Source organism: Bufo bufo, chromosome 3 (assembly GCF_905171765.1).
Source record: "Bufo bufo chromosome 3, aBufBuf1.1, whole genome shotgun sequence".
NCBI lineage: Eukaryota > Metazoa > Chordata > Amphibia > Anura > Bufonidae > Bufo > Bufo bufo.
The window spans coordinates 175,520,271-175,664,449 of NC_053391.1; positions in this window are offsets into that span (position 1 = coordinate 175,520,271).

Here is a 144,179-nt window from a genome sequence, read left to right on the forward strand (position 1 = left end):
AAGCTCGCTTTGCTCATCACTAACTCATCACCAGTCTGGGGGCTGGGTCACACAGGCTTCCATACATTGCAGACCCTGAGGCCTTTGCACGGCCTGGAGTTGCCATAGCAGCCACCGGCCCCCTGTGACCACCGCAGTGGGGGGGGGGGGGAGTGGAGAGGCCTCTGCGATCTACTTATATGCCACTGTCAAAATTGATCACGGCATATAAGGTGTTAATCCACCGACATCGACGTTTACAGTGATGCCGGTGGATACAGCAGGGGCCTGGCTGGCAGTCACACGTACTAGTATGTCAATTTGCATGTTTACTTCCCACTGTAACATACTATTATGTCAAATGTCGCCAAGGAGTTAATCTTCTGGAATATTTTATTTGTGTACAATTTCCTTTATACAATTCTGGTATTTGTTTTGTCATTTTTCATAGGACCACATTTTTCTCAAAATTACTTTATTCCAAAGACATCACATGACTCAAGGCTTTTTCACGTTCAAGAGCCCATAAAATTTGCAGCAATTCTTGATGTGACCCAAGTCCACCACAGCCCGTCTATGATATGAGACGAAACAACTACTGGGCTCTCCTGCCATGAAATGTGTGTTGTGGCTTGAAAATTTTTTGGGCCGAATTTGATATTTGCGGCAGAGTTTCTTCTTGCTATGTACATCCCTGCACACTTGTATCCATTAGCATAACTATTTACATGATGTATGCGCTTACTCACATTGAGCAGACATCTAATTGCCATTGAATGTGCTCTAGTATACTGTGTGCATATTGCCTACAGCATTAATACCTCTTTGAAAGTGTGCCAGCTGGTGCAGCAGGTGAATACAGCATCCATGACACACTAGGCAGACAAACTAATTATGATAATGTTAATACATCATATTGAAGGCGACATGTTCAATATATGAAGGTCTAAAGAAGATGCAGCTGCATTAATTTCAGTACATTGAGTCATGATCTATTATGACTCGATTCTACGTGTGACTGCAACATGAAGGATGAACATAAATTTATCAGATTGGTGATAAGTTTTAAATGTGCAACACTTATGGAGGGCAGCCATCTTGTCAGAACTGCTGTTCTGAACGGTCAAAAAATGATTTGTTGATTTCTATGGGAGAATGTTGTGGGCAAGCTCTGTATGAAGCACAGGTGTTAGACTACTTTCACACTTGCGGCAGTGTGATCCGGCGGGCAGTTCCGTTGTCGGAACTGCCCGCCGGATCCGCCGATCTACCGCTGACTGAAAGCATTTGTGAGACGGATCCGGGTGCGGATCCGTCTCACAAATGCATTGCAAGGACGGATCCGTCTCTCCGCTTGTCATGCGGACTGACAGATCCGTCTTGTACATTTTTTCACATTTTTACCGATTTGCGCATGCGCATGCCAGAACGACGCATCCGGCACTCCGGTATTCTGAATGCCGGATCCGACGCTAATTCATTCCTATGGGAAAAAATGCCGGATCCGGCGTTCAGGCAAGTCTTCCGTTTTTTTCGCCGGAGAGAAAACCGTAGCATGCTGCGGTTTTCTCTTTTGCCTGATCAGTCAAAACGACTGAACTGAAGACATCCTGATGCAAACTGAATGGATTACTCTCCATTCAGAATGCATGGGGATAAAACTGATCAGTTCTTTTCCGGTATAGAGCCCCTGTGACGGAACTCTATGCCGGAAAAGAAAAACGCAAGTGTGAAAGTAGCCTTAAGTGCAGGGTGGGGAAGAACTGAACTGTCTCCACCACCTATTGTAAAAGATATGATACTTTGGTATTTGCCTTCAGGTTTATAATGGAGGTGTTACCTTTTGTACTAATGACAAAAGGTTATACTTTTACAATAAATCTGGGTATAAGTCAACCACAGCAAGTTATTTTGTATCTTTAGAAAGCACAGAAAAAATGCACCAAACGGATATGCCACTGACTATACTGGCTAGTCATAAATGCAGATATTAAAAGCTGAGACTTTCGCCAATATATTCCTGTCAGGAAAATATCGGAGCCCATCATTGCACCACGTCACGGTCACTCAGCATGGCAAAGGGTCCTACCACTACGCTACCTATGGTGTGAACACGGTCTGAAGGCGATGTAATCCAGCTCGCAGCCAGGCTTCCACACAAACGCCTAGCAGGACAACTAGTGCAATGTGAACAAAGCCAAGACTGCAAGCCACGCCCATATCAGAGCCTGTGATGGAGGTCACCAGGTGCAAAAGAGTGTTTACATCGCCTTCAGACCGTGTTCACACCATAGGTAGCGTAGTGGTAGGACCCTTTGCCATGCTGAGTGACCGTGACGTGGTGCAATGATGGGCTCCGATATTTTCCTGACAGGAATATATTGGCGAAAGTCTCAGCTTTTAATATCTGCATTTATGACTAGCCAGTATAGTCAGTGGCATATCCGTTTGGTGCATTTTTTCTGTGATTTATATGATTGTATTTACATCTGCACAATGCTCCGTTTTGTGTAGGATGCCCTTGTGGTGCATGTGGACCGCGCCGACATCCTCCACCGTATGCATTTTTTGCTGGGGATAGTCGTTTGCTGCGGTCCACATGCGGTGGGGCTGCTCCCCCAATGTAAAACACGCTACAGTGTTAGGGGTTGAGCCGCTCCTCCAGTATTGCCACTATATTTCTGTGTTTTTGTCTTTAGAAAGCAACCATAAGGAATGGAGTGTTAAAACATAGAGAACAGGTCTAATACAGAGTCATTCTAAATGGCCTAGAGCAAAGTAAACAGTCTATGAAACACAAAAATGGATCATTCTAGCAGCCTCTAATCTTGTAATAGTCACTTTGCTTATATAAAGTTAACCTATTAGTACTTATTCATCTTAACAATGTGTTCTTAGGCAGGCATCGCCAGGAATTATATACACTTCATTGGTAAGAACTGGTCTGACCAGCCTCTTTTGAATAGGAAAATCATGTCATATAGTTCTTAAAAACTTCAAGTCATTTATAGTTTTTACACCTAGGCTCTGGTGGTTTGTTTCCTAGCGCTAACTATGAGGTCTTTATATTTTTGTGGCATTCTTAAATAGGTTTACCAGGATTTAAATACTAATGACCAACCTTCAAGATAAGCCATCAATATTTGATCTGTGGGGGTCCATCTCCTGGCACCTTCACTGATCAGCTTTTTGAAGAGGTCGCAACGCAGCCTCTTCCTAGGCTTGTGACATCTCATTCTGCAGTCAAATAGACATTGTGCAGCTCAGTTTCATTTAAAGGGGTTGTCCGGGCTTTTAATATTGATGACCTATCCTAAGTGCGCGTGTGAGGTCTTCCGTTTCTCTTCCTACTCACTGCGGCTGTCTATGGCAAAGCAGCAGCAAACAAGAGAGACGGGAGACGGCACATGTGCACTGCACGTGCCGTCTCCTCATATAGCTGATTGGCAGGGGTGCCAGGTGTCGGACCAACGCTGATCTGATATTGATGACCTATCCTGAGGATACATACTTACCGATGAAATTCTTCTTTGACCCTTCTACTTTTGGTGCCCCATTCTACAATGTGATGACTAGGCCACAGAGACTTTGTAACCACTGTCACACAACTATGCTGTACATTGGCTTCCTCAAGACACTCCAGCGATACGCAATAAACGCCATGCCCTAAAGCTACAATTAAATTTAATTAATTTTAATAGTAAGTAAATTGAGAAAGGTATTTTAACTGTTTCTCTCAGGTTTATGAAAAATGGGTCAAAGGCATAAGCTAAGTTACCATAGGGCATGTAGCGCTGGGAGGTAGGGATGTCACTGCACCCTTTAAAGTGTAACTGTCCTTTTTTTGTGTATTATGTAGAGGCAACGATACTGACCATTTTTCCATTTTTGCAAACTACTTTACTGTAATCATACATTTCTATTAGAAAAATAGATCTAAAGTGGCCCATTTTGTGCATTAGCAATGCTCCCTGCCTTCTGATATGCTTCACACTGACGGCTACTGCCCTCACTGCCTTTCTCTCTCTCCCCATATACAAAATGGGCCACTTTAGCGCTATTTTTCTAATAGAGATGTATGATTTTAGTAATTAAAGTATATTACAAAAATGATCAGCATCACTGCCCCTACATATTACATTACCAATATGACAGTTAGACTTTAAGGATTTGGCTAATTTTTGCCTTGAGGTTGAAGTATATTTTTCCTGTTTCCACCTAGCTGTGTTCCCGGTGACATCACAGACTCTGATGGGAGGGCTTTAGCGCTGCCTTAGCCGTTTTACAGGCTAGGGAAGCGTTATAACCGGCCTAGCAGTCCCCATGGTGACCCAGGTACTCTCACGGCTGTGTCACGGTATTGTTGTTGTTCGCCGTGACACGTGTGTCATGCATGCTGGTTGCCAGGGGCAACGTGTTGTTGTTGCAGCATGTTTTTAGCTTCCTCCTTTCTCCGGGTTCTTTCCCTGTCTGGTACTGGTGGGGTTAACTACCTGGCTGGGTGTGGCCACTAGGGGTTTATATTGCCTGTGGCTTTCAGGATGGAGTCAGCTGTACTCCAGCCTTTGTAAGTGCTGGAGCTTTGCTCCTTTACTGGGTGTTCCATATGCCCAGTCTTTTAGGGCCACCTAGTGGGACATCGATGTTTCTCCGATGTCTTCCCGTTTTCTTCTTCCATTCACTATCCATTTTGTGGTATGGTGTTGTTTATGTATGGGTGGGTGTTGTGATGTCTTGTTTGGTGTTCCATGTCTGGTCTGTCTATGGTGTATGCTTAGTCCTGCATGGATGCTAAACATCTCCCTGTGTATCTGTGCCTTCGGTGAGAGGGCCCCAGGGTTCCCCAGAGGGGGAACCAAAAGTCAGTGAGCAGCTCTGCCGGGGGCCGCCATGCACTCTGTTTGCATGGGGGTCCAGGCAGTTTCTGGTTTGTTGGATTCCATGTTTGTTGTTGTGTGCTGTGTCCTTTTTTGTGTTCAGGTTCCAGTACTGATGCATGGGTTCCAGTCACTGCAGCAGGTAAGTGCTTGTTGTTCTGGGCTCTTACCTGCCGATCCAGTGGCGGTTCTCTGTCTTTCCCTTTCCTCACATCTAGGCCGGTGGAGACTCCTGTTCATTCGTGTCTTGGAAGAACCTGTTGTCTCATCCCTGTCTCTATTCCAGGGATCATTAGGGTTAGTAGGGCCCTAGGTTCCTGTGTATGAGCTCTCCTACCATCTGGGTCCACTCATACGGCTAGGAGTCAGAGTGAGGATTAGGGTGGCATTAGGAGGTGACCTGCTCCCTGTCCTTGATGTCTAGGCCTAGTTGCTATTCCCGCTTCCTTCGGTGTTCGGTGGGGGGTTTCCCCCACTCCCCACCGTGACAGGTACATCACCAGACCTCCAAAAAATGCCTTTGCCCTGCGTAATTCAGTGCAGGGCAAAGTAGAGCATCGGAGCATGAAACACACCAATGCTCATATCAGGGGGGCCAGAGGGGTTAAGATAGGGATATGTCCAGTTTCAGCTCTGAACCCAGACAACCCCTTTAATAAAGAGTGGGTGGATGAGGTAGAAGGAGGTTTTTATTGGCCTACAGACAACATGTTTTCATATGTGAGCCAAGTACATTGTCAGGTCTATCCTGTCCTGAGTTCAGCTGTTTTCCCCATTGTTAGTAATTTTATCTTTAGCAATTATTTTGACAACTGTTGACTGTATGGAGTTCATTTTTTAAAAGAGATGATTCATTTAAATTTTATGACTAGTTCACATCTCATGTCTATGGCCAGCTATGGATCATGTCCGCATAAATAATAAGTTGTTGATCATGGTTTGCAAAAATGGAATGAGGCTATTGGGCTAATCACCAATTAGTGGTATGTAGATCAGTACATGCTGCTATGTGTTCTACTTTTGCCAGCCTTTCGCATGAAACAAATGTTTGCAATATTTGATACATTTCATATATACTGTCAGCTTAAGGCTAATTTATATAGTTACTTTATTACACGCTGAGATGCTATGTTGTTACTTCTGAAGATGTGCATTTTTCTTTCTGTGTGTTGGTTAATATTAGATAGGTCATCTTTTACAGGCCACAAAAGCATAACATCTGTTAAGCATAACATTTGTTAAGTCTTACAGGCAAAATATGTTCTCCTCTGTCAAATCGTAAAAGATAACTATTCAGCCATTTCTTAGCTCTTTCTCTTGCAAAGAAGCAGTGGTGTAACTTTAATAAAGGCAGACCATGTGAACCATTACGGAGCCCAGGGGGATGGAGGCATAGAGTTGTACCCCTTATTCAATCCCCAATGAGAAAACACTGCATGAAATTCATGTAGCAGACACTAGAGGGAGCTCAGTGTAAACAGATTATTACAGCTTCCTATAAAGTCAATTGTAACTGCATTAATTTCTATGCACTGAGCTCCTCCTAATGGTGGCTGCAGACAGCCTGCTTTGTAATAGAAGGGAAGTGGGAGAGTTATCAGTGTATTTTCGCCAGTTTTCTGGTGTAAAATACATTGAGAAATATGGTGTTCATAATGATCGCTATATTTATGAAGCATCTGTTCCACTCTTTATGACTTAGAAGTCGGATAAAGTGTTTTAGGCCAGATGTGACTTTTTTATACAATTTTTTAATTACAATTTCGACCACATAATAAAAAAAAGACAAACATTCTGCATTGCCTAGGATTGATTGATACACGCATGCTAGGACAGTGGATGGGACAGGTGGGGCCATACTCATTTTTGATATGGGGGCCTATGACATCTGTGTATGCCCTGCTAGGAAGGCTACTTGACAACCACTATTGCACTATTACTTTTCCTGTAATTGTCACAGCTTCTAACACAAGATATGGCTGGTTGTTTTTAAAACATTTCTGCTTTATAGATGTAAAGTAATGTGATATTGTATTTACCATTAAATATATTACATTGCAAAATAACTGTTTAAAGGGGTTTTCCAGGTCTTCTATATTGATGACCTATTCTCAGAATAGGTCATCAATATCTGATCGGTGGAGGCCTGAGTCCCAGCATCCCTGCTGATCAGCTGTTTGAGGAGTCCACGGTGCTCCTGTAAATGCGGGGGCCTCCTCCCAACTTATCAAGTACAGAGAAGTCCATTTGATAGTGGCTGTGCTTGCTATGCTGCTCAGCCCCATTCACTTGAGTGGGACTGAACTGTGGCGGCGCCATGTGACTGATGAACATTAAATCACTGGCCTAGGAAGTGTTGTGGCCACTTCAGATAGCTGATTGTGGGGAGTCTTGACAATCTGATATCGATGATCTATCCTGAGGATAGTCCATCAATTTCAAAATCTCAAAAAACTCCTTAAACACATTCAGATGACAAGCTTTACCAAAAATGCTTAGAGCAGAAAAAAGGACTGCAGCAGGCATGTATTATTATTAAGTCTTATCCATTCGGATGGTAATACTTGCCTAATTAAACAACACATTGGACCTCCTACAAGCAAATTAATGGCAGGAAGTAGTCTCTTTCATTCTAACAATGTGTTTTTTATAAGTTGCTTCAAAATCTCTTCCAGGTGAGTTTATAATAAAGCACCTCATTGAAGTTTACAATATGTCCCAATAAACATTGCAGGTTTAAAAAAACAGGCAAATCAAGCTGCTTAATAAAACCAACAATGTGATAGATGAGGAAAGGAAATAGTTATTGAATTACACACGGGGCTGTCAGCAGTTGACTAACAATACAAGCAATTGAATCTAAGTGCATTTAAAAGCGATGTAACTCATCAGAGTGTTTATTATTGGCTGCAGGAAGATGTTTTGCAACTGCAATTTATAAATGAATCAACTGACCAAACAATAACCCCTGGGAGAATTTAGCTCTGAAGCCGTCAGAACTGTGAATGCTGCTCTGAACTACTGTATATTAAAATATAAGAGATGTTATATGAACTAAACTTTTGTAGAATTTCAGCACTCCAAGAATATAATGCAATTAATTTATTTTATCTTGTGGCAGTGTAAAATACAATGTGACATTTTAGATCAATGTAGACCTTTATCAATGTTGCCACTGTTACTTAACCACTTAAGGACCACAGGTTTATACCCCCCTAAAGACCAGGCCCTTTTTTACAAATCGGCACTCCACAAATTTAGCGGTTTATTGCTCGGTCATGCAACTTACCACCCAAATGAATTTTACCTCCTTTTCTTCTCACTAATAGAGCTTTCATTTGGTGGTATTTCATTGCTGCTGACATTTTTACTTTTTTTGTTATTAATTGAAATTTAACGATTTTTTGGCAAAAAAATGACATTTTTCACTTTCAGTTGTAAAATTTTGCAAAAAAAACGACATCCATATATACATTTTGCTCTAAATTTATTGTTCTACATGTCTTTGATAAAAAAAAAATGTTTGGGTAAAAGTTATAGCGTTTACAAACTATGGTACAAAAATGTGAATTTCCGCTTTTTGAAGCAGCTCTGACTTTCTGAGCACCTGTCATGTTTCCTGAGGTTCTACAATGCCCAGACAGTACAAACACCCCACAAATGACCCCATTTCGGAAAGTAGACACCCTAAGGTATTCGCTGATGGGCATAGTGAGTTCATAGAACTTTTTATTTTTTGTCACAAGTTAGTGGAAAATGATGATTTTTTTTTTGATTTTTTTTTTCTTACAAAGTCTCATATTCCACTAACTTGTGACAAAAAATAAAAACTTCTATGAACTCACTATGCCCATCAGCGAATACCTTGGGGTGTCTTCTTTCCAAAATGGGGTCACTTGTGGGGTAGTTATACTGCCCTGGCATTCTAGGGGCCCAAATGTGTGGTAAGTAGTTTGAAATCAAAATGTGTAAAAAATGACCGGTGAAATCCGAAAGGTGCTCTTTGGAATGTGGGCCCCTTTGCCCACCTAGGCTGCAAAAAAGTGCCACACATGTGGTATCACCGTACTCAGGAGAAGTTGGGGAATGTGTTTTGGGGTGTCATTTTACATATACCCATGCTGGGTGGGATAAATATCTTGGTCAAATGCCAACTTTGTATAAAAAAATGGGAAAAGTTGTCTTTTGCCAAGATATTTCTCTCACCCAGCATGGGTATATGTAAAATGACACCCCAAAACACATTCCCCAACTTCTTCTGAGTACGGAGATACCACATGTGTGACACTTTTTTGCAGCCTAGGTGGGCAAAGGGGCCCATATTCCAAAGAGCACCTTTCGGATTTCACCGGTCATTTTTTACACATTTTGATTTCAAACTTCTTACCACACATTTGGGCCCCTAGAATGCCAGGGCAGTATAACTACCCCACAAGTGACCCCATTTTGGAAAGAAGACACCCCCAGGTATTTCGTGATGGGCATAGTGAGTTCATGGAAGTTTTTATTTTTTGTCACAAGTTAGTGGAATATGAGACTTTGTAAGGGAAAAAAAAATCATCATTTTCCGCTAACTTGTGACAAAAAATATAAAATTCTAGGAACTCGCCATGCCCCTCACGGAATACCTTGGGGTGTCTTCTTTCCAAAATGGGGTCACTTGTGGGGTAGTTATACTGCCCTGGCATTTTCCAGGGGCCCTAATGTGTGGTAAGTAGGTAAATGACCTGTGAAATCCGAAAGGTGCTCTTTGGAATGTGGGCCCCTTTGACCACCTAGGCTGCAAAAAAGTGCCACACATGTGGTATCGCCGTACTCAGAGGAGAAGTTGGGGAATGTGTTTTGGGGTGTCATTTTACATATACCCATGCTGGGTGAGATAAATATCTTGGTCAAATGCCAACTTTGTATAAAAAAATGGGAAAAGTTGTCTTTTGCCAAGATATTTCTCTCACCCAGCATGGGTATATGTAAAATGACACCCCAAAACACATTCCCCAACTTCTCCTGAGTACGGAGATACCACATGTGTGACACTTTTTTGCAGCCTAGGTGCGCAAAGGGGCCCACATTCCAAAGAGCACCTTTCGGATTTCACCGGCCATTTTTTACAGATTTTGATTTCAAACCACTTCTCACGCATTCGGCCCCTAAAATGCCAGGGCAGTATAACTACCCCACAAGTGACCCCATTTTGGAAAGAAGACACCCCAAGGTATTTCGTGATGGGCATAGTGAGTTCATGGAAGTTTTTATTTTTTGTCACAAGTTAGTGGAATATGAGACTTTGTAAGGAAAAAAATAAATAAAAAATAAATCATCATTTTCCGCTAACTTGTGACAAAAAATATAAAATTCTAGGAACTCGCCATGCCCCTCACGGAATACCTTGGGGTGTCTTCTTTCCAAAATGGGGTCACTTGTGGGGTAGTTATACTGCCCTGGCATTTTCCAGGGGCCCTAATGTGTGGTAAGTAGGTAAATGACCTGTGAAATCCTAAAGGTGCTCTTTGGAATGTGGGCCCCTTTGCCCACCTAGGCTGCAAAAAAGTGTCACACATGTGGTATCGCCGTATTCAGGAGAAGTTGGGCAATGTGTTTTGGGGTGTCTTTTTACATATACTAATGCTGGGTGAGAGAAATTTCTCGGCAAAAGACAACTTTTCCCATTTTTTTATACAAAGTTGGCATTTGACCAAGATATTTATCCCACCCATCATGGGTATATGTAAAATGACACCCCAAAACACATTGCCCAACTTCTCCTGAGTACGGCAATACCAGATGTGTGACACTTTTTTGCAGCCTAGATGCGCAAAGGGGCCCACATTCCTTTTATGAGGGCATTTTTAGACATTTGGATCCCAGACTTCTTCTCACGCTTTAGGGCCCCTAAAATGCCAGGGCAGTATAAATACCCCACATGTGACCCCATTTTGGAAAGAAGACACCCCAAGGTATTCAATGAGGGGCATGGCGAGTTCATAGAAATTATTTTTTTTTGGCACAAGTTAGCGGAAATTGATTTTATTAATTTTTTTCTCACAAAGTCTCCCTTTCCGCTAACTTGGGACAAAAATTTCAATCTTTCATGGACTCAATATGCCCCTCACGGAATACCTGGGGGTGTCTTCTTTCCGAAATGGGGTCACATGTGGGGTATTTATACTGCCCTGGCATTCTAGGGGCCCTAAAGCGTGAGAAGAAGTCTGGAATATAAATGTCTAAAAAATTTTACGCATTTGGATTCCGTGAGGGGTATGGTGAGTTCATGTGAGATTTAATTTTTTGACACAAGTTAGTGGAATATGAGACTTTGTAAGAAAAAAATAATAATTTCCGTTAACTTGGGCCAAAAAAATGTCTGAATGGAGCCTTACAGAGGGGTGATCAATGACAGGGGGGTGATCAATGACAGGGGGGTGATCAATGACAGGGGGGTGATCAGGGAGTCTATATGGGGTGATCACCCCCCTGTCATTGATCACCCCCCTATAAGGCTCCATTCAGATGTCTGTATGTGTTTTGCGGATCCGATCCATGTATCCGTGGATCCGTAAAAATCATACGGACATCTGAATGCAGCCTGACAGGGGGGGTGATCAATGACAGGGGGGTGATCACCCCATATAGACTCCCTGATCACCCCCCTGTCATTGATCACCCCCCTGTCATTGATCACCCCTCTGTAAGGCTCCATTCAGACATTTTTTTGTGATCAATGACAGGGGGGTGATCAGGGAGTCTATATGGGGTGATCACCCCCCCTAGAAGGCTCCAGGGAGACGCCTGTATGTGTTTTGCGGATCCGATCCATCTATCAGTGGATCCGTAAAAATCATGCAGACATCTGAATGGAGCTTTACAGGGGGGTGATCAATGACAGGGGGGTAATCAATGACAGGGGGGTAATCAGGGAGTCTATATGGGGTGATCACCACAGTCATTGATCACGCCCCTGTAAGGCTCCATTCAGACGTCCGTATGCGTTTTGCAGATCCGATCCATCTATCAGTGGATCCGTAAAAATCATGCGGACATCTGAATGGAGCTTTACATGGGGGTGATCAATGACAGGGGGGTAATTAATGACAGGGGGGTGATCAGGGAGTCTATTTGGGGTGATCACCACAGTCATTGATCATGCCCCTGTAAGGCTCCATTCAGACGTCCGTATGCGTTTTGCGGATCCGATCCATCTATCAGTGGATCCGTAAAAATCATGCGGACATCTGAATGGAGCTTTACAGGGGGGTGATCAATGACAGGGGGGTAATCAATGACAGGGGGGTGATCAGGGAGTCTATATGGGGTGATCACCACAGTCATTGATCACGCCCCTGTAAGGCTCCATTCAGACGTCCGTATGCGTTTTGCGGATCCGATCCATCTATCAGTGGATCCGTAAAAATCATGCGGACATCTGAATGGAGCTTTACAGGGGGGTGATCAATGACAGGGGGGTAATCAATGACAGGGGGGTGATCAGGGAGTCTATATGGGGTGATCACCACAGTCATTGATCACGCGCCTGTAAGGCTCCATTCAGACGTCCGTATGCGTTTTGCGGATCCGATCCATCTATCAGTGGATCCGTAAAAATCATGCGGACATCTGAATGGAGCTTTACAGGGGGGTGATCAATGACAGGGGGGTAATCAATGACAGGGGGGTGATCAGGGAGTTTATATGGGGTGATCACCACAGTCATTGATCACGCCCCTGTAAGGCTCCATTCAGACGTCCGTATGCGTTTTGCGGATCCGATCCATCTATCAGTGGATCTGTAAAAATCATGCGGACATCTGAATGGAGCTTTACAGGGGGGTGATCAATGACAGGGGGGTAATCAATGACAGGGGGGTGATCAGGGAGTCTATATGGGGTGATCACCACAGTCATTGATCACGCGCCTGTAAGGCTCCATTCAGACGTCCGTATGCGTTTTGCGGATCCGATCCATCTATCAGTGGATCCATAAAAATCATGCGGACATCTGAATGGAGCTTTACAGGGGGGTGATCAATGACAGGGGGGTAATCAATGACAGGGGGGTGATCAGGGAGTCTATATGGGGTGATCAGGGGTGATCAAGGGTGAATAAGGGGTTAATAAGGGGGGGGGGTGTAGTGTAGTGGTGCTTGGTGCAACATATTACTGAGCTACCTGTGTCCTCTGGTGGTCGATCCAAACAAAGGGGACCACCAGAGGACCAGGTAGCAGGTATATTAGACGCTGTTATCAAAACAGCGTCTAATATACCTGTTAGGAGTTAAAAAAATCACATCTCCAGCCTGCCAGCGAACGATCGCCGCTGGCAGGCTGGAGATCCACTCTCTTACCTTCCGTTCTTGTGAGCGCGCGCGCCTGTGTGCGCGCGTTCACAGGAAATCTCGGCTCACGCGAGATGACGCCAATCGGCGTTAGCATAGCCTGGGAGCGCCGCAGAGATGACGCCTTTCGGCGTTAGCTTAGCGGTAAGTGGTTAAAAGGACACTACCATAAAAAAAAAAGTATTACGTATTAACAGCCTATATGTGCATATTCTGTGTATTTGTAACAAAAACCAGGTGGACATAATTTTCAGAATTCTACCTCCTGTTCTGGCTCTACAACTACCATTGTTTGGACATTTAGCGGGGCAAACCGTCTCATCGACTTCCTCACCCTGGGTAGAGAGGCAAGGGGGGTGAGTGACTCAGTTAGGGCATCACACATTACACTGTTGCTCTTCTGTAGGCATTTCTATCTAGACCAGTCAAGAGAACAATAGAGCTGTCATACTGTTATCCCAATTCTTGAATCTACTATTATACCAAAATATAGCATCTTTCCCTCATCGCAGCAGTAAATTGACAATGGGCTACCTATCTATAGAAGAATATCTTGTATTTTTCTTTTCAGTGCTACAGTACTGAAATGAAAAAGAAAAAGTCAAAATGCAAAAAAAAAATTTTTTCCTATGAATATTTTGTTAAAAGCACCCCTTTCTGGAGACTGTATTAATTGGTATACACAGTGTGAGTCATTCATAGACATTAAACTTTAACTAGACTTTGTCTTTAGATTATATCCCAGGCCCAATAACTACAGCTGGGTGCAGGATCTCCTCAGACTGTAAAATACTGTATTTTTCAACTAAAAGACATACTGATCTATTAAGACTATTAAACACAGTCCAGTTTAGAGAACAGAATACTTACATTTTCAGATTACTTTGAATTTCTTGGTTTGGGAGGAGAGTTAAAATCTTAGAGGCACATTTATTAAGACTGGCGTTTCCTTAATAAAGGCCATGTGCTGTCGGTGGATCCGTCAAAGTTATGATGAGGCACAGATTTCGAGCTGTCTTACATTTAGACCATTTTCTACACCTAAAACAGGAGTAGAAAATGGTGAATGAGATAGGCCTACCGGCCTGTCCCCTTTTCTGCCCAAGCCACGCCCACAATGTTAGACCTGCCTCGAGCGTGGAGAAGCCACAGATAGCGGTGCAACTAACTGTTTCGCCACCATCTGCACATTAAATATTTCAGTATAGTGAATGACCCCATTAGTAACTCACGTGGCCTAAGATACCAGAGGGATTAAAGCCTGCTTCCTTTATGATATTGATAATTAGTAAAGGAATTATAGGAGTTGTGCAAAGTTTTTAAGTTATACCCTATCCGCTGTACTTGGCTATCTCTCCCATTGAGAATGAATGGAGTGGCAGCGTGCATGCACAACCTGCCACTCCATCAGAGCAAGGGAATGGGGCCCCCTGTTCTTTTGATCAATAGGAGTCCCAGCAGTCAGATTCCCAGTGTTCAGCTGTGGATAGGGTATAACTTTAAAACTTGGCACAGCTACTTTAACGTCAGCTTCCCTGGTGCTCAAGTGCAGCAACAACTTTAATACTACCTTTCATGGTTGTTTAGGGCGATAGGGAGGTAAATGAGGGGTTAAAGGAGTATTTACAATTTAGTCTTCTATATATATTCACAGGATATGCTCTTTTTTTTTTTTTTTTACTCCCTGCCTTCCCAGAGTCTTAACTTTTTTATTTTTTCATTCACATAGCCATATGAGGGCTTGTTTTTTGATGGACATGTTATCTTCTAAGGTTACCATTTAATATTGAATACAGTGTAGTGGGAATTCTAAATGGAGTGGAATTGGGAAAAAAGCCATGCCATATTTTATGGGTTTCTTTTTTACAGTGTTCCCTATACAGTAAAGTTGACATGTCAGCTTCATTCTACGGGTCAGTATGATAACAGTGCTATCCAATGTTTATAGTTTTTCTTGTGTTTTAATACTTTAAAAAAAGTTAAAACTTGCTTTGCCATATTCTGACCCCATATTGCTTTTTTATATATGTCCATGAGATGTGTGAGGGCTAATTTTTTTAAGGAGCAATCTACCATATATTTTTTATTGATACCATTTTGAGGTGTGTAAGACTTTTTGCTTACTTTTTATTAAACTTTTTTGTGTTAAAGCTACCAAAAATTGTTGAATCAGCCATTTAGATTTTTTCCCCCTTTATGCCGTTCACCATACAGGATAAATACTTTTATATTTTAATAATATGGGCATTTTGGGACATGGTGATACTAATGATCTTCAGTTTGTCATTGTTTATTTTTGTATTATTTATTTTACAATTTATTATTATTATATTTTTAATATAGGGAAAGGTAGTGATTTTTATTTTTATATGTACGCTTTTTTTATATTTTTTAACCCCTTAAGGACCCTGGGATTTTCCATTTTTGCGTTTTTGTTTTTTCACTCCCCTTCTTCCCATAGTCCTAACTTTTTTATTTTTCCATTCACATAGCCTTATGAGGGCTTATTATTTGCGGAACAGGTTGTACTTTCTAATGGCACCATTTACGGTTGCATACCATGTAGTAGGGAGCGGGAAAAAAATTCCAAATGGGGTAGAATTGGGAAAAAACCCAATTCTGATAAAGGTTTTTATTTTAAATTTTTTTACACTGTACACTATGCGGTAAAATTGACCTGTTATCTTCATTCTCCAGGTCAGTACGGTTCCAACGATACCACACTTGAATAACTTTTCTTGCATTTTAATACTGGAAAAATGTTTTTCAACCTTTGAGGAAATTGTTTTTTCATAACCATTTTCTGACCCCTATAACTTTTTTGTAGCTATGTGTTCTTTTGAGTGATACCAATTTTAAGTGTGTGTGACTTTTTGATCACTTTTTATAAAAAAATTATTGGGTAGTTGAAGTAACAAAAAATGGCAAATTGGCTGTTTACATAGTAACATAGTACATAAGGCCAAAAAAAGACATTTGTCCATTCAGTTCGGCCTGTCATCCTGCAAGTTGATCCCGCTATGGCATTTGCCGTATGCCATTAATATTGTTATATTTTAATAGTATGGACATATTTGCACACGGTGATGCCCATTAAGATTTTTTTTATTGGTTAAGTATTTTTTTTTATTTTAAGGAAAGGGGGTGAACTTTTTTTTTATATATTTGTAAAAACTTATTTTTTACTTTTTTAAGTCACCTTGGGTGAAAATAACTGGCAATCATTTGATTGCCCATAGTATTCAGTGATGGCTAAATAGCCATCATTGAAGACTTTAATTGCACGATATCAATACAAGGCTGCCACCTAGTGGCCTGTATTGATATATACATCTAATTGACTCTGAAGCCGGCTTGGGGCTTCGGTCAATTAGATCGAGGTAACAGGTCCCCCAATCTCAGCCGGGGAACGCTGTTACCGGACCGGAAGCGCGCGACTTCCGGTTCCGGTCTGCGCAGATGCTGTGGTCACATTTGACCACAGCATCTGAAAGGTATGATGTATGCAATCAGCCTTATGGCTGATTGAATACATGTGCCGCGGGTCTCTGCTATTTAAAATAGCATAGACCCCGCGGCTAAGGCGCCCGCTGCACATGCGAGCGGGCGCCATGTTTAGGGATCGGACTAAGGTGCTGAGGCCTGCCTTAGCAGGGCTTGATAGGAATGTGGGGATTCTCCCATAGGCTGCAATGATAAATCATTGCAGTCTATGGGAAAAGTGATCAGATAATTTGCATGGTACAGTCCCCAAGGGGGATAAAAAATGAGCATAAGAACGTTGAAAGTTTTTAACCCCTTAAGGACCCATGACGTAGATGTATGTCATGGGTCCTTAAAGGGAACCTGTCACCGAGATTTTGTGTATAGAGCTGAGGACATGGGTTGCTAGATGGCTGCTAGCACATCCACAATACCCAGTCCCCATAGCTCTGTGTGCTTTTATTGTGTAAAAAAAAACAATTTGATACATATGCAAATTAACCTGAGATGAGTCCCGTATGTGAGATGAGTCAGGGACAGGACTCATCTCAGGTTAATTTGCATATAGATCAAATCGGGTTTTTTACACAATAAAAGCACACAGAGCTATAGGGACTGGGTATTGCGGATGTTCTAGCGGTCATCTAGTAACCCATGGCCTCAGCTCTATACACAAAATCCCGGTGACAGGTTCCCTTTAAGGGGTTAAAAACTTTCAACGTTCTTATGCAAATTTTTTGTCCCCCTTGGGGACTGTACCATGCAAATTATCTGATCACTTTTACCATAGACTGCAATGATTTATCATTGCAGCCTATGGGAGAATCCCCACATTCCTATCAAGCCCTGCTAAGGCAGGCCTCAGCACCTTAAGAAGACCTGAGGCTGCAATAACAACCAAACAGCATCCACAATTTGCTGTGTGGGAGCCGTTCGGTCATCGGGAGTTCAGTGCTCCCAGTAACTGACCACTCAGATGCCTTGGTCACAATTGACCACGGCATGTGAGAAGTTAAATTTCTATGATCAGCATTGTTGCTGATCACAGACTTTACCACCGAGTCTCTGCTGTGTAAAACAACAGGCACCTAGTGGCTATGGCACCATCTTTAAAAACTTACACTGTATATGTATGGCGGTTGTTGTGAAGGGGTTAAAGGTCAGATAGATACAACCACATCTATCTTGAGAAAGGGGCCACTGTTTGCCAGCTGCATGGAGAGGTGACTACACATGCATGACCCTCTCCATTTAATTCTATTATATTTCTGAGGACAGCTGAGCAACTGCATTTAATTGTCTGAACTTTTACTCTTAATGGTAATAGAATGGAATGGAGAGATGCATATATGCATTCACCTCTCAATACACTTCAACTGGCAAACTGGGCCCCATTCTTTAGATAGATGCAGGTCCCAGAAGTGGGTCCCATATCGCGATATGCCATAAAAGTCTGGGAATGCTTTATTCCCTGATTATGGCATTTAAGGAGTTAATACCTGGTGTCCAGTGGTTAACTTGTGAATTTCAGCTTTCCCTTGTAGCATATCAGTGTGAAACAGGAACAGAGAGAACTGTAAAACTGACAACAATATTAAAGTAACAATATTTAGCAGCTATCCATATAGAGATAAATATAATATTACAGGAGACTCCCCCATGATCACTAAAATCAGGTTCCTGAGTCCCTATAGCCCTCACCCCACAGCATCAGTAATGTGACATATGAATGGAGTGAAGGTCAAACATGCCTGCATGGCTGTCCCCTTTCCCCCTTTTTATTTAATATTTATATTGAACCTTTAGCGGCTTTGATAAGACAGGACTCGGAGGTGGTTGGTTTTGGCATAATGGGGCAGCATGACCGCGTATCTCTTTACGCAGATGATATCCTGGTTTTTATCCATCAAACAGATACGACTCTTCCTCGTATAATGGACTTGGTTGGCCACTTCTCCGAGTTATCTGGACTTGAGATCAACTGGGATAAGACCGTCCTTCTTCCTATAGATGAGTTGCGAGGCGAACTTAATAATCAGGTAATGATCTCTGATTCAATAAAGTACCTGGGGATAACAGTTTCTGCTAAACCTCAAGAATATTTACAACTTAACCTAATTCCTTTGTTAGTAAAGTTAAGAGCAAAAATTAAGATATGGCAAAAAATTCTTCTAGCAAGAGCGGATAGAATTTCAATAATAAAAATGGTAGTGCTTCCCCAGGTTCTTTATGTCTTGCGCAACTCGCCTATATGGATTACAGATAAACACTTTAGATTGATAGAGCGGGTGCTCAATGATTTATTATGGGGGAGGAAGCGCGTGAGATTGAAGGCACTCTATTTTTCTATGCCCTACAATCGGGGAGGTCTTAACCTCCCCTATTTTAGGGGCTACTTTGTGGCCTCCCAACTCTGCCTTTTTAATGATTGGGAAAATAGCCCCTTCTGCAGTAAAGTGGTGAAAGATGCAGGTTTTTCCGATTTTTTTACCGTACTGGAATCTGATTATTTGTCAAATTCTATAAGAGGGTTTACACTGTTCTGCAGAATGGCTATAAAGACTTGGTCGGCCATAAGGAGCTGGTGTGGAGTTAAGGCATCGCTTATTTGCACCCCATTATGGCATAACCAAAAACTTCTTAATTTAAAAGACTTAAGTTGCCGCCAGTACTGGAGGACCAAAAATGTGCAATACCTACATCAAGTAGTTAGTGGAGGACAAACTTTGCCCCTTATGGAACTAAGGGCAAATTTAGGCGAGGTGGCTTGGTATGCATATTTCCAACTGAGGTCAGCACTTTCTAATACTTTGAATAGTCACCTTTTTATTATAGATACTTCTGTATTTTTACAGGACTTAATTTGTAAGAAAACTGTCACGAGAATTAAACTATCTCACTGTTACAGACACTTAATGGATAATTTTTTTTTGGATGTTTTCTCTCCGGGACAGAGAGCCTGGTCTTCTCTCCTTTCAGAGGCAGGCCCTCCTAACTGGGAGAATATAGGGGAAAGTTTAAAATTGGTTTCACATAATTTTAACCACACTGTTGTACAATTTAATATTTTGCACAAAATTTATGTAACACCCATATGGTTATATAGAAGAGGACTCAGGGCTTCCTCTGACTGCCCCCGTTGTGGCGAGCCCGAGGCAGATCATCTACATCTGTTCTGGGACTGCCCAATGGTGAGTAGTTATTGGAGCATGGTCCAAAAGAACCTGGCGAGTAAACTTAGAATTGTGGTTCCCTTGTCTCCCAGGATATGGGTCCTGGGAGATTTATCTGAGGTTAATTATCAACCCATAAAAAGCCATTTGTTGACTAAGGTGATGTTCTTAGCTAGGCTCCTGATTTCTAGATCCTGGTTTTGTTCTTCCGCCCCAGACTGTAATAACTGGCTGGGCTTGGTAGAGAAAGTGAAAAGTTACGAGAAGATCCTGTACAAAAAAAGAGGATCCTATTTAAAGTGGAATAGCTTATGGAAAGATTGGGATACGACTAATTAATTATGATCCCTTTTTCTTTTTTTTTTTTTTTTTTTTTTTTTTTTTTTTTTTTTCTTTTTTTTCCCTGCAAGGTGGGGGGGGGGGTGGGTTTATGGGGTGAGTTGGGGAAAATTCTAGCTGTCCGGCTTTTCTGTATGTATTATATTGATTAAGAATGTGGAGGTATATTGGAAGCATGGGAGGGTCTCCAGGACTGAAAGAGGGGGGACTTCCCGGTATTAAATAATGGTAAAAAATTTTTTATCCAGGTATAATATCGAGCGGTACATGGGTAGGGGACCGTGGCTCGAGGTCTGGAGGTGCCCGGATATCGGGCGCGGCTCGGGATACGGCTCTTCCCGTCAGACATGGGGCTCGATTGCGGGCAGGGAGGTGACACACGCGGTGGGCGCGCTACTATGTGCTCATTTTAAGAGACAGAGCAGGTATCTGGCTTTGTTTTTTGCTTATATCCTTTTTAATTGCTGAGTTACACTCGGTTCGAGTTCTCTGTCGCATGAAATATCAATGCGAATAAACGCAAAGTATGGTGAACCATGCAACCGATAGCTGACTTAATCATATGGGGATGAGGCAGTAAAATATACGAGTGGGTTTCTACCACTGTGGTAAAAGACTGCTGGACTCCCCTCTCTGGTTTTTGCTTTATCAAATGCCTGCGATTAAAGATCGCTGCAAGCTCGCCTTTAGGCAGCATGTGAGCATAAAGCGATCGGCCACATGAGTGCCAGTCCTTCCGCTCGTACTTGCCCGTGTCTGGGGGAGGGCGTGCGCGGGCGGCGCTCGCTGCCGGGCGGCTGTCTGGATTTCGGGCCCCTATCCCTGTAGCGAATGGAGAACCTGGGCTAAGTGGGTTGCTTTTTCCACTTGCATTATCAAGCCTAGGATGTCGGGTGAGCCCTGTCACCCTCCCCAGTAGGAGACCTCCCTTTGATTTTCAAATACTGACATATTATGGATATTTGCATGAAATTATTGTCAATTATGTTTACAGATCAGAATTGGCGGATCTATGGAATTTATAATATCAAGTATGTAATATGGATTTAAATTTTTGTATTATAACAATAAAATATTTATAAAAAAAAAAAAAAAAAAACATGCCTGCATGGAGAGTTGCAGTTATTTCTGTCGTTCCTATTAACATTGAATGGAGCAAAAGTGTGTTATGCTTGAGCAAGGCTCTATCAAAATGCTTCCTCACCACAGCTAAGTTATGAAAAGAATGGGGAGCTCAAGACCCCACTTCTAGTTATCAGTTGAGAACCCGGCAAAGGGTGCGCAGCAACAATACACTTATATATACTCAGATAAGTAATGTTGGTAGTGGGAATATCTCTTTAAGGAAACAGGGTTCTAATGGTATTGATGCCCCTGACTTTTGGCTTTTCTTGCTTAACAAAATGCTTCTTACATTCCAAATAATATAGTAATAAATAAATCTATGTCCTCCTGAAAAGATATGTATACCTCCTGAGCTTTGTTGAAGGCATCTCATCCAGCCAACCAGTACCCTCAAAACATCTGTCTACAGATGGGTGTCTCTGGATTGGCTGCTATTCGCTAATTTGCATATCATTTTGCTGGTTTTGTGTTCCAGAATACTTGTACTTGATATACATGTGAAAAATAAACTAAAAAAACAAAAGCAAACTACATCTTACTAATGTTGTGTAAATGGACAAAGCTTCCTTTCAGTGGATGAATAATTAAACCGCTGAATTATCTTGAACACAAGACTTTGTGTAGAGAACATCCTCATTAGACATATTGTTCTGTCACTGTGAGATCAATATTTCATATAGTATTTCCAGCTGAGTACAAAAGCAGTCTTTTTGACCAGAACAATGTAACAGAGCGCCATGGAGTGTCTTGATAATTCTCTTTCTGCATGCTCTGGTAGTCATATTGCACCACTTAGCAGATTATCGACTGAAATATCAACACAGATTGTGCACTTCTAAATAACATACCCCATAAGCACAACAAGAAGGTCATTCCTACACCCAAGAGCACACTGGTCTCTAAATTCTGCATCAGTTGCTTGGAAATATCTAGCGAGCTCTATAATTGATGAAATAAAGTATAATAAAAGAAAGAATATATAAAGCAGAAGTTGCTAGAAATATCATAGTAGGAGACATTGTGTCATGGATGAATCCCTTAAAGCAACTAATGCCCAAAGCAAGAATTGTAACATTGCCCACCACTTACCAGGAACCATCAATACTGCTGGTATCTCTGATACCCATCTGGATGCAAGTGGCAGTTCTACCACTGCAGCTTCTCTTGCTACTCCCTTAGTTCTGGGGAAACATGAGATTAGCCACCACTTTCTGGTACAGAGTTGGTTGGAGGGTTACAGTACTTACTTGGTTCCATAAACATGAATTCCTTGAACAGTGTTCTTTATTGCACTCCCAGTTGAACTATTTGGCAACACAGTGGCTCAGTGGTTATCACTGGTACCTTGTAGCCCTGAGGTCCGAGGTTCACATCTGACCAAGGACGGCATCTGCATGGAGTTTGTATGTTCTACCTGTGTTTGTGTGGGTTTTCTCCAGGTACTCTAGTTTCTTCCCGCACTTCCAAAGACATACTGCTAGGGAAATTAGATTATGAGCCCCATTGTGGGCAATAAGCAGTGATAATATTGGTAAAGCGCTGCAGAATATGTCAGCGCTATATAAGTGAATGACATAAATACAAATTCACTCTATTCTCATTTACTTCATCAAAGTACTGCAGAGTTGAGCTTGTACGGATTGTGGTTGAAGACTAACTCAATTAGCCCCTTAGAGGGGTGGTCCACTTCTCTGCTGTTGATAACCTGTACTGCACCTCCATTGATCAGTAGAGATGGCCCGAACTATCCGACGGCGAACAGTTCCCGGCGAACATAGCTTGTTCGCGTTCGCCTCTGCCGGGCGAACACATGCGATGTTCGGTCCGCCCCCTATACATCATCATTGAGCAAACTTTGACCCTGTACCTCACAGTCAGCAGACACATTCCAGCCAATCAGCAGCATACCCTCCCTCCCAGACCCTCCCACCTCCTGCACAGCATCCATTTTAGATTCATTCTGAAGCTGCAGTCTTAGTGAGAGGAGGGAGACTGTAACTGCTGCTGATTTAATTGGGAAATCGATAGCTAGGCTAGTGAATTCAGTGTCCACTCCAGTCCTGAAAGACTCATCTGATCTCTGCTGTAAGGACAGCGTCCTGACAGCACCCCAAAAAGCCCTTTTTAGGGCTGCAACATTAGTCTGCTTTTTTTTTTTCCTTTATATACATATTGCAGTTGCCTGGCCTGCCTGTGTGTGAGGAGCTGCAGGCCCACAGACTGTAGTGTGCCCACTGCCAGTGCTCACCCCTGTCATTCCGTGTGGCACAGGACTTTGCTTAAAAAAAGGCACTTAATTTTTACACTTTAATCTAAGGTTAGTTGCCTGCCAGTGTGTGTCAGGCTGACTTCCACTGACTGTAGTGTGCCCACTGCCAGTGCCCACCACTCATACCGGCTGGCACAGGACTTTGCATAAAAAAGGCATTTAATTTTTACACTTTAGTGTAATTTCAGCTGCTTGCCTGCTGCTAGTGTGTGTCAGGCCGACTTCAACTGACTGTAGTGTGCCCACTGCCAGTGCCCACCCCTGTCATCCCGTGTGGCACAGGACTTTGCTTAAAAAAAAGGCACTTCATTTTTACACTTTAATCTAAGGTTAGTTGCCTGCCAGTGTGTGTCAGGCCGACTTCAACTGACTGTAGTGTGCCCACTGCCAGTGCCCACCCCTGTCATCCCGAGTGGCACAGGACTTTGCTTAAAAAATAGGCACTTAATTTTTACACTTTAATCTAAGGTTAGTTGCCTGCCAGTGTGTGTCAGGCTGACTTCCACTGACTGTAGTGTGCCCACTGCCAGTGCCCACCACTCATACCGGCTGGCACAGGACTTTGCTTAAAAAAGGCATTTAATTTTTACACTTTAATGTAATTTCAGCTGCTTGCCTGCTGCTAGTGTGTGTCAGGCCGACTTCAACTGACTGTAGTGTGCCCACTGCCAGTGCCCACCCCTGTCATACCGAGTGGCACAGGACTTTGCTTAAAAAATAGGCACTTAATTTTTACACTTTAATCTAAGGTTAGTTGCCTGCCAGTGTGTGTCAGGCTGACTTCCACTGACTGTAGTGTGCCCACTGCCAGTGCCCACCACTCATACCGGCTGGCACAGGACTTTGCTTAAAAAAGGCATTTAATTTTTACACTTTAATGTAATTTCAGCTGCTTGCCTGCTGCTAGTGTGTGTCAGGCCGACTTCAACTGACTGTAGTGTGCCCACTGCCAGTGCCCACCCCTGTCATACCGAGTGGCACAGGACTTTGCTTAAAAAATAGGCACTTAATTTTTACACTTTAATCTAAGGTTAGTTGCCTGCCAGTGTGTGTCAGGCTGACTTCCACTGACTGTAGTGTGCCCACTGCCAGTGCCCACCACTCATACCGGCTGGCACAGGACTTTGCATAAAAAAGGCATTTAATTTTTACACTTTAGTGTAATTTCAGCTGCTTGCCTGCTGCTAGTGTGTGTCAGGCCGACTTCAACTGACTGTAGTGTGCCCACTGCCAGTGCCCACCCCTGTCATACCGAGTGGCACAGGACTTTGCTTAAAAAATAGGCACTTCATTTTTACACTTTAATCTAAGGTTAGTTGCCTGCCAGTGTGTGTCAGGCTGACTTCCACTGACTGTAGTGTGCCCACTGCCAGTGCCCACCACTCATACCGGCTGGCACAGGACTTTGCTTAAAAAAGGCATTTAATTTTTACACTTTAATGTAATTTCAGCTGCTTGCCTGCTGCTAGTGTGTGTCAGGCCGACTTCAACTGACTGTAGTGTGCCCACTGCCAGTGCCCACCCCTGTCATACCGAGTGGCACAGGACTTTGCTTAAAAAATAGGCACTTAATTTTTACACTTTAATCTAAGGTTAGTTGCCTGCCAGTGTGTGTCAGGCTGACTTCCACTGACTGTAGTGTGCCCACTGCCAGTGCCCACCACTCATACCGGCTGGCACAGGACTTTGCTTAAAAAAGGCATTTAATTTTTACACTTTAATGTAATTTCAGCTGCTTGCCTGCTGCTAGTGTGTGTCAGGCCGACTTCAACTGACTGTAGTGTGCCCACTGCCAGTGCCCACCCCTGTCATACCGAGTGGCACAGGACTTTGCTTAAAAAATAGGCACTTAATTTTTACACTTTAATCTAAGGTTAGTTGCCTGCCAGTGTGTGTCAGGCTGACTTCCACTGACTGTAGTGTGCCCACTGCCAGTGCCCACCACTCATACCGGCTGGCACAGGACTTTGCATAAAAAAGGCATTTAATTTTTACACTTTAGTGTAATTTCAGCTGCTTGCCTGCTGCTAGTGTGTGTCAGGCCGACTTCAACTGACTGTAGTGTGCCCACTGCCAGTGCCAACCACTGATACCGGGTGGCACAGTAGCTTGCCGATAAATAAGGCATTTAATTTTTAGACAGTAGTCTAAATTCAGTTGCTTGCCTGCTGCCAGTGTGTGTCAGGCCCGCTTCCACTGACTGTAGTGTGCCCACTGCCAGTGCCCACCACTGATACCGGGTGGCACAGTAGCTTGCCGATAAATAAGGCATTTCATTTTTAGACAGTAGTCTAAATTCAGTTGCTTGCCTGCTGCCAGTGTGTGTCAGGCCCTCTTCCACTGACTGTAGTGTGCCCACTGCCAGTGCCAACCACTGATACCGGGTGGCACAGTAGCTTGCCGATAAATAAGGCATTTAATTTTTACACTTTAGTGTAATTTCAGTTGCTTGCCTGCTGCCAGTGTGTGTCAGGCCCGCTTCCACTGACTGTAGTGTGCCCACTGCCAGTGCCAACCACTGATACCGGGTGGCACAGTAGCTTGCCGATAAATAAGGCATTTAATTTTTAGACAGTAGTCTAAATTCAGTTGCTTGCCTGCTGCCAGTCAGTGTGTCAGGCCCTCTTCCACTGACTGTAGTGTGCCCACTGCCAGTGCCAACCACTCATACCGGGTGGCACAGTAGCTTGCCGATAAATAAGGCATTTAATTTTTACACTTTAGTGTAATTTCAGTTGCTTGCCTGCTGCCAGTGTGTGTCAGGCCCGCTTCTACTGACTGTAGTGTGCCCACTGCCAGTGCCAACCACTGATACCGGGTGGCACAGTAGCTTGCCGATAAATAAGGCATTTAATTTTTACACTTTAGTGTAATTTCAGTTGCTTGCCTGCTGCCAGTGTGTGTCAGGCCCGCTTCCACTGACTGTAGTGTGCCCACTGCCAGTGCCAACCACTGATACCGGGTGGCACAGTAGCTTGCCGATAAATAAGGCATTTAATTTTTAGACAGTAGTCTAAATTCAGTTGCTTGCCTGCTGCCAGTGTGTGTCAGGCCCTCTTCCACTGACTGTAGTGTGCCCACTGCCAGTGCCAACCATTCATACCGGGTGGCACAGTAGCTTGCCGATAAATAAGGCATTTAATTTTTACACTTTAGTGTAATTTCAGTTGCTTGCCTGCTGCCAGTGTGTGTCAGGCCCTCTTCCACTGACTGTAGTGTGCCCACTGCCAGTGCCAACCACTGATACCGGGTGGCACAGTAGCTTGCCGATAAATAAGGCATTTAATTTTTAGACAGTAGTCTAAATTCAGTTGCTTGCCTGCTGCCAGTGTGTGTCAGGCCCACTTCCACAGACTGTAGTGTGCCCACTGCCAGTGCCAACCACTCATACCGGGTGGCACAGTACCTAGCACGCGTAGTACCACTTATCTAAAAAAAAAATGACAGGCAGAGGCAGGCCACCCCGCAGGGGCCGTCGTGGTCGTGGTGCTGTGATTTCCACTGTCCCTGGAATAATGCCCAGTTTTCAGAGGCCACGTACCCTGAACCCGAAAAATTCAGAGGACGTAGTTGACTGGCTTAGACAGGACACCCAATCTTCAACAGCTTCCGCTAAGAACCTTGACGCACCATCCTCCTCCAACTCAGCTTCGGTCACCTGCTCTCAAGTTACCACGCACCCGCCCGTCGCCACTACCACCACAGCCACCACAGCCGCTTCACTTGATCCGTCAGAGGAGTTATTTACACATCAGTTGGATGCAATTAGTGATGCGCAACCATTATTGCCAGATGATGTAGATTACGGGGATATGTCTCAGTCAGGCAGGATTACACACATGGACGTACAGTGTGATGATGATGATGTTGTACCCGCTGCTGCTTCCTTTGCTGAGGTGTCAGATACAAGTGAAGCGGTTGATGATGACGATGTGTCCACGGATGCCACGTGGGTGCCTGCTCGAAGAGAAGAAGAGGGGGAAAGTTCTGAAGGGGAGACAGAGAGAATGAGGAGACGAGTTGGAAGCAGGGGGAGGTCGTCGCAAGGAGTTAGTGGCACAGTCAGACAGCATGTATCGGCACCTGGGGTCAGCCAGACAGCACGCCAGTCAACGCATGCTGTTGCCACCACTAGAATGCCGTCATTGCAAAGCTCAGCAGTGTGGCATTTTTTTTGTGTGTCTGCCTCTGATAAAAGCAATGCCATTTGCAACCTGTGCCAAAAGAAACTGAGTCGTGGGAAGTCCAACACCCACCTTGGTACAACTGCTTTGCGAAGGCACATGATCTCACATCACAAACGCCTATGGGATCAACACATGAGTACAAGCAGCACACAAACTCAAAGCCACCATGCTCCTCCTGGTCCTGCATCTTCAGCCACGTCAACCACTGCTGTCCTCCCTGCCCCCTCTCAACCACCCGCCACTCCATCTCTCACCTTCAGCAGTTCCTGCTCATCTGCCCACAGTCAGGTGTCTGTCAAGGACATGTTTGAGCATAAGAAGCCAATGTCACAAAGTCACCCCCTTGCCCGGCGACTGACAGCTGGCTTGACGGAACTCTTAGCCCGCCAGCTTTTACCATACCAGCTGGTAGAGTCTGAGGCCTTCAAAAAATTTGTCGCTATTGGGACACCACAGTGGAAGGTACCCGGCCTAAATTTTTTTTCATAAAAGGCAATTCCTGATATGGGACGTAACAGGGATTAAACTGATGAGAATAATACTACAGAAAATACCACTCATATCGGTGGAGGGAGCCAGCGTTTTTTTAACCATCTCCCCGTTCAAAAAATCTATTTAATAAATGGCCCCCAGATTGGGGATGTTAGAGGGATTAAACTGATGAGAATAGTACTACAGAAAATACCACTCATATCGGGTGTGACAGTAAATTGCACGGCGCAGATGCAGTCACCGTGGTTTAAAACAGAGTGGAGGGAGCCAGCGTTTTTTTAACCATCTCCCCGTTCGAAAAATCTATTCAATAAATGGCACCCAGATTGGGGACGTTAGAGGGATTAAACTGATGAGAATAGTACTACAGAAAATACCACTCATATCGGGTGTGACAGTAAATTGCACGGCGCAGACGCAGTCACCGTGGTTTAAAACAGAGTGGAGGGAGCCAGGTTTTTTTTAACCATCTCCCCGTTCGAAAAATCTATTCAATAAATGGCACCCAGATTGGGGACGTTAGAGGGATTAAACTGATGAGAATAGTACTACAGAAAATACCACTCATATCGGGTGTGACAGTAAATTGCACGGCGCAGACGCAGTCACCGTGGATTAAAACAGAGTGGAGGGAGCCAGCGTTTTTTTAACCATCTCCCCGTCCGAAAAATCTGTTTAATAAATGGCCCCCAGATTGGGGAGTCGGGGACGTTAGAGGGATTAAACTGATGAGAATAGTACTACAGAAAATACCACTCATATCGGGTGTGACAGTAAATTGCACGGCGCAGACGCAGTCACCGTGGATAAAAACAAAGGGGAGGGAGCCAGCGTTTTTTTAACCATCTCCCCGTTCGAAAAATCAATTCAATTGACCTTTCGGGGACCCTTGGTGTTGTACGTGGCTGGGTGGAGGAAGAAACCTTCAATGACATCACCGGGACGTGGCTAGCTTGGTATCCAACCTTGTGCAAATGGGGAGTTTGCGGTTGTGCAAATGAACTGTTTGCGGTGCATTAAAAGGGGAGTTTGGTCTGTCAATGTCTGTGATGCGGGCGTAACCCTTACACTACCTGATCGATACAACATCATACCTGATCGTATACACACACTGGATGTTTTAAAGCACGTTATTCCAAACAATTTAGGAATGTTAGTTGATTTATGCCCTTTATGGATTAAAACCCGACTCTGCGTCCACTACGTAATTTTCCATGGGAGTTTTGCCATAGATCCCCCTCCGGCATGCCACAGTCCAGGTGTTAGACCCCTTGAAACAACTTTCTCATCACTATTGTGGCCAGAAAGAGTCCCTGTGGGTTTTAAAATTCGCCTGTCTATTGAAGTCTATGGCGGTTCGCCCGGTTCGCCAGTTCGCGAACATTTGCGGAAGTTCGCGTTCGCTGTTCGCGAACTGAAAATTTTATGTTCGCGACATCACTATTGATCAGATGTTTTAGAAGAAACGGTGGTCACTAAGGGGCCAGAGCTACACAGCTCTATCCATTGTTCAGTGGACAGCGTTGGTAACTAGAGTGCTGCTCCCATTCACTTCAATGGGAACAGTGCTGTGGTAACCAGTCCCGTTCACTACACAATGGATGGAGCTGTTTAGTACAGGCACCAGAGCTACTCTAAAACATCCGCTCTGGAGATGTGTGAGGAGTCAGATATTGATACCCTATCTTGAAGATAGGCCATCAGTAGTAAAGGAGTGGACAACCCTTTTAATCTATTAATTTCTGTTACTTATATAGCAACAGCATATTCTGAAGTGCAGATATTGTCATCAGTCCTTCTCCCCAGTAGCTTAATCTAAAAAAATGAGCAGCTTCAGGGCAATCCAACTTATTAGTATGTGATAGAAAATTAGTAGAAAACCAACACAAGCATTAGAGATGAGCGAATTTCTCAAATATTCGATTCGGCCGGTTCACCAAATTCTCAGAAAAAATTTGGTTCGATCCGAATTTATTTGTGATGAATCTCGTTAAAAAACCAGCTATTTCTTGGTTGCAGAGAGCCGTTATAGTGGCGACCACAAAGTGGCACAATGACAGTGTGGAGCTGGCAGCAGCATCATGAGGCCACAGAGTGGCACAATGACAGAGTGTGGAGGCGGCAGCAGCAGCATCAGGAGGCCACAGAGTAGCACAATGACAAAGTGTGGAGGTGGCAGCAGAAGCAGCATCAGGAAGAGGGCCACAGGGTGGCACAATGACAGTGTGGAGGTGGCAGCAGCAGCAGGAGGACACACAGAGTGGCACAATGACAGAGTGGTGAGGTGGTGGCAGCAGCAGCATCAGGAGGAGGCCACAGGGTGGCACAATTACAGTGTGAAGGTGGAAGCAGCAGCATCACGAGACCTGAGTGGTGAGGTGGCAGCAACATCAGAAGACCACAGAGTGACCAGTTGACAGAGTGGGGAGGTGGGTGGCAATACCAGTACCAGCTGAAGATGGTGGATGAAAGAATGAGCACTTGGCATCAAATGTGTGGCATCAGGCAGGTGGAAGCATCAGAATAGTAGCTCAGGGAGGTAGCCAGAAGAAACCGGTATCTTTTATGAAAGTGTTGGTGTGGCACCATGGATGATCTAGTCTGATGCATTGGGCATTGGTGGGTGGAAATCCTGGCTGATCCATGCCTGATTCATCTTGACAAATGTCAGTCTTTCCACATTTTGGAGAGGCGAGTACTTCTTGGGGTAACTATGGCCCCTTCCGCACTAAACACCCGCTCTGATGCCACACTACAGGCCGGGCAGGACAGCTTTTCCAAGGCAAACTCTGCCAGTTGCAGCCACAAATCCAGTTTGGCTGCCCAGTAGTCCAGCAGATCTTCAATGTGGGATGGGAGGGTGCTGTCCAAGTATGCCACCACCTGCTGGTTCATGTTCTGCTCCAGGTCTAGCTTCTGCTTGTGAGTAGTTTCTTCACTAGGCTGGTTAAGAAAGCTGCTCCTAATCGACTCTAGACTCAAGATGCTGCTGATGGAGCTGATACTGCTCCAACCCCCCATCCCTCACTCCACCACAGCAGTCACAGAGCACAGAGGCCCGATCAGACCTGCAAGAGGATGGATGATGGCGCAGATAGGCAGCGGCCAACTGACTACTTAGGATGTCTCTATAGTAGTTCAGTTTGTCCTCCCTCTCAGCGGGTGTAAGAAAGGCCCCAATTTTGGACCAGTAACGATGGTCCAACAAGGTGTAGAGCCAGAAGTCATCCCTTTGCCGTGTGTTAACAATTTGGCTGTCACTACGCAAGCAAGTGAGCATGTATCGGGACATTTGTGCAAGTGACTCGGAGGGACTCCCTGCCTCCATCTCCACTGCATACTGCCACGGTGTGTCTAGGTCATCTGCCTCGTCTTCCTCATCACCCTGTAGATTCTCTGGCTGTTCCTGCTCCTCCTCTCCTGTCACCTGTGTATAAAAGCCACCCATTTCACTACACATTGCTTGTGGGCGTGAGATCTAGGCGCCACGTCTCTAGTCCCCTGACCAGCCAGATTTACCAGCATCTGTTCCAAGACATGAAGCAGTGGAATGACGTTGTTCATCCTGTAGTCCTGGCGACTGACAAATAACGTGGCCTCCTCAAAGGGCCTGAGCAAACAGCAGGTGTCTGACATGAGCTGCCACTAGTTGACGTCGAAGTTACACAGGGGAGTACTCCTGTCCGCTTGGATCATCAAGAAATCGTTTATAGCCTTTCTCTGTTAGTATAGTTGGTCCAACATATGGAGGGTGGAATTCAAACTGGTGGAAACATCGCATATCAGTCTACAGTATGTTGGGGGATGCCGTTTTACCGCTGCAGCTCGAGGAGGGTGTGCTTTGCAGTGTACGAGTGGCTGAAGTGCATGCAAAGTTTCCTGGCCATTTTTAATATCTCTTGCCAATGGGTGGAAGACTTCAGGAACTGCTTGACAACCAGATTGAACACGTGTGCCAGACAGTGCGCATGGCTCAGCCCTCCTTGACGCAGCGCCAACACCATGTTCTTCCCATTGTCGGTCACCATGGTTCCGATTTTGAGTTGTCCCAGAGAAAGCCAGGATTCGATTTCTTGATGAAGGATACAGAGCAGTTCCTCCCCTGTGCACTGCCATGCACTTTGGCAGACACTGACAGGCTCAAGGACTGACCCACCTTCTGTTCTATATACATGTGCAGGGCTGGTACTGCCTTTTTGGCAAAAAAATGATGGCTTGGGACTCTCCACCTCGGCTCGGCACAAGCCATCAGTTCTCTGAAAGGTGCAGAATCCACCACTGGAAAGGGAGGGACTGCAGCACCAGCAACTTGGCCAGGAGCACATTCAGCTTCTGTTCCGTTGGATGAGAGCACTCATACTGTTGTCTCTTGGCAATTTGCTTTGGTGATCGATTGCTGACGGAATGACTGACGAGGATTAGGAGGAGGAGCAGGAGCATTAGGACCAGCAGATGATGGGAAGGACAGACAGCTCCCTTCGGCTGAGGTGGTGGAGACTTGACTGCCTGAAATCGGGTGCGTGCCACTGGGTGATGCAGTGGTTGCTGGACCACCACATCGGAGCCACGGTTCTCCCAGGCCACTTTATGGCGACGCTGTATATGTTGATGCAGGGTCGTGGTGTCAACATTGGCACCCTGGCCACGCTTCACCTTCTGCCCGCAGATTCTACAAATGCCATGTTTACCTCCTCCAGTGGCCTAACAAAACGCTGCCACACCGCCGAGTAGGTGATTTTACCCCCAGTACTCTGCACTGACTGACTGCTACCGCCGCTGCTTTCATGAACCCCTGCACCGCTACTTTCCAGGCAGGTAGGCTCCTGCGAAGCGGGTGGTCTACCCCGTGAATGTTTGGCTCCCGACCTCCCACTGCTGCCAACCTGCTCACTCACGGGCATGCTAGTGACTTGCTGGCTCCGCCACTGCCTCACGGGCAAGCTGTCATCCTCTTCCCCCGATGATGATGAAGCCCCTAAGTCACCCGGCTCTTAAGTGCGATCAGCTACATCATCATCATTGAGTACTGTCTGCACGTCACTGATGTCCTCCTTAACAGTCTCTGGGTCAGGAGCCTGACTGCTCGCAACACCAGCTCCCACGCCACTCTCCTCATCACTACTTGTCTGCCTACCGGAGGAAGCGGCAGATGTCTCCTGCACATCTTGGCTGGCCAGCAGTTTCTGACTGTATTCTAGTAGCTCGTCCTCACTGTATAGACGAGCTGAGCCCACAGCATATAATACTTGTCTGGCTGAGGGAACAGAAACGGACAGAGGCAGGTTGAGGACAGATGAGGGCACAGGGCCTGCTCCCGGGCCATGGCAACTAAGGGCTGTGTCTGACTAACCCACCGACTCTTGGCTAGGGGTGTCTGATGTTACTTGGGATGAAGTGGATGACCGAATCAACCATTCAAGGACCGATTGGTTGCTGGTCAAGACACGACCACTATATGACACTGGGAGCTCAGGCCTCTCGCTGCGACTCCTGCTGCCACGCCCCCTTACTCTGCTCCGATCTGTGCCTGCGCCAGAAACATTTAGGCCTCTACCACTCCCCTGTGCAGTGCCTGGCACTTCTCTGTCTGACATAGTGTTAATTCAAATAAAAAAATAAAAAGGAAATTAAAACACCACAAAAAAGTCAGTAATTTTCTCACTTGAACACACAACGGCTAATTAGCCCACTTTTCCACTAATACACGCCAAAGAAGGCTTTAGAACATATAACTGCACCGCTGAACGCCAAATAGGCCCTTACTTTTTTAAACTTATACACGCCAAAAAGAGCTTTCGATCATATAACTGCACCGTTGAACAGCAAATATATATATTTTTTGCCACTAGCACACGGCAAAAATGGTTTTAGAACATATAACTGCACCGCTGAATGGCAAATATATATATTTTTGCAACTAATACACTCAAAAAAGGGCTGTAATTTTCTCACTTAACCACACAACGGCAAATACTTTTTTTGTGCCACTAATACACGCCTAAATGGGCATTACAACATATAACTGCACCGCTGAACGGCAAATAATATATATTGTTTTGCCACTAATACACGCCAAAAAGGGCTTTAGAACATATAACTGCACCACTGAACTACAAATAGGCCGTTACTTTTTTCCACTTATACACGCCACAAATAGTGTTGAGCTCGAATATTCGAATAGCGAATATTAATCGCGAATATCGCAACTTTACTAATTCGCGAATATTTCGAATATAGAGCTATATATTTTCTATTTCGAATATTCGTCATTTTTTAACATCTGAAAACATTATTCCTCCCTGCTTCTTTCTTGTGGGTCAATGAGTCATTGGCCCACAAGCAACTTAAGCAGGAAGGAATCATGTTTTCATATGGAAAAAAAATGACGAATATTCAAAAAAATAATAATATAGCAATATAGTGAATATATTCGTTATTTAGAATATTCACATTATTTTTTCCTATCTGTACAGTTGTTTGCATACTCCTCCCCGACAAGCGTCCCGGTCACCATGTGGGTTAGAAAATACCATCGGATCTGAGTTTTCCCTGAGATCGTGAAAACTCAGATCCGATGGTATATTCTAACCCACAGGCCTTCCCATGGTGACGGGGACGCTTGTCAGGAAGCAGTATGCCAAAGTAGAATAACAGTACACATTAAAAAAAAAGACGAATATTCAAAATAACGAATATATTCGCTATATTGCTATAACTTTGTTTTTTAGAATATATAGCGATTATTCGTAAAATACACATATAGACTGTAATTTAGCTAATATAGTGCTATAATCATTTTTTTTATAGTCTAATTTTTTCTGTCTCTTCTGAACTTTAGTTTTTGAAAAAATTGACACTATAAAATAAATACTAGTTCTAAAAGGCTTTAGAACATATAACTGCACCGCTGAACAGCAAATAGGTCCTTACTTTTTTCACTAATACATGCAATAAAGGGCTTTAGAACATATAACTGCAACGGCAAACCGCAAATAATATATACTTTTTTGCCACTAATACACGCCAAAAAGGTCTTTAGAACATATAACTGCACCGCTGAACGGTAAATAATATATTTTTTTGCGACTAATACACGCCAAAAAGGTCTTTAGAACATATAACTGCACCGCTGAACGGAAAATAGGTCCTTATTTTTTTCCACTAATACACGCCACAAAATACATTAGAACATATAACTACACTGCTGATCGGCAAATAATACATATTTTTGTGCCACTAATACATGCCAAAACGGGCTTTATAACATATAACTGGACCGCTGAAGGCAAATAATGTGAATTTGTTTCCCACTAATACACGCCAAAAAGGGCTGTAATTTTCTCACTTCACCACACAAAATCAAATAAATGTTTTTTTATGCCACTAATACACACCAAAAAGGGCTTTAGAACATATAACTGCACTGCTGAACGGAAAATCTGTTTTTCTTTCCCACTAATACATGCCAAAAAGGGCTGTAATTTTCTCACTTCACCACTCAACGGCAAATACAGTTTTTTGTGCCACTAATACAAGCCAAAAAGAGCTTTAGAACATATAACTGCACCGCTGAACGGCAAATAATATATATATTTTTTCCCACTATTACACACCAAAAATGGCTTTAGAACATATAACTGCACTGCTGAACGGCAAATAGGCCCTTTTTTTCCCCCCACTTATACTCTACAGAAAAGGCTTTAGAATATTTAACTGCACCACTGAACTGCAATTAATATATATTTTTTCCACTAATACACGCCAAAAAGTGCTATAGAACATATAACTGCACAGCTGAACGGCAAATAATACATATTTTTTTGCCACTAATACACAACAAAAAGGACTGTAATTTTCTCACTTCACCACACAACAGCCCTTTTTTTCCCACTAATACAAGCCAAAAAATGCTTTAGAACATATAACTGCACTGCACAAGGGCAAATAAGACATATAAATATTTCCTTGTAATAAACCTTGCTAATTGCCGTATCAAACAGCACTTGCACCCCAATAACAAGAACGGTTTGCTGGAATTACAGAGCTGTGTAATGGCAATTTGGATCGCCAGTCAGTGCAGCAAGGTGTAATAGGATTGTTCCTATTACGCAGGCTGTAAACTCCCCTACTGAACCCTGTTCTTCTGCAATACTGTGCAATGATTCCTCCCTATCCTTTCCCTGAACTTCTATACAGCAAAATAAAAGTTTTAAAGTCTTTCCTAGCACTGTCCCTAGCGCCTGCAGACGTCTCTCCCTGCACTAAGTACACTGGAAAATGGCTAAATCCAAGATGGCTGAGGCTATTTTCTAGAGCTGTGACATCACAGGGCTGGCTGGCTGCCGATTTGCTGCATGCATGGCATTGTGGGTGATCCCTCGTTCCCAGAGTTCCTTGCTCCATGTCCTAACACGTGCAGCAGCCACTTTAATGTGATTCGTTACCACGAAGCGTGAGGAAATTCGGATTCGGTGCAAATCTAATTTGTCCTGAAATTTGGATCGAATTCCACTTTGTCAACTTTGATTCGCTAATCTCTAACAAGCATTCAAACACCATGCGGATGTTGTTACTAGCCAGATTCAGCCTCAAAACCACAGCACTGCATGGCAGCGGTGGTTACCTCTGAGCCATGGTGCTGCCCTCAGTATCTTTATAATGCTGGTCTCCTGTCCATGCAAACGGTTAAACCTGCAATATCACCATCCCTGTTCCTCTAAGGCTACTTTCACACTAGCGGCAGGACGGATCCGACAGGCTGTTCACCCTGTCGGATCCGTCCTGCCGTTATTTCGCCATGCCACTGGACTGCCGCTCCGTCCCCATTGACTATAATGAGGACAGGGACGGAGCTACGGCGCAGCACGGCAGTGTGCGCGGTGAGAGGCCGCCGGACTAAAAAGTCGGACATGCAGTACTTTTAGTCCGGCGGCCTCTCACCGTGCACTGCCGTGCTGCGCTGTAGCTCCGCCCCATCCCCATTATAGTCAATCGGGATGGAGCGGCAGTCCGGCAGCACGGCGAAATAGCGGCAGGACCGATCCGACAGGGTGAACAGCCTGTCGGATCCGTCCTGCCGCTAGTGTGAAAGTATCCTTAGATTGTGAACTCTTATTAGCATTCTCCTTCAATAAATTGTTGACTATTTATAGTTACAGTTTCTGTCACTACAATTTTATCCCCCAACTGTAAAGAACCATGCAAAAATCCCCAAGGGAGCTAGTCATAGAAGCCTTAGTCACTGATTGCATTCATTTTTGTTGTAGCTGATATTTTATATAGATGTATCTTTAAGTCTTGCGTATATTGTGCACAACCATTCATGTAGTATAGATCTACAACTTGATCATGCATCTTAATAAATGTCAAACTAAGTGAAGGTTTCACATGAAAGCTGGGCTCTTGCTCTAATTTCCCGGATTGGCATAAGCTCCCTCTGTCCCCCATTAAAACTCCGTGAATAAGATTGTGGGGTGCCAAAGTATTTGTATGGCAGCCTGGGGCCTAATGAGGGGACTCTGGTGCAGCCTGCTGTTGACTATCAGTATAGCACTGACAGTATAATACACTGTACTGCATAAGCAATAGAGTGTATTACAGAGGCGATCAAAAGATAACAGATTAATGTCCCCTTGTGGGACTAGTAAATGGTTAACAAAAATCAAAGTTTTATGAAATGAAAAAAAAGTTTAAAATATGATGAACGACGTAAAAAAAAAAAAGCAACCAAAAAGTGTTATGTACCCCAAAATGACACCAATTAAAACTACAAGTCGTCCTTTAAATATCAAGCCCTCACATAGCTCTGTAGAAGGAAAAATAAAGTTACTGGTCTAGGGATGTTATGATGCAAAAAATCTTTTTTTTTTTATGTAAGTTATATGTAACCTAAGATGGTGCCATTAAAAACTACAACTTGTCCTGCAAAAAAACAAGCCCTCATATGACTACATCGACAGAAAAATAAAAAAGCTATAGCTTTTCGAAAGCAAGGGCAAAAAAAAAAAAAAATTTGCTTGGTCACTAAGTGGTTGTCCAGTAGTTTATGTTTACCTCTGGACACAACTAGCGCACCTTACAGCCGGCTGGCTGATATACATAGCGCACCAGAGTTACGGACCCAGGGATATTTGAGGTCGATTTGACCTACAGCATTTATACAGGACAACGAAATTGGACTGCTCAAATTGCATATATCCATCAAAGAACGGCACTAGTGCACTTTAATCTTTTCTTTGAAGATACTATATTATAACCAAGGACCTACTATCCCTGAAAAGGAGATATATATAAGGGGGACAAAATACCCCTTTTTTTCACACATATTGATTTTAGGAATTTATTTTACATTGATTGAAGTGATTTTACTGTGTGTATTAATATTTTAATATTTTAAGGATTGCCCATGAGTGTTATCTTGTAGTGAAGATATTAAATTATATTAATTGATAACCAATTCCACGATTTATGTGTGTTCCCTTCTGCAGAGAGTGCCCCTCTTAATTTTATTTATATAGGTTGTCCAGTAGTATTCATTTTTTTTATATATACAGTACAGACCAAAAGTTTGGACACACCTTCTCATTCAAAGAGTTTTCTTTATTTTCATGACTATGAAGGCATCAAAACTATGAATTAACACATGTGGAATTATATACATAACAAACAAGTGTGAAACAACTGAAAATATGACATATTCTAGGTTCTTCAAAGTAGCCACCTTTTGCTTTGATTACTGCTTTGCACACTCTTGGCATTCTCTTGATCAGCTTCAAGAGGTAGTCACCTGAAATAATCTTCCAACAGTCTTGAAGGAGTTCCCAGAGATGCTTAGCACTTGTTGGCCCTTTTGCCTTCACTCTGCGGTCCAGCTCACCTCAAACCATCTCGATTGGGTTCAGGTCCGGTGACTGTGGAGGCCAGGTCATCTGGCGCAGCACCCCATCACTCTCCTTCATGGTCAAATAGCCCTTACTTTCAAAGTTTTCCCAATTTTTCGGCTGACTGACTGACCTTAATTTCTTAAAGTAATGATGGCTAATCGTTTTTCTTTACTTAGCTGCTTTTTTCTTGCCATAATACAAATTCTAACAGTCTATTCAGTAGGACTACCAGCTGTGTATCCACCTGACTTCTCCTCAACGCAACTGATGGTCCCAACCCCATTTATAAGGCAAGAAATCCCACTTATTAAACCTGACAGGGCACACCTGTGAAGTGAAAACCATTTCAGGGGACTACCTCTTGAAGCTCATCAAGAGAATGCCAAGAGTGTGCAAAGCAGTAATCAAAGCAAAAGGTGGCTACTTTGAAGAACCTAGAATATGACATATTTTCAGTTGTTTCACACTTGTTTGTTATGTATATAATTCCACATGTGTTAATTCATAGTTTTGATGCCTTCAGTGTGAATCTACAATTTTCATAGTCATGAAAATAAAGAAAACTCTTTGAATGAGAAGGTGTGTCCAAACTTTTGGTCTGTACTGTATATATAATTCTGGGTATTATGGGTCCCATTTCTCTTCTGGTCTTGACTTCACACACAAGTTATGTCAGGAAAGGCCCTCTGTCAGGACAATCACTGGCAGGTCACCAGAGAGTAGCAGAGAGCGTAAGTTGGTATTTTGCATCAGTATTTTTAAAAGCTTTTAAATGTACACCATTGGGGGAGTTGGAAGAGTGTGTACTGCTCCTTCAAGAGGCTGAAGGTGAGTGCGTTCACGGCCTAAGGAGACCTATAGGCTGGAGCACAAATTAGAGGCATAGGGATAGCAGCATGGTGTGTAGCATGGTTAACATGCCGGCAAAGAAGAGCAGGGCAGTGGCGGACTTAGACAGCTGACCTAACAGCATTCCCCCTTACACCCCCTCTTCTCATCTTAGTTTATCTGAGAGGAAGACAAAAAATAAAGTTTTCTGCCATTTATTTTGTAATATGATCAAGACACATTAAATTGACTTCTGGCCATATACAGTATCTACTGTTTTCCCCTTCACTGCTGAGGCTCTTGTATAAGCAGCAGGCCAAGAAATGAAATCCCTTTGGTAATATCTATCCTTCCTACATAGCTATTTTTTGATTTCTTTTTTTGATTTTGTCATTAGCCTGGAGGCATAAGGCTGTTGGCCTAACACTCGATCTAATGGGTACAGGCTGCTTTACCCTTGGATGTGTTTGTTCAGTACTGAGGAAAGCTAAACATGAGAGTGTGCCAATTTGTAGAGATCGCTTTAACATTTCCCACTTTGATCATTCCTAGGAATTTCCTTCCATTGTGAAGCAGCAGAACCTGGAACTCCTGCTAGACACTTTGAACCAACCTCTGTTCCAAACATTGCAGAGAGACGCGATGATTTGCCCACATAGGGCCTGAAATGAAAGGACTGATTTTTTTTATTCTGCGACACCAGTCACCTCCAAATTTGCCACTAAAATCTGTCAAAAACTAATGATAGATCTTTCGTCCACTCACACAGCACGGTTGCCAAGGAAAATAATGGCCTGATCATTAGGATATTACTTCCGACTAGTGACAGACCATGTGACATTACAGCTAATTCCTGTTATAAGCAACACATCCACAGGACTAAATCAGAAAACTTTGTATAGGACTATAGCCACTAGAGAGGGGTCGTTGATCCAAGGAGTTATCTGATTGCCTGAATGGAGTCGGGAAGGAATTGTTTTCCCCTTAAGTGGAGCATGTATGGCCTATAAGTCTCCTCACACCCACTAAGGCACTCTCATTCTCCCCAAGGAGAGAGAGTGCCCCACAAATCTTTTCATATAACTCTATGTTGTGCTGTTCTTTTATTATTCCTTCTAGAAGTTAGGAATGAATTACTAGCAGTCTGCAATAAAGGTCCATCTGAGTGTTACCATTTGGGGGTAGTGACAATACTGTAAGGTCCATCTGCTCAGTTTCATGCTGTCCTATCAGCACTACCAGTGTGAAACTGTGCAGGGACATCCCCCCACTTGTACCCTTTATTGTAGACTGCCAGCCATTAATTCATATGCTTCTAGCAAGAATAATAGATCAATGGTGAGTCATAAAAATAGATGCTCCAGAATTGTTATTACATGGGGAGTTACTAAATCAGACCTCTTTAAAATATGTTGTCAATGGGTGAAAAACACTGGTAGTATAAAGATGGGCTTATCGTACTTTTTTATTTTACACAACAAATTCTTAACTACAGATGTAAAGCAGTCAAATTTACCAATTAAACTGTAATCTTGTAAACCAGTTTATGGGAGATTAAAACAAAAGCATAGTGCTTTTGCTTTGTATCCTTCCAGAACCACATCACTAACTTTTTTTTGGGCACCCTGTATTATGGCAACAGAACGGATATGGCTTTCATTACCATATTCTGAGATGTGTGGCATGAGATGACCAATTTTAAAAATAAATAAAATCCTATATGTATCTACTTGCAGCCACCCAGTGATTTTATTGTGAATTTCATCTTGTCAAGGGTCTTACTCTTGATAGCATGTTATGATATCGCATTCAATTTGTTTTAACAGAAGTTGAAGTTCTTGAAGAGAACTTGTCACCATGAAATGCAGTGCAACTGCAGGCAGCATGCTATAGAGCCAAAGGAGCTGAGCAGATTGATATATAATTTTTATAGGGAAAGATTCAACAAAACTTGTAATTTATAAATTTAAATCTCTGCTCTTTCTGAACTCATTTGTACACAGGGGCAGTCTTTTCAGTGATTGATGGCATTCTCTGTGGAAGGGATGTATTACAGTGCTTGATGTTTGAGTGGTGATAGATGATAACCTATCTATAGGCGCTGTTTTGCACCAGCCTGATTACACAGGCCGATGCAAAATGAATGTGGGAGGAATAATTTTTACCCCAGTTATGTATCCCATATTCGGTTCTACAATATTGATTATCGGCAGCACATCCCTGATTACAAAGGGAGATGTACTGCTGATAATCGAGCAACTTTCATACTGATCAAAGATGTGTATCAGCCAACAAACGAGCCTTTGCTCATTCATCGGCTCATCAGCTGCTCGATTATACAGGCCAAATATCAGACACAAGCATTCCTACTAAGACTTGTTCCCGATAACTGGTCTGAAAATCTTGCGTTCTAATAGGGCCCTAAGTGTGTATACAGAGATAGCTGTCATTCACTGATAAAGACAGCCCTGTTTAAAACTGAGCTCAGGAAGGGCAAAAATTTTAATGTATAAAATGACAAGGTTTGTTGAATAATTTCACACAAAACGATATATCAATCTGCTCAGCTCCTCCTGCTCTATAACATGCTGCCTACAGATTGCACTACATTTTGTCAAGATGGACACATCTGTACTGCCTTAGTAATACTGGAGAATAACTCTGCAGCACAATTACTTTCTTCAGTTATGATGCTTAATGTGTTGTCAGAAAATGGCCTATCGTAAATCAAATTTTTATGTTACCTATATTTTTTTTATTTTTTTTTAGTAAATTTGTTACAAATAAATTTTCATGTCCCTGTCTATATTTGAAAAAGTCCTAAAATCCTTCCATTTTCACAATGGCCACAAAACTTAATAATATCTAGAGACGTCTTGGTCTGAACATATCACTTTCTAGCAGTCATCTCATTATCATCACAGAAAGGATTACATTAACTGATATCAACTATATATAGATATAACAGGATCCAAAATTTACAATAGGCGATGACGACAAGTTATCTACTCTCTCTGTTTGTACAGTGACCACTGCACAGGTTACAATGCATGTCTAGAATGTCTAGAAAATTCTACCATGAACGTCATTAAGGTCAGTACCTGTTTGAAATGGCAGAACATACTATAGGGGACACATTCTCTAATATCAGAGAGAAGAAAGGTAAGGTGAAAAGATACTTTAAAGTGCTGTATACCATGCAGTATTAGTGTTTCTAATTTTTTACCACTTAGGGTCAGGTGGAACGATAAGTGCCCAGTTTGGCCATCACTTATATGAGCAAATCCCTATTCTTTGCGATATAGAGGGAGAGTTATCAAAACTGGTGTAAAGGAAAACTGGCTTAGGATTCACACAGATTCCACATTTCATTTTTCATTTTGGAAAATGAAAGGTGGAAGCTAAGCTTTTTTTCCCTTTATACCAGTTTTGATTAATCTCCCACATAGCTTTCAATGAAAACCTTATTAGGTGACAGTATATTAAGATGTGACCAGATGGTTATATCGACAGATGAAGGAAAGCATATAGTTAAAGGGGTTCTGCAGTTTGTTTAAACTGATGATCTATCCTCTGGATAGATCATCAGCATCTGATCGGCGGGTATTAACTGGCCTGGGCTCTGTTCACTTGAATGCTATTGATACTAGTCGTGACGTCACTGGGCCTGCGGTAAACAGTGACAAGGCCGCAACGCTTCTGGATCACTGCAGCCTTCTCAAACAGCTGTTCGGCAGAGGACCCGGGTGTCGGACCCCCGCCGATCAGATTCTGATGATCTATCCAGAGGATAGATAATCAGCTTAAACAAACTGCAGAACCCCTTTAAGAGACGTGTCTACATATATATGTCCCCTAGGCTACATTCACACAAACGTATGTGTTTTGCGATCCGCAAAACACGAATCCGCAAATAATACGGATGATGTCCGTTTGGCATCCGTATTGCATCTTTTTTTTTTTTTGAAGATCCATTGTAACAATGCCTATTCTTGTACACAAAACGGACAAGAACAGGACATGTTCTATCTTTTTTGCGGGGCTACAGAACGGACATACATTTTTCAGACCCATTGAAGTGGATGGGTTTGCATCCTTTCCGCCAAAAAAACGGAACGGACGCGGAAACAAAATATGTTCGTGTGCATAAGGCCTAAAATACATGAACATTACTTTTCTGTAGGGTTATGAAAATATTTATTGTGGTATGTAATTTTGTTACTGATCTATGGAAATTGGAGTAATATTTTACTGACATTTACTAATGTGGTGGCATGCCCTTCCCCAATTTGCCTCCAGAGATAACATATCAAAATATCTGAAGCTGGCCACAGATATCAACGTGCATTTTATAGAAGAACAGGGGAGGTAGCTGACAGACACAGCTGGCAATGGTGAATGACGGGAAAATAAAGGATCAGACTAGAATCGAGCTTGAGGAATCTATGATTCCAAAATGCAGAATTTGGTGGATGAACTAGGACACATAGATTGTTAGTGAATTCCTCAATATTATGGTTATGATCTGCTTAATTTTCCCTATTTTAGAAAAAAAAAAACTTTGCTGAGGAAAAAACAATATCACTATAATATTATAGTGTCTTATTTTGTGTTTTTAGTGTTTTTGTTCTTCTTTAGGCTCCACATATGAAAATGTTTTCAGACACGTAGGTATAAATGCTTATTTGATAAGTTCAAACAATCGAAAATTACGGATGTAGCAGTACTAAAAGGAATTGTGATAAGACGTGATATCTTGTGACAAGACTAGGACATAATCTATTTTTTTTGGGATCGGAATTGCAGACCCAGAAGTGCGGGACCGCATTTCCGGCCCCATAGAAATGAATGGGTCCGCAATTCCGTTCCGCAAAATGCGGACGTGTGAATGGAGCCTTAGAGTTCCTTTTAGATCTGCTAGCTCTGTATTGTAGGTCATCGATGCAACCAAGATGTCAGAACCTGGGAAATTTAGGATTTAATTTCAGATAATATACAATGACATCAAGGATGCTGACATTAAAAAAGATGCATTGTTTTCAATCATACAGCTCTCCATAATCTCACCCCTTTACTATACATGGAGAACCAGACACTGAACATGGATCATCATCTCTAAACTCGTTGTTGGCACTTTTGAGCACCGGCAGATTTGTTTCCCTTTTTAAAATGCAAATTGCATTTCCCCATGATTACAGTATATTTTAAAATGATCCCCCTGCTTCAAGGCATCCAGTCAAAATAAAATAGCCCCTGTCAAATTAGCTGTCTTGGTAACTACATGATAAATGATTCCTCTCTTTGTTCTCTTTCAGTGGACACTTGAAGTGTTATTATCTGCAGTACCCTAGGGACACACCGTATTAAAGCGACTGTATAGTGTCTGGGCCTTTGGATTTTTTTAATGAAATAGAGATCTCCTTTTCACTGCCTTAAAGTCAGTCTATCAGTTCCTTTCTGCCATGATCACTTTGTATCTGAAGAAGCCAACGGTATGTTGGCGAAACGTTTTTTTTTTTTTAAAATAGAAACTTTTTAACTGGATCAACAGTGGCCATGATCTGTTTTTTCACTTTCCTCTACTTGAATCTTCATTGTGTGCACCTTTCACTGGGACCATGCAGAGGGAGCAGCAGCCCTGATCCTTGTTACACGTGGGACGCCCAGATCCCTACAGGCCTATATACTCATACATTTGGTGAGCATTTATATTTGATGTGACTGTTTAAAACACTAGTTGTTTTCCCTATAATGTAAAGATTCTGGACTATCTTTTCTTAGAACTCTGTATTGTGCCCTTCCACTGTTATTCCTACTAGAAACTGTTCAATAGACTGATGACTAGGTATCACCAGATGTCATCAGTCTGACACCATCCAATCAGTGCTGACAGTTTCACACTGTGTACAGACACACTTACAGTAACATCCAGTTGTCAATTTATTGCTATCATGAGTTAAACAAGTATTTACTAAAACAGACACATCATGACCGATCCTCTCTACATGAAATTATCACCGGTAAATATGTCATTGAATTGTCTGTTAAAGGGGTTTGCCTCGTCTTAGACATTGGTGGCATATTGCTAGGATATGTGACCAATGTCAGATACTGTACCTATCTCCAAAGCGACTACCCTCCATACATTTCTATGGAACTGTTGAAAATAGCCGAACGCACTCGCTCAGCTATTTTCTGAACTCCCATAGAAATGAATGGAGAGCAAGGCGTGCATGCTCAGTGGGCTTTATTTCACTTTCGGGTTACCGTTCATGAGATAGGTGTGGGACTCAGAGGTGGGGCGCGCAACTATTTGACTTTGATGGCATATCCTAGTGTTATGCCTTCAGAGTCTGAGATGACACAGCCCCTTTAAATTGGTAAAAATCTGTTCTTTGGCCCTCAGCTGCTATATAACGGCTGAAATGCCATACAAGATTTTAGTAAACTTGGTTGACGAGCCTGGTGGAATCACTAAGCTTTCCCAGAAATTGATACAGCAGAGAAAGGGGAAAATAAAATTATTTCTGAAACGGGCTAGAGATTAATGAATGCTCCAGCCCATAAAAGTTGATAGCAACTTGTGGGTGGAATGTACAGTTTTATACAATAGAAAACATAATCCTCAAACACCAAGAGAAGTATTACGGCAGTATCTGACTTAAACACGTTCATCATTACAGACAGCACTCTCCAGTGCTCTTAAAAAGGCTGCAGACACGTTTGGCCACAAATTTAAGTTTACAATAGCACGTACATATGTCTAGCAAATATGTTGCGGCAATAAACTCACTAGCACTAAAGGAAAGTGTTGCACAGAGCAACCAGAGGTTCGTGTCTAGAAGATGTGTATAGAGAGCAGCATCAGAGAAAGCTGTCCAAAACAAAAAGCCTGAGGATGAATGTTATCTCTGTGTTATCACCAGAATCAAACCCTTAAGGAGATGAAAGCATTGCTTGAATATCTCACTTTAGTAATCATTTTTGACAAACACAGAAGGGAATAATGAGCATTAACTTTATCTAAGTTTGTTTTCAAACTGCCATGATACATTTTAAAGGGTGTGTATGAGGCTGGACTGCAAAACCAGGAGCAGTGTACAGACAAGAGTGGCTCTGTTATGGGAAGAGGTCAGACACATTTTTATTTCCTACAACTCATTTAATATCTGAATTATGGATTCAACACCTGGACCCCTTTGATTCTACTGAACTAGACTTAGGTTACAATAAGGTTCATAGATGATCTAACACATTGATCAAAAATAGTGGTCAGCTCACCGTCCATTAGTGCTTTGGTCAAAAACATTCTCGCTTTTGATTGATAGGATGTCAAGAACTCTAAAGTGTAGACCTGCACCAAGGAGACTGTTATCTCACTAACATATCATATAGATGGCAGCGTGATCACATGGAGAGGTCATCACGCTCCCTGCAGGTCCTTTGGCAGGTTATCTTCAATCAAGGCAGGAGCGGACGGCTTCTCCGTGAGCAAGTGGGTGAGGTGAGTATAATGTTTTTTATTTTCAGCCACCATTTTAGGAAAAATTGATTCGTTACCACGAAGTGTGAAGAAATTTGGCTTCGTAACAAATCAAATTTTTCCTGTAATTGTGATTAAAGTCCACTTCGGATACTTTGATTCGCTCAAGACTACTTCTGACCAACAAATTATTAGTCATAGCATGATGATGCATTTCTGAACGACAAATCCCTTATCATAGCATGCTCATGCGTTTTTGACCAACAGCTCTGAATCATAACATGCTGTTTAATTTCTGGTGGATTTGACATTTCTGGAGCCCCAAGAAAAGTCATTTCTGGGGGCAAAATACAATGTAATCACATTGTACAATCTTTACATATGTTCCTGTGTGTTCCTCACATAGGCTTATGCCCCTTGATGTCGTCTTCACAAAGTATGATGTGTCCTCATGTGCCTCTCACAGAATATAATGCCTGGTTATGTGCCTCCAACACAATATGGTACACTTTTATGTGCTCATAAAACACAATATAACACCCTCTTAAGTGCCCTGACTTCAAAAGGATGCCTCCAGCACAAATGGTGCCCCCTTGTGTGCTCGCCAACACAGTATGGTGACCCTTTAGTGTCTAATAAAGCCCACATTTCCACAACGAATGAAATAGAGCTCTCAGTGCAAATATGCTCTGGTCTGTCTGGTGGCCAGGCACATCAGGCATAATGATATCACTTCATAGCGCCTATCTACGCCAAACCACTAATTACAGGGTGAATGGAGAAGCAGGAAGCTGACGCACCCCGAGGACGTGGATGCAGTTGAAAGTGCTGGCGTGGTCTGATGTAGATTCAGTGTTCACGCTATGGTTAAAGTAACCCTACAGCATGGCTCTGCCTTCTGATCTTGGGATCTGTATGAATCTACATGAAGGTTTCCACACTTGATTCAATGCACGTAAAATTGCTGTTTATAAGGGTTAAAATGCCACAGAAAAAATGTAGGATCACTGTATGCAATCCAAAACATATACTTTCCTATGCTTTAGGGTCAATGGAATACTCTCTTGATCAGGTGTCAGCTTATTTTGGCCCCTACAGCCTGCAGTCTATTCCAGACAGGTTTACAATATCCTAAGTGGTCAGCATAGTACTGAGGTTGAACAGCACTACAGAGCACTAGGCAGCATAGCAAGTGGCTAAAGATTTTCATCCATTTTACTAAAATGTATACTTAATAATATACTTTGGTCCGTATTGGGCATTAACAACATAAATGATGCACTTGTGCTTGTGTATCAATTGGGTCAGAAAATGACAACTGAAACGTGCCCAATGCATGATGTGGCTTCAGCAGTTGCTTGAAATATTCTGGTATATATATTTATTCTGTCATTACATCATTGATTTGTTACAGGCACTGCACAGCATTTTTACAATATATTGCATATGAAAGATGATTACTATCACTAGATCACTATGTTATGTGCCTTAGTGTATTATCATACAGTGATAGGGTCCGTTACATCAGGTTTCCATTACTCTTTTATGTCCAGGAAAGAAAAGTGCAACCAACTACGCTAGTCTTTCCTGTATGAAAATTATCACTCATTGGGATGTGTCTGAATCGATCAGACGGATCCATCATAGCCACCATGGATCCAGTAATATTGGAATTTGTGTGAGCCAGTGGGAACAGATCCTTCGAAATATAAAATACAAAAATGTATAGCAATATAAACAAAACTAAACCATAAAACTATTGTAATATTATTTGTAAACTCAAATATATGATTTTTTTTAAATAGTCATTAATATTCATTCATTAAAATGATTACAGTATTTGCCATTTCTGTAGGTAATAATACATATTCTGCACTATTAAACTATTAATTGGCTGCCATTGTTTGACATGACATCTATGTACTTTTACATGGGTCAGGCACGCATTTCTTGTCCTCTACTGAATGAATAGCTACTATCAGCAGTAACATCATGCTCATAGCCATCTGCTCCAATAAACAATGTAGAAGAGACTGCCCACTGCTGCGTGAGTTCATTTTCCTGCCTCCATAAGACACACACATAGATATATATAGTACAGTCAACATAGGAAAGCAAACTGTCTTACCAATTTCAGGCAATAAATGTGTCAAGACTGATATTTTCTTAGAAAGGGAGCTTTCTCTTGCCGTTGACATCCAGTATATTTCTACTAGCTTCTCTTCCAATCATCCAACAAAAGAAACTGTCCCTAATCCCTTGCTAGGAAACCGGAGTACACACTGGCACACCAAATGACTTCAGCAGACAAACAAGTCTCTGGGGCCCGTCCCAGTATCTCCTCAATGTATTCATCGATTAGGATATGGAAATCCTATTAGTACAAAGAGAGTCCATGTGTGCAAGACAAATTTGTGTGTGTGTATATATATATATACACTATGACAGTAATGTAATAAAAGGTTGTTGTGCATAGTTGCTTGTACCAAAAACATAATAAATTGTAATAAATATGCATCTAGCTTTACAAACATTACTACTGGTATACTACCCTATAGTATCTCAATTTCTGTCTCAGAGAGATTAGGCTGTGTTCACACCATATTCTGTGTGTGATTTCGGCATAGATATTCCCAGCAAATAGGCTCTCTATAGTACTGACGGATGCTAAAAGAGAGTCTATTCAGCATCCCGCAGCAGTTTTATATTGGTATAGCTTTTTCTAAACTGTATAGGAGAGCATGGTGTGCATTGTTTTCCTATATAATGGGCCACCGCAAATCACCAGTCACCAGTATATGACTGGTCTGGTATGCATGAGGGCTTACGGATGACATGTGCCACTGTGTGCTATATAGTGAAATATGATGGGGCATAGGTGATGTGAGCTGAGCCTTAGATTGTGAGCTGCACTGTAATACATACCAGTGAGTAGCAGTAAGTTCTTTGTAAGACACAATAGTATATACTGTTGCTGTTACTGGGGCTGTGAGGGTACCACCCCCCGGTCAGGTTTCTGCAAGCAAATTTGGAAGCCAAAACCAGAAGTGAATTAAAAAAGGAGGAGAAGTTGTATCTGTCCCTTATGCCTTCTCTCCTTTAATGGCCCACTCACTGATTTTGGCTTCCAAAATTGCATCCAGAAACCTGACCATGTGGCCATACCCTAACAGTAGGACTTTTAGGTGTAGACCTACACTGTGCATGATCTGCGGTGAAGATGGTTCAGGGGTTAATTGTGCCTTCCTGCAGTGCAAAGGTTATGGGTTCATATCTGAGCAGGGCAACATCTGCATGGAGTTTGTATGTGCTCTTTCAGGTTCCTCCAAATTCCCTGGTTTCCTTTCAAACTCCAGAAACGTACTGATGGGTTAAGTGACTTTTTATGATATTTGACATTTGACCTAGCATGGTTATGCATGCAGTAAAATTTGATTGTGAGCACCATGGGCAAAGGGAACAATGCAAGTGTATGATATACAGGGCTAAGTAGTAATATATGTTAGCGCAAAATAAATATCAAAAGAATACATGAAATTAAAATAAAACATGATTCAGCTCTCCATTTTACGTGAATTGTGTTTGACCTGCAGGTGCAATTAATACTACAGACCAAATTGTTTTCCAGGATTCGTGAAATACAATGCCTCATTTCAGCTTGATAGAGGAGTGTCACTTTCAAACAGCAGTTTCCACCTTTGCCCGTAGACGTGGAATTTACAGTAAGGTCGGGTTTCAATACTTGTGTGTATGCTTCACTGGCAGCTGGTGTATCACAATGAACGAGACATTACAAAAAGTAGAGAACATTTATACTTGTAAGGAATGAAACATTAGATGAATGTTAAAGTTGAGGAATAAAGGGGGACAAACAAAAGCCGTCCAATTGTGATTTTCAGGCTTTAGAACTCAGTCCAAGAGCTGTGTTCGTGGGAGTTAATAACTGTGTCTAATGGATATAAGGTTATTTATCTTGTTGAAATTGTTATTATTCTATATAGTGCAAACATATTATACATTACTGTACAACATAGGTGTAACATTCATGTGTCATTCCTTTCCACATTGAATGTCTGTGGCTATTATTGCTGCCTCCCAGACTTACCCCAAATCTAGAACAGTAAAGCTAATTTGGAGCCATTTTAGAAAATTGACAAATATAATTTTAATTATTATAGAATTATTATTGTTATGTTTTTTTTCAGGTTCTTGTTTTACATGCTGGCGCTAACGGTGTGCTCATAGAAGCTGTGTCAATGGGCTCATACTAATCAAAATGAATCCTCTCTGTAAATCATTGAACTGGTGCAAGTGTATTTTGAATTCCCCACTGTGGGAGGGAGGATTAATTTTCAATCTGTGCATGTGCAAACTAGATTTCTAAAGGCCTGCGGATGATACTGGAGGCATAATCTGCGTCAATCAATGATGAGTTGGTTACCACTCGGCCGGATACTTGGGAGCCCTTCATACAGCAAGTGTACAACTTAGTCCTAATGACTGTATGGCACAAAAAGTTTTTTTTTTTATTTCTAAGGTGTGTGGCTACACTCTGAACACACAAGCATATCTTAGAAAGGGGTTTATGTTTGCAATAGCATGGATACAACAGTTTATAAGGGTAAAAATCTGGTGGCAGGTTCCAAGAGACAATTTAGATTGAAGAGGTATTGTTATCTTATACATTTTTGGCATACCTACAGGATAAACCATAGATGTGTGATTGATGTGGGTCCAACCTCTGGCACACAAACCATTTACTAAAACAGGGGTCTTCTGACCCCATACCACCTCACCCTGTCCCACGGGCTTCCGGATTCAGACTACAAGAGGTGGTCAGGTTTAGTGAAATAGCTGAGCTCTCTGTGCTATGCTATGTCCCTATAGATCCATAGATGTGAATGGACTCAAACACCGCAGCATAGCCAACTTGATTGTTTCAGTAGTTTGTGAGACTGCAAAATGTCATCTCCATTGGTCCTATTCACGGTCTCTTCACTGCATGCTGCACAATTTTTTCCAGAAAATATGACAGAAACTGTGACAGAGTCTCAAAATAAAGCTTCCGACACAGATTTCTCAAGAAAGAACTAACAACATCTATTGGAACTCAGATACCACCAAGACATAAAGTGGGGCTGAATTGCATACCAGTCGCAAGAAACATAAATGAAGCATATATCAACACTGGCAGTCAACAAGGTAATGAAATAACTCACTGATAGATGACAGGACCTGAATAACGATAGCCATGAATGAATAAGATTGGGATTCAGCAATGGATCAGAAGGGGGCATGGTAATGGCATTGGGAGTGGATGAATGAGAGGGAACAAAGTAATATACATAATACAACCCAGACTGATGAAGGGAGGTTTTGCTTATTGGAAATTGGAGATTTATGTCTATCTCCGTATTCCACTCCTTTTGTTCTGTTCCTAAGCTGTTGTCTTTGTTTCCTATAAAACCTGCTTAGTCTATGTATTATATACACCTCTCTAGTCCTTCATACACTCCAGGAGTAACATACAACCCGCACAGATACTTATATATAAAAATAGTTTACTGATAACATATGCAGCGTCCCACTAGATTATGTGGGAACTGCAAAAGCTTTTTGTTGTCATCTGCAATATCATACTGTAATGTACTACTGTGTGAAATCCCTTGTTACCAGGCTGTCAGGTGCATTACATACATCCACCACTAGATGGGGGTAACACCACAGTATATAAAGTGCAGTTTAGGCCTAGTTAGGCAGAGTTTAGAGTTGGGAGTGTGAAGGAGAAGGAGATGGAGTGAGGAGCTAAGGGGAAGGAGAGGTCCCCTCTCCTCTCAGCTCTCTCTGGGGCTCCATGGCCCAGAGGAGTCTTCGTACACCTCAGTAACAAAGCAAGGAAGACAGGCAGAGGATAGTCTACATTCTACTATTCACTCTTCAGGAGTAACAAGTGAATCTTGGTCAAGTTTATTATTGGATAAAGACAAAGTAAGGACAAAGCCATTATTCTAGGCTCTAGGCGCCTTTATATCTAGGTAAGGACTTATTAGCTTCTGGCGGCCTCACCGGTTTTTGAAGGACAGATAAGAATTCTGACTTGAACTACCTCAACTGAGACTGAAGCAAGGCAAAGAGCTGTTTATCAGTGAGTACATAACTAACTACCTTAGTCTGACACATTACTACCAGCACAGCCTGTTACTGGGATTCATCACATCCAACTTGCATGTATACCAGAGACTGTTTAATAACTGGATGTAAACTTTTATCAAGAACCTGGTTATAGTAAAGGTTTCTGTTGGATTTAAACCTGCCTCATTCTTCTAACTCCATACCACTACAAATCTCAACATTTTGCACCACCAAGTGCTGGAGTCACGACAAAACCTAAACCAGGGGCCCAGACGCACAAGCACTCAGCACCCATTCACCATCAAGGGCACCTCAATCACCACCTGGCTGGTGTCCCTTGTAACTGAGTGTGCCCCGGAGAATCCAGTGCTGTTCTCCCCTTCACTGCACTGCTGGCCCAGGGAGGCGACTGCTAAACCGTGAGTAACCGATGAACTGTATGTACATTCTGGCCCACCGTGAACCTCACGTGTTCTACCCCTGCGGACTAGCACGTGGCACATAGAGATGAAAAAGCAATGGACATTATACATAAAGATACAGACACTACATATAACATAGAGGACACCCCCACACACAGCTGCCTCCGTTCCTGCCCTCCCTGGATTCTAAGCAAATGTGGCTAATAATGTGTATGTATATACAGTATATCCAGATTCCTACAATATACCATCTACTGGATCTACTCTTCTACCCAACTCACATCCAGTACCTGACCATTAGTACACGTACATATAGTGACTCATGCATAAACAGCATATATAATCTACTAGTAATACAATCGCAGACTACAAATATCTATATGTACACATATAAAGTCTACTGGGATATTATACTTATATACATACACAAATACGCACACATAGGATATAACTTAGCTTGCGCCTGAAATTATGTTGGTCCAGGGGGTCTCTTTAAGAGAGAGAGAGAGAGAGAGAGAGAGAGAGACTCCCAAGTTTCATGTCACCTATATGTTCCTGTGTCCCAGCCCCCACCATGGACTCCACCCTGTGACCACCCAAATATCTTCCCAATCTGTTGGCCAAGAGAATCTTGTCCTACTGCTTTTACAATGTGCCCTTCCTGCCTTTGATATGCTAACAAGGGACACATTGACCAATTGGCTACTGGTCATACTGACATCACTCAATGGGTGAATACCACTGGATATCAGTATACACTATATCCAATTATTAGGCATATTTGGATATCAGGCTGAGAGACATATTTTCCTATAACACAGACAGACAATCAAGACAAATCAAAAACCAACTTAGTAAACATAGAAACTTTAATAAGGACAATAGCAGTAAAGGACCCAGAATACACTAATACGGACAAGAGTGAGATACTGAATCTGGAAAGAAATGCTAAGAACATGCACTATTCCCAGCAACCAGAGAAGAAAAATTCCTGGACATATAAAGGCTCAGCAATCATCAACTCCACCCTAAATTATCCAGGCTAGGCTAGGTGATTACCTATCCCAGGCTCAGATACAAGTCAGCTGCAGAGCAACTACCAGAACAACACTAGTAAATAAACATGAAGCAACAGAACAATCCCTCTTGCTCGTAACAATCAGTCATTTACATCAGACACAGTTCCATAAAAAAATAGAAAGTTAACTCTTGTCAGGTTGACACCAAACTACTTAATATTAAATATCCTGGTATCCCCATTCCATATAGTACCACCATCCCATATAGGTGACACATTTTCTAATTCTTTGTTATTATGCATGATACCACTATAGTACTTAATACCCTTGGACCTCATAATAAATGGAACACTTCAAGACAATTATGGTGAGGAAAATATAAAGACACCAAAAAATTCTGAAATACTTATGGCCTTCTCCTACATCTAGCTATCTCAGGTTAGAGATTATACCCCGTTCTCATTTACTGGAAGCATGGTATTCCTCTCCTAACATTTGTGACTAAATAACATAAAAACTGTTAAAATTACAAACTAAATATGAATTACAACCAAGATATTCCATATTTGTCAGACTTTATAATGTGCCACAGGAGTATAAGACAGGATATACAGTATGTATTTGGCTGCAAAGCTAAATGTGTCTCACATCCCCACAAGAAAGGAACATGAATGGAAATGAAGTGTGATGTTAGTATGCAGTCATGTTTTCAATCCCATAACATTAACACTCAAAAATAAGCCTTACCTTTTAATGTCATTAATAAATGGAGCAGCCAAGCGAAGTTCACATCTATTAGATAGACTGGCTCTAGCAGTACTGGTAGGATGGGTGTGCTCAGTTAGTGCTCAGGCGTGCATTACCTAACATACGTATATGCCCTTAGACTGTATATCTGTGTACAAAGCAGCCTGCTAGGGAGGACTGCAAAGACTCACAGCTGATTGAGTATTACTACAGCCAACACAAGCAAATTATTTCTTGGTGACCCTGATAGGAAACCTAAGGTGACGGCATGATGGATGGGTCTTTCTGAAGACAATGCACAGCATGACATCACCACTTCCCCCTCTGCTGCTCATCCCAAGATGTCAATACAACAATAATTGAGTTAGTGGGAAACTCCATAGCTCTAGCGTTATGGACATATCTACTTTGTAAACAGAGACTTAGAGACCATGTCATACAATCTAGGTTTTTGATGATGTCTCAACAGTCTAAATACAGTTTCCTGAATTAAAAAGCTGATGAATGGACAGACATGAAATAAAAAGTGAGAAATGTAGCACTGAATAGAGTTTATTGGCATATCGCCTGCAGTCATTAAGCTTCTAAATGCTCAAGTTATTCTAGTAGGATAAAAGGTAATCTTTTATTAGTAGTATAGATGTTTGTTGGCAAAAGGGGTTGTCTACTTTAGAAACCCATTATATAATATTTCCGGTTATGGCTCTAATGCATTGGCTACAGCTGCAAGAAGTGCCTCTCACTCCTGGCATTATATATATATACTAGCTGAAGGACCCGGCTTCGCTGGGGTATAGTTAATGTTTGTGTGTGTCGTTAAAAGATATCAACACTATCCACTATAACAGTGACATCTACAGCACCCGCCCCCAAAACAATGACCTCCACAGCCTCCCACCCCTTAACACTGACCCCCCCACAGTGCCCCATCCCTTAAAATTGGACCTCCACAGCAGCCCATCCCCTTAACTTTGACCTTTACAGCAGCCTTCCCCTTTAACAGTGACTTTCACAGCATACCACCCCTTGACAGTGACCTCCACAGGGGCCCATCCCCTTAACAGTGGACTTTACTGGATCAGGGCTCATTGTACTGTCTGAGTGTGAGCTGCAGGGAGAAAGTCACCCTCCCTCCCACCCCTGCAGCTGACAGAAGTTGATTTTTAACTTTATTTTTTCAATCCCCGTTGGCTCAGAAGTGGGAGGGGTCGTGGCCTAACCCGATCTGGGTGTGGCTTATTGTGACCTAGAAGTTGATTTTTAACTTCATTTTTTCAATCTCAGTCGGCTGAGGAGTAGAGGGGGCATGGCCTAACCAGATTTGGGGCGTGTCCTTTTGAACAGCTCACTCTAAGACAGCAGCACTGTGCTGTCTGAGTGTAAGCTGCAGGGAGAAAGTCACCCTCCCTCCCACCCCTGCAGCTGACAGAAGTTGATTTTTACCTTCATTTTTTTCAATCCCCGTCAGCTCAGGAGTGGGAGGGGGCATGGCCTAACCAGATACTGGACGTGGCTTAGCGGGACATGGGGGAGGGTTTTTTACATCTTTTTAGGATGGACACATTGTGGCAGGGGCCGTGTCTGGGCTCCTTCCTGCAAAAATGATGCCCCTCTGGGCACCTTACTGGCTTATTTGCATACCAAACTGGATTTTCAGATACTACAGTTGCAAGAAAAAGTATGTGAACCCTTTGGAATTATATGGATTTCTGCACAAATTGGTCATAAAATGTGATCTGATCTTCATCTAAGTCACAACAATAGGCAATCACAGTCTGCTTAAATTAATAACACACAAAGAATTAAATGTTACCATGTTTTTATTGAACACACCATGTAAACATTCACAGTGCAGGTGGAAAAATTATGTGAACCCTTGGATTTAATAACTGGTTGAACCTCCTTTGGCAGCAATAACTTTAACCAAACGTTTCCTGTAGTTGCAGATCAGACGTGCACAACGGTCAGGAGTAATTCTTGACCATTCCTCTTTACAGAACTGTTTCAGTTCAGCAATATTATTGGGATGTCTGGTGTGAATCGCTTTCTTGAGGTCATGCCACAGCATCTCAATCGGGTTGAGGTCAGGACTCTGACTGGGCCACTCCAGAAGGTGTATTTTCTTCTGTTTAAGCCATTCTGTTGTTGATTTACTTCTATGCTTTGGATCATTGTCCTGTTGCAACACCCATCTTATGTTGAGCTTCAGCTGGTGGACAGATGGCCTTAAGTTCTCCTGCAAAATGTCTTGATAAACTTGGGAATTCATTTTTCCTTCGATGATAGCAATCCGTCCAGGCCCTGACGCAGCAAAGCAGCCCCAAACCATGATGCCCCCACCACCATACTTCACAGTTGGGATGAGGTTTTGATGTTGGTGTGCTGTGCCCCTTTTTCGCCACACATAGTGTTGTGTGTTTCTTCCAAACAAATCAACTTTGGTTTTATCTGTCCACAGAATATTTTGCCAGTACTGCTGTGGAACATCCAGGTGCTCTTGTGCAAACTGTAAATGTACAGCAATGTTGTGTTGGACAGCAGTGGCTTCCTCTGAGGTATTCTTCCATGAAATCCATTTTTGTTTAGTGTTTTACGTATCGTAGATTCGCTAACAGGGATGTTAGCATATGCCAGAGACTTTTGTAAGTCTTTAGCTGACACTCTAGGATTCTTTTTCACCTCATTGACCAGTCTGCGCTGTGCTCTTGCAGTCATATTTACAGGACGGCCACTCCTAGGGAGAGTAGCAGCAGTGCTGAACTCTCACCATTTATAGACAATTTGTCTTACCGTGAACTGATGAACAGCAAGTCTTTTGGAGATACTTTTATAACCCTTTTCAGCTTTATGCAAGTCAACAATTCTTAATCATAGGTCTTCTGAGAGCTCTTTTGTGCGAGGCATAATTCACATCAGGCAATGCTTCTTGTGAAAAGCAAACCCAGAAGTGGTGTGTGTTTTTTATAGGGCAGGGCAGCTGTAACCAACACCTCCAATCTCATCTCATTGATTGGACTCCAGTTGGCTGACACCTCACTCCAATTAGCTCTTGGAGATGTCATTAGTCTAGGGGTTCACATACTTTTTCCACCTGCACTGTGAATGTTTACATGGTGTGTTCAAAAAAAACATGGTAACATTTAATTCTTTGTGTGTTATTAGTTTAAGCAGACTGTGATTGTCTATTGTTGTGACTTAGATGAAGATCAGATCACATTTTATAACCAATTTGTGCAGAAATCCATATAATTCCAAAGGGTTCACATACTTTTTCTTGCAACTGTAAGTGCTATTAGGCCATGGCTTTAATTCAATAGCGTTTATCCTGGTGACAGATTGCCTTTAAAGCTCTCCTTCAGCAGTGAAGAAAAATGGCTGGGTTGTTATGGAAACTGGAGTAAAACTGTGTATGTGGAGGCTGGAGGACCTGCGAGCTTCTATTGGCTGATAAGGGTCATGTGACCAAGATTCTATTGGCTAATGCATTTTTTGAGAATATCGCAGGAACGGTACGTCCTAGAGAGCTGAGACCTGGTCTAAAACCTTCCCGGACACCTGGTGTACCTGTGTGCCAAATTTCGTGATTGTAAATGCGACAGTGTGGATTCATTTAGCGGACATACACATACACTCAGCTTTATATATAATATATATATATATATATATATATATATATATAGCACTGGCACAAAAAATAAAAATAACTATGGGTGCCAGCCCATGGGGAATAAGCAATTACCCAAGATATGAAATAGAAAAAAGGGCAGCACTTTAGAAAATAAAATTGAATTTTTTTTTATTCACCCATGTGGTACAGCGACGTTTCATCTCAACAATAGAGCCTCTATTGTTGAGCTGAAACGTCGCTGTACCACATGGGTGAATAAAGTTTTTCAATTTTATTTTTTGGAGTGCTGCCCTTTTTTCTAATATATATATATATATATATATATATATATATATATATATATATATATATATAAAGTGTGGAAAGTGTGCAATGGTGGCACTCAAGGAAAATATAAGACTTTAAGACTTTCTTTTGGGTTTCCACACAGAGTACAACTGTCTCGAGTCCCAGTATCAGTGCATCCTGTAATTAAGAGATTTTCATTCCTCGTGGGTGGTGTGAACCTGCACTGGGATCTGTAACTGTAATACAGGGTGGCCCATAAAAAAGTATCCAGCCTCCAATATCTCCAAATTAAACTGTTTAATAGTAAATCTGTTTTAGTTGTCCATAACAACTAATCAGAGCTCAGTTTTCATTTTCTTCAGAGCCCTGTAGGAACTGAAAGCTGAGCTCTGATTGGTTGCCATAGGCAACTAAGACAGATTTACTATGAGGCAGTTTGATTTGGAGATATCGGAGGCAGGCTACTTTTTTGTGGGCCACCCTTTATAAACAAAGCCCTTCCTGTGGTTGCCCGATTTGATAATGGGTGCCAGTAGAAGACCAGTTAGTTATAGACCAGTTATGATGGGCTATGTTGAACACAATGAAGCTATAATGCTATACTGAGCATAAGAGTCTATTCAATGGTTATAAAAATAATTATCTATGTTATGGACAGTGGTTGTGTGACCACTGTGCCAACCAACAGAAAGTTTGGGATAAACCTAAGGGCGTTATCCTGGTGGCTCCCTGGTTTTAACCCTTTAACGCCTATACAGGGATCTGGTCTTTGCTGCATGGAACACACCAAGTCACTACCTCAGAGTAGACTTTATGTGGGTAGCTGTTGACCCACGGGGGTCAAGAAACACCAATACATAGCACTGAAGGGAAAGGCAAACTCATAGTAAGAAACAGGCCAAGGTCAGGGCAGGAAGAGTATGTGCAATTCCTAAAAATAGGTCTGAGGTAAGGGCAGCCATAAAAGGGTCAACACAGTAATTACACACAGGTAGCGGAGGGTCCGAATCCAGGAACCAGGTAGAAATTGATGCATGGGCAGACAATCATATACAGCACACCTTAGCAGGAACTGGTAGACTAGTGAACCTATTGCTCAGGCAGAGAATTAGACAAACAGCATGGCATATATAGCTGATAAATAGTTTGGAAACAGCCTTGCAGCTGCTCACTGAACCAAAAAAGGATTTAACCCTTGCAGTACTGCAGTATAGGTAAGTTTCAAAAAATAATATCCCTAGTAGACACACAGGACACCTGCACCTGGGCCCACTGCCAGAACGCTGGACCTGAGACAGACACAAGATGAGTGGAGTAGCGTCCTTGCTTACCCGAAGTAGCGGGGCAGCAGCCAGCATGGGATGCCCACATAAGAATCTAATGATGTTACATATCATTTGGTAAGGCTGCTTTCACGTTTGTGTCACATCTCTCCAGCAGGCTGTTTGGGCAGAGAAAAGCCTGTCAGAGTTCTGCGGAGACAGCATTGGCGGATGTTACTAGAATGCGCCCAGCCCCATTGACTATAAAGGGGTCGAGCAGAGATCCGGCCGCTACCCAGCAAATATGCCAGGAGATAGCCGGACAAATACCTCTGCACGCAATGTTTTTTGTCCGGCCAATTCCCAGCATCCTATGCTATAACAGCCAGCTGGAGATCTTTGCCGCAGATGTGAAAGTAGCCTAAGAGATATTCTTTTAATGCAAGGTGTGAACTAGTATTTTATATAAATCAAGGTTTGAACTAGTACTTTATACACTGCTCAAAAAAATAAAGGGAACACAAAAATAACACATCCTAGATCTGAGTTAATTAAATATTCTTCTGAAATACTTTGTTCTTTACATAGTTGAATGTGCTGACAACAAAATCACAAAAAAAAATAAAAAAATGGAAATCTAATTTTTCAACCCATGGAGGTCTGGATTTGGAGTCACACTCAAAATTAAAGTGGAAAAACACACTACAGGCTGATCCAACTTTGATGTAATGTCCTTAAAACAAGTCAAAATGAGGCTCAGTAGTGTGTGTGGCCTCCACGTCCCTACAACGCCTGTGCATGCTCCTGATGAGGTGGCGGACGGTCTCCTGAGGGATCTTCTCCCAGACCTGGACTGAAGCATCTGCCAACTCCTGGACAGTCTGTGGTGCAACGTGACGTTGGTGGATAGAGCGAGACATGATGTCCCAGATGTGCTCAATTGGATTCAGGTCTGGGGAACGGGCGGGCCAATCCATAGCATCAATACCTTCGTCTTGCATGAACTGCTGACACACTCCAGCCACATGAGGTCTAGCATTGTCTTGCATTAGGAGGAACCCAGGGCCAACCGCACCAGCATATGGTCTTACAAGGGGTCTGAGGATCTCATCTCGGTACCTAATGGCAGTCAGGCTACCTCTGGCGAGCACATGGAGGGCTGTGAGGCCCTCCAAAGAAATGCCACCCCACACCATTACTGATCCAATGCCAAACCGGTCATGCTGGAGGATGTTGCAGACAGCAGAACGTTCTCCACGGCGTCTCCAGACTCTGTCACGTCTGTCACATGTGCTCAGTGTGAACCTGCTTTCATCTGTGAAGAGCACAGGGCGCCAGTGGCGAATTTGCCAATCTTGGTGTTCCCTGGCAAATGCCAAACGTCCTGCACGGTGTTGGGCTGTAAGCACAACCCCCACCTGTGGATGTTGGGCCCTCATATCACCCTCATGGAGTCTGTTTCTGACCGTTTGAGCAGACACATGCACATTTGTGGCCTGCTGGAGGTCATTTTGCAGGGCTCTGGCAGTGCTCCTCCTGTTCCTCCTTGCAGAAAGGCGGAGGTAGCGGTCCTGCTGCTGGGTTGTTGCCCTCCTACAGCCTCCTCCACGTCTCCTGATGTACTGGCCTGTCTCCTGGTAGCGCCTCCATGCTCTGGACACTCCGCTGACAGACACAGCAAACCTTCTTGCCACAGCTCGCATTGATGTGCCATCCTGGATAAGCTGCACTAACTGAGCCACTTGTGTGGGTTGTAGACTCCGTCTCATGCTACCACTAGAGTGAAAGCACTGCCAGCATTCAAAAGTGACCAAAACATCAGCCAGGAAGCATAGGAACTGAGACGTGGTCTGTGGTCACCACCTGCAGAACCACTCCTTTATTGGGGGTGTCTTTGCTAATTGCCTATAATTTCCACCTGTTGTCTATCCCATTTGCACAACAGCATGTGAAATTGATTGTCACTCAGTGTTGCTTCCTAAGCGGACAGTTTGATTTCACAGAAGTGTGATTGACTTGGAGTTACATTGTGTTGTTTAAGTGTTCCCTTTATTTTTTTGAGCAGTGTATAACTTATATTATTGTACAGTATGAGTTCATGGTTCTCTGACAGATGTGTATTTCTACACATAAACATACAGTATGCAAAAAGTATACAGGTACAAACCAATGGCTATGTTGTAAATTGATAAAGTGAAATCCATTTTGTGCAATTGAAGAAAATTGTAATAGATCATTTAATATACTCTATAGAATTTATTTACTACTTAGTTTTCAACTTCTAAAGCATAAAACATCTCTGATGTGTGCGCCATAATTAAACAGTATTGACCTACACACATTTCCTGGATATCTACCATGAGACAATTCTTAGCAATCCTCTAGGCGACAATCCACAATTATTGCAGGGCTTGCACTGAGTGTGGTCCTCCATTCCCCTGTGCAATTGACATAAAATGCAAGAGATCACAGCGAAATGACAGGCTGTTGTTCTTGCAAGGATTTCAAAGCCCTTTCTTATCATATGTTGTCTGATTACCGGGACTGTATCCACACAGAATGAGATTTGTATAAATGAGCTGGCCATCTGAGAGAAAACATTTACTCAAAATGAAAACAAGATAAATTAATGGCATATTTAATATATTGTATGGGGCATTCTGTTTTTATTAACAAACCCTTGTAAATGTATGCATGTACTAATGTGTTGTTGTTACATGTGTACACAAAGTGATCCGCACACAAATAAGAAATTCAAAGCACAAAATGTCACTACCATATGTGCCCACTATCGTATGGCTATTTCAGTGTTTTGCGGTCCGTTTTTCACGGATCCATTGTTCCGCTTTTTTATTTCCGTTGTGTTTCCGTTTTTCCGTTCCGTTTTTCCGTATGGCATATACAATATACAGTAATTACATAGAACAAATTTGGCTGGGCATAAAATTTTCAATAGATGGTTCCGCCAAAAACGTAACGGATACGGAAAACATACGGATGCATTTCCGTATGCATTCTGTTTTTTTTGCGGACCCATTGACTTTATTGGAGCCACAGAACGTGATTTGCGGCCAAATATAGGACATGTTCTATCTTTGCACGTAATGAAGATACGGAAACATGGAAAAACGGAATACATTCCGTTTTTTTTTGCGGACCCATTGAAATGAATGGTTCCGTATATGGACCGTATACGGAAAGCAAAAAATGGCCCGCAAAACGGGAAAAAAACCGGTAGTGTGAAAGAGGCCTAAGAAATAGAAAGTTGGAGTGTTTTGCACCAAATTTATTAAAAAGTGCATTTCATGCAATAAATGTAAGGCATTTGAGACTGTGGGAAAACCACACAACATTATAATGATTTATAATTCTCTGTGTCTCTGCCCAACCGCCACTGTAATGATTGGTACTCACATCATGCAGTCAGTAAAGGGATGGAGATTGCTCATCTGCTTGTAGTCTCCATCCCTTCACTGCGCATGTGTCCTGCATGCTCCCGTGAGGCTTTAGGGTCTGGTTTGATTATGTTTTCACTGCAATGGTCTGTCTGTTATAGCGGTGGGGGTGGACAAGGAGAGGAGCCTCTGTGTGCAATAGCACGACCATCATTTCACCTGGGGGTAATTTGCATATTATAATAAGCCTTTTTCTACAGATTGCCATCATATTTATGGAGATATCATGAGTATCATCAGACTCTGCAAACAAGCACCGATCTACAGCGGCCGACCGTTTCACCTACTGGTATATGATGACAGATGCTCTTTAAATGAAAAAGGAAAAGAAAACAAGAAACTGCCAAGTGCAAAGTAAACATTTCTTGTGATTCATGCGTGACACAAAAGTAAACTCCACAAAAACATAAGGAAACTCCTCTAAGGTCCATTGCAATGTCCTCTTCATCTTATATTTCCATAGTATTGGTATTTATGAATATCGAAAATCACTTCTTGTCTGTGTAGGAGTATTTCAAAATTGAGCCAAAGCTTTGTTTTAAGAGATTTGAACGTTTTAATATATTGATTTCTATTAAATAAATTACATTCCGAGCTATGCAATTACAGTATACGCATATTTTAGGTAGTTAAGAGTAGTCACCAGCATATATTACAATGTTCTATGTAAAATGTTACAAGTTCTCCCACGAGATATTAAATAATAATCAATAATAAACTTTTTCAACCTTATACTGATTTTTGCCTATAAAGCTAAATATCAATCTGCTCAGCTCCTCTGCTCTATAACATACTGTCCACAGTTTGGACTGCATTTTTAACAAGATGGTTTCCCTTTAACCCCTTAGTGACCTCCTATACGTGTTTTTACGGCGGTCACTAAGGGACCTTAGACTGGGCCACCACTTTTTTTATGGTGGCCCAGTCTAAGCGCTGCACGGGTCCCCCATGCAGCAGTGAGCGTGGATCCAGCTCTCACATAAGAGCCGCAGCCCTGCTCTAACAGCCACGACCGGCAGGAGTGCCGATATGGGCTGTTTAACACTTTACATGCCGCGGGCAATGGTGCCCGCCGCATGTAAAGTGCTGACAGAGGGAGCGGTCTCCCTCTGTCTCCCATCGCCCCCCCCGAAAATGCGATCGCGGGGTGCTGATGTGTGTGAAGGCTGCCCGGGGTCTGATGTATGCCTGCTGGTCAATGTCAGAATAGCATTGCCATTAAAATGCAATGCACTATAGGGATAGTGCATTGCATTTTAAAAGCAATCAAAAAGCTGTCTGTTATAGTCCCCTTTTGGGACTATTAAGTGGTAAAAAAAAAAGTAAAAAGAAACCTCATTTATTCAATAAAAAAATCGCATAAAAAAATTACGCTTTTTTTCTTCCCCATATGTTTGGTATTGCCGCGTCTGTAAGACCTGGACTACATAATTATCATGTAAATTATCCCCTACGGTGAACGCCATAAATAAAAAAAAACGTAATAACAAGCGATCAAAAAACTCTTAAATTTTACCAATAAAAATAATAAGTCGTCTTGAAAAAACTCAAGCCCTCACACAAGTCCGGAGAATGAAAAATAAAAAAGTTATGGTCTTTGAAAGTGGCAATGCAAAAAAATAAAAAATGGAGTTTTATTGCAAAAAAAGTTGTAAATGTAAAAGAATATATATGTATTTGATATCACTGTAATCGTACTGACCCAGAGAATAAATCAATTATGTTATTTATACCGAAAAAGGAATGCCGTAAAAGTTATAATGTAAAAAGTAACGTAGTGACCGTATTGCTGTTTTTACCATCTCTCTCCCAGAAAGAGTTAATAAAAGTTAATTAGAAAGTTATGTGCACCCCAAAATGGCACCATTAAAAACTACAACTTGTCCCTCAAAAACAAGCCCTCATAAAGCTATATAGATTGAAAAATAAAAAAGTTATAGCTCTTGGAAGGCAACGATGAAAAAAGGAAGAAAAACGCTTGTTCAGTAAAGCCCCAAACAGGCCGGTCACTAAGGGGTTAAAGCTGGGTGTTTGGTAGGTGCAGGTTCCATTTTAAGGACACCTACCTATTGAGATGATAGGGGTCTCCTTCTCCTTTAATTACCACTACAGAGAGTAGAAGATTAGGCATGCATGTGGCTCTCTTCATCCTAGATTATGGATGTTGTAATTACTATAAACTACTAGCAGAAGGATCCGGCTTCGCACGGGTATATTTCATCTATTTCATTTAATGTTTCTGTGTGTCGTTAAAAGATATCGACAGTATCCCCCATAACAGTGACCTCTACAGCACCCCACCCCTTTAACAGTGAACTCCACAGTCCCCCACCCCTAAACACTGACCTCCCCACAGTGCCCCACCACTTTAAAATGGGACCTTCACAGCAGCCCTCCCCTTTAAGGGCTGTTTCACACGAGCGGATGCCGTGCGTGACAATCCGCTCCGTGAATGACAGCCAAGACCCGATGCAGACAGCAGAAGCACGGGGCATTAACATGATTGATAATGCTCCGTGCCTCTCTGTGATCTCTTTACTACGAAATCACAGTGACAACTTTATTTCACTGTGATTTCGTAGTAAAGAGATCACAGAGAGGCACGGAGCATTATCAATCATGTTAATGCTCTGTGCTTCTGCAGTCTGCATCGGGTCTTGGCTGTCATTCACGGAGCGGATGTCACGCACGGCATCCGCTCTTGTGAAACAGCCCTAACAGTGAGTTTCACAGCACCCTACTCCATTGACAGTGACCTCCTCAGGGGCCTGCCCCCTTAACATTGAACTCCACAGTACTCAACTGCCTTAACAGTGACCTCACAGTACTCTGCTGCCTGATCAGTGACCTCCACAGCAGTTGCCCCTTTAATAGTGGCCCCTGCTCCCTTAAGGCTGCGTTCACACGGGCGAGATTTCCGCGCAGGTGCAATGCGGTAGGTGAACGTATTGCACCCGCACTGAATACCGACCCATTCATTTCTATGGGGCTGTTCACATGAGCGGTGATTTTCACGCATCACTTGTGCGTTGCGTGAAAATCGCAGCATGCTCTATATTCAGAGTTTTCCACGCAACGCAAGCCCCATAGAAGTGAATGGGGTTACGTGAAAATCGCAAGCATCCGCAAGCAAGTGCGGATGCGGTGCGATTTTCACGCACGGTTGCTAGGAGACGATCGGGATGGAGACCCAATCATTATTATTTTCCCTTATAACATGGTTATAAGGGAAAATAATAGCATTCTGAATACAGAATGCATAGTAAACTAGCGCTGGAGGGGTTAAAAAAAAATATAAAAAAATTTAACTCACCTTAGTCCACTTGATCGCGTAGCCCGCCATCTCCTTCTGTCTCCTTTGCTGAACAGGACCTGTGGTGAGCATTAATTACAGGTAAAGGACCTGCTGACGTCACTCCGGTCATCACATGATCCATCACATGATCTTTTACCATGGCGATGGATCATGTGATGACCGGAGTGACGTCACCAAAGGTCCTTTACCTGTAATTAATGATCACCACAGGTCCTGTTCAGCAAATAAGACAGAAGGAGATGCCGGGCTACGCGATCAAGTGGACTAAGGTGAGTTACATTTTATTTTTTTTTAACCCCTCCAGCGCTAGTTTACTATGCATTCTGTATTCAGAATGCTATTATTTTCCCTTATAACTATGTTATAAGGGGAAATAATACAATCTACAGAACACCGATCCCAAACCCAAACTTCTGTGAAGAAGTTCGGGTTTGGGTACCAAACATGCGCGATTTTTCTCACGCGAGTGCAAAACGCATTACAATGTTTTTCACTCGCGTGGAAAAATCACGGGTGTTCCCGCAACGCACCCGCACATTTTCCCACAATGCCCGTGTGAACCCAGCCTAACAGTAACCTCCACAGTGTCTGCCCCTTTAATAGTGACCCCCCACAGCGCCCTGCCCTTTTAACAGTAACATCCACAGTGCCTGCCTCTTTAACAGTGACCTCCACAGCTCCCGCCCCTTTAACAGTGACCTCCACAGTGTCCGCCCCTTTAACAGTGAGTTTCACAGCACCCAACTCCCTTGACAGTGACCTCCTCAGGGGCCCGCCCCCTTAACAGTGATCACCACAGCACCCGCCCCTTTAACAGTGACCTCCACAGTGCCTTCCCCTTTAAAAATGACCTCCACAGTGCCTGCCCCTTTAACAGTGACCTCCACAGTGCCTGCCTTTTTAACAGTGACCTCCACAGTGCCCATCCCTTTAACAGTGACCTCCACAGCGCCTGCCTCTTTAACAGTGACCTCCACAGTGCCCGCCCGTTTAACAGTGACCTCCACAGCGCCCTGCCCCTTTAATGCTAGGGCTACACGACGACATGTGTCGCACGACATTTTGTCTCAACAACTTACAATGATAGGCTATGGTGTTGCCCTGTGACATGCTGCGACTGCGATACAACAGTCGCAAAAATTCCATCCAAGATGGATGCATGTAGCAACGTAGTTGTGCCCTATGTGTCATGCGATTTATTGTCTTCCTGTAGCTCTAGCCTAAAGCTGACCTGCAGCAGTGAAGAAAAATGGCTGGGTTGTTAAGGAAACCTGGAGTAAAACTCTGTGTATGGCAGTTGGGATTTGAAGAGAAAGACTTGCAGGCTTGTATTGGCTAATGCAGGTCATTTTTGGGGAATATCTCAGGAACGGTACATCCTAGAGAGCTGAGACCCGGTCTAAAACCCTCCCGGACACCTGATCTACCTGTGTGCCATTTAGTGAAGAGCTGTTCAGTTGTTTGGCCGCACATAAAGGACAGACAGACAGACGTCTAGACAGACAGGCAGACAGAAACTGATTTTTATACACTACCTGTCCAAAAAGAAGTCGCCACCTGGATTTAACTAAGCAAATAGTTATGAGCCTCCTATTGGATAATTACTGCATGGGCGATTATCTTTTAGCTGGCAACAAGTTATTTAACCCCAACTGGTACAATGAGTTGCTTCTTATTTCTTAAACCACCATGTTGAAAGACACATCTTGTGGTCGTGGAAAAGATGTTAGTCTGTTTGAGAAGGGTCAAATCATTGGCATGATTCAAGCAGAGAAAACATCTAAGGAGATTGCAGAAACTACTAAAATTGGATTAAGAACTGTCCAACGCATTATTAAAAACTGGAAAGATAGTGGGGGCCCATCATATTCGAAGAAGAAATGTGTCGGGAAAAAAAATCCTAAATGATCGTGATCGGCGATTACTTAAAAGTTTGGTGAAATCAAATCGAAGAAAAACAACAGTAGAACTCAGGGCTATGTTTAATAGTGAAAGTAAGAGAATTTCCACACGCACAATGTGAAGGGAACTCAAGGGATTGGGACTGAACAGCTGTGTAGCTGTAATAAAACCACTATCAGTGAGGCAAACCAGAAAAAAAAAGGCTTCAATTTGCTAGGGAGCATAAAGATTGGACTCTGGAGCAATGGAAGAAGGTCATGTGGTCTGATAAGTCAAGATTTACTGTGTTCCAGAGTGATGGGGGCATCAGATTAAGAAGAGAGGCAGATGAAGTGATGTACCCATCATGCCTAGAACCTACTGTACAAGCCTGTGGGGGCAATGCTATAATCTGGGGTTGCTGCAGTTGGTCAGGTCTAGGTTTAGCAACAGTATGTGCTCCAAGAATGAGGTCAGCTGTCTACCTGAACATACTGAATGACCAGGTTATTCCATCAATGGATTTTTTCTTACCTGATGGCACAGGCATATTCCAAGATGACAATGCCAGGATTCATCGGGCTCAAATTGTGAAAGAGTGGTTCAGGGAGCATGAGACATCATTTTCGCACATGGATTGGCCACCAGTGTCCAGACCTTAACCACATTGAGAATCTTTGGGATGTGCTGGAGAAGGCTTTGCGCAGCAGTCAGACTCTACCATCATCAATGCAAGATCTTGGTTAAAAATTATTGAAACAATGCCACAACAAATGCGTGCCAAGGCTAAAGGCAGTCCAACGAAATATTTTTGTGGCAACTTTTTTTTGGGATGGGCAGTGTATATATAAGAGAGAATATAGAGAGCCGTGAGCACTCCACTTCTGTCCACTTCTAACTCATATACTTCTTTCTGGAGTGCCAAAGAGGGATCAATGCACCCTCATTCTAATGATATATCAGGGTCCCAGGGATGGATGCACAGTGCACCATTAGTACTTGCCCTGCTCATGAGCTTTGTATTAGGGTTTTGTGATGGTTGGGGGCTGCACAGTATGGCATCACAGGCTGCATGTGGTCCCTGGGTCGTAGGTTTTGCACCCCTGCTTTAAAAGAACTGTTGTGAGAGGAAATTGTTCAGTGTTAATTATTGGAATATAATTCTTGGGCCTGTGCATCTTTATAAATTAGGCACATCTTAATCCTATACACATTTTTTGTAGGTAATGCCAGTCATAGTAATTCTCCCACAGTGTCTATTTTACCGACCCTGACACATGTATATTAAGAATATGTCATCATTACTAATTTTTGTGCTCTGTTGAGATACTGTTACATACAAGAAAAGGGTTCATGTGTAAACCCCTGGAGTAAAACAAGTCATGGGAAAAGACTGAAATAACTTAAAAATAAAATTTTCCAAGCCTCAAACATTTGCTTTTGCTTATTTCTTGATCCAGGGACAATAGAGGATGAAATGTTAATATTCATTCCTCAAATAATCTTCTGCTTTGTGTGTTTTAGATTTAGCTGCTGTCTAGTAGTGAAAAAGTTACTTCTCATTGACAGTAATAGCACCAGCGTGGTTCTATATCTTTCTCACAAGGAACCAAGTGTAATTGTCCCATAATATCTCCTTCATGTTTTATTATAGACCATTGACTGCAAATTATTCATATAAGCTATTCCATATTGTTTATTCTGTGTCCAGACATGAATAATTTTATGGATATTTTAAATTTCCATTGATAGAGATGGCCTTGCGGTTTGCCCGGCGGTCATTTTGCGGCGAACTTTGCGTGTTCACGATTCGCCGAATATGCAAATATATGGCGATGTCCGCCGGTGCCATATTCTTTTACATTGCGCTGAACTTTGACCCATGACACATCCATCACGTGGGACAGGACAGTCAATTGAGAAGTTTCAGCACATGGAGACACCCACACCCTATAACAGAACCCGATCTGGCAGCCATTTTACATTCTGTGTTTTGCCAGTGTAGGGAGAGTTTGCTTTGTGGAGCAGGGACAGGCTGTTAGGGACACCAAACGCTAGCTAATAGGGCCACAAAAGTCCTTTTAAGGACTGGTATAGGTGTGCTATCGATAAGTGTTATATACTGAGAGGTGTGATATACTTATAATATACTTTCTAACATAGAATGTATATTATAGTGCATTTGTATTGTGCAGCAGTTGTGTGCGGTTCTGCTGCCATATTGCAGCTATATAGAGGGACAAACACTATTGGAACAACTAATTGCAACGGGTGTGATATACCTGTTGCCCCAAAAAAAACAGATTGAGGGGTGTGATATACCTATAATATACTTTCTCACATAGAAAGTATATAGTGCATTTGTATTGTGCAGCAGTTGTGTGCGGTTCTGCTGCGATACCGCAGCTATATTTATACCTTCTTCCACAAAATACTGATTGAGGGCTGCGATATACCTGTTGCCCCAAATGAACAGGGTGGTGTGATATAACTGTTGCGGCAAAAAAAAAAATTGAGGGGTGTGATATACCTGCTTCTACAAAATACTGATTAAGGGGTTTGCTATACCTGCTTCCACCAAATATTGATTGAGGGGTGCGATATACCTGCTTCCATAAATACTGATTAAGGGGTTCGATATACCTGTTTTCACCAAATATTGATTAAGGCCTGCGATATACCTGGTTTCACAAAATACTGATTAAGGAGTTTGATATACTTGATTCCACCAAATATTGATTGAGGACTGTGATATACCTGCTTCCACAAAATACTGATTAATGGGTTTGATATACCTGCTTCCACAAAATACTGATTAAGGGGTTCGACATACCTGTTTTCACCAAATATTGATTGAGGCCTGCGATATACCTGCTTCCACAAAATACTGATTAAAGGGTTTGATATACCTGCTTCCACAAAATTCTGATTGAGGGCAACGATATACCTGCCTTCACAAAATACTGATTAAGAGGATTGATATACCTGCTTCCACCAATATTGATTGAGGCCTGCAGGATACCTGCTTCCACAAAATACTGATTGAGGGCTGCGATATACCTGCTTCCACAAAATACTGATTAAGGGGTTTGATATACCTGCTTTTACAAAATATTGATTGAGGCCTACAATATACCGGCTACCACAAAATACTGATTAAGGGGTTTGATATACCTGTTTCCACCAAATATTAATTGAGGCCTGCCATATACCTGCTTCCACAAAATACTGATTAAGGGGATTGATATACCTGCTTCCACCAAATATTGATTAAGGTCTGCAAGATACCTTCTTCCACAAAATACTGATTAAGGGGTTTGATATACCTGTTTCCACCAAATATTGATTAAGGCCTGCGATATATCTGCTTGCACAAAATACTGATTAAGGGGATTGATATACCTGCTTCCACAAAATACTGATTGAGGGGCTTGATATACCTGCTTCCACCAAATTTTGATTGAGGTCTGTGAAATACCTGCTTCCACAAAATACTGATTAAGGGGTTCAATATACCTGTTTCCACAGAATATTGATTGAGGACTGCGAGATATCTGCTTCCACAAAATACTGATTAAGGGGATTGATATACCTGTTTCCACCAAATATTGATTGAGGCCTGCGATATACCTGCTTCCACAAATACTTCTCTTCTCAAGGACTTAGACACAGGGTAATTTAAAAAATGACAGGCATAGGAAGAGGCAGGCCGTTTCCACAGGGGTGGTAGGGGTCGGACAGGTGCACCAGGCCGGAGCCTAAGTGGGAAGTTGGAGAAGGCATGTGCGATTACTTCAAAGGATGCACCAGAGTTGGTTGAGTGGCTCATTCAGCCTTCCGCTTCTGCACCCTCCTCATACTCTGTATCTGCACCCTCCTCACTCTCTGCTGTGTGCACCCCCAAAGACACCACCACCATAGCCCCTCCAATCGAGTCAGAGGAATTATTTTCCCATCCATTCCCAGACCTTACCGATGCGCAGCCATTCTTGACATCGGATGAGGAAGAGGAGGTAGCAATGGCTGCCACCCAGAGGTCTGACGACAGTACCCAGATCAGCCCAAGGAGAGAGGTCCCCGCTGTTGCTGCCTACTCCGAGATCTCAAGTGTCAGTGGTGGTGAAGGTGACGATGATGACGTGTCAATGGACATCACGTAGGTACCCACAAGAGAGGAAGAGGAGGGGAGTTCAGAGGGAGAGACGAAGTAGAAGAGAGGGAGGAGAAGGAGGAGAAGCAGGCAGAGCTTGAAGGCCACAGGAGGCAAAAAGAAGACTGCAAATGTATCTTGAGCGAGCCATCCACCATGCACGGTCACTTCTGGCGCTCCCAGGACACCGGCACATGGCTCCACAGTGTGGGCTTTTTTTAACGTGTCAGCTGCTGACAATTGTGTTGCCATCTGCAGCCTGTGCTGTCAACGCATAAGTCGTGGTAAGCACTCACCTAAGGACAACCGCCTTAGGAAGGCACTTAGCTCCCAACACCGAGCCCAGTGGGTGCAACTAGTGTTGTTCGAGCACCAAAGTGCTCGGGAGCTCAGGTGCTCTGGCCGAACACATCGGAATGCTCGGGTGCTCTACCGAGCACCCGAGTATAATGGAAGTCAAGGGGAGAACCCAAGCATTAAATCAGGCACCTGCTGCTCTGGAGAGGGGAGGGTGCCTGGTTCATAGAAAAAGGTCAGAAATTGATGGAAACACCACCGAAATGGTTCGGGAACAGCATGGGGAGGATGTCTGGATGCATCTTGGACTCCCAGGTCGCTGCTGGGAACGATGTTTTCCGAGTAGTACGCCACTTTTACAGACTGACAATAATACTCACCAAACCGAAGATAAATTTATTTTAGAGGAAAAATTGTTAGGAAACATTCTTTTCCTGTATATTTACAACCTGTATATCACATAAAGGAGAGCCTCATTCACATTGTGGTACAATTGTTAATGTAGTGGGACTTCTACAGTCATAAAGCCTATGCACTAAGTGAAAGGGCTGCCAAAACTTACAAGGAACCGGCACTCCAATACACCCTTTGTTAAAGGAGGGCATCATACACAGCCTTGAAAAATTATGATTGATGGCCTGCTGGTGACCCTCAAAAACAGCAAGGGCCTGCTGATCTGACCATCTAAAACATTATGGGCGAGGGCCTGCTCCCGCTTTGGTGACTCTTTGGTGACTCTAGATAACCTGGGGCCGATCGCACGTCCCCGTGACGGTGACGATCCATTCGTATGTCTGCCCTATTAACTTTCGATGTTATTTTCAGTGCAAATCATGGTGACCACGGGTAACGGGGAATCATGATTCGATTCCGGAGAGGGAGCCTGAGAAATGGCTACAGCTACCACATCCAAGCAAGGCAGCATGCGCGTAAATTACCTATTAGGTATAATTAGGTGAGGGCCTGAAGGTGAGCTGACCCTGTAAAAGATTTAATGTGCGGGCCTGCAGTTGAGCTGACCCTGTAAAACATTTTAGGTGCGGGCCTGCTGGTGAGCTGACCCTGTAAAATATTGTAGGTGATGGCCTGCTGGTGAACTGACCCTCTAAAAAATTATATGCGAGGGCCTGCTGGTGAGCTGACCCTGTACAATATTGTAGGTGATGGCCTGCTGGTGAGCTGACACTGTAAAAAATTATATGCGAGGGCCTACAGGTGAGCTGACCCTGTAAAAGATTGTAGGTGAAGGCCTGCTGGTGAGCTGACCCTGTAAAAAATTATATGCGAGGGCCTGCTGGTGAGCTGACCCTATAAAACATTATAAGTGAGGGCCTGCTGGTGAGCTGACCCTGTAAAATATTTGAGGTGTGGGCCTGCTGGTGAGCTGACCGTGTAAAAGATTTTAAGTGCGGGCCTGCTGGTGAGCTGACCCTGTAAAAGATTGTAGGTGAGGGCATGATGGTGAGCTGACCTTGTAAAACATTATATGCGAGGGCCTTCTGGTGAGCTGACTCTGTAAAAAATTATATGCGAGGACCTGCTGGTGAGCTGACCCTGTAAAACATTATAAGTGAGGGCCTGCTGGTGAGCTGACCCTCTAAAAAATTATATACGAGGGCCTGCAGCTGAGCTGACCCTGTAAAACATTATATGCGAAGGGCATATATGCGAGGGCATTATATGTGACGAATAATCATGTTGATATAATAGAAGAGGAGAAGGAGGATGAGAAAAGTAAGCTTCAACTATATACCCTTGTTTGTGGTGGAAGGGGTGCATGGGAATACAGTGTATTCAGTACATTATAAACAACACATTTAAAGTGCCTTTATGTTCATCAGCTTTCCTCTGGTGGAGTCGAGAAGTCATGGTCAATCCAGGCCTTGTTCATTTTTTATAATAGTCAGCCTATTATCATTTTCAGTTGACAGGCGAATATGCTTATGTGCTATAATGCCACCAGCAGCACTGAATACCCGCTTAGACAAAACGCTGGTGGCAGGGCAGGCCAGCCTCTCCAAGGCGTAGAGCACCAGTGCGTGCCACGTGTCCAGCTTGGACACCCAGTAGTTGTAAGGCACTGAGGGATCATTGAGGATGCTGACACGGTCTGCTATGTACTCCTTTACCATCTTCCAAAATGTTTCCCTCCTTGTGACACTAGGCCGCGCATCAGGGTGAGGGTGCTGGCGGGGTGTCATGAAACTGTCCCAGGCTTTGGAGAATGTTGCCCTGCCTCTGTTGGAACTGCTGTGTGTTCCCCTTGTCTCCCCTCCTTGGTTGGCCATGGAACTACGGACTCTGCCGCCAGCGTTGTCAGATGGAAATTTTTGGAGCAATTTTTTTAAGGATCTTATAGTATTGCACCGTTTTGCTCATCCTCTCCGCCAGAGGAATGAGAGATGAGAAATTCTTTTTGTAGCGGGGGTCGAGAAGGGTGAACAACCAGTAATCCGTGTTGTCTAAAATGCGTATAACGTGAGGGTCGTGGGAAAGGCAGCCTAACATGAAGTCAGCCATGTGTGCCAGAGTACCAAAAGGCAAGACTTCACTGTCGTCATAAGAAGGATCACTCTCAATCTCCTCATCCTCTTCCTCCTCTTCTGTCCACCCACGCTGAACAGATGGAATTAAACTTCCATGGGTACTACCCTCTGTAGTGGAGGCAACCGTCTCCTGCTCTTCCTCCTCCTCCTCTTCATCGTCCAATTCGCGCTGAGAAGACGAACTGAGGGTGGTCTGGCTATCACCCTGTGTAATGTCTTCCCCCATTTCCACCTCTTCCACATGCAAAGCGTCTTCCTTAATTGTCTTCCTTAAGCGTCTTCCTTTGATTCCTCAAAGTTTCTTAAAACCTCACAGAGGTCAGACATCCATGCCCACTCATCGCTTGTGAATAGTTCCAGCGAGTGCTCACGTCACACAACAGCCGGTGAGCTGGCAATTTCAAGCGCTGCTGCAGCGTTGACAGACTGGCTGAAGCTGTCGATGACTTGCGGAAATGTGCACAAACGCGGCGCACCTTCACCAGTAGCTCAGGTAAATTGGTGTAGGTTTTGAGAAACCGCTGAACCACTAAGTTGAAGATGTGGGCTAGGTATTGGATGTGTCTGAGCTTTCCGAGCTCCAAAGCCGCCACCAAGTTACTGCCATTATCAGACACAACCATGAAAAAAAGTACACTGTATGTCACAGATATTTTTTTGATGCGCACACTTTACACAGAAGATGTGGCGCAGCTAATATCACTGTCCGCAGCGGACACCATCTACGGAAAAAGTACACTGGATGTCAAAGATATTTTTGGGATACGCACACTTTACACTGGAGATGTGGCGCAGCTAATGCCACTGTCTGCAGCAGCCTAACTACTGTATGCTATTTAGTGCAGGATGAGCTAAAAATAGATATTGCTGCCACACACAATAGTTCTTAAAAGGACTTTTGGGTCTATTAAGTTTTAGCAATTTAGCACAGGTTGCGCTAAAAATATATATTTCTGCTGCCACACACATCAATAGTCCTTAAAAGTCCTTAATAAAATTATTCCTATTTCACTCCCTACACTGTCTGTCCCTTCCTCAGCACAGCTCTCCCTGACTAAGAATGAGCCGAACATGCGTCATTGGGTGCTATATAGCACCCGATGACGCATTCCGGCCAGCCAATCATTGTAATGCCAGCAGCCAACATGGCTACGGCATTACAGTGAGGGCAGTACTTACCTGTACGTTTATAGGCTGCATATCAGCCAAGAAATGTGAGGGGCGGAGACTCGAGCATTGCGCTTGATCACATGCGGTATTCGGCCGAATACCGCCATGTGCTGAGCATCGAGATGCTCGAGCCGAAGAGGTGTTCGGCTAGCATGCTCAATCATCACTAGGAGCAACGCCATCACAACCCTCAAAGCCACACTCCCGGCGCTCCACATCCTGCCTCTTCTCCTTCTCCTCTCTTCTCCCATTTGTCCTCCAATCCACCTTCCACCGTGCCGTTGTCGCCTTCATCTGATAGAAGGCAGGGTTTCGTGGCCCAAATGTTCGAGCGTAAAAAGTTTATGATGCCGGATAACCCTCAGCTGACCGCTGGCTTGTCAGAACTGCTAGCCCGCCAACTACTGCCATATAAACTGGTGGACTCGGAGGCCTTTAGAAAATATGCGGCCATTGGCACACCGCAATAGAAAGTCCCCGGAAGGAAATATTTCTCCCAGAAGGGCATCCCAGAGCTATATGGTCACGTTCAGCAGCAAGTGACTATATCTCTGGCACACAGTGTCGGTGCCAAGATACATCTGACCACAGACACGTGGTCTAGCAAACATGGACAGAGAAGGTACATAACTTTTACTGCCCACTGGGTGAACCTTCTGATGGCCGTCAAGCATGTAACCCATGGCTCCCGTGTGGATTTTGTGTTACCTCCACGGATTGCATGCAGGCCTGCCTCTTCTTATCCTCCTCCTACTACATCCTCCGTCTCCTCCTTGGCTGACTCCTCCTTTTCCACTGCTACCGCCTCTTCCGCTGAACCCCCCAAGCTCCCCAGAACCTATTTGACGTGCCAGGTGAGACGTTGCCATGCTATGCTCCGGCTGTTGTGCCTGGAAGCCAAGAGCCACACCGGTCCTGCACTCATTTCAGCTCTGCGTTCACAGGCCGAAACAGTGGCTAACCCCGCTCAATTTGACAGTTGGTAAAGTGGTGTGCGACAATGGTACCAATCTGCTGAGCGAGCTGAAACAGGGCAAAATGAAACAAGTGCCGTGCATGGCACACGTCCTGAACTTAGTTGTGCAGCGATTCGTGGCCAAATACCCTGGGGTCCAGGACGTCTTGCGGCAGGCCAGGAAAATCTGGCCATTTTAGAAGATCTTACACGGCCATGTCTGTCAGACGTATTATTTGTGACAGCACGACGCGCTGGAACTCCACCTGGTATATGCTTGATAGGCTGCTCCAGCAGCAGCGTGCCGTTAACGACTACCTGTACGAACTCTGCAGCAGGACAGGTTCTGGAGAGCTTGGTTTCTTCTCACTGAGCCAGTGGACTTCTGCGGCCATTTGATGACATCACCAAACTGGTCAGTCGCAGCCAGGGCGCCATCAGTGACATCGTACATTATGATTTCTTTCTGGAGTGTGCATTGTGTAGTGTCATTGATCAAGCTGTCGAGGAGCAGGAGCTGGAAGATGAGGAAGTCGCAATGCTGAATGAATTCCCAGGGGGGGCTACTCCATCTGAGACAAGTCAGCAGTAGTCTGAAGATCAGTCAGAGAAAGAAGAGCAGGTATTGAAGGGGGACTTTAAACTTTTTGGGGATCCCTGGTGTTGTCTGTGGCTGGGGGGAGGAGACCGAGGACAACATTCTCCTGGGCGAGGAGCAGGAGCAAGGGTGTTCCACCACTTCCAATTTAGTGCAAATGGGGACCTTCATGCTCCAGTGTTTGAAGAGGGACCCCCGTATAAAAAGCATAAAGGGCAAGGACCAGTACTTGGTGGCAATGTACTTAGACCCCCGGTACAAACACAAAATGGCGGACATGTTACCAGCTTCACAGAGGGCTGTCAGAATGCAGCATTTCCAGGCCTTGCTGCGAGAGATGCTGCATTCTGCTGTTGCGGGCGCTGGCAGAGGAATTTCCACCCACAGCGAAGCAGGTGCGGGTACCAATCCTACCGCGCCTGCAAGAAGAGAGCGGTTTGAAGATGTGTTGGTCACTTTGGATAGGAGATCATTCTTGCAGCCAACCCATCGACAGCCGCCCTCCAGATCCAGTCTCAGAGAACACCTAGACCGACAACTGTCCGACTACATCGTGTTAACGGCCGATGTGGACGCTCTGAGAAGCAAGGAATACCTGGACTACTGGGTGTGCAGGCTTGAGCTGTGGCCAGAGCTGGCACAATTTTTCATGGAACTCTTGGCCTCCAGCTCGTCGACTGTCCTGTCTGAATGGACGTTTAGCGCAGCAGGGGGGATCGTGAACGATAAGCGCAATTGCCGAGCTCACGACAGTATGGACTACCTCACAAGGTATGGATCTCGGAGGAATTCAACACCTGTGACGACCACGTGTAATTGAATTTCCTCATGCCAGCCCACACATATCTGCCACCACCCAGAACAAAGAATGGTACTCGTCTTATGTACAGTAAAAAAAAATTCCAGTGACCGCCTAATGTACCTCTAGCCACATAATCACAAATTATTTTCTGTCAGGTGAATGCCTTATTTTTGGGGCCTGTCCTGGCCTACAGTAAAATTTTTATCCGGTGACCTCCTAATGTACCCCCAGCCACATAATCACAAGTTCTTTACTGTCAGGTAAATACCTCAATTTTGGGGCCTGTACTGGACTACAGTAAAATTTTTATCCAGTGACCGCCTAATGTACCTCCAGCCACATAATCAGAAGTTCTTTTCTGTCAGGTGAATGCCTAATTTTTGGGGCCTGTACTGGCCTACAGTAACATTTTTATCCAGTGACCGTCTAATGTACCTCCAGCCACATAATCATAAGTTCTTTTCTGTCAGGTGAATGCCTAATTTTTGGGGCCTGTACTTTAGTGGCCTACAGTAAAATTTTTATCCGGTGACCGCCTAATGTACCTCCAGCCACATCATCACAAGTTCTTTTCTGTCAGGTGAATGCCTAATTTTTGGGGCCTGTACTCCCGTGGCCAAAAATATTAATTTTCTAGGCACCAGCAGGGCACATTTTTGAGAGTTTCCCTTTAAGACACATTAAAATGGCCCCTGATTAAAATGCATATATTTTGTGGGAATTTTTGCCAATGATACCCCTCTGGTATGTCAGTGTCCATGTTTTGGGACTATTTGTGCACTTCTAGTAAGTATTTGGTGGCTGCAAGCCTGCAAATATGACCTGAAGGTTTTTCAGGTTCACCTGCCATTAAAGTCAATAGGGCCCGCCACGAACGCGCGGTTCGCGAACATTCACAAAACGTCCTGGCCGATGTTCGTCCATCACGATCCATTGATATCATTTTTGTATTAAATTGGACCATAGTTTTTGGAATTTTCATGGAGTCAATGGAAGCATATTGCTGAGCACTGGTATGCACAAGTCAGTTCTTGCTTTGCCACCTCTTTTGCAAGACTGCCGTGATGTAATATGATTGTGCACTTCATTTGCAACATGTATATTGCATAGGCCATAAGGTGTATGGGGGTGTCTAACTGTCAATAGCAGATATTCGAGGATGAAGGATCATGAATACTGGCATTTAATAAACCCAATCCATTTAGGTTACATGGGCACATTGATTTCAATGGGGTCCGTCTGGTCAAAAAAACGGCCAAAAATAAGACATATTCTATTTTTTGATGGCAACAATTCACTGGCTATTAAAAAAAACGGCCACGTGAATAGCCCTATTGACTTCTAAGGGTTCTGAAAACAGCCGTGTGATGGCCGTTACAAAAACATGGCCGTTTTCCCGTTCGTGCGAATGTAGCTTTATTCTCAATAGAAATTAGCCATTCATGCGTTTTACTCCTTCTCGCAGCACACCATTCTTGTATGGTGCTGCAAGTAGGTATGTAGAACACAGGTGTGATGGCACAGGCTTATGACCACACCAACACTTTCAGACACCATTTGCATTATATAGCTGGCATTCTGTTACTGCTGGGATAGTAGTTTAAGCAAGAAAAATTAAGAATTATCATCCAGACTACTCCTTTAAACAAGAAACAGCTATGAAAACCTTTAGGGATGCACTAATCATAATATATATATATTTACCAATAGAGACAATTAATCCACAAATAAAAACAAATAAAAATACAGAAGGAGTAGGGATCCCAAAAACACCCAGTAGTATGTGCAGTGTATATGAAAGGTTAGTTGCCATATAAAATACCATACATGACATAATGTACAGCAAACATTGCAACGGACTGTATATCCCAACCTCCAACTGATAGCAGACCAGAATTACATACAATAAAACTCAATGGAAACAAGTACAATATAAGATAGATACCAACCCGGTAGAGACACAATGAGGATAAAAAGGGGAAACATGGAAAATCAGGATCGACCCCAATCAGACCCCAATTCTAGAATTACATCCCCTTTATAAACAGTCATAAATATGATAGATTATAAATAACTGTTTGTTACCACAGACATAACACATAAAATGTATGTTATTTTATATTTCCTGAACTATTAGATTTGCTCCCTCCGCCAGATTTATACCAGCTTCCCTAGTGATGACATACACCTTGGACCCAGTGCAAACACTGCTCGTATTTTAATACAGGCTTGTCATCATGGTTGGTTTCATCCAATAAAAAAAAAACTTTGAGATGAAATTCTCTAGGAAATCAGAAGCTGCAACAACCAAAGTCAATATTCTCTCGTTGTAACAATTAGACTTTTTGGCACAGACATCGTCCTGTGTAATAAACTCTGCTGGTTCACAGATGTAGAAATGATGTGTACGTTTCCACTGATCTATTAAATTTTAAGGCCTTGGAGAGAGCTTTATGAGGTGGTTGTATTTAGTAACCGTTATGTGTCTAATCTACGAGAAATGTACGAAAACGTAAGAATTATCACATTCTTCTTTTGAAGTGAACTTAATGAACTTGAGTATATATGCATAGTGTCTATTCCTATCAATACCAATACCATATTGAGATATAAGCTACCACGGAATACTCTAGCACAGTGATATTGGGATTTTTCCAACCCTGCCTTACACTGAGTAGTCCTGCACATCTGGAATCTATAGTGGGGTACTTAGCGTCTCTATAGCTGAGGTGTTCTCAGCATACAGTAGGTTATTTTCACATTAAATTCAACCAGCAGATAACTTTTACTATTCTCTGGCCAAAAACATTCATCCAAAATAACATTTTTTTTGCACAATAAATCTCATTCAAGCTCAGAGGAAATTTAGCAATTACCAAACTAGTAATTTAAATTCCTCATATGAAAGCCACAATTCAGGAAAACAGGAAGGGAAACAGTATCCACACTAAAGAAGTCTTGCCATATTTTCAAACACAGTTAAAAATTTCAGTTTTAAGGTCTTTAAATCTCAGTATAATCACATCAGTGGATTTAAAGACCAGAAGTTACTGATTCTGTTTGATATGTGTACAGCAAATTGCCAGGGTTTAAAATAGTAACATTGTCTCAAAGAAAATGAATCCTCTCTGAAGCCTTTATCTGTGTCCATCTGACCAGCCACAACCCTCACTATCTGTAATTACGGGATGTTTTTCTTTGCTCTAACCCACAGTTATATTAATTTAATTTGTCTGCCTTGTTTAAAATTTATATGAGGGCGTGTTCCTGACTATGTCTGTTAGTAATGTTTAATTTGTATGATATATAATTTATACTGCCCTTAGACTATAGTAATAGGAAGAACCATATGTTAAGACTCTTTAACAAATCAGTGAATTGCAGTTGCGTGCTCTCCGTGGTCTCCACGAACACCTAATGTATCCATTGATTTTAATGTGTGCATTCACACATCAGCCACATCAGTCTATGTGGTATAAGGATGAGACAGTGAAATTAATAAACAGGCACACAGACCAAACGTGGATCCCTCACGGACATCTTCATGGATGAACCACTGACTATCTTGTCACGGATATCATCATGGACACAGACGTGTGAAAAGGATCTTAAAGTTTAATATGATTTGCCAGGGGAGAATGATCATCTCCTCATTTCATTTGCAGAGGCCACTATAGGGGAAATGTGCCATTCAAATTGCTAGCCATGCCTGCAATACATGGATTGACCAGGTTTAACCTCTTAAGGACACATGACGTACCGGTACGTCATGATGTCCTGGTACTTAAGGACACATGACATACCGGTACGTCATGTGTTGTTCCGATCACTGCCGCCCGGCCGGCAGTGATCGGAACCCGGTGCCTGCTCAAATCATTGAGCAGGCACCTAGGCTAAATGCGTGGGGGGGTCCCGTGACCCCCCCATGTCGGCGATCGCGGCAAACTGCAGGTCAATTCAGACCTGCGGTTTGCTGCGATTTCTGCAGTTTCTGGTCCCCGCGGTCCCTGACCGCGGGGATCAGAAACTTTATATGCCTAAAAAAAGTTTTATTTACCCCCCCCTGCACCCCCGAATGATTTTTATGGTGGCGGGAGGTGCAGGGGGAGGGTTGCGGGCGGTGTGGGCGGTGCGGCAGGCGGGATCGCGATCCCCCGCCCGCCTCCCCTTGAAAATTCATTGGTGTTCAGTGGGTATACCAGGGTGCCAGCACATTGCTGGCACCCTGGTATAAACGGCTGACATCTGCGATGCGATGTCAGCCGTTTAACCCTTTCCATACAGCGGTCCGTACGGACCGCTGTATGGAAAAGGTTAACAGCGCAGGGAGCTCCCTCCCTCTCCCATCGGGGGGCTGCTGTGCCTTTGCAGCCCCCCGATGGAGAGGGAGAGAGCCCCCAGACAGCCCCCCGAGAGATCCCCTCCTTACCCTTCCCCGTCTGCGAAGTTCTGAGCAGACGGGGAAGGTTCCCATGGCAACAGGACGCCTCTCAGGCGTCCTGCTGTCCATGGTGCTGAACAGATCTGTGCTGAAAGGCATAGATCTGTTCAGTGTAAGTAAAATACAGTGCAGTACAATATATATTGTTCTGTACTGTATTATACAGACATCAGACCCACTGGATCTTCAAGAACCAAGTGGGTCTGGGTCCAAAAAAAGTGAATAAAAGTGAAAAAAAAGGAAAAATCAAAAAACACATTTATCACTGATAAAAATGAAAAAAAAAAAATTCCCTACACATGTTTGGTATCGCCGCGTCTGTAACGACCTGATCTATAAAACGGTCATGTTACTTTACCCGAACGGTGAACACCATAAAAATAAAAAATAAAAAACTATGATGAAATTGAAATTTTGCCCACCTTACTTCCCAAAAAAGGTAATAAAAGTGATCAAAAAAGTCGCATGTACGCCAAAATTGTAACAATCAAACCGTCATCTCATCCCGCAAAAATCATACTCTACCCAAGATAATCGCCCAAAAACTGAAAAAACTATGGCTCTTAGACTATGGAGACACTAAAACATAATTTTTTTTGTTTCAAAAATGAAATCATTGGGTAAAACTTACATAAATAAAAAAAAAGTATACATATTAGGTATCGCCGCGTCCGTATCGCCCGGCTCTATAAAAATATCACATGATCTAACCCCTCAGATGACCACCGTAAAAAAATAAAAATAAAAACGGTGTAAAAAAAGCCATTTTTTGTCATCTTACGTCACAAAAAGTGTAATAGCAAGCAATCAAAAAGTCATATGCACCCCAAAATAGATGCCAATCAAACCGTCATCTCATCCCTCAAAAAATGAGACCCTACTAAAGATAATCGCCCAAAAACTGAAAAAACTATGGCTCTTAGACTATGGAGACACTAAAACATTTTTTTGGTTTTAAAAATGAAATCATTGTGTAAAACTTACATAAATAAAAAAAATTGTATACATATTAGGTATCGCCGCGTCCGTGACAACCTGCTCTATAAAATTACCACATGATCTAACCTGTCAGATGAATGTTGTAAATAACAAAAAAAAAAAACGGTGCCAAAAAAGCTATTTCTTGTTACCTTGCCGCACAAAAAGTGTAATATAGAGCAACCAAAAATCATATGTACCCTAAACTAGTACCAACAAAACTGCCACCCTATCCCATAGTTTCTAAAATGGGGTCACTTTTTTGGAGTTTCTACTCTAGGGGTGCATCAGGGGGGCTTCAAATGGGACATGGTGTAAAAAAAAACAGTCCAGCAAAACCTGCCTTCCAAAAACCATATGGTGTTCCTTTCCTTCTGCGCCCTGCCGTGTGCCCGTACAGCGGTTTACGACCACATATGGGGTGTTTCTGTAAACTACAGAATTAGGGCCATAAATAATGAGTTTTGTTTGGCTGTTAACCCTTGCTTTGTAACTGGAAAAAAAATATTAAAATGGAAAATCTGCCAAAAAAGTGAAATTTTGAAATAGTATCTCTATTTTCCATTAAATCTTGTGCAACACCTAAAGGGTTAACAAAGTTTGTAAAATCAGTTTTGAATACCTTGAGGGGTGTAGTTTCTTAGATGGGGTCACTTTTATGGAGTTTATAATCTAGGGGTGCATCAGGGGGGCTTCAAATGGGACATGGTGCCAAAAAAACAGTCCAGCAAAATCAGCCCTCCAAAAACCAAACGGCGCACCTTTCACTCTACGCCCCGCTGTGTGCCCGTACAGTAGTTTACGGCCACATATTGGGTGTTTCTGTAAACAGCAGAGTCAGGGCAATAAAGATACAGTCTTGTTTGGCTGTTAACCCTTGCTTTGTTAGTGGAAAAAATGGGTTAAAATGGAAAATTAGGCAAAAAAATTAAATTCTCAAATTTCATCGCCATTTGCCAATAACTCTTGTGCAACACCTAAAGGGTTAACGACGTATGTAAAATCAGTTTTGAATACCTTGAGGGGTGTAGTTTCTTAGATGGGGTCACTTTTAGGGAGTTTCTCCTCTAGGGGTGCATCAGGGGGCTTCAAATGGGACATGGTGTAAATAAACCGGTCCATAAAAATCAGCCTTCCAAAAACCATACGGCGCACCTTTCCCTCTACGCCCCGCTGTGTGGCCGTACAGTAGTTTACGGCCACATATTGGGTGTTTCTGTAAACGGCAGAGTCAGGGCTATAAAGATACAGTCTTGTTTGGCTGTTAACCCTTGGTTTGTTAGTGGAAAAAATGGGTTAAAATGAAAAATTAGACAAAAAAAGGAAATTCTCAAATTTCCTCCCCATTTGCCAATAACTCTTGTGCAACACCTAAAGGGTTAACAACGTATGCAAAATCAGTTTTGAATACCTTGAGGGGTGTAGTTTCTTAGATGGGGTCATTTTTGGGTGGTTTCTATAATGTAAGCCTCGCAAAGTGACTTGAGACCTGAACTGGTCCCTAAAAATTGAGTTTTTGTAAATTTCTGAAAAATTTCAAGATTTGCTTCTAAACTTCTAAGCCTTATAACATCCCCAAAAAATAAAATATCATTCCCAAAACAATTCAAACATGAAGTAGACATATGGGGAATGTAAAGTCATCACAATTTTTGGGGGTATTACTATGTATTACAGAAGTAGAGAAACTGAAACTTTGAAATTTGCAAATTTTTCCAAATTTTTGTTAAATTAGGTATTTTTTGGTGCAAAAAAAATTATTTTTTTGACTCCATTTTACCAGTGTCATGAAGTACAATATGTGACGAAAAAACAATCTCAGAACGGCCTGGATAAGTCAAAGCGTTTTAAAGTTATCAGCACTTAAAGGGACTCTGGTCAGATTTTCAAAAAATGGCCTGGTCCTAAGGTGTAAAAAGGCTGTGTCCTTAAGGGGTTAAGAGTGGGAAACACATTGCTTGTCAGCAGACTCTGGCTCATACAAGTAGGAGACCTCAATCTATGAGGCATATGAAAAAGAGTTACCCAGATGAGATAACCCTTTAAGGCAGGCCTTGAAGCAAACTGTATGGAACTGAAATAGTCATACCCACTGACTCATCCAAGGGGTGTCACATTCTTGAACCTAAAGCCACAAGATGAATAATTCATACAATAAAATAACCTTTAAAAGTACTTTTAAATGGCCAATGTTTATTCATACAGAGACACAGCCAGTCTACACAAGTGGTTTAGGCTACTTTGACACTAGCGGCACGGACATCCGGCAGGCTGTTCCGTCAGGTGAACAGCCTGTCGGATCCGTCCTGCCGCTAGTGAACGTGTGACCCTGGACTGCCGCTCTGTCCCCATTGACTATGGGGGCGGGGCGGAGTTCCGGCGGAGGCACGTCAGCTTACGACGAGAGGCTGCCGGAATGTTATGACATGTTATAGTTTTATTCTGGCAGCCTCTTGCAGTGCGCTGCCGTGCCTCCGGTGGAACTCCGCCCCCGTTATAGTCAATGAAGACGGAGCAGCAGTCCGAGGGCACACGGTCACTAGCGGCAGGACGGATCCGACAGGCTGTTCACCCGATGGAACAGCCTGCCGAGATCTGTGCCGCTAGTGTCAAAGTAGCCTTAGTTGATAAAGTTGGTATATATGTTTATATGAAAATGATAGGGGTGTCGACTCTTATACATATATTTTTACATTCAGTCATCAGACTGCTAGATGCCTTATTTTTACATGTGAGTAATAACTTATTTAAACTTAACTTTTATTACACTAATTAAAAAAATATATTAAGAGGTAGTGATAAAAATATCAGTGGTGGCACAGTCCAATTTGGGTATAGTTCTAATATGGCTACGGCCACTACATTTCTGTGGCGGTGTGTGGCTGCAGTATACCAAAGTACAGCGCTGGTATTGCTTACTGCTAACAGTTATCTTTCCCTTACAGTATATAGTACTGTGCCCCTTTTACGGAGCTAAAAACCACGGTAAACATTCTGGTAATGAAGCAGTAAAAATAACATAGTTGCTACTTTCAAAAACAACAATCTTTTGCTTTTTCTGATACCGCCATGTGTGTATAAACACTGGCAGGCGTCTGCTCCCAAAAATTTTAAATTTTTGGACTGTTTATTAAAATAAAAATCTGAAAAATATATAACAGCACTGTGTGTAATTAGACAGGCTGCTTGTTACCACCCATCAGCCTTTGTTTATCCATAGTCATATATATTGCTTTTCACTGTAACGTTAACTAATTTCTTGGCATTAAAGACCTTGAAAGGGGTTAGATACAGTCCCTGGAAAACCCAGAACTTTTCAGGACAATTGAGTCAAATTTATTCAGAATTGAATCTGACAGCCAAATCAATTGAATCAGAAACTGAAATTAATTCCAGGAAATCTCTACCTAGCAGGTAATTTCACTTAGTCTATACTGCATATGCAGAGTAAGGCATTCAGATTTCTGCATATACCATTTTTTTCACTGTATTGTTTGTGTCCTAGGTAAATTACAGTGAGTATTTCAACTAAATGTGTCAAGTAAACTGCTATGACACAGTGTTATCAATTTGTAATTTTAATTTTGTGCAGGTTAGAAAGTAAAGTTATAGAGGGAGATTTATCAAACTGGTGTAAAGTAGAACTGGCTTAGTTGCCCATAGCACCCAATCAGAGTCCAGCTTTCATTTTCCAAAGGAGATCTGAAAAATGAAAGGTGGAATCTGATTGGTTGCTATGGGGAACTAAGGCAGTTTTCATTTTCACCAGTTTGATCAATTTTTCCCATAATCTTTTTAATTAATTTCTTTTGAACAGTTATCTGGGAAAAGAACTTGGTTTTGTACCACTTTATATAACTGTGTTATATAATTGTGTATCAGCTTCCTTCTTGTGAATCATGAATGCCTTTTATAAACCAGAAAAGTTGAATTCTTAAAATTTTTCTAAATTTAAATGTATTTTCTTTCCTCTAAAAGTATTTGACTCCTTTAATTAACTTAACAGATGGTCAAGTGGGGTCATTAAAACGTAAGAGATCCAACAGCCTGACTGCTTTTTTTAATATGTCAATATAATAAAGGATGTATTTAGTTTTTCCTGCTTTGTTTTGGCAACAGTGTTACATTATTTCATTGAAATGGATCCAGAATAACATTTTTCAATCAATACTATTATATTTAATCTCCAAAATCTACACAGAATGATTTTAATGCAAGTGTAGATTTCACTTAATTGAAGAAATATTTGTGTCCTGTTCGTATACATATATAATTGCAAATTTTACTCTAGGGAGAATATAATTCCATGTTTGCTGATATTTAAGTTATGACAGATTGTGAATATTTTTGGGAGGTATTACATGATTTTTCATTTAAAAGGGTTTTGTGAGTAAATACCTGCTGTATGCCTAAATAGCATAGCTGACTGTCTCTATGGGTCCTCCTGACCATTCATTCCCCATCCTCTTTTTTTGAATGTGGCGTAATGACAAATTATCCATAATAATTGACTGCCATAAGATGAGATGCTACTATGGATGAAAAATAATCATGCCATATAGAAGTACCATAGGAATTATCACTAAAGATAGAACTGAAATATATTTTACAGTTTTCAGTTTTACTATTTTAGGTATATAGAAGGCTTTATCCACATAAACATTAGAGTATTGTTGGAGGGACCGGCCAACAATCTAATGTGTATGAGCTTGAGAAGGTCCTGACTTTTCCTTGAGAGATGATTTTAGAGGAGAGTAAGGGCGTCCATACTCATTCAATAGCTGTTGGTCGAATGATCTCTCCCAACTCCCTGTCAACTCCGCCATACACATAAACATTTGTTTTGGCCAAACACGTATGCGTATTGAAAGAGGAGAGAGGAGAAAGGCAAAAATATCTGTTTCACACATCCTTTCTCCCCTTTGACGTCATCTGTTGGGGAAGATGCAGGAACTTGCCACACAAATTAGACTGCTGGCTGAATCTGCGAGAATGATACAAAATACACCAATGTAAATGGGCGTCTTAAAGGGGTTGTCTGACAAAAAATAGTCTATAGTTTTCAAACCAGCACATGAATACTTTTGTAATTGCATGTAATTAAAAATTTTGTTATTCAGTAGAATGTATCTGTATAGAGCCACTTATTTTCTTATTTCTTTGTCCTGTTCACTGAGAAGGCCGCACATGCTCAGTTTAATCCTTCAACTGCCTCCTGAGCTGTGATAGGGAGGGCTGAGACACGCCCCCCTTAGCTGAAGCAGAAAAGACACTCCCCTTGAGCTGTCAGCTTGATATAAATTTAGCAGAACAATAAATGTGGAGATCTCTGAATCCATGTGAGGTACAGGGCTGGTTCTAGCTTTGTTAGAAAGAGATGTCATGTACTATATGATTTTCCTTTTTTTAAATAATCATGGGATAACCCCTTTAAGAACTGGCGTGTTGAATTTCAGCACCATATTACTATTGTTTTCCTGTAGATAACCTTCTGCTCTGGGCATCTGGCAGGGAATTTCTCCTCTCTGTTCTTAGAAAACACATGCTGTACATGATAAGCCAAGCATAGAGTGCCGGTGTATGGAGGAATCAATATATAGAGTTGTTGGGTTAATGAGCTTGCAGTTGACAGCTATTGATGGTACATAGACACTTTTATTACTGGAAAATCTCTTTATTTCAATGTATAATGTACACATTTGCCAGTTTTTCTAAATTATACATTTAAGAGTATGTAAAACTGGTATTGCCGCAGAATAATCTGATCATGATCATTATTGCATTTTAGCTCATAGTGAAAAACAAAAACAAAACCCACAAACAACACATACCTGTTTTTTAGAAAAAGAGTATCAGTTGCTCAGCAGAACTTGCCAGCAAGCTGTATGAAACCACCGAGGCATTGGCCAGTCCCTCACTTACCCTCTATGCCAAGCTGTTCCTGATAAAACTCTCAAATCTACCCATTTATATCTTACATTTTTTGTCCTAATAGTGCCCCTATAGTGTCCCTAGTAACTGGTTAGTGTCTGTCATTGTTTTTTGCAGCCACAGCCACAACACATCTTATCCCATCCACAGCTGAGAACAGAATCGTGTCTGGCTGATTCTGTGAAGAAGGGCCTGACTGACTACTGTCCCCTGATTGGCTGATCAGGCTGTCTGTCAGCCACTGAGCCAATTAGGGCAAGGCTTCCCCCTCCCTCCCAAGGTCATGTGATTCTCCTTCTTCTTCCTTCCTGTAGTTTTCCATATCAATTCTCACAATAAAATGGCACTGGGCACTGTTTTTGTGTAATTTGTCCAAAGTAAATTGCCAAAACTTTTGTGAAATTCGTAACAATTCCCTCATCTCTAAATAAAACCTTTAACCACTTCCCATCTGGGCCCTTTGCCCCCTTCCTGACCAGGCCAAATTTTGCAAAACGGACATATCTCACTTTATGTGGTAATAACTTTGGAACGCCTTTATTTATCCAAGTCATTCAGAGATTGTTTTCTCGTGACACATTGTACTTCATGATAGTCATAAATTTGAGTCAAAATATTTCACCTTTATTTATGAAAAAATCCCAAATTTACCCAAAAATTTAAAAAAATCGCAATTTTCTAAATTTCAATTTCTCTGCTTTTAAAACAGAAAGTGATACCTCATAAAATATTTATTATTTAACATTCCCCATATGTCTACTTTATGTTGGCATCATTTTGGAAATGTCATTTTATTTTTTTAGGACGTTAGAAGGCTTAGAAGTTTAGAAGCAATTCTTCAAATTTTTAAGAAAATTGCCAAAACCCACTTTATAAGGACCAGTTCAGGTCTGAAGTCACTTTGTGGGGCCTACATAGTGGATACCCCCATAAATGACCCCATTGTAGAAACTACACCCCTCAAGGTATTCAAAACCGATTTTACAAACTTTGTTAACCCTTTAGGCGTTCCACAAGAATTAAAGGAAAATGGAGATCAAATTTTTAAATTTCACTTTTTTGGCAGATTTTCCATTTTAATCAATTTTTTTCTCTAACACATCGATGGTTAACAGCCAAACAAAACTCAATATTTATTACCCAGATTCTGCGGTTTACAGAAACACCCCACATGTGGTCGTAAACTGCTGTATGGGCACACGGCAGGGCGCAGAAGGAAAGGAACTCCACATGGTTTTTAGATGCCATGTCCCATTTGAAGCCCCCTGATGCACCCTTACAGTAGAAACTCCCAAGAAGTGACCCCATTTTGGAAACTAGGGGATAAGGTGCCAGTTTTATTAGTACTATTTTTGGGTACATATGATTTTTTGATCATTCAATATAACACTTTATGGGGCAAGGTGACCAAAAAATTGGTTGTTTTAGCACAGTTTCTATTTATTTATTTTTACAGCGTTCACCTTAGGTGTTCAGTCAAGTGACATTTTTATAGAGCAGATTGTTACGGACGTGGCGATACCTAATATGTATACTTTTTCTCATTTATTAAAGTTTTACACAATAATAGCATTTTTGAAACCAAAAAATTATGTTTTAATGTGTCCATGTTCTGAGAGCTATAGTTTTTTTATTTTTTGAGAGATTTTCTTATGTAGGGGCTCATTTTTTGCGGGATGAGGTGACTGTTTTATTGGTACCATTTTGTGGGACATACGCGTTTTTGATCACTTGGTGTTGCACCTTTTGTGATGCAAGGTGACAAAAATTGCTTGTTTTGACAGTTTTTTTTTTTTTTTTTTTACGGTGTTCACCCGAGGGGTTAGGTCATGTGATATTTTTATAGAGCTGGTTTTTACGGACGCGGCAATACCTAATATGTATACTTTTTTTTATTTGTTTCACTTTAACACAATAATAGCATTTTTGAAACCAAAAAAATTATGTTTTAGTGTCTCCATGTTCTAAGAGCTATAGTTTTTTTATTTTTTGAGAGATTTTCTTATGTAGGGGCTCATTTTTTGCGGGATGAGGTGACGGTTTTATTGGTACCATTTTGTGGGACATACGCGTTTTTGATCACTTGGTGTTGCACCTTTTGTGATGCAAGGTGACAAAAATTGCTTGTTTTGACACAGTTTTTTTTATTTATTTTTTACCGTGTTCATCTGAGGGGTTAGGTCATGTGATATTTTTATAGAGCTGGTTTTTACGGACGCGGCAATACTAAATATGTCTATTTTACTTTATTTTTTCTATTTTAATATTTTTTTTTTTATTCCTAACTTGGGAACTTTTTTTTTTTTACATGTGAAACTTTATTTTATTTTATTTTTTCAACCCTTTATTTTTTTTATTTTTTTTTACACTTTTCGTCCCCCATAAGGTCATACAAGACCTCTGGGGGACATTTGCTTCACTTTTTCTTTTTTTTTTCACAGTTGATTTCTCCTGTAACTGGGGCTGAGATAGTAGCCCCAGTTACAGGACAAATGCACCCCTATAGAGGCTGTACAGCAGCAATCCTGCGCTGTACAGCCTCACAGCAGGGCTGATCGAGGTCTCTGAGAGACCTCACACAGCTCCTGCACACTCCGGTCACGGCGGTCACATGACCGCCGGGCCGGAACAGGAAGCGCACAGCGCTTCCTGCTCTGCAGACACAGCGCTCGGTGAGCGCTGTGTCTGCAGCGATCGTGAAGGCAGGGACACCTGGGCACTGTCCCTGCCTTGTCTTAGGGTTGCCCTGCTGTCACTGACAGCGGGCAACCCGATCAGCAGCTGCACGATTAGCGTGCAGCTGCTATTTCTGACAGGACGTTTTAAAACGTGCTGTCAGAAATAGACGTCCACCCATAGGACGTTTATATCCTATGGGCGGACGTGAGGCGGTTAAGAAACATTTCTTTGATGCCCATAACTTTTTCCATCTACCGAGCTGCTCGAGGGCTTGTTTTTACAGGGCGAGCTGCAGTTTTCATTGGAACGATTGGGACCAAAAAACATCATCCATTTAGATTTTTTTCCTGTTCCTATTGCAAAGGAGGCAATATAGAGAATCACAATACATTAGAAAAATGCCTTGTATGACCTTTCTCTACATAATAAATGCTATTTGCTGAAGTGATACAACCCCTTTAATTTCAGGTATTGAAGCTTTAGATTTTTCTATTTATATGCTAAAAGATTAACCCTTTCAACCCCTGGCCAGTTTTCACCTTCCTGCCCAGGCCATTGGAAGTTTTTGGGGATGTATTTTGTGCTGCTGGCGACAGTATTTTGTGATTGACTGTGGTATTTGGCTCTGTTGAGGTGGTAAAATATGCCACAATATGGTATTGCTGATCCTGCATTCCATCAATTTAGACCCAACTACAAAACGGGGCCACTTTTAGTATTTTTTCCAGGTCCACTTTAAATTTCCAGTCCGCTTCTGGCTGGCCATATAAATTAGATCTATGTTGGCAAGTTTAGTCAATCATCTAATGCATATGGGGCCTCATGAATTTCCTCAATGGCAGATGTTGGGATAATAGGGATTGGGCAGTTGGATTTCCACTAGACTGTCTCCCTCTCCCCATTTTACTACATGTGCATACTTACTTGGCTATGTATGGCCAGTTTACACAGTTTACATAGCTATTGTGAGCTTAGGCACACCAACAATTTATTTGACTTTTAGCCCAGAGGTTTAAAAAAATAAGTGGATTGTATTTTTACCCTTGAGGACAGAAGGATCTGCGGCATATTTCCCTTTCCTAACCCTTGTACCTTTTTCTCTTTATACTTTTTTGCTAAAGTTATGGTACCTGTGGAGAGGGTAGCTCTTACCACATCACTAATGGGGCAAATCAAGAACGCCTGTACCTAAGAGCCCCATATCAGTTGCAAGTGCTACCTCTATGAGATGAACATCCTTGCTCTCAATATCAATTCTAATATTGCAGCATTATAGTTAGCATTAGGACCTCTGCTACAGAAACGGTACTTTCATTTCCTAATTCAGTTACACTACTGTCTGATACAAGATGCTGAAACTAAACTCCCTTAAACTTTTTATTTCTCTTATAGAAAATCCTCTGTATAGCTGATAGGATATTAACTATTTCTGCTAGTATCATTCAGTAGTCTGGGTGCAATATGTTTGCTTTGAACATATTTTTATGAGGAGGTAAAGAAATAGTACAATCTTTCCCAAGACAGAATTCTATCCTTACATCTGGAGGCAGTCAAGATTTAAAAGGCTGTAAAATGCCACAGGCATGTCTTTCAGGTATAATAACCCTGACTCGGCCAGGGAGAAAAAGATGAATACTGTATACTGTATCTCATAACTGTACACCCAACTGTGGATATGTGTGAACCACAGTGTAAAGATTTAATGGGATTCTGACCTATACCCAGAGTCAGGTACAATGATTATTTCCAGTTGGATTATGCTGTTAGGACAAAGTATTTGCATTGCTTTGCCCCAGTTTTTCTTAAAAACTGCTGTAAAGCTTAGGAAAAGTCCAAAAAAGTTGAGTAAATCCTCTTGTGAAATAAGATACCAATTCATGTTCTCACACTAGGAAAGAAACAGCTAACAAACATGGTGCTTCTCTGGAGCACAGTATTTTGTAACCTTTTCAAGCAGTTCTCCGATCTCAGTGAGGATGATTATGATATACACCTAAGTCACTTAAATATCCTTAAAGAGTTTGTGTAAGAAGGGGGGAAGGCTGGCAATCCCCCCCTTCCATGGGACCTCCAAAGGGAAGCTTACTTACCTGCTTCCTAGCGTCGGCTCCCCATTCCATCTCTTGAAGGCCTGCAATGCTCTTCTGGGCTCTAGCAATAATAATATCCAGGTTGACATTCCTGCAGCCAATCATGGGCCGTGGTGTGTCAATACAAAAAAAACCATTCTTGCACAACCCCTTTAAGATGCAGACATAGACTGTGCTTACATAGATATTTATATACGCTAGGTAAAAATATAGATCGATACAGATAGAGAGAGAGAGAGAGAGAGATATTGACTGTTTGTCTGCCAAAACGCTACCCCTTAGGGAAGGGTGCTGCTGCCTCCAATGACTGTGACAATTAATTCAAAATTAAGAATGTTATTATCACATCAGAATGACCAAATGACCAAAGGACATATATATTAACATAAAAACATTAGGATAAAATGACAATTTTCAAAGAGTTATTCTGAATGTGCCATATAACATGGTTAAATATCTACTGTATGCCAGACTAAAACTAGAGTTTAAAGGTATGTTTATAGACCGTGTGAGCAAGTCCTTAAAGGGTTGCCCAAGATCATAAAAAGGGTATGCTTTTTTTTTTTGTCTACCATTGCGGTTCACCTCCATTCAGGTAAAAGAATTAGCACTGTTTCTGGGAAAACAAAAAAAGAACATTTTTTTTATCCTGGTCAAATTATACAAATAAAAGTCCAAAATATTTTAATGGGCAAGAATTTTAGGTCTTAAAAATACAACTGTGAATTGGGATAAATTGGTTATTTCTATTACTGCCATACTATGCTCTTTCATATAATTGCCAATTACATTAGAAGTACCGTATGAATTGTATGTCAAATCATTACATAAGGCATTACTAAATAGATTATTAGAGTCCCTGTGAGCTGAACGTGAAAGAATTCTGGTCTGACATGTAAGCATGAAGGAGGGAAAGTACAGTTCTTTGTGTTTAGCCATTTGGCAGAAATAAGAGCCCCCCTGCAGTCAACTTAGCACAACATCAATACCTGACCACTTGTTCATGAGTCAACATGTCAGGCTAATTGGTCACCAGATGCTTTGTGTCTTGCCTTTCCTCCATGCATCACAGTAATATGTGTCCATTCAGCAGGTATTCATCTAAAAAGTTAACTAAAAAATCCCCTCCTCTCCCTTTTATTAAGTCACATGGTTAATGATCTTCATATGAGCCTTTTATGTCCTTAACTTCAGAGCCATACTTGTGGATAGTTTCAAAGTAAAAAAGCACAAATATAAATTTTTGGTCTGATTCAAGAAACTTAAAGAAGCAAAGTTAACTAAATTAACATTTAAAAGAAAGTGGGAAGAAATCAATGAAGACAAGTGATGGCAAATGTTAGCAGCCGTAATTAAGGCCAGGAAAATGGAGTTTCTATATTAAACAATTCTCTTTGGTAGAGTAATTCAGAACATCCAACCTATCCAGATTTGGATAAACACACACCATCTCTAGGTGGTCACTTTGTATTCAAGGACTTATCCTAAAAAGGGGTTAGTGTCCCCTCTTCCCACTGTACTGCTCACCAGTAAGGTTTTAGAACTTTTAGGGACTATTGCTGGGGAAAGTCTTATTGACATTGGAAAGTGCATGTACATAGGCATTGCACCACCACGTTTTGTGGAAGGAACTGTAGATTTGTTAAATAGGAGTAGATTGGTGTCAGAAAGTCATGTCGAGTGTCTGTCTAAGTACTGTAAGTATGCATCTTCTGTGTCCATTGTAGAGACTCTTGGCTGACACAAGGTCAACAGTTAACAAAGATGTTGAGACTGAGTAGACTGTAAAGTTTAGCAGAAAGTACACTGAGAAGACTAGCAAAGAGCAGTAGCCATGCAGGGTAGAAAGTTGCTTATTGGTTGCCTGATGAAAAGATAGAGAGGTCCAATTAGAGGGTCTGGTGGTAGTGAGGTGCTATCACAATGGATCGCTAATTCATATAAGAAGAACTGCAAAGCAGTGCAAGAGATGGAGTGAGAAAGACAGTAATGATAGCAGAGTATTATCGCAACTGACCCAGTGCAGGTGGACAAAACCATTCCCTGTGAAGGCAGCCCCAGGCCCTCAGAACAAACACCACTACTGGAACTCCAGGCAGGCAGCGAAGACTGTAATTTACTCCTGAGAGGTGGTTTATGTGCTCCAGAGACACACTGCTGTTGATGCAGTTAAAAGACCATATTCCCACCTGCAGTTGCAATGAACGTTTTTCAATCCTCATTTCAAATCAGGTTTATTAGCCAAATTTTCAGCTGTTTACAATAAACCAATCAAACAAGAACAATTTAAGTTGCTCAACATGGCTAATATAACAAGTGGTTTCTCCAAATAAAACACAAAATGTGACCTTTAATGACTACTGTAGTCTAAGAATTGTTCAACCCCCTGATTAGAATCCCTACTAAGAGCACACATTTGCATATCAGGTGTTGTCTACAGCACATCTGATGCAACAAAGCAAGGGCCTCATTAGTTGCATTAGGTGCACTTGACATAAAACACATCATCTGCACTGGTTAGCGGTTTGTTGATTGTGAGGTTTGATTGCATGTTAGAAATATGTCTAAGGCCTGTATTATGACCAATTAGCTTGCAGCTGCCTTTCATATAATAATGACGACAACACTCTGTAGTCCTCCTTCACCCAACAACTTTCATGCACCTTTAAACAAGGGCTGTTGGTGGTATGGTTAGGTTAGGCTGGTTAGGTGGGAGGACAATATGCATATTATTGATGTTCTTGTCTGCAATCTCCTGCAGGTTATTTGACAGTAAACACAGAATATTAATCAGCTCTGGTATACCCACTTCTCCAATCCCTACGCTCTCCTGCCCTACAGGTGGGAGCCCTTCTTCTGCCATTTGCTTTTTCTCCTTTTCCCCATCATCTAATATCGATGAGAATATGTCACCAGGAACATCCAGCTCCTCCTCCTCTCTGCATCTTGCTGACTTTTCTAGGAGATGGAGACTTTGAAGGATGATTTGGAAGAAGTAAAGCCTACAAAAGATGAGAATGGTCAACACTAAGACCTGACACCCTAAGGGGTGAAGACTAGATGGTATCGATTGGCATGCTGGGCATCAGAATAAAAAAGGCTACCATTTTATTGGTATTGAATTACATTAATGGCTGATGTAGGAATACGTAAAAGTAGGAATAAATAAATAAAACTGATGCAGCATAAGTCTCTCTGCATAATCACTCTTCATAATCATTTTCAGCAACACTGTCCCTAGCACATGAGTGCTTGCCATGTCTCTCCCTATGCTCAGCTCACAGGACAATGGCAGAGACCACGCGGGTTGAGGATTTTATAGGGCTGTGACATCACAGGGGATGGTGGATCTGCGGATTGGCTGGCCGCACGGCCTTATGGATGATCCTGTGTTTCTAGGCTTCTTTCTTTCACTTTGTAACATGTGCAGCCACCATTTTAGGAAAAACTGATTCATTACGATGAAGCGTGAGGAAATTCTGATTCGTTGCGGATTGAAGTTTTCCTAAACTTCGGACCAAATACCACTTCGAATGCTGCACTACACTTAACACTAAAAGGGATACTACAAAAACATAGAAAAGGCACTTAATGCTCTTAGAAATACAGTTCAAAATATAAGGAACACTGGCTACACTACCTGTAGGTGCAGAAAGAAGAAGCCATCATTGGCTGCCACCAGATTCCTGAGGAGGCAGGTGATCAAAAATCCCCAAGTGACTGAAAATGGCCTGCAGAAAGATTTCGTGGTAGCAAGCACTGAGGTTACAGCTGACACAGCAAGGCGCAAAACAAACGCTGAAGGTCTCCTTACCTGAATTCCCAGACATACACCTCTACTGACCCTAGAGCATCGAGTTTCCAGCAAGATTTCCGACTGCGTGCACCAGAAAACCGATTGATCCCATTATAATAAATAGGGATCCACTGGCCCTAGCAGTGTTTTGCTATGCTGGATACAGTTATTCATGTAGTTAGTCTGTCCTAACAAACTACCGGAATACAGTATCGCAGATGTGGATGTAGCCTAATAGTTATGCCAGAAGCGCAGTTTGTCTAAATCCCCCAAATAAAGGCTCTTGCGTTGTTTGAATACTCTTTTAGAAGATGGCAAGATGCATTTCTCCTGCAGCAATTAATAATTCTATCTAATTATGTACACTGCTCAAAAAAATAAAGGGAACACTTAAACAACACAATGTAACTCCAAGTCAATCACACTTCTGTGAAATCAAACTGTCCAGAAACAACACTGAGTGACAATCAATTTCACATGCTGTTGTGCAAATGGGATAGACAACAGGTGGAAATTATAGGCAATTAGCAAGACACCCCCAATAAAGGAGTGGTTCTGCATGTGGTGACCCCAGACCACTTCTCAGTTCCTATGCTTCCTAGCTGATGTTTTGGTCACTTTTGAATGCTGGCGGTGCTTTCACTCTAGTGGTAGCATGAGACGGAGTCTACAACCCACACAAGTGGCTCAGGTAGTGCAGCTTATCCAGGATGGCACATCAATGCGAGCTGTGGCAAGAAGGTTTTCTGTGTCTGTCAGCGTAGTGTCCAGAGCATGGAGGCGCTACCAGGAGACAGGCCAGTACATCAGGAGACGTGGAGGAGGCCGTAGGAGGGCAACAACCCAGCAGCAGGACAGCTACCTCCGCCTTTGTGGAAGGAGGAACAGGAGGAGCACTGCCAGAGCCCTGCAAAATGACCTCCAGCAGGCCACAAATGTGCATGTGTCTGCTCCAACGGTCAGAAACAGACTCCATGAGGGTGATATGAGGGCCCGACGTCCACAGGTGGGGGTTGTGCTTACAGCCCAACACCGTGCAGGACGTTTGGCATTTGCCAGAGAACATCAAGATTGGCAAATTCGCCACTGGCGCCCTGTGCTCTTCACAGATGAAAGCAGGTTCACACTGAGCACATGTGACAGACGTGACAGAGTCTGGAGACGCCGTGGAGAACGTTCTGCTGCCTACAACATCCTCCAGCATGACCGGTTTGGCATTGGGTCAGTAATGGTGTGGGGTGGCATTTCTTTGGAGGGCCGCACAGCCCTCCATGTGCTCGCCAGAGGTAGCCTGACTGCCATTAGGTACCGAGATGAGATCCTCAGACCCCTTGTGAGACCATATGCTGGTGCGGTTGGCCCTGGGTTCCTCCTAATGCAAGACAATGCTAGACCTCATGTGGCTGGAGTGTGTCAGCAGTTCCTGCAAGACGAAGGCATTGATGCTATGGACTGGCCCGCCCGTTCCCCAGACCTGAATCCAATTGAGCACATCTGGTACATCATGTCTCGCTCTATCCACCAATGTCACGTTGCACCACAGACTGTCCAGGAGTTGGCAGATGCTTTAGTCCAGGTCTGGGAGGAGATCCCTCAGGAGACCGTCCGCCACCTCATCAGGAGCATGCACAGGCGTTGTAGGGAGGTCATATAGGCACGTGGAGGCCGCACACACTACTGAGCCTCATTTTGACTTGTTTTAAGGACATTACATCAAAGTTGGATCAGCCTGTAGTGTGTTTTTCCACTTTAATTTTGAGTGTGACTCCAAATCCAGACCTCCATGGGTTGAAAAATTTTGATTTCCATTTTATTATTTTTGTGTGATTTTGTTGTCAGCACATTCAACTATGTAAAGAACAAAGTATTTCAGAAGAATATTTAATTAACTCAGATCTAGGATGTGTTATTTTTGTGTTCCCTTTATTTTTTTGAGCAGTGTATTTTGTATATTATTATTTACCAACTGTATAAAGCACAGATATATTCCAAATCATTCTAAGGTAGACTTATTTTTTTTTATATTAGGAGTGTGGTAATGAGATAAAGGTAACACACAAGAACAAGACCCGAGGTTATTGTCAATTTTCCATATGAACAGCTTCTATATTGTAACAATTAAAGCATTTCTATTAAACAGCCATGAAAGCTGCACAAGTTTTGGCAAGAGGCAGTGGGATGGCTATACAGGATGTTATAATTCAGTCAGTGGGAAACAGTCAGCGTTAAAAAGTTTGTCTTTAGGCTACTGTAAAGAAAAGGTTGTAATAACTTGCCTAACACAATGGGGTTATGTAACAGTAATTGTCTTCTAACGAATGCACCCTGGCCGAGATCTAATAAAATGGCTTTTCTAAAACCAAAAGATCACAGATTCTAACAAGTCACTGAGATTAAAAGCAAACATTTTGCTCATTCCTTTTTGATGTGTTTGTCTGATGACTCACATCTGCCCTCTGATGGAAATAATACATAATTCAGTTCATAAGGTAAGAATAGGTGGGATATTTTAATGCATTCTATTCAAACTTAAAAGCAGAATCGAATACCTTGTGCCACAAAAGCGACAAATCAATATAATAAAATTGGATTACTATTTTTTAGCGTACTATTCAAATTTCTGTACTCTTTTAGTTGCTAATTATGTTACTTGCCTCTGACTTTGGTCCTTCTTAGCTATTGTGCATGTCATGTACATTCACAACAGCTCTGGTACTATATTTATGTACTAAAGGTAATAAAATATAAAAATGGTTTATGGTAGCAGCCATTGAATGTGCTGATCTATAAGAATGATTGTCATATACTGATCATATGACGGCTCATTTCATAATTAGCATTGTGGTTTCAAAATTTTTGTTCAGTTAGGCAATCATAGGCATGGAGTTTACCAGTCCTGTCCGGGTCTTCTTAGTAATACTGGTTTCCTCCTACGCGCCAAAAAAGCCCAGCTCCAATGTGTTATCTGACTTTCTATGAAATTGGTCCTAACATATATGCTGTATGTGTGCATGCTGAGACAGGGACTGATATCAGCCAAAATAATCTGCGCTACTGAATGTGTTGGCGCTTTAAAAATTATGAGAACTTAAAAATAATGATTGAATCCTTACCTTGACTTGGTGACAACAGATGAGATCAGTCAAAAAGTAAGCAAGCAGCACAACATCTTTGTCAGCTCTCGCCAGCTTTCCAGCATCTGCCAGTATCTTGCAGTCTATACCGACAGTGGATTTGTCTCAGAATTAGCCACCCACTTAACAGTGAAAAAAACCTTATCATCTCATGCTGGTTGCCATAGTTTACCATAGGCCCTCCCACTCCTTCTAGAGCCATTAAATAAAGCAAAACTGACTGTTATCATCATCTTCCAAATCATCTCCCAGCCACGGAGAATGAGGCAAATCAAAGCAAAGCTAAATTATATGCCTGCATGTGTCTTTACTTACATAGACAGATGAAACATAGAAGAACATATAGACAGACAGATTGCAGCGCGATAATTTACTGACAGAGAGACAGATATTTGCTACCTAGAATTAAAAAAATATAAGCAGAAACAAAATTCTCAGATGTGGATCAATACCTTTGAGATAAGCATCACTCTTGAATATTTAAATGTAGAAAAAAATATTTGCTTTATTCATCCATAAGTTCACATGCAGACCATCACTATGGGACTTTCTATAGATAGAGAGATAGAGATAGATAGATAGATAGATAGATACAGGGGTGCACCTCCAATGAGGCCAGGTAAGGCGATCGCCTCAGGCAGCACCAGGAAGGGCAAGAGGGGGGCAGCAGGAGTGCCATTGGCAATGAGGCAAAGGGGTTAGGTTAAGAAATTGGCATGGGGGGGAAGCGCCGTTTCAGTTTTTGCCTCAGGCAGCAAAAAGGCTATGCCGGATATGGTAAACTCCAGAAGTCTGTTCCTCCACTGGAGTGTGAACCCAGCCTAAGTGAATAAAAAACTGTTTTAAACACATGGGTTAAGCCCTTTCATTGAGGCAAAGGGGTTAGGTTAAGAAATTGGCATGGGGGGGGGGGGGGGGGAGGCGCTGTTTCAGTTTTTGCCTCAGGCAGCAAAAAGGCTAGGTGCACCCCTAGATAGATACATAGATAGATAGATAAATAAATAGATAGAAAATACATAGATATAAAATAAATAGACAGATGATAACTAATGCAGAGATAGATAAATAGACAGATAATTAACAGATAGATAATAGACAGATGATGATAGATAGATTGCTGATAAATAGACAGATTACACACACATATATATATATATATATATATATATATATACGGTATATATAAAATGCATTGATAGACAGTAAATAGATATAGATAGAATGGTAGAAAGGGATTAACCCATGAAAATACTTTGCAATTAATAGAACATTTCAAATGCAGTATTCTTGGAATATTTCTGCAATAATAATGTTGTTGTGTGATTGATCTATCTATATCAATTATCAATGCTAAATTTGATTTATGTTTTTCTTTATCAAAGATATTAACAAGAAAATGCCAAGTATGAACGTGTCTAGCACTTGTGACTGTGTGCACTTATTTCCTTGCATACATGCAACTATTGTATATTGTCTATGCCTTGTGTACCAAAACACATAATGTATTCACTATGTATTGTGCTATCACGCATAAAGCGAAATTTACTTATGGCTTATAATAAATAAAGAATTATAAAAAAAAAAAAAAAAAAAATAATAATGTTGTTGGGTTTTTATGTCCATTACATTTTTTCCCCTGGTAGTTCCCAGTGCTGTTTATCCTTTTGGTCCACCATCTCCTGCATTCAGTGGTGGACTAATGCTCATTACATACGATATATATCTCTGGGCTCTATGTAGGGGCCTATTTTTACACAAAGGAGGAAGTGGTTAACAAGAGCTACTTGCAGCACATCCTGAGAGATGCTGGCCCACCCACACAAAGTCACACAAGTCGGGGAACAGACTGCTGTAATTCACTGTTTCCGGCGTACAGGCCGGCCCTTGGCTGGACAAAAAATGCTACATGCAGCATTTTTTGCCTGGCCGAAAGTCGGCACATACACCAGTAAGCGTCACCAGATCCTATTACAGTGAATGGGGATCCAGCGGTAGTAGCCGGCTGTGCCGGATATGGTAAACTCCAGAAGTCTGTTCCTCCACTGGAGTGTGAACCCAGCCTAAGTGAATAAAAAACTGTTTTAAACACATGGGTTAAGCCTTTTAATAATAAGATGTAAATAAACTTTTGCATAGGAGGACAAAAGCTGGATCTCTAATGCCACGTATCAGGTGGTTACCCTATAAGTCAGTGTCTGAGTCTTTAATCAGGCCTTGGAAGATGAAACCAGTATCTTTTCCACAAAAATAGACGACCATCTGCAGACAGCCATTTCATAGTTTGCTGGGTGAGAAGTTGTTGATGTGGACTTGGGTGAGTTATGTTTCTCTTTGTGAAGAACACCAAGTTGGCATAGGGAGCCTTATAGGGCAAGCAGCGCTCCCTGAAAAAAAGGCATTATAAGTAAGCTCTTCTCTGGGGGATGGGGGGCAAGAGCTCACTCTGTATTGCTATTTATTGAATAACACATGGTAAAGTAGAAAGATGTTGGTCTTGGAACCAAGTGCCTCCTTTCTAGTGTGGTAGAGTACGGTTGAAGTACAGGAAGGCATTTTTAAAGAATAAGTCACATGATCAAAGGCTGACTTTGCAGGCAATTATAGGGAATGAACCATTTGTTCCTGATGACTGCCAGTGCACCAGAAGAGGTGAGAGATGCATTTACATATAGCAATCATCTCCTACTGTATTTTCTCATCTTCATATATTCTTGGCAGCAGATCCCTGTTTAAACAGAACATTTCTGCTGCCGAGAAATTCTGATTCTCATTAACAATGCTGTTGCCCAATAAACGAGTGACTGCCTTCTCATCAACAGTAAAACATAAGTAGAAGCAGCACCACACGGTCCTTGGTCGATGTAAACACACAATACAACAGCCTCACCATTGACCCACGATCCAGCAGGCCATGAGATAAGCGAAAAACAAGATTAGCACCGGCAGCATCTCACATCATCCAAATTTTATTGCGACCTCAAGACATAGTACGACAAATACAGCAACGTTTCGGCTGATACTCAGGCTTGACAAAGGCTGAGTATCAGCCGAAACATTGCTGTATTTGTCGTACTATGTCTTGAGGTCGCAATAAAATTTGGATGATGTGAGATGCTGCCGGTGCTAATCTTGTTTTTTGCCTTCTCATCAAGTGATCAGTGGCACTTTTACATGGGAAAATTATCCTAAGACTGCTCCTTCCTGATAATTGTCCCAATCATCGGCCTTGTGAAGGGGCATTAAAGGGATTTTTCAGTTTTCATCAACCTCCTTTAAAACAATCATTTATGAAGGTAACTATAATTTAGTAATTATTTTAACTTTATTGCTCCTATCTCGCTTTCTGAGCTGTGGTCACATGACCATGTCCATGCAGCTCCTTTCTATTTCCTGAGATGTTATGTCCATGGGAAAATCAAAGCTGAAACAGGATGAGTCACAGGGTGGTGTCAATGTAAATAGCTGGATTTGAGGAGCTATAAACTAGATGGGTGTTGTTAGGAGGCGGTGCTGGAGCTGTGACAGAGAAAGAACTGCATCATGGGTTTGGTAGGATATAGTAACAGGAAGTGCTAAATACAAGATAGAAACAAACCAGAGTGATTGGTTTACATAGTGAAAACGGGTCAGGGGAGCTAAAGTGAAAAAAAGAAAAAGCATGATGAAGATGTACATGAGGCAAGCAACTACATAAGCATATCTGTTAAAAACAATAGTAATCCTAGGGGTTTTGCAGTGCTTAGATATTGATGACCTAGCCTCATGATAGGTCATCAATATCAGATTAGTGGGGTCCGACTCCTGGAAGAGGCTGTTTGAAGAGTCTGTGGCACTCTTCACTGTTAACTTGCTCACCATCTATATCATAGCGGTGGCACTGTGTAATTATACCTTCCTCTCCCATTTAAGTGAATGGGAGAGGAAGGTATAATTACACTGCACCACCGCTACTATCTAGACAGCGAGCAGGTTAACAGTGAAAAGGAGATGCTGCTGGCACAAGCATTGTGGCCTACAAACAGCTCAATGTGGGGATGCCAGGTGTCATACCCCTGCCGATCTGATATTGATGACCTATCCTGAGGATAGCAATAAACAAAGTGTAGAAGCAGCACCACTCGGTCCTTGTTGATGTATCCAAATACACTGCGTGCAGAATTATTAGGCAAATGAGTATTTTGACCACATCATCCTCTTTATGCATGTTGTCTTACTCCAAGCTGTATAGGCTCGAAAGCCTACTACCAATTAAGCATATTAGGTGATGTGCATCTCTGTAATGAGAAGGGGTGTGGTCTAATGACATCAACACCCTATATTAGGTGTGCATAATTATTAGGCAATATCCTATCCTTTGGCAAAATGGGTCAAAAGAAGGACTTGACAGGCTCAGAAAAGTCTAAAATAGTGAGATATCTTGCAGAGGGATGCAGCACTCTTAAAATTGCAAAGCTTCTGAAGCGTGATCATCGAACAATCAAGCGTTTCATTCAAAATAGTCAACAGGGTCGCAAGAAGCGTGTGGAAAACCCAAGGCGCAAAATAACTGCCCATGAACTGAGAAAAGTCAAGCGTGCAGCTGCCAAGATGCCACTTGCCACCAGTTTGGCCATATTTCAGAGCTGCAACATCACTGGAGTGCCCAAAAGCACAAGGTGTGCAATACTCAGAGACATGGCCAAGGTAAGAAAGGCTGAAAGACGACCACCACTGAACAAGACACACAAGCTGAAACGTCAAGACTGGGCCAAGAAATATCTCAAGACTGATTTTTCTAAGGTTTTATGGACTGATGAAATGAGAGTGAGTCTTGATGGGCCAGATGGATGGGCCCGTGGCTGGATTGGTAAAGGGCAGAGCGCTCCAGTCCGACTCAGACGCCAGCAAGGTGGAGGTGGAGTACTGGTTTGGGCTGGTATCATCAAAGATGAGCTTGTGGGGCCTTTTCGGGTTGAGGATGGAGTCAAGCTCAACTCCCAGTCCTACTGCCAGTTTCTGGAAAACACCTTCTTCAAGCAGTGGTACAGGAAGAAGTCTGCATCCTTCAAGAAAAACATGATTTTCATGCAGGACAATGCTCCATCACACGCGTCCAAGTACTCCACAGCGTGGCTGGCAAGAAAGGGTATAAAAGAAGAAAATCTAATGACATGGCCTCCTTGTTCACCTGATCTGAACCCCATTGAGAACCTGTGGTCCATCATCAAATGTGAGATTTACAAGGAGGGAAAACAGTACACCTCTCTGAACAGTGTCTGGGAGGCTGTGGTTGCTGCTGCACGCAATGTTGATGGTGAACAGATCAAAACACTGACAGAATCCATGGATGGCAGGCTTTTGAGTGTCCTTGCAAAGAAAGGTGGCTATATTGGTCACTGATTTGTTTTTGTTTTGTTTTTGAATGTCAGAAATGTATATTTGTGAATGTTGAGATGTTATATTGGTTTCACTGGTAAAAATAAATAATTGAAATGGGTATATATTTGTTTTTTGTTAAGTTGCCTAATAATTATGCACAGTAATAGTCACCTGCACACACAGATATCCCCCTAAAATAGCTAAAACTAAAAACAAACTAAAAACTACTTCCAAAAATATTCAGCTTTGATATTAATGAGTTTTTTGGGTTCATTGAGAACATGGTTGTTGTTCAATAATAAAATTAATCCTCAAAAATACAACTTGCCTAATAATTCTGCACTCCCTGTAGATGCAACAGCCTCACCAATGGCCTTGGATCCAACGGCCGGAGTATATAGATAATTGCAGACGGTATAAGCAGCATCTCACATCATCGACTTTTATTTGGACTTCAAAGCAACAATACACATGGCAACGTTCCGGCTGATACACAGCCTTTGTCAAGCCTACTTACATTGTGTTACATACATAAATTTATAGTAAAAACAAGTGCGCCACCCTCATCCAAATTATCAAATTGCAGGCAATGGTACAGACTGACCAATGAGAATGCGTATTTACATAGCCACTCTTTAGCCTAATTTACCTACAGTATATGTCTCACCTGAGTGTCCACCAATCGTCCTATAGGTCAACCCCATCATCGCACGGCATCTGTAATTGCTGTGCACAGCAATTACAGACCCCGTGCGATGATGGGGTTGACCTATAGGACAATTAGTGGACACTCAGGTGAGACATATAGGTAAATTAAGCTAAAGAGTGGCTATGTAAATACGCATTTTCATTGGTCAGTCTGTACCATTGCCTGCAATTGGATAATCTGGATGGGGGTGGCGCACTTGTTTTTACTATAAATTTATGTATGTAACACAATGTAAGTAGGCTTGACAAATGCTGTGTGTCAGCCAAAACGTTGCAATGTGTATTGTTGCTTTGAAGTCCAAATAAAAGTCAATGATGTGAGATGCTGCTGATACCGTCTGCATTTATCTATCCTGAGGATAGGTCATCAATATCTAAGCACTGCACAACCCCTTTAAGAGGTTAGGTTGATAAAAAATAATAATAATAATAATAATAATGGGATAAATAATAAAGATAAATGATTTGCATATAGATACCCAAAATAATGAAAATAGCAACAGGACTTCTTGGAGACAGATAGATGATAGATAGATAGATAGATAGATAGATAGATAGATAGATAGATAGATAGATAGATAGATAGATAGATAGATAGATAGATAGATAATAGATAGATACTGTAGATAGATAAATAGATAGATAATAATATGCAGTTTTGGACTTGTTTTTTCATTGTGGCAGAGTAGAAAGAATCTCTTCACTTCTGGCAAACATATAAAACTAGTAAAAACAACAAACACATCATCTTTTTCTTTAGTAGGAAATTAATTCTACAGAGAATTTAAAGCTAAGAGATCCTTGAAGATAATGATTTCACTGCTTTAATGTAGCATAGTTTGGAAGTTTTTATGGATTTTGAAGACGTGCCTTAGTAATGTATCCTGTTACATTAGCATATTGAGTCAAACATCAACTTTATCAAGAGCATTTAAGTAGACAAAAAAGCTTTCCAGAACTTCTGAAAAAAGTAACTTCTTAAAGAGCAAATCTAAGAAGTTTTCTAAAAGAATAACTGTCTTTGTTGCTCATAGTCGCCAACTGTGGTGCTGTTTCCATTTTTCAAGCGCACACGTGTTATTGGCTGCTATGGGCTACAAATAGAGTTTTTCTTTTCGACAGCTTAAAGGGGTCATGTCACTAAACATATTCTACAGTTTTCAAACTAGCACATAGCTCTGAATACTTTTGAAATTGCATGTAATTTAAAATGTTTTATAGCCAATGAGCTGTTCAATAAAATATATTTGTATAGGGCCACCTGCTTTTTGTTCCGTTCCTTGTTTTTTGTCCATCTCACTGAGCTAGTCGACCATGCTAAATATAAATCTTCAGCTGCCACCTTCCATATCTTCTGTTAGAAGCTGTGGCATTTACAGGGAGAGAGCTGCAGCAGAAAGGACATGCTCCCTGTGCTGCCTGGCTGTTAAGATAATCTAGTTGAGTGTTTGGAGCAGTGAATATGGAGCTCTCTAGTTCAATGTGCGGTACAAGGGCTGGTTCAAGCTTTGTTAGAAAGAGATGGTCAAGTGCTATATGATTGATTTTCATTTTTTCATCAATCATGGCATAACTGCTTTAATAATTCCCCTCATGTACTGTTTTATGTTCTGCCTATGTCATTTTAAAATTCTGCTGTCATTTCAAGTTCAAGATGTTATTATTCTACAGATATTCTACATAAATCTAGTGAATTCATGATGGAGCATGTATTCACATCAGGTGATTTCAGCTGCTCTGTCTGGATTTACAGCCTTTGATTAATCTCTTACTATTACATTATCTGAAACTGCAGATATGAGGCTGTAAAGCACATGCTACATTTTATAATTTATCAGTGTAGGGAGCGGTTAGCAAAGAAAATACATTTCCTATAAAAGACCCTTTTTTTTATTGAAAGAATCATCATGCCGGTCTATTTATTTTTATTTTTAATTTTTATAAATATATTTAATTTTATTTTATATAACAATTTAACAATGCAAAAATCCGGATTCCTAAATATACAATCTGCCAAAACAGTAAACATAGTAAAAACCATTAATCAAAGACAGTTACAATGATAATAAATAATCTACTTTGTTTTGGAAAGTTTCCAAATTCCCAATTCAGTATTACTTCAGATTTAATCCGGATTATTTGTCGCTTACTTAAATAAATCCCCCCCCCATCCACTTGGTGGTCGTCTCGGTACACATCTCTGATGGCAATTGCTCTCATCTCTCTCCCACTCCCGCCACTCTCTTCCCCCCCCAGGAAACTGCGGCACTCATCTGCTGCCAGCTACATATTCCTCAAACCTCTCAATCTGTGTCAATAAGTTTTTCCACTCCATAATATTGGGTGCTCATTTTGAGCCCCACTCTCTCGCTATAATCACTCTTGCCACCACGAGTCCTCTTATCCATACCCTTTTTTCCCTTTTCTCCCTAATTAATAATGGCAGTACGCGCCCGTCTCTCTTTCATCCTTACCCTTTTTTAGGATAAGAGTGATCACGGCTTCGGATAAAGATAAGGGAAGTTCACCAGTCTGATACGTTTTGTTTAATACCTGTAGTAATTTTGGCAAAATTGTCTCTCCTTGCTGACGGTAGATTTCAAACGGGAGCCCGTCTGTCCCTGGAGATGAATTTCCACTAATAGTCCCAACAACCTCAAATAGTTCCTTTAGATCTATTGGTCGGTTTAATATTTTACATTCCTGTCCTGTTAATTTGGGGAGGTTAATTTTCTCCAGGAATGTTTCTATTTCTCCACCCTGATGGTCTTTATTATTTGTATATAGGGCTTTATAATACCTGACAAACTCTCTCTCAACCTCCTCCGGGCACTTGGTAACCATCCCATTTTCCAATCTGATATTTTTGATCTTATTGATTTTTTGGGGTTTTGGATCAGAGACGACAAAAGGTTTCCAGGTTTCCCAGCTTGAGAGAAGTATTTAGCGCCTGTGAAGAAGACCCTATGTTGTGCTTTTTCTATTAAATCGTTTTTATACTCCAGTCTAGCTTCTTCAAGCTGTGATTGGCAGAATTTTGGTTATTAACTATCTCCCCCAATATGGGCTGAACTCTTGTTTTTAGGCTCAATTCTTTGGTGGCATATTATTTTTATTCCCCATTAATTCTGGCTATGTACACTCCAAAAATGCTTTAAAAGTGTCCCATACAATATGCATGGGTGCTGAGGGAGCGTTCAACATGCAGAATTCCCGGATCTCCTTAGCTATATTTTTCTGATCCTTGACCAACTTCATCCAATGGGGATTTAATCTGAAACTTCTAGTTTTTTTTCCATACCTCCCATTTTGATCGTTACTACAATAGGAGAGTGGTCAGATATCGTATGTACTTCATATTTCATTTTTGTTACATACTCCCAAAAATCTGAGTTCGCTAAAGCTAAGTCTATTCTGGACATAACCGTATTTGCCCGACTAAAACAAGAAAAGACCCTTTTTTCCACATATATATATCTCCAAATGTCTGTCAATGCCATTTCCTGGCAGATTCTTCTTAGCGGTGTTACAATATCTTTTTTTTTTTTGTGTGTGCCTGTTCCTGGGAGTATCTATCTTTTTCTAGGTTCATAACATCATTAAAGTCCCCTGTTACCAAAACCGGGCACCTAGCTTTAGAACCAATAAAATCTGCCAGGTGTGACATGAGAGACATGGAGAAAGGAGGAGGAATATACACAAATGCTACTATACAGACTGTACCGTTTAAACAACAGTGTAGAAAAACGAATTTTGCCCTCTCTATCAATTCTATTAGCGATTGGAATGTAATCTACACTTCTATGAACATACACACTGACACCCCGGGAATAGGCCGAGCAACAAGCATGGTAGTCATATTTTGCCCATTTCTTTTTTACGATGTTAATATTCTCATATGTGAGATGTGTTTCAAGAAGGCATATTATTGCAGGAAGGTGTCTCGCTACTACATCAAACATGACCACCCGCTTAGTTCTCTCGGCCATTCCCCGTACGTTCCACGTAAAAATTCTGTTCATATGATTTCCTACTCGAAAAGCGCCAGGCAGGTTGAGGTAGAGAGAAAGAGAGCACAATGTGGCGACCACTAATACCCCAAATTCCCACCCACCCCCCCTTCCCTCCCACTCCATCCTCCCCCCTACTTTCCCCCCAACCCTCCAACCCCCCCCCCCCCTTCTTGGTCTGACGAAACCATTCGGTTCCCTAACCTCTTACCTTTTGCCATTCCCCCCCTCATCCTCACCCCCCCAAATCCTGCTAGGTATAATATTATCTTAATCCTTAGGGGCCTATCCCCTTGGCATCCCACCATTCCCGTATCTCATCTGGTTGGGTGAAAAAATGAACTTGGTCCTGGTATACCACTCTCAGTTTGGCAGGATAGAACAACGAATATTTTATCTTGGCTGCCGCCATTCTCTTTTTGAGCTCTCTGAACTGAATACGTTTAGCCTGAGTTGCCCTAGAGTAGTCTGGGTATATTTCTATTTCCCTTCCGTTATACGCTAAGGAAGGTAAAGTTCTTTTGTTTTTCATCATATTGTCCCTATCCCGGGCATTAATCATTTTGGCCAGAATTGCTCTAGGAGGGCTCCCTATTGGTAACTGTCTATTAGGTATCCGGCGGGCTCTCTCCACTGAAAACCCCACAGACAGTAAATCTGTACCAAAGACTTCAAGAAGCCAATTCTGAATAAATCCTGTCGGGTCTTCTTTTTCAGACCCTTCAGGAAACCCAACCAAACGTATATTGACTCTATGAGATCTGTCCTCCATTTCAGTAACCCTTTCCTGGAGTGTATTTTTTTCCGTTTCTATGACCCCCATTCTGTTCTTAATCCCATCCATCTCTCTTTTTAACTCTTTTGTAACCTTCTGGAGGTCTATAACTTTATCACGTACTTTATTCATCTCGTCCTTAATTAGGGACAATTCAGTTTTTAACTGACAGGTCTCCCAACGCCTGGTTCGATTGTTCAACTGCGTTAAGGATATCTGTCAGTTTCCTATCTACTAAGTCTATCCTCTCCGCTGTTCTAGCATTCTTATCTCTCCTTTCATCTTCTCTATCACCAGACCCCTCGGTGTTTGGGGAGCCTATTGGGCCTATTGAGTCAGCTTTACTCTCCTTATTACCCTTCTGGTTGGTCCTAGTTTTATATTGTGGTGATTTCAGAAACGTATCCATTTTTGAAATTGGACTGCCTCCACTTACACCCAGGGACTTCCTGTTTTGAACCTTAGCTGGCATTATCTTTTCAAACATATAACGCAGACAGATCAACAGTCCACAAGTCCAGCAGACATATTTAAAGGAGAAGAAAATAAATAAATAAAAAAATTAAAGGGAAACAGATTTTTCTCCACAGATAGGGATTAACAAAACAGTTAACAATCTTAACCGGTGGTCAGTTTATTTTTCTTCCCAGGTTTCCATAACCTTCAATTGATTGTCGTTGTTCAGATTTCACCTAGTCCAGGCCGCAAAGCACAAAAGTCCATAACATGATTGGTCATAAAGAGGTCATCAACAAAAAAGATTTAGGAAAGCCAATGCTAACAGATATTGTTAATTTGGATTATTATGCATACATTTCTCTGCCATACTTTCAAATTCATTAGAGCGCTAAAGTCGCCCCACAATATCTCATATGACCGGGTCAAATGACTTTCGAGTAGTTCATTTATGTCACCGTAATCCCCCAACTGAAATTTACAACATGGGATTTTCAAACAGACAAAATTTAAAAGTTCTCCGGATATCATAGCCGTCTTCCAGAAACCAGACCCATTGAGAATTATAACATGCGGTTGACAATCACCAGAGTTCATTGACCTCAAAGTACATGGGATGATAATAGGTATTAGTAAGTATTAGTAAGCACTAATCCGAGGATTATTAATTTTGCGGTACCTTCACTGCCCCATATTCCAAGGTAGCAGGTGCATGGGAAATCACCCCCTCCGCCGACTGCCTTCTCACACGCTCCAGACTCCCTGCGGTGTTAGGTAAATATCGTCTGCGTCCACGAAGTTTCCAGCACTCCGGCACGGCACTGTACCGCCACCTGCGCAAAGGCTCCCACACACTCAGCAGCAGCTCGGCCACCGAAAAAATGTATCACTAAAGGGCCCTTTAGACAGGCCAACAATTGAACAGATCATCGCTAACCAGCATTACTAGAAGAACTGGTGGCATAAATGCACCGCCTATTACCCAAAACGCTCATCTGTCGGGTAATTGGATCGTTTGTGCAGCACAAAAGATCACAGTTTCCCAGTGGCAGATCGTGCTGTGCAAACACGATCTGCTGCCGGGAAACAACCCGACTGACCATAGACCTTACAGAAAAATTTCCTGGTGGGCCGACGCCCCTGGGGCCACCAAAGCCCTCCTCTCTGCCGCTGGCTAGGTACATAATGAGCTCTCATCGGTAATTAACCCTGTGAGAATCAGAAACTCATGTACCCCACCAGCGACCGCACATGCACTCTGAATGCACTCTGAATTCAACGGCTGTGGCCCACATCTCACCACCTAAGCCCCCTGCTCCATATGTTAATCACAGACAACTGGAGGAGGGCAGAAAATGGCATCTAATGATGGCCACAACAGAAGGACATCTTTTGGGGCAGTATATTGTGCTGCTCTGTGGTATATGTTTCTGCTAAAACAGTATTTTGTGCTCTGATACTGCCTATTTGTGTTGCCCCGCCTTCTGTCAATTTGGACACCCTACAACATGGGGCCACTTTTAGTTTTTTTTCCAGTGCCACTTTAATTTCCCAGTCCGTCCCTGCCTCCCGATACTCTGGAGAAGATCGTTACATGTAAATGTACCTATCTCCTCCGCTAGCGATCAGCAGATTGTCGGGGAGGAACGCTTCCTTCCGACAATCTGCTAGATCGTCGTCCCGTGTAAAGGGACAATAAGACATTTTAGAAATTCACAGTCACAAGCTCATTCCAGTAGAGGGATAATGTAGAAAAACTGGAGTAGCATTTCTAGACAAATGTTGCACCAAATTTAACAAACAACGTATGTATTTCCATAAATTTGGCACAAAGTGCACAAACGCAGACTCAAGCAAATCTGTATTCCAATATTCCCCTCAAGATAAATTTCCCCTATATGTATTTTTGTGCATTGTTGGGTCAGGGTTAGTCCTCTGTGTCCCTATTGGCTGCTAATCGAACAGATGAGATATAGGTTAAAGCATTTCGTTTAACTAGGAGAGGAGAATGAGCACTTGTATAGATCTCCGAGCATACAGTAATGCTGGCTCTCTATGATTCTCTAGTCCTGCCATCAGTCTCTATTAAAAAATAAAAAAATTGATCCATACCAGCAAGACTAATGGTATGGCCACCTGGTCAGGTTTCTGCATGCAGGTTTGGAAGCCAAAATAAGGAGTGGATCATATAAGGAGATAAAAAATAAAGAACAAATACAACTCTCTTTTTTTAATTCACTCTTGAATTCACTTTCAAAACTACATCCGGTAACCTGACCATGTGGCCATACCCTAAAAGTGATTTTCCACTGTTTCTTCATCTAAATAATTTATAACTCAGTCCAAATACACAAAACTGAATAACAGTATGCAACAACATTATACTCCCATTAGCAGCCACAGGTTCCTGGATTCTCATCATTTATCACTTAGGGCTGTATTACGCCAATAGATTATCTGACCAATTTCTGTCCAATCATACCAAAAGTTGGTGTGTATAACAAAAGATCTGTGTGTGTAATTGGCCATCTGACCAATGATTGGTCAGAAAATCTGTCAGATAATCTGTTGGTGTAATACAGCCCTAATCCACAGGATACTTGATGTGTGTGATCTCTGGAGGCCTCAGGGTGGGACCCCCACCAATCACCAAACAGGATCAACATGTTTCCCTTCACTGCACTCCCCCACCGTGAGGAGGAACTTGAATGGAGTGATGGTCAAGAATGAATTTCGCTGCTCATTCAAAGTCTTTTGAGCTAGGATCACAAATAGCCGATTACAGAGGTCATACAATCAGGAGGATCAGTGGAGGCCCCAGTGATCAAACAATTATCACCTAAGCTGTAGATAGCTGATGAATATTGGTTCTGGGAAAATCTATGTCTATACCGGAGATTTGAAGCTTTGTATCAGAAAACCTCTCAACACTAAAAACATATGTTTAAGCATACTGTAACTATCATATATTCATGACAACTCTTCTTCTCACTTATCTCCTCTACCTCCTCTCTGCAAGATTGCAGTTTCCTCAACACGACTGTACGAGCAGCTTCTAACACTCACCTCCCAGCTCTCCCCCTTTCCCTAAAATATCAGATTTTAACAGGTTACATTTTATAAATCAGTGCATATTATAGATCTAGTGGTCCTTTGACTGTATCAAATCTAAATCTACCATGCAGGACTAATATAGGCTATAAGAAACTATCAGCAAAGACAAGCGTCTGCCATGTAACACATTCAGTCCTCCTTTTCCTCCTCATCTCCAGGACACCCGCTGATTCCATGAAAAGCCTTTTCTGTGCACTGATACACCAATGAAAACTGATAGGATAAGGGGAATGAAAGATGAACAGTCATCTACAATTCACACACATATATTCTTGATATAGCTCTTCATATTCACTCTCATAAAATCTCATTTTAATGCTATCAACCTTATCTGTAACTGACTTTCTTCATATTAAAATCCGTTTCTCAAGCTTGGGGCTTCAAACTGCAGCCTAATTCTTTTTATTTAATAATGGATGTCAGGTATTCTCATACTTCATGTCTAGTCTTATTCTCATTATCTCTCATATTCGTCATTTGCATTTCATCATATGAAATTTTTTAAGAAGTAATCTGATAAATACTGACAAAACAGGAGCTTATTAGTGAGATAACAAGAGATGTCTGGTCTGGAACAAAACTAGGCAGGACATAATCACCTCAGCAGATTTCAGAGTCTTGTGGATCATACGAACATGAATAGATTCCGCAACCATGTTTTCCTATGTAGGTATGGTGCCAGGGCCAGTGGTGTAACTACAACTGACTGGGCCCCACAGCAAATTTTAGAATGTGCCCCCCCCCCCCCCCCCCCAGCAACTGCTTGGCAAACTCCAACGGATGTGCAACCCCCACACCTGGCTAGTCAAGATTAAGCTCTCAGACAAGGCCACCACACTGTATGTAATGTTATTCTATAATACTATTGAGGGGGCCTGGACAATAAAATATTTTAGTCTTTCTCCACAGGGGGCACTTTGTGGGTCTAGGCCCCAAAGCAGCCGCTTCCCCTGCTTCCCCTATAGCTACGCCCTTGGCCAGGACAGCAGGTAAAGCATCTGCTATGGAGCACAGCAGCCAACGGGGCACAGCTCCACTTCTGCAGCTAGTAATTACTTTGGATAATGCTAGTAATGTAATACACATCACTATATGACCAAGGAAAGGAGAAAGCTATCCCTCAAAACTCTTTATGTATTTAATGTCATACAGGATTTACTACTGAGTACATTACTAGAAAAAAAATTGATTCAGATTCAATTCGGTTCCGTATAAATTTAACAGAAATTGCAAGTTTCACAATTGCCCTGATAAATTCTGGATGACATTTTGGGGTCTCCTAGAACTCACTGCAGCTCCTTTCAAGCTCTTTAACTCCAAGACATCAATAGTAATGTCAAAGTGACAGGAACATATATAGATATAGGGAAAATGCATGGATACTGGTGGTAACAAACAGCCTCTTTAAAAACAACCCGCACTTCCAGATTTCTTTAACTTTTTTAAAACTTTTTTGATAGTCCAACAATTTTCGCTTTTTGGCAGCAAATGCCTTCCATTGTGTATACGCGGACACCTCCTGGGGCAGGTTTGAACCGGCCATAGTCTCTACAGAGAAACTTCCTGGCAGGCCAATGCCCAGGGGGCTGCCTCGTCATGTCCGTCAGCTAGGCAAGTAATGATCTGATGCACCCCTCCTAACTCCTGAATTCAACTGTACTGAGGCAACTGAAGTAGGAGGACAGAACCTAGCAGCTGGTGCTGGCCACCTCAGAGTGGCAGTTTTTGGGGAGTGTTTTTGTGCTGCTGGGACAGTATTTTGTGATGCACTGTGTTTGGCTCTGCTGGGCTGGTATAATGTGCCACAATATGCTGGACCTGCCTACTTGTGTTGGCCCTGTGTTCTGTCAATTTGGACCCAACTAAAAAATTGGGACACTTCGTTTTTTTTTCTAGGGCCACTTTAACTTTCCAGTCCGCCCCTGTCTTGGGGTCACATGATCCTCCATCTTTATTTTTCCTGTCTTCTGATCTCAAAAATATCTGAAAACTTCTTGAGAAATGAAACATTTTATTGAAAGGTATTCACATAGCTGTAATATGGTAATGTAATATAGTACCCACATAAAAATGTCATAAACCAACAACGTTCCCCACATGCAGCAAATGTTGCAATGAGTCGCTATAAAACAATGTGGCAAAATCCATCACATACCATATTACAGAAGTATTCCCAGTTGTCTTGCTTCTAAAATAGAATATGGTACTCCACAGAGAGGAGAATAAAATCTTCACCATATGAATAAGGCTTTAGGGTTTGAAGCAAAACAATAATAACAAAATATCACTCAGCCCCAAATGCAGCTCAATGAAAAAATGTAATGAGATGATTACTTTAATGTTACATTATCAATGCAGAAAGGACAGATCCTGCAATAAAAAGATGACGCTTCCTAAGCCTATTCTACGGTAATATACTTTGAGTATAACACATGGTTGATTTGTATAATTTAGTTTAAGAATGTACTATCTCCTGGTCGCCGTTTTACAGCTTCATTCATAGTTTGTAATAGGGCTGCCACTAGTGTTGAGCGTGAATATTCGAATTACGAATATTTATTGCGAATATCGCAACTTCGAGAATTCGCGAATATTTCGAATATAGTGCTATATATTAACATATATATGTTGACAAGCCTACAACCAGTGACCCTGCTGCCTCTATACCGTCATGACCAACTTTACCCGCACCTACTGTGTCCTTCTCCCATACCATGTAGATTGTAAGCCCTCACGGGCAGGGCCCTCTCTCCTTCTGTACCATTTTGTAACTCGTCTTGTTTATGATTAGTGCAATTGTCTGTATTATGTATGTATACCTCTTCTCATATGTACAGCGCTATGGAATGAATGGCGCTTTAATAATAAATAATAATAATATTAATTTGTCGAATATTCGTAATATATATTTTTTAATCTAAAAATCAGCAAGGTAATGATCGCGTAATATGCGAATATTACGCGATCAATACAGGCGTGGGTCAAAAACGAATATATAGCACTATATTGAATATAGTGCTATATATTCATTTTTTAGAATATTCAACATTTTTTTCCATCTGAAGTTATGATTCCTCCCTGCTTAAGTTGCTTGTCAAGCAACATAAGCAGGGAGTAATCATGACTTCAGATGGAAAAAAATGACGAATATTCAAAAAAACGAATATATAGCACTATATTCGATATAGTGCTATATATTCATTTTTGACCCACACCTATATTGATTGCGTAATATTTGCATTTTACGCTATCATTACCTTGCTGATTTTTCGAGTAAAAAATATAGAATATAACGAACATTCGAATCACGAATATCCGATGAATACTCTACAAAATATTTGCGAAATATCATGAATTCGAATATGACCCCTGCCGCTCATCACTAGCTGCCACAAGGCTGCATGGTTTCATAATATGTTCCTACCATATACTGTACATGAGCCCTTAGTACTGGACAGCCATTCCCTGGATTGTGGACAACAGCTTCCGTAATATGCATAATAATACTAGTTTGTGAACAGTATGACAGATACAATTAAATAGGTATTAAGGCTGACAGTAAATGAGCAGCATAATGATGAGCGTATGACAGCTTTGGATTTGGATTTATCTTTTGGTTCCTTAGTATTTAACCTGTCTTATACATTACCTTTGTTCTGTCATGACCTACTTTATGCCATTTACTATGATCAAGCATTCTCACTTCAGAAGCACCAGTTATGCCTAATCCTAATTAGCATCAAGTTGTTAAAATCTGCTTGAAACTCCAAAGCTAAATAACGGTAAATTAATTCGGTATTGTCACCATAGACGTGATAACACAAGGGTGAAGAAATGCTAAAAATACTAACAACTGACATGAAATCAAAGTTGGCATAATATATTAGTTAAAAGGAAGTAGAAAGGGAGGATCTTTTAGCAGCTTAGGCTTCCATGTTCAGGCTATGTCCATAGAGCATTTTCTCATTCTGTAGCAGTCAGCAGTTCCTACAAGTGGATGTCAGGACAGCAGGACACAAGCTGTAGCTTTATATAATTTACATTTACATAATCCAGCTGTTCTCCCTTGTGTATGTCCTTGTAAAGCACTTATTTTTTAGCACATTTTCTCCCATCTGTGAAATGTAAATGTCCTTTAGTAGATCTGTGAAGTTTAGACGTGAAGGACTAGCATCTGCTGTGCCAGCAAATCATCAAAAATACATATTGGACCCTGGTGCCCCATGAGAGGCGACAATATTTATAATTATATTTATTCTTCTATTCTTTTAAACATTTTGGAACAAAAAAAGCAAAACAAGAACTAAAGCTGTAACAGGGATCTCGTATGTAGGTAAAGAGGCTGTAGACATGTTGAAAACAATTACTTGGAATGATAGTTATTGTGTACAAGAACATAAGTGCAATGGACTATATATAATCTATATAAAACATTTAGGGGATCTAGTGGGGGGTTGAGTCAGCACAACCCGTATGTAGGTGCATATGCATTTTCCATTTAAGGGATCTAGTTGTCAGTAAACTGAGCTAAAGCTCTGGTGGGGAGGGGTACTGGTTCCCATTGAGAAGACCCAGCTGATCAAGGGGTGTAGCTATAGGGGAAGCAGGGGAAGCAGCTGCTTTGGGGCCTGAACTCAGAAGGGGCCGATCCAGGAGGAGGACTAAAAGATTTTATTGTCAGAGCCCCCTCAACAGTATTATACATTGACATTATATACAGTGACATTGTAGGAAACCGAAAGAGCAGCTGTCGGGTCTAGTCTGAGAGAACGATCTTGAATAGACACAGAAGTGGGCGTTGCATCGGAGGAGGGGATTGTGAAGAAGTTGTTGAGGGGGGTGGGGCCCATTCAAAAATTTGCTGAGGGGCCCAGTCATTTCTAGTTACACCACTGTAGCAGATGTATGGAGTCCTACAAGCAATGCTTCTTGAAAAAATATGCAAATAAACTTTACGACAGTAAGAAGAAACTACCCTTTAAATAAATATCCAACGCATAAAAATGGGTCGTCCACTCCTTTACAAGTGATGGCCTATCTTGAGGATAGGGCATCATTATTTGATTGGAGGACCAATACCCCACACCCCTACTGATCAGCTATTCTGCATTAGCCAGACGTCGATGCCGGAACTACATGCACAATAAACAGAACTGTGTAGTCCCAGTGCCTAAGCTACTACAAAACAACTGACTGGGGGGGTTAGAAGAGGTGGAGTGGTGTGGGTTGTCAGATCTCCACCCATCAGATAGTGATGGCCTATCCTGCTGTGACTGAGGGGAGGAGCAAGCCATTCAGTCCACAATGTCATCCTCTTTGTCCTCAATAATAATGTGACACCAATGGGAAGCCATAGAGAAATATGAATAGCTACTACTATGAATGGCTGAATGAGAGGTGCTGCTACTGCTGTTTGCACTGCTACCCACACTGACTCTGAGATAATGAAGCTCCACTCTTCCATTTACCAGACATTTTATTATGAGGAAAATATAAATTTGATACACAGACAATTAAACTTTAGCAAAATAATGTGTTTACAGAAAGAGGTGCAATTAAACATCCCTCCCCTTCTACAAATACACTGCACACTGGTATTGATAATTGACAGTGGTAATAATGCAGTTATTTCAGTAAAATGCATCTGCTGTAACTGCATAGTATCTTGAAGTAATACAATGGATTTACTAATATAGGTATACTAATGCAGTTCATGCAGTAAAATACATTCACTAACACATGTATGCTAATACAGTTATTGATGTAAAATGTGCTTGCTGTAACTCCTGTAACTAAAACAGGTTACTGAAATGTACTCAAATGCCCAATTACAAAGTTTTTAGAAAAAAAATTGTTCAGTGTTTGCAGCAGAATGTATGCTATTGATTCTGTAGGTGCAGGCAATACGCCTATGAAACTTTTTTTTTTTAAGCGGCCAGCTCTCCGTTTACAGAAAAAAATATGTTTTTGCAGGATTTTGTAATGCAGAACTTGCCAGCAGCTGTATGATACACAAGCACACATGAGTGACCATTCCCTTGCTCTCTCTGCTTTCCCTGTCTCATCCTCTATGCTTCCTCTGATAAAACTTTAAATCTACCTAATTATATCACTATACTCTCCCTATACTTTCCCTATCACACCTATATTGCTAGCTTGTGTCTGCCATTACTTTGTGGCAGAAACAAACAATACACATACTTTCAGATCGCTAGCTGCTCGCAAAATGGCATTTCTTTCTTCTGAGCGAAAGGACCTGCCAGAATCCTCCCCCCTGATTGGCTGAATAGGCTGTCACCCTTTAAGCTGATCAGAGCAAGCCTCCCCTCCCTCCTAGTGTCATCTGATCCTTCATCTTCATATTCCTTCCTGTTTTCCCTGCCAGTTATCACAGTAAAATGTGGCTGGTGTCATTTTTGTACAATTCATCTAAAACAAATCATCAAAATTTGAATTTGTTTAGCAGATGAATTTTTTTTAACTTCATAACAAATCCAATTTGTTTAGAATTGATTCGCTCATCTCTATTCAGGCCTTATTTATGGGTAGGACATTGGCTTACAGGGTAGCTACCTACAGATGGTACTAGATAGACAGTCTTCTTTGTGGAGGAGCTACAGTAATGTTTAAACTATACTGAAATAATTCACACAATCTATCTACATTTTGGCATCAAAAAGCAACACTGTCTTTGAACTTTAGTAAAGCCTCTATACCTTTGGGCCTCACTGTAGCTACTATGGCTATAGTTACACCCATGCAGAAAGGAATGGGGCCGGATCCAGGCTAAAGCACTTTTGGCTATGAAGCAACCTTTAACAACTTAGATACTGGCCTGGTAGTCAATGTGTGCTATAACATGATTTGTTCAAAGATTTATTTCCTCTAGATTCTATACAAGTGATCATTTTGTATTCTAATGTTATTTCCTTTGTATTTTCTTTTAGTGACTTTGTGACCAAGGTCTATTCAAGGACCAAAACATCAGAACTAAAGTCACTCTAGAGCTAAGGCTACTTTGCCATATGTGTTTTTGCCGTCCGGTTTAAAGATCCTGCATGGGATCTCAAAACCACAACAAAACGCATCAGTTTTAATAACACAACCAGCTGCATAGTTCAGAATGGATCCAGTTGTATTATATCGAAAATGAACATGGCGCCATTGACTTACATGGTTTTTGGTGCAGCGGTTTTCTGTCCGGCATGGGAATGTAACAAACCTAAACGAAATGCATTCTGGTGCACTCTGTTCCTGTTTGTTCAGTTTTGTCCCCTTTGAAAATGAATGAGGACAAAACTGAAGCATTTTCCTCTGGTGTTAAGATCCTCTGCCGGATCTCAAAACCAGAAAGGAAAACACAGATGTGAAAGTAGCCTTACTCTGTTGTTGTACTATATTACATGGAGGGTTTGAAATAAATATATTTTATCTGCATAGTACCAAAGAGAGTGCAGTGGTGTCTCATTGCAATTGCTATAACATTGATAACAGAGAAATACTACATGTAGGTATTAATGAATCCTCAATGCAGAATGCAACAGTGCTGAGAAAAGAATGACTCTGTATACTTAATATCATACAAGTTACATACAGTTCTCTTGGTTTTCAGTTTTACAGATTCTGAACATGTCATAAATGTCATGCGTATTGCAGATCATTATCTCTTGACCTCTTCCTGCTGCTTTATCCCCCCTGCTTACAGCTAGCTTTTTCCTTCCTTCCTAAATTTACAGGCCCCCCAGCAGCTTATTTTCTTCTTCCATTCCTCAAACGGATAGCATTATACCGCCTTTCTTCCCTCAGCCGTCCATAGGCCACTCTGGTTTGTTGATAAATCTTGGATTCTTGACAGGAGATCTGCATCACAGTAGGACTTGCAACATATTTTATTTATATTATTGTACTTAATGTGTAAACCACTTATTAGAACATGTTGTATTAGGCGGAACAGAGAAGGTAATTTATTATATATAAGGGCCCTTGTTTCAATGGTGTTTACATCATAATTTACCATAAGTGCTGGCAAATAATTTATAGAAATCTTCTGAGCTCACCAGTACCTGTTAAGAGAAGTATTTTGTTCAAAGCTACCATGATAACACAAGAGGAAAATACAAAACCAGTGCAGATGGTAAGTTTTGGTAGGATTACAATGCATTCACTATGGCATATCTATTTGAAACAGCAGATGAAGTAATTGCAACAGTACAAACACCATGTGAAAAAGGAAGTTGGGGTAGATTTACTAATCCTGTCTAATGTTTAGACATTGTAAACTTAGGGCCCTTTTTGCATTTTTGTTTTTCACTCACCGCCTTCCCAGAGCCATAACTTTTTTTATTTTTCCATTCACATAGCCTTATGGGGGCTTGTTTTTGGCGGGACAAGTTGTACTTTCTAATGGCACTATTTAATATTTCCTATGATGTAGTGGGTAGCTGAAAAAAAAATCCAAATAGGGGGGAATAAAAAAAAATGCAATTTTGCCACAGTTTTATGTTTTTTTGCATAAAAAAATGGCATATTGGGTTCCTTCATTCATAAAGCAGGCGGAGCAGGCGCGTGATGTAGTGAGTTACGCTGCCAGCTCCCGCCCACTCGCCTGGCCTCCTGCCTGCTATGCAAGTTAGTAGTAAGTACCGTACTAAAGCCTGGATAGGAGTTGAATTAACATTGCCTATATGATTACTACCGTGAGCGGGGCCCGGTGTAGTGGAATACAGTGACTGCAACGGGCCCCGCTGCCATTTCAAAACAAGATGCCAGCCCCCAGTCCCTCCTACCTCCCACTGATACACACGCTGGCCGCGCTGTGCGGCAGCGCAGCAGCGATGTATCACTGTAAAATTGCAGCATTCGCCCCATAAGACGCAGTGCTATTTTCCCCCCACTTTTGGGGGGGAAGAGTGCGTATTATAGGGTGAAAAATACGGTAAATAAAAAAAGTATACATATTAGGTATCGCCGCGTTTGTAATAACCTGCTGTATAAAAATAGCACATGACCTAACCCCTCAGGCAAACATCGTAAAAAAAATAAGATGAAAAGTGTGTCAAAAAAGCAATTTTTTTGTCACCTTACATCACAAAAAGTGTAATAGCAAGCGATCAAAAAGTCAAATGCACCCCAAAATAGTACAAATCAAACTGTCATCTCATACCAAAAATATGAGCCCCTACATAAGACAGCCGCCCAAAAAATAATAAAAAATTGGCTTTCAGAATATAGACATACTTTATTATGTAAAACTGAAACTAACTAATCTGTCAGATGAACATTGTAAATAACAAGAAATAAAAACGGTGCCAAAGCTATTTTTTGTTACCTTGCTCCACAAAAAGTGTAATATAGAGCAACCAAAAATCATATGTATTCTAAAATAGTATCATCTTGTTTTGCAATGGCAGCGGGACCCGGTGCAGTCACTGTATTCTACTACACCGGACCCCGCTCACTGTAGTAATCATATAGGCCACCTTATCCCATAGTTTCCAAAATGGGTCACTTTTTTGGAGTTTCTACTCTAGGGATGCATCAGGGGGTCTTCAAATGTGACATGGCAAATTAAAATTATCCCAGTGAAATCTGCCTTCCAAAAACCATATGGCGTTCCTTTCCTTCTGCTCCCTGCCGTGTGCCCGTACAGCAGTTTATGACCACATATGGGGTGTTTCTGTACACTACAGAATTAGTGCAATAAATATTGAGTTTTGTTTGGCTGTTAACCTTTGCTTTGTTACTGGAATTTTTTTTATTAAAATGAAAAATCTGCCAAAAAGTGAAATTCTGAAATGTCATCTACATTTTTCTTTAATTCTTGTGGAACACCTAAAGGGTTACCAAAGTTTGTAAAATCTGTTTTGGATACCTTGAGGGGTGTATTTTACAAAAAGGGGTCACTTTTTTGGAGTTTCTACTGCATCAGGGGGTCTTCAATGTGACATGGCAAATTAAAATTATCCCAGTGAAATCAGCCTTCCAAAAACCATATGGCGTTCCTTACCTTACCTTCTGCGCCCTGCCGTGTGGCCATACAGCAGTTTACGACCACATATAGGGTGTTTTTGTAGACTACAGAATCAGGGCAATAAATATTGAGTTTTGTTTGCCTGTTAACCCTCGATGTGTTAAAGAAAAAAATGGATTAAAATGGAAAATCTGCCAAAAAAGTGAAATTCTGAAATTTCATCTACATTTTTCTTAAATTCTTGTGGAACACCTAAAGGTTTAATAAAGTTGGTAAAATCAGTTTTGAATACCTTGAGGGGTGTAGTTTCTAAAATGGGGCCATTTATGGGTGGTTTCAAGATTTGCTTCTAAACTTGTAAGCCTTCTAACGTCCCAAAAAAAAAAAAAATTACAAAATGATCCAAACATGAAGTAGTCATAGGGGAAATGTAAAGTAATAACTATTTTAGGAGGTATCACTATCTGTTTTAAAAGCAGAGAAAATGAAATTTTGAAAATTGCGAATTTTTCCAAATTTTGGGTAAATTTGGTATTTTCTTATAAATAAAAATGAAATATTTTAACTCAAATTTACCACTGTCATGAAGTACAATATGTGATGAGAGAACAATCTTAGAATGGCTTGGATAAGTAAAAGCGTTTTAAAGTTATCTCCACATAAAGTGACATGTCAGATTTGCAAAAAAGGGCCTGGTCCTTAAGGTGAAAAATGGCAGGGTCCTTAAGGGGTTAAGGCGCTCTCCCCAAGGAGAGATAGTACCCCCCCCCCCCCAATTTCTTTATTGTTTATTTATTTAGTTTTTTGTATTCCAATACAGTGCTGCCACCTGCTGGCCTGTATTAGAATATTCCAGTGATAGGTATCAGAGAATGCTTGAGGCTCCAAGCCATCACAGGGATAATAAAGCTTCCTGGGTCTTAGTTGGGTAACGCTGTTACAGGATCAGGAGCATGTGGCTCCTGCATCTGGATTGCTAAGATGCCGTTGTCACATTTGACCACAGCATCTGAGGGGTTTAATGTATGCGGTCAGCCTTATGGACGATCAGCAGAAACCAGGCAGCTATGGCGCCCACTGCACATTAGAGAGGGCACCATGTTAAAAATGCCGAAATAGTTAACATGGGATACACAATCCTACAATCATTCATCCCTATACAGATTCATTGTTTGTTGGCAGCACAGCTCTGTTTACACAGGGCGATGGGCTGCAGTCAAATAAGGATTTTTACTACCACATGAACTATACCACTACCCAACAAATGATTGCTTGTTTGTTCATCATGGGGTCAGTGGCAAATTTACATATGGTAATTATTGAGTAAGATAATTGGCAGATTCTCAGTCTGTGTAAAATGGCCCTTATACTAGACAATATAAAAGATGCACTAGATATGTAACAATGGCTCTGGCTGGATGAAACATTTGATGCACTGTTTGACATGTATGTCTAAATTTACAATACCTATTGAATGTCTTACTTTGTGCCTGAATTTTGAGACACATTGTGACATCTTAAACATCCCCTTCGACAAGGTAAAAAAGTTCCTCCTTTGTACCTTTAACATGGCAGACAGTCTTGCTTGACTTTCTCAGTCACACCATTTATTGTGGACAGAAAGGGAAGGGGGTTAGAGGTGACTCTGAGAAAGAAATGCACAAATAAGCTATTCTTCCAAACAGGAACACATACTGAGCATCTCATGCCACTAGATGTAACATAGCTATCCCAAGTCAATGCTTAGCCTTTTAAACAGACCTTCAAGCATAACTTGGATAACAGCTAATCCAGAATCTCATCTGCAAATAGATCTTTATAGGTGATTACCCTTTACTAGAGCAGAGCAGAATAAAATGAGCTTAGCTAGCTGAGAGGCCTTTGTCAGGTTCTGGGGGGTGTATGAGGAGTATTGTAGACCAGACAATGTTCCTCTGGGTTTCAGGTAACAAGATATACAAATTAGCATATCTTACAGCTGATAGAATCAGAGAGGCTTAGCTTTGTTTTCCTTTTGGAAGAAAAGCTAACTTGCATATCTTTGGGTTTTTTCATAAAAATATTCAAATTAGCTTTCCTTCCAAAAGGAAAAGAAAGCTAAGCTTCTCTGATGCCATCAGATGAAATATGTGCTAATTTGCATATCTTTCCCCAGAAACCGAGATGAGCATTGCCTGGCCTACAATAGTACTCATGCATGCTAGGTATGGCGAAAGAGTATTTTTTCTGCTCTGATAAAGGATAATGACCTGAAGAGCTATTTGCAGATGAGATGCTGGCTTAGCTATTATTCAAGTTATGCCTTATGTCCTGTTCAAATCTGTTTAAAAGGCTAAGCACTGGCTTTGGATAGCTACATTACTGGTGGTGTCAAATGCTCGATTTGCTTACCTGTGACTCAGTTACAACATTACACTAAGTGCAATGCTCTTATGTGAGTATTTTTATCTAGGTCTATAAGGAGAAATTTAGTGCTGATGTACTGTCATTCAAATTCTACTTTTCCACTATTTTACTAACAAATAGCATTTTATCTCACAGCAGCAGTAAACTAACAATGGGTTACCTAACTCTTTGGCTTCTTTGTGCTGACTGCTACAGAGTAACAAATAGGGGTGCAGCTATAGTGGAAGCAGGGGAAGCGGCTGCTACAGGACACGCACTCAGAGGGGGCCCACTCAGGAAGAGGACTAAAAGGTTTTATTGTCAGGGCCCCCTCAACATTATACAATGACATTATATACAGTGACATGACAGTATATATGTGTAGGAAACGGATGGAGCAGCTGCTGGGCCTGGTCCACCCAAGCCATCCAACAGATCTGAAGTAACTTTGAGACTTACTGGCTCTCAGTCAGATGAGAGCTGGTTTGGAATGTCTCATAGTACACAAGGCTGCCCTTGTAAGGTATGCTGACTCAGCCCGTCATCTGTCTCATGGATAGATTGATGGCTTGCATATACCTAGCTTTTGGCATATAGCCTTTGTGCGGTTGTCAATTGTATGTTGTAGATAATAGGAGTCCAAGACGCATCCAGCCATCCTCTTAATGCTGGTTCCAAACCATTTTGATGGGTTTACATCAATTTCTAACCTTTTTTGTGAACCAGACACTCTCTCTTCTTTAGAGCAGGGGATGCCTGATTTGATGCTCGGGTCTCCCATTGACTTTCATTGTATTAAATTGACTTTCATTGTACTAAATTGAGACATCAGCGGAAGAGTCCAATGCTAGTCATGTGATCATGTGAGCACATTTGAGGAGATGTGGGAATTGGCTGCAAGATGGTAAGTAGTCGCTAGGCTTTTTTCAGAACTCCCATAATAATGAATAGAGAGCATGCCGTGCATGCGTGGTATGCTCTCCTTCACTTTGGGGGCCCTGTTGTGGAGATAGGAGCGGTTTGCAGAGGGACCTGCATCTATCCAGCATTGATGGCCTATCCTAGTAATATATCATCAATGTCTCAGATGAGCGAATGCTTTTAAGTATGATCTGTTCTATATGATTCCATTCACTTTGCTTTTCACACCTTAATTTGGCAGCAAAAACAGCATAAAAAAAACTGCATCAAAACGACAAGAGTGAAAGCACACTAAAGCACATTGCAGGTGTCTTAACAGCAATATCTAAGATAGTTACATAAAAGATGAACACATTGATTAAGGCCCCTTGCAGATGAGCGATACGGATTAGGTCGAGATGCATTCCGGATGCGTTAAGTTAAAAATGCACAATTTCGCAAGCAAGTTCATTCAGTTTTGCCTGCGATTGCGTTCAGTTGTTCAGTTTTTATCTCGCAGGTGTAATGCGCATTGATATGTTTTTCATGCGTGTGATAAAAAATTAAAGGCTTACAAACAACATCTCTTAGCAACCATCCATGAAAAACGTATTGCATCCGCACTTGCTTGCGGATGCGATGCGATTTTCACGGAGCCCCATTCTCTTCTATGGGGCCAGCGTTGTGTGAAAAACGCAGAATAGAGAACATGTTGCGATTTTCACGCATAAGTGATGCGTGAAAAACAACGCTCATGTACACAGCCCCATTGAAATGAATGGGTCCGAATTCAGTATGGGAGCAATGCGTTCGCATTGCACCTGAGCAGAATACTCGTTCATGTGAAAGGGGCCTAAGGATAAATAGATAGAAAAAGCCATGTGAATAAGCCCATAGTCATCAATGGTTCTGAAAATAGCTGTCTGGTGGTTGAGTACAAACAATTAAGTTATAAGTTACTGCGATGTGCATGGCAGGTCTGCAGAGGACATCTATACTAGTAGAAGAACAGCAACCTTGGTGGTCCTTCAGGATTGTGTTAGAAATGCTTTTAAAGGTCATCCACCGGGTTAATCAGCTTAATATACACAAGGCTTACAAAGAATAACCAGTTCACCAGGAATAGATGTGAATGTGTGCCTTCGATATACAAGGGCATAGAAAATGCCATAATGGTAGACCTATAACTATCACAGTAGCTGACAGCTTAGGTGCTATGCTTGCAGAATGCAGTAAACTTTAACTTAGTCTGTCTTATTACCAAATCATGTTTTACGTGTTTTAGTTCAAAAAATATTTTTGGATAGTGAGATACAGAGGAGTAATGCGAGCTTTAAGCACCCACGTTTTCCATATTCCAGCCATTAAGCTGATGTTCTTTCATTTCTAGACTGATCATTTTGAAACCTAGATTAATGACCACATACTGTATTACAGATTTGTTTATTCAGGAAAGACAATGGGGGCTAAATGTGTCACAACTCTGATCTACTTTGCACCCAAAGCTTTATAATGTCTTTGAATTTTTGTACTTCTGTTGACAAGGGCCATGGATTAGCATCACTTAAAGAGCATCTGGCAACCCTATTCTAACATCCATAACCATACTGGCCGAGTAGCACGTGGCAGTAAGGGCCACAGCTGGCTCTTGCTAACTAATGAAGACCGCACTGTTTATTCTGTCTGCATTGCTAACGGCCACGTGACACCTTCAATACCATGTGGTCATCAACAATACAGGTCAACTTAACAGAGCGGTCTTCATTAGTTAACAACAACCAGCTATGGTCGCGTCACAACCGTGACATGACTGTGCCATGTCCATATAAAGGGGATATGCACATGGTGCCTATTATGCAAGTATTTTTGGCATGGATTTTTTGTGTGGAAAATCCACTGCATACCAGCTAAGAAGAGATTTTCAGCAATTGACCAGCGGTGAGGATTTTAAAATCTGCAGTGGGTCTGTGCTGATTTTCAGTGTAGCGTCCACCCATTATAATGTCTAAATCTGTGTCAAAATCTTCAAGTAAGGCCTCATGCACAAGACAATGTCCGTTTTACGGTTCGCAAATTGTGGATGCACAAAACACAGATGCTGGCCGTGTGTGTTCTGCATTTTGCATAACGGAACGGAACCTCAACAGAATAGACAAAAATAGGGCATGTTCTATTTTTTTGTCTTTTTTGCCCTTCCTCTGATCTGTCAGAACAATAACCCACAAAAAAACGGATCCTGTCTGTGGAGCATCTGCCTTCACTCGGACAGCATTTGGTCAGTAATCCATCAGAATTGCTAATGCCCCAAAAAAACAGGAGTGGATTCAAAACAGAGATGACATGTGAACTGAATATTTGCATGTCTTCAGTGTTTTGTACCCACTCCTGCTTTTGGCTACCAAATCACAAGCCAATTCTGATGGGACTATACAGGCCTTACAGCTGCTACACAGACAGGATCCGTTGTGCATCTCATTTTTAGTTACTTCTGACAGATCAGAAGGGTCAAATAAATGATGATGTCAGCCAAGCCAAAAAGGCTAAATAGTGGCCCAGTCATGAAGTGGGGAGGGTGGGAACAGCATGAGGCCATAGAGTATCACGACAACAGAGTGTGGAGGTGGCAGCAGCATGAGGAGGCCACAGAGTTGCACAATGACAAGAGATTGTGGAGGTGGCAGCAGCATGAGGAGGCCACAGAGTGGCACGATGATGAGAGATGGTGGAGGTGGCAGCAGCATGAGGAGGCCACAGAGTTGCATGACGATGACAGAGTGTGGAGGTGGCAACATCAGGAGGAGGCAAGACAGTGGCACAATGACAGTTTGGAAGTGGCAGCAGCATCAGTAGGCCACAGAGTGCCAAGGTGACATAGTGTGGAGGTGGCAGCAGCATCAGGAGGCCACAGAGTGACCCGGTGACAGAGTGGGCAGGTGGGTGGCAATACCAGTACCAGCTGAAGATGGCGGGTGAAAGAAAGAGCACTTAGCATCAGATGTGTGGCATCAGGCGGGTGGCAGCATCAGAATAGTAGCTGAGGCAGATAGCCAGAAGAAAGCGGTCTCTTTGGTCAAAGTGTTGGTGTGGCACCATGAATGATCTAGCCTGATGCATCAGGCTTTGGTGGGTGGAAATACTGGCTGATCCACGCCTGATTCATTTTGACAAAGTCTTTCCCCATTTTGGGTGGACAGGTGAGTTTTTCTTGGGGTAACTATGGCCCCCGCTATGGCACACTGCTGGCCGGGCAGGACAGCTTTTGTAGGGCATACTCTGCTAGTTGCGGCCACAAATCCAGTTTGGCTGCCCAGTAGTTCAGCGGATCTTCAATGTGGGGTGGCAGGGTGCTGTCCAAGTATGCCACAACCTGCTGGTTCAGGTCCTGCTCCAGGTCTAGCTGCTGCTGCTGGTGAGCAGTTTCTTCACTATGCGGTTGAAGAAAGCTGCTCACCAGCAACTCTAGACTCAAGGTGCTGCTGATAGAACTGGTACTGTTCCTGCCACCCCACCCCTCCCCAGCAGCCATTGCAGTGGAACGTGAATGCAGAGGGCCCCCCCGGTCAGACCTGCGAGAGGATGGACGATAGCGCAGATAGGCAGAGACCAACTGACTGCATAGGATGTCTCTATAGTAGTTCAGTTTGTCCTCCTTCTCAGCGGGTGTAAAAAGGCCCCCATTTTGGACCAGTAGCGAGGGTCCCACAAGGTGGAGAGCCAGAAGTCATGCCTCTGCCGAATGCAAGTGAGCATGCATCAGCCATTTGTGAAAGTGACTCGGAGGGACTCCCTGCCTCCATCTCCACTGCATAATGCCACGTTGTGTCTGGGTCCTCTGCCTCATCTTCCTCATTGCCCTGTAGCTCCTCTGGGTGGTCCTGCTCCTCCTCTCCTGTCACCTGTTTAGAAAAACCACCCATTTCGCTACACATTGCTTCTGCTCCAATGTCCTCCTCCTCCTCCAGTTCAGCCCCCACAGGGCTCATGTGGCCATGAGATTTAGGCGCCACATCTCCAGTCCCCTGACCAGCCAGATTTGCCAGCATCTGTTCCAGGACATGAAGAAGTGGAATGACGTTGTTCATCCCGTAGTCCTGGCGACTGACAAATAGCATCCTCAAAGGGACTGATCAAACAGCAGGTGTCAGGCATGAGCTGCCACTGGCTGACATCAAAGTTACACAAGGGAGTGATCCGTTTGGATCATCAAGAAATCGTTTATGGCCTTTCTCAGTTCGCATAGTCTGTCCAACATATGGAGGGTGGAATTCCAATGGGTGGAAACGTCGCATATTAGCCTATGTTAGGGGATGCCGTTCTGCTGCTGCAGCTCAAAGAGGGTGTGCTTTGCGGTGTACGAGTGGCTGAAGTGCATGCAAAGTTTCCTGGCCATTTTTAGGATGTCTTTCAGATGGGTGGAAGACTTCAGGAACTGCTTGACAACCAGATTGAACACGTGTGCCATGCAGGAAGCATGGCTCTGCCATCCTTGATGCAGCACCGACACCATGTTCTTCCTGTTGTCGGTCAACCATGGTTCCGATTTTGAGTTGTTGCGGAGAAAGCCAGGATTTGATCTCTTGATGAAGGACACAGAGCAGTTCCTCCCCTTTGTGACCCCGTTCGCCCAGGCAAATGAGGTGCAGAACAGCGTGACACCGCAGTGCCCTGCACATGTGGTATGCTGGAGGGCCCCTGTGAATTGTCCCTGCAGTGAAGGCTGAGGACACGGTGGAGGATGAGGAGGCAGAGGTGGACATTGTCGCAGGACCAACGGTGTGGCAACATGGAGGCGGAAGCGGCGTCACCTGGCCAAGTTGCTGGTGTGGCTGTGTATGAACCACATGTATTGTCCCTGACAGTAGTTACAGCTCCACACGTCGGCACTGCCGTGCACTTTGGCAGATGCCAACAGGCTCAAGGACTAGTGTTGATCACGAATATTCTAATTGCAAATTTTTATCGCGAATATAGGTACTTTAAAAATTTGCGAATATTTAGAATATAGTGATATATATTCGTAATTTCGAATATTCGAGATTTTTTTATTGCGAATTTTCGTAATGCGAATTTTCGTAATGCTAATTTTTATCGCAAATTTTTTAATTGCTGAGTAAAAACATGATTCCTCTCTGCTTCTTGCTTGTGGGCCAATGACTCATTGGCCCACAAGCAAGAAGCACGGAGGAATTATGACTTTAAATGGGATAAATGATGAATATTCTAAAAAACTTATATATAGCACTATATTGAATATATTCTTTTTTTTAATATTCGTAATATTCTAAAACAAGAATATATAGCAATATAGCGAATATTCGAAAAAAACGCATATGGAGCAAAATAGCTAATATAGTGCTATAATCTTTGTCTAATAGCTGTAATGTTTTTCTCATCTGAAGTTCAGATTGGAAAAAAATTTCAACTATTGAAAAAAAAGATTATAACACTATATTAGCTAAATTGCTCTATATTAGTTTTTTTTTTTTTTTTCGAATATTCGCTATATTACTATATATTCTTGTTTTAGAATATTACGAATATTCAAAAAAATAAATATATTAGTTTTTTCGAATACTCGGAATATTCTAAAACAAGAATATATAGCAATATAGCGAATATTCGAAAAAAACCTAATATACAGCAATTTAGCTAATATAGTGCTATAATCTTCTTTGTCTAATAGTTGTAATTTTTTCTCATCTGAAGTTCAAAAAAGATTATAGCACTATATTAGCTAAATTGCTCTATATTCGTTTTTTTCGAATGTTCGTTGTATTGCTATATATTTTTGTTTTAGAATATTACGAATATTTGAAAAAACTAATATATTCGATATAGTGCTATGACTCATTGGCCCACAAGCAAGAAGCAGGGAGGAATCATGTTTTTGCTCGGCAATTGAAAAATTTGCAATAAAAATTCGCATTACGAAAATTCGCATATTACGCGATCATTACCTTGTCGATTTTTTAAGTAAAAAAATCGTTGACTATAATGAATATTCGAATTTGCGAATATTCGGCGAATATTCTACAAAATATTCGCTAAATATCGCGAATTCGAATATGACCCCTGCCGCTTATCACTATCAAGGACTGGCCCACCTTCTGTTGTACATACGTGTGCAGGACTGGTACTGCCTTTTTGGCAAAGAAATGACGGCTTGGGACTCTCCACCTCAGCTCGGCAGAAGCCATCAGTTCTATGAAAGGTGCAGAGTCCACCACTTGGAAAGGGAGGGACTGCAGCACCAGCAACTTGGCCAGGAGCACATTCAGCTTCTGCGCCATTGGATGAGTGCACGCATACTGTTGTCCCTTGGCAATCGCTTCGGTGATCGATTGCTGACGGAATGAGTGACGAGGAGTTAGGAGGAGGAGGAGCAGGAGCATCAGGACCAGCAGATGATGGGAAGGACAGACAGCTCCCTTCGGCTGAGTTGGTGGAGCCTTGACTGCCTGAAACCGGATGCGTGCCACTGGGTGATGCAGGGGTTGCTGCAGCAGGCTAGACCACCTTATCAGAGCCACAGTTCTCGCAAGCCACTTTATGGTGACGCTGCATATGTTGACGCAGGGCCGTGTTGCCAACATTGGCACCCTGGCCATGCTTCACCTTCTGACCACATATTCTACATATGGCCATGTTCACCTCCTCCGGTGGCCTAACAAAAAACTGCCACACCGCCGAGTAGGTGATTTTACCCCCAACACTCCTCACTGCATGACTGCTACCGCCGCTGCCTCCGTGAACCCGTGCACCGCTACTTCCCAGGCAGGTAGGCTCCTGCGAAGCGGGTGGTCTACCCCGGGCACCTTGGCTCTCGACCTCCCACTGCTGCCACCATGCTGACTCCCAGCCACGCTAGCGACTTGCTGGCTCACGGGTAGCTGCCACCCTCTTCTTCTGATGATGATTAAGCCCCTTCGTCACCAGGCTCCCAAGTGCAATCAGCTACATCATCATCATCGAGTACTGTCCGCATGTCACTGATGTCCTCCTTAACCGTCTCTGGGTCAGGAGCCTGACCACTCGCAACACCAGCTCCCACGCCACTCTCCTTATCACTACTTGTCTGCCTAGTGGAGGAAGTGGCTGATGTCTCCTCCAGATCTTGCTGACTGTCCTCTAGTAGCTCGTCTTCACTGAAAAGTGGAGCAGAGTCCACAGCATATAATACTTCTCTGACTGAGGGAACAGAAAAGGACAGAGGCAGGTTGAGGACAGGTGAAGGCACAGGGTCTGCTTCCGGGCCATGCCAACTAAGCGTTTTGTCAGAGGAACCCACCGACTCTTGGCTGGGGGTGTTTGATGTTAATTGGGATGAAGTGGATGACTGAGTCAACCATTTAAGAACCGCTGGGTTGCTGGTCATAAGCGACCGCTAGATGACACCGGAAGCTCAGGCCTCTTGCTGCGACCCCTGCTGCCATGCCCCCTTACTCAGCTGCGACCTTTGCCTGCACCAGAAACTCCCCTGTGCAGGGCCTGGCACTTCTCTGTCTGACATACTGTTAGATCAAATAATCAAATGTTAGATCAAATATTTTTTGATAAAAGGGCTTTAAAACATAACTGTACCGCTGAGTGGCAAACATATTTTTTCTTTTTCCACTAATACAGGCCACAAAAGGCTTTAAAACAGATAACTGCACCATTGAGCGGCAAAGATATTTTTCCTTTTTCCACTAATACATGCAAAAAAGGGCTTTAAAGCATAACTGTACCGCTGAGCGGCAAATATATTTTTAGTTTTTCCACTAATACACGCCACAAAAGGCTTTAGAACAGATAACTGAACCGATGAGCGGCAAATATATTTCAATTTTGCCACTAATACACAACAAAAAGGGCTGTAATTTTCGCACTTCACCGCACAACAGCTAATAAGCCTTTTTTTCCCATGAATACAAGCCACAAAATGCTTTAGAACATATAACTACAATGCACAAATGCAAATAAAACATAGAAATATTTCCTTGTAATAACCCCTGTTAATGCCTGCATCAAACAGCACTTGCACCATAATAAGAACGGTTTGATGGAATTACAGAGCTGTATAATGGCAATTTGGATCTGCAGTCTGTGCAGCAAGGTGTAATCGGATTGTTCCTATTACCCAGGGTGTCGCCTCCCTGACTAAACCCTGTTCAACAGAAATACTGTGGAATTATTCCTCCCTATACTTTTCCTACACCTTGAATAATCTTTCCCTACACTTGTAAATCGTGTTTTTTAGCACAATTACGCTTTTTCTATCACTGTCCCTAGATCCTACAGACTTCTCTCCCTGCACTAAGTACACCGATAAATGGCACAATCTAAGATGGCTGCCGCTATTTCTAGGGCTGTGACATCACAGAGTTGGCTGGCTGCTGATAGGCTGCATGCATGGCATTGTGGGTGATCCCGCATTCCCAGAGTTCCTTGTCCCATGTCCTAACATGTGCAGCAGCCATTTTAGGAAAAAATTTCATTCGTTACCACGAAGCACGAGGAAATTTGGATTCGGTGCAAATCTAATTTTTCATGAAATTCGGATCAAATTCCACTTCATCAGCTCTGATTCGCTTATCTCTAGTCACAGTGATAATGTGTTAACTACCGTAGATGTGACAAGTTGACAACTCACCAAGTGTGACTGCTATATCCGTACATATTGAAGAAGATCTGTCAGCTGAATGTGTTGCCCAGATAGCACAAAAAATATTATGCCTTTGTCTCATAAGAGCGGTATCCATGAGGTAAGTGCTCTCCCTGTCAATCAAGCAGTGTTACCGTGGAGCACTCCCAGTGTAAAGTACAGATATGGTGGAATTTGTTGGAAATAAAAATTCTCTGCGTTAAATGGGATTTCTGGTTTTGGAAAATACATTTTAAAATACCCTATAGGGACATTTTGAGTTGATACAAGAAGGTCACAGTACAGAAAACAGCCAGAAAAACTGCATCTCACATTTTTTTCTCTCTAGAGGATCCAGCATCTGTTTTCAGGCCACCGGAATCCAGTGTTTACTCCACAGCTGCAGGCTACATCCTACTCTCTTCTTCCTGCTGTGCTGGGCTCTTATAGGTCCAGGGCATGCACCCTAATCTTCCCTAGCCTATTGCTGGTCATTTCAGGTTATTTAAGGCAACTTCCTCTGGGAGGGGATGCCTGTGTAATTGATGTTTCTATCTTACTAGTCCCCGTGTAAGGTGTGCTGTTCCATCTGCCTGTGTGCCAATCTCTGCTAGTTTACCTATTCTATCTCTCTGCTACCTGACCAGAACCATGCCTGATTACCGTTTGGACCTTTTGCTGCTGCCCTGACCTTAGACTTGTTTTATGGATTTTCAAAAACTTTGCTTGCTTCTACCTCTGCATGTTATTGACTACGAGTATTGCCTGATCCCTTGGTGCATTGCACTATGTTTGTGACCACCATAGGTCAGCTATCAACCACAGCGGGACTATTCTAAGAGGTAGCGGTCTGGTGGTTCCCTTGTATTGAAGTCCAGATCCCTGAAGAGGTGGTAAAGAGTGAAAACCAGGGGACTGCCACAATAATGCCTTTAGGATTAGCCCTAAGTGAAGCTGGTTGGTTGATGCAGTGCTTCCACACCCACTGCCCGTGACAGACTGATAATAGATACAGTATATAGATATGATAGATAGATGGACAGATAGATAGATAGATAGATAGATAGATAGATAGAACAAAGAGCAGCAGCAGCACAGCAGATACGTGAAGATGGGTGCAATCCCTCATGGGCAACAGGCAATGAAGTCCATAGATAAATTCCAATAAACAAAGGATGAGGCAGCACTCCAACGTAAGTAAAAGATGTGAGACCCTTTATTATCCCTTTGCAACATTTCAGCCCAACTCAATGGGGCCTTTGTCAAGCTTGTCAAAGGCACCATTGAGTTGAGCTGAAACGTTACTAAGGGATAATAAAGGGTCTCACACCTTTTACCTACGTTGGAGTGCTGCCTCACCCTTTGTTTATTAGATAGATAGATATATAGATAATGTAGATAGATACTGAAATTTACAAGCTAGTTGTCTTCCACATAATTTACTGCACATACTTAAGCAATTTGGCTAAGTACAAGACATAAACTCACATTGCTGCCCTCACAGGATTTGGGACCTTACATTAGTCTAAATTTAATTGGTTTTGTCTTTCACACAGTATAAAAGAGTTTCCAGCTTTGGAATAGTTTCCAAAATGTTCTTCGTTGTGGTCATGCATTTGGCTACAATACAGTGGAATCCAATCTTTTTTACTTTCTCTTATTCAAAAGAAATAGTTGTCCATAGTCCAAATAAGCAATTAAGATCATTTTGGACAGATTACAAATGTCTTAAAAAGTGAGACTGCTTTGATCTGAAAGCAATAAATTCCACCTGGAGGATTATAGAGGAATGTTAAGGTTGACACCTGCTCAGAACTGATAACCTTTTCCTTTGTTTTGACACTTGTCCTGTATTAAGGGAAAGTGATGGCACTTGGGGAATATAAAGTTTAGATGGCTAGTAAGCTAATACTATTATTTGGACTTGAGCTACTCAAATCACTCCCTTGAGGGATCATACAAGAATCAAACACCATGTGATTATCTGCAAAACTGTCAAAATTGATTGACCATATTTTATTGTATTATATACTGTATAAAGCTGGACTCAAAGAAAAAAAATAAGGAAGTTCATTTTTAGATTGTATAACAGTAGGAAAATATAAAAATTTATGATCATAGCCACCAATTAATGCTGCAGGATGTCATGACAGCAAGGCCTGGCATACCTCCTGTTGGTCTGTGAGCCACAAAATGTTGAAGACACAATTAAAGGTAAAATTGTTTTCTGTGACTATAGCTCAGTTTTAAAACACTGTTAAACTGGCCATAGGCATTAGATGTTTATTGTCTGAACTTGTTCATTTCAGTGGGACCATCTAGGGGGCCATTCACACGTCCGCAAAATGGGTCCGCATCCGTTCCGCAATGTGCTGTCCGCATTTGCGGATCCGCACATCTGGATCCGCACTTCCGTTCTGCAAAAAAATAGAACATGTCCTATTCTTGTCCGCAATTGCGGAAAAGAAAAGGCCTTTTCTATGAGAGTGCCGGCTATGCGCTGTCCGTAAACGCCGGTGTCCGTGTTTTTGAGGATCCGCAAAACACATACGGAAGTGTGAATAGACCCTTTTATGTGTATTAGGGCCTGCTGATTCTCCACCGATGGCAGATATCTTGGAGATAAGGATTGGGCAGTTGAATTTCAACTGAAAAATGCTTTTGGTCTCAGGTAGATAAATCTCCCTCTTCCTATTTACAACACATACAGTACTGTTCAAACGTTTTAGCCAGTTGTGGAAAAATACTACAAAGTAAGAATTTCAATGGGGTGGAATTGGAAAAAAAAAACACAATTCCTCTACCGTTTTACGGGTTTTGCTCCCACAGCGTTCCATTTGCAGCAAAACTGACCCATGCCCTTCATTATCTGGGTCAGTACATTTACAACGATACCCTATTTGTATAGGTGTTTTATGTCTAGATTTTGTAGTGTGTGTGTGTGACTTTTTGATCACATTTTATAATTTTTTTTAGGGGGTAAGAGAAGCAATGAAAAAATTGCAAATTGGCCATATTTTAATTAGAATAGTACGGGCGTTTTTGATCGTGGTGATACCCATGATGTTTATATTTTTGGTTATTTAGGTATTTATTTTTTTATTATAAGGAAGGGGGGGTTATTTAAACTATTTTTTTATATATTTTTTAAAGTTTTTTTTAACTTTTTTGTAATGATTTTGAAGTCCGTATTTGAGTGTACACAATCCATTTTTTTATTTTGAATTTTGGACAAGCATGGATTTTTAAAATGCATTTATTACTGACTATTGCTCATTAATTATGTTGGCCTGCCACCTGGTGGCCAAAATAAGAATTGCAGCTTCAATGCCCTCTCATGTGATCTCACTTGATCACGGCATCTAAAGCCTTTAATCACTGTGGCATTATTGCCGATCGCGTCAGTTAGCCACAGGTCTCTGCTGTTTGAAACAGGAGAGACCTGCCGGGCAAAGGTGCCTGCTGCATGAGCGAGCAGGCACCATGTTTGCCTATTGCTCCAGCGCCGTACATGTGTGGCGTGGTAGCAAAAGGGTTTAATTTATTCTGCAGCAGGACAATGAGCCCAAACATACAGCCAACGTCATTTAGAACTGTCTTCAGTGTAAAGAAGAACAAGATGTCCTGGAAGTGATGATATAGCTACCACAGAGCCCCAATCTCAACATCATTAAGTCTGTCTGGGATTATATGAAGAGACAAAAGGATTTGAGCAAGCCTACATCCACAGAAGATCTGTTGTTTGTTCTCCAAGATGTTTTGAACAAATTCCCTGCCGAGTTCCTTCAAAAGCCATGTGCAAGTGTATCTTCAAGAATGGATGCTGTTCTGAAGGCAAAGCATGGTCACACCAAACATTGATTTGATTTCAATTTCTCCTTTGTTCATTAACTTTGCATTTTTTAATTGATAAACATAAACTATTAGCACTTCTATTTTTGAAAACATTCTTACTTTGCAGCATTTATCTCACACTTGACTAAAACCTTTTATTACAGTACTGTACATACTTTCTCAGCCAAACCAAGCATATCTAATCATTATTTCCTATGCTACGCAAAAAAAAAAAAAAAACACTAAAGACAGAAAACTGAAGCAAAAAAATAAAATAAAATTATAGTCTAGATCAGGCATGCTCAACCTGCGGCCCTCCAGCTGTTGTAAAACTATAACTCCCATCATTCCCAGACAGCCTACAGCTATCAGCCTACAGAAGGGCATGGTGGGAGTTGTAGTTTTACAACAGCTGGAGGGCCGCAGGTTGAGCATCCCTGGTCTAGATTAATTAAAAGGGTCTTCAATATCTGATCGGTGGTTGTCCAAGTTGTGGCTGCAGCGATCTGGTGAGCACTGCGGTCTCCTCGCAGCCCTGGCCAATTGACTTGAATGGGACTGAGTTGCACGTAGGCCATGTGACCGATGAACGTGATGTCACTGGCCTAGGAAGAACGTGACCTCTCCATAGCCTCTTCAAACATCCATTCAGCAGGGGTTCATGTTTGTCAGAACGTTACCAATCAGATACTCATCACCCAACCGGGATGTACTGTAGGTCATCAATGGAAGAAAACTATTTTTAAAAAAAAGACTCAATCTGAATTAGGTAAGCAGATACATCAAAAGTCCCCCCCCCCCCAAAAAAAATAAAATAAAAATAACATGACACGTCAGCTAAACTATACAATAGACCAACGAGGTTAAACAACTTGGAA